The 142,738-nt window shown below is 42.8% G+C and overlaps 6 protein-coding genes and 1 long non-coding RNA gene across 18 annotated transcripts in view; 2 read left to right on the plus strand and 5 right to left on the minus strand.

Annotated features, from left to right (window-relative positions):
- Nucleotides 1-351: 351 nt before the first annotated feature.
- Nucleotides 352-9,843, minus strand: LOC132781808 (uncharacterized). Of its 3 annotated transcripts, none has more exons than XM_067461061.1 (6): nt 9,702-9,843; nt 8,593-8,748; nt 7,349-7,442; nt 6,638-6,815; nt 2,711-2,863; nt 352-1,927 (listed from the first exon to the last, which is right to left on the minus strand). In XM_067461061.1, the coding sequence occupies exons 2-6, from the start codon at nt 8,718-8,720 to the stop codon at nt 1,758-1,760; spliced, it is 723 nt and encodes a 240-aa protein (XP_067317162.1). In that variant the 5' UTR covers nt 8,721-8,748; nt 9,702-9,843; the 3' UTR covers nt 352-1,757. The 3 variants fall into 3 exon arrangements, with proteins under 3 accessions (XP_067317162.1, XP_067317161.1, XP_067317160.1); XM_067461060.1 differs by having other exon boundaries at nt 8,593-8,745; nt 9,702-9,838; XM_067461059.1 differs by lacking the exon at nt 9,702-9,843 and adding an exon at nt 9,585-9,673 and having other exon boundaries at nt 6,638-6,797.
- A 53-nt stretch (nt 9,844-9,896) lies between these two features.
- Nucleotides 9,897-30,796, plus strand: LOC132781805 (E3 ubiquitin-protein ligase CHIP). Its single transcript, XM_060786275.2, has 7 exons — nt 9,897-10,350; nt 23,861-24,059; nt 25,568-25,733; nt 26,920-27,010; nt 28,037-28,093; nt 28,755-28,871; nt 29,184-30,796. The coding sequence occupies exons 1-7, from the start codon at nt 10,075-10,077 to the stop codon at nt 29,307-29,309; spliced, it is 1,032 nt and encodes a 343-aa protein (XP_060642258.1). The 5' UTR covers nt 9,897-10,074; the 3' UTR covers nt 29,310-30,796.
- A 725-nt stretch (nt 30,797-31,521) lies between these two features.
- JMJD8 (jumonji domain containing 8) lies at nt 31,522-49,648 on the minus strand. 6 transcript variants are annotated; one of them, XM_067461063.1, is made up of 11 exons: nt 49,462-49,646; nt 47,543-47,635; nt 46,226-46,274; nt 44,494-44,553; nt 43,516-43,612; nt 41,028-41,096; nt 39,104-39,223; nt 38,723-38,790; nt 36,513-36,617; nt 35,679-35,813; nt 31,522-34,305 (listed from the first exon to the last, which is right to left on the minus strand). In XM_067461063.1, the coding sequence occupies exons 1-11, from the start codon at nt 49,536-49,538 to the stop codon at nt 34,225-34,227; spliced, it is 954 nt and encodes a 317-aa protein (XP_067317164.1). In that variant the 5' UTR covers nt 49,539-49,646; the 3' UTR covers nt 31,522-34,224. The 6 variants fall into 6 exon arrangements, with proteins under 6 accessions (XP_067317164.1, XP_067317166.1, XP_067317165.1 ...); XM_067461065.1 differs by lacking the exon at nt 39,104-39,223 and having other exon boundaries at nt 49,462-49,648; XM_067461064.1 differs by lacking the exon at nt 44,494-44,553 and having other exon boundaries at nt 49,462-49,644.
- Nucleotides 49,649-52,721: 3,073 nt separating this feature from the next.
- On the minus strand, nt 52,722-74,141 carry LOC132781800 (kelch-like protein 10). Of its 3 annotated transcripts, XM_060786269.2 has the most exons (6): nt 73,874-74,141; nt 69,056-69,567; nt 67,075-67,564; nt 60,910-61,527; nt 56,167-56,316; nt 52,722-53,575 (listed from the first exon to the last, which is right to left on the minus strand). In XM_060786269.2, the coding sequence occupies exons 2-6, from the start codon at nt 69,241-69,243 to the stop codon at nt 53,201-53,203; spliced, it is 1,821 nt and encodes a 606-aa protein (XP_060642252.2). In that variant the 5' UTR covers nt 69,244-69,567; nt 73,874-74,141; the 3' UTR covers nt 52,722-53,200. The 3 variants fall into 3 exon arrangements, with proteins under 3 accessions (XP_060642252.2, XP_060642253.1, XP_060642254.1); XM_060786270.2 differs by lacking the exon at nt 69,056-69,567; XM_060786271.2 differs by lacking the exons at nt 69,056-69,567; nt 73,874-74,141 and adding an exon at nt 72,406-72,857.
- A 97-nt stretch (nt 74,142-74,238) lies between these two features.
- Nucleotides 74,239-85,632, minus strand: WDR24 (WD repeat domain 24). Of its 3 annotated transcripts, none has more exons than XM_060786266.2 (10): nt 85,500-85,632; nt 82,521-83,380; nt 82,041-82,218; nt 79,867-80,548; nt 78,839-78,954; nt 77,799-77,920; nt 77,546-77,650; nt 77,108-77,445; nt 76,428-76,612; nt 74,239-74,794 (listed from the first exon to the last, which is right to left on the minus strand). In XM_060786266.2, the coding sequence occupies exons 2-10, from the start codon at nt 82,999-83,001 to the stop codon at nt 74,626-74,628; spliced, it is 2,376 nt and encodes a 791-aa protein (XP_060642249.2). In that variant the 5' UTR covers nt 83,002-83,380; nt 85,500-85,632; the 3' UTR covers nt 74,239-74,625. The 3 variants fall into 3 exon arrangements, with proteins under 3 accessions (XP_060642249.2, XP_060642251.2, XP_060642250.2); XM_060786268.2 differs by lacking the exon at nt 85,500-85,632 and adding an exon at nt 85,142-85,315; XM_060786267.2 differs by lacking the exon at nt 85,500-85,632 and adding an exon at nt 84,696-85,121.
- Nucleotides 85,633-88,650: 3,018 nt separating this feature from the next.
- Nucleotides 88,651-91,268, plus strand: LOC132781803 (uncharacterized). Its single transcript, XR_009632006.2, has 2 exons — nt 88,651-89,427; nt 90,239-91,268. It is a non-coding gene; the product is annotated as an uncharacterized lncRNA (long non-coding RNA).
- FBXL16 (F-box and leucine rich repeat protein 16) overlaps nt 89,625-142,738 on the minus strand; it is a 76,031-nt gene continuing 22,917 nt past the window's right edge. Inside the window, exons 2-6 of the mRNA XM_067461071.1 lie at nt 112,016-112,737; nt 110,662-111,170; nt 102,093-102,177; nt 100,343-100,406; nt 89,625-100,081 (exon numbers count right to left, since the gene is read on the minus strand). Coding sequence (XP_067317172.1) covers nt 99,933-100,081; nt 100,343-100,406; nt 102,093-102,177; nt 110,662-111,170; nt 112,016-112,723 — 1,515 coding nt within the window. The 5' untranslated portion in view covers nt 112,724-112,737 and the 3' untranslated portion in view covers nt 89,625-99,932. The remainder of the gene's footprint in view (nt 100,082-100,342; nt 100,407-102,092; nt 102,178-110,661; nt 111,171-112,015; nt 112,738-142,738) is intronic.

The raw sequence follows: 142,738 nt of genomic DNA on the forward strand, positions 1-142,738 counted from the left end.
TAAGTAGTTTTCTATGCTATTAATAAGCAAATGCGGGATTAGGTCCAATCTGTTCTGCTAGTAGCTAGTGTTTTAGAGTTGCAGGAGAAGCAATCCAAGGCCAGCTGGGCAAAAATTTCAGATTATTAATACAAAAAAAAAAAAACCCACACAGGATGACACCACCCCAATTATAGAGAATGCTGACAATGGGGAAAAATCCACATTGGTGGAAGAAAGAGCTTTTGCAATAGAAGCCTTCCCCCTAGCGGTACCCAGGGAGTAGCTCCAGAGAAAGTGAGCCAAAGCATAAAGCACACAAGAAAGTGAGGAAATAAGACATACTTTAAGCATACTTAAATACAATCCAAATTTGTTTTATATATAAGTAAAGTATATTTATTATTAATTACGAAGTCAGGACAACTAGACAAATCTCAGTGATTGATGTAACCACGAAGCAATTCATGTTCTTATGCAACCACATAGTAATCTCAGCCAGCAGGGAGGAAGTAATGTAATAATAGTAGATTGTCAATAGTTGTATGAAATGGGAGCAGCAGATGTAAGATTTCCCCCTGGAGGGTCAACCTTGCTGTAAGACTGGTGGATTGTTGCTGTTTTTTTTTGTTTTTTTGAGATATATCAAAGAATTTGTTGTGACTAGAAAAGAAGTGTTGTTGTACAGACTGTTTCTGTATTACTGAACTACAAGAAAGATACAGCCTTCCTGTTTTGAGAAAGATACTTTCTGCTCTCTAACAGGCAAACTCCATAGAATTGCCAAGAACCAGAGTTACTTGTGCCCAGACAAAACACCAAGGTAAAAATACTTAACAAAATTTTGTACCACATGGCAAGGAAATGCTGCAACCAGGTGGAAACGGTAGAAATTATACATCCAGTACCACTGGAGACTATCTTTTCAAATGCAACTTCCTCAAACCTATTTTTTCCAAGCTGGTAATGGGAACGCTGGGCTACGGCTGCTTTTATGGTGGGCAATGCTTAATGTCTCCTGCTAAATCTCTGCAATGCTCCTGCAGCCCAGTAAACTCTCCCGAATGGGATCGGGAGGAAAAATATAGTGATGGGACTTACAAGAGAAACCTGGTGGTTAGGCGAAAGGGTTAAGCCCATCTTACCCTGGACTTTCCCTGCAACTGTCCCTCCCCAAATCACAATCCCACCTACCTGAGCTTATTACCTGTTCAATCTAAACGTGGAAAAAAAAGGAACTGCTATAGGGAGGGATAGAAGTGGTAAACTGGAAAAATGTTTTTTTTTTAATCTCCCTGACTGAGCCCTGAAGATATCTTCCAAGGACAATTATAGGTTGTGCTGAGCTTGTGTTTGGTGTTGGAACCCGGCTAAAATGAAACAAAGACCTCTCTCTCTCTCTCTCTCTCTCTCTCTGTGAACGGGGTGGGGTGGGGGGTGGGGGTGAGAAATGAAGGAAGGGGAAATCACCCTGTAAGTTCAGAATTGATTATTACTATTATGGCTGAAAAGATATGTTATGGATTTTTTTTTTCTTGGGGAAGAGGAAGAAGGTGTGCCTTTGTCTTGTGCCTCTCCAGACTGAGACCAATTCTGCCAGGTTGCACCGTGGCAACTCTTGCTTTAAACAGTTACCTCATCTGCTCCGCAGGCACCATTAGTACAACTTCTCCTCACCATTCCTTAGATTTGGAAGAAATGTGCTGCTTTCGGGTGCAATTTGGCTTCAACATCCATATTGAGGACAGGGGTAAAAACATATGGCAGCCTGGAGGTTCTCATTCTGTTCTCTGCTTCTTCCTGGGCATTTCTGCACCACCATCATGACCCGCTTCCGTTTTTTCCAGGCTCAGAGCCTGCAGTGAGGGCAACTGCAGTCGGTCTGCCACAGCCCAAGCCCACAGGCACAGCTCCACACCATGAGGCGTCCATGTTTTCTCTGTGTCGGCTGAGGAAACAGGGAAAACCTTAGCCTAGCCTGTCCACTTTCAGAGCCAAAGTGCCCTGGATTCCTATGGCATGGGGTGTCTCATCTGACAATGGTGGGCAGAGCAAAAACCACCCTCCATTTCTTCTCTCACGCACACAAATGACACTTCCTCTCTCCTAGCCACTGAAAAAGCCATGAAAAATGGCACAATCAGGTTGCCCCTGATTACAAAAGATGTCTTGTATACAAAGGTTGGAAACACACCCCCTTAATGCTGACTGAGTAAACATTCTGTGTTTTGGCCCCCTCATAAAGACAGAAAGCTGTGCATCGTGTAACTGAGGAATATGGACAATATGTTGATTTTTCAAATAAATACACAGCTAAGTCAACCAAAAGGGATAATAGCTACTTTCTGGCTGTCAACCCTGCATGCCTTGTTCCTCCATGCAGTGTCTCTGCATGTTGCCATTGCATTTTTACTCACTACATTTAAAGACTGTGATTTAACAGGTGCATTGCACAATATCACTGACTATTCTACATGATTAATTACAAAATGTATTTATGCAATAGAACCTGGTCACTTCAACATTGTTGAGTAATACTATTCTGTATAATACTTGTGTAGCCTATCTCTGAGTGTGGATACTACAGTGTGTTGAGGGGGTCAAAGCCACTGTGTGGTGATTTCCCAGCTTGTGTATTTTTGTGCATATTCATACTTTTGGCTCCTGGAAGTCCCCTCTAAAGTGAACAGTGATGGCTTCTGTACATCCTGTCATATCATTCCCTTCTTACCTTTGTTTAGCTTTTCAGCACAACTCTGGATTTTGTCTAGGTAGAGCAAGTAGTGCTTGAGGGTGTATTGGACCGGGCTGAGGCCAGGGATGGACTCCAGGACTTCATCAGCCATAAATGCTGCTGTATCTGGGGCTCCAGCTGTCAGAATAGCTGCAAGGGAAGGAGAGACACCCGATGGCTTGGAGGATAGCATGTGAGGATCTCATACCCATGAAACCCTTTGTGTCTTAGTGGCCCTTTGGATTTGGCAAAATTCCTACGGAGAAAAATGGGAAACATGGACACTGGTTGCTGCTTTATTCAAGGTCAGACCAAATTATTACTATTATTGTTGTTGTTGTAATTTTAACCTGCATTTTATCTGTGTATATATGTACATTTGGTTTAAATCCGGGAGCAGGGTGAGCTCCCGCTATTAGCTCCAGTTTCTGCTAACCTAGCAGTTCAAAGACATACTATCCCTCGCCGGAATAGATCTCCGTGGTTCACGAATGCATTACATCAGATGAAACTTGAGCAGAAGAGATTAGAACATAAATGGTGCAAGAAACCTGATGAAACATCAAAGTCGGCTTTTGAAATACATCGAAAAATCTACAAAGCAGCCACCAGAGAGGCCAAAAAAGAATATAATTCCTCATTGATAGCATCCGCCAGATCTCGACCTGCTCAAATATTTAAAATTGTTGTAACATCACAAATCCAACCCATCCGCCCAAAGATGTGGCTAGTCAAGATATTACAGCAGAGACCTTCCAGAATCTGCTCCGCGAAGGGCTACCTTCCACAGAGGACACATCGAGGGAACTAGAGGCCTTCTGGCCATCTAGTGGTCAACTTCTAGAACATTTTGTGCCATTAGAAATGGAAGACCTGGAAAAGACTCCAGCTGCCACAAGACCAACCACCTGCTCCCTCGATCCTTGCCCCTCCCGGTTGGTTAAGGAGTGCTGGGAGGGACTACGAGATCCCTTAAGGAGCATCATCAACAGCTCCTTGGAGCAAGGAATTTTTTCAGATTGCCTTAAAGAAGCAGTGGTCCACCCTCTCTTGAAAAAACCAAGCCTAGATGCCGCCATACCTAGTAACTATCGCCCAGTTTCAAACCTTCGGTTCCTGGGCAAGGTGATTGAACGGACAGTGGCGGGGCAGCTACAGCAATTCTTAGATGAGACTGCGGGTTTGGACCCCTTTCAATCAGGCTTTCGTTCAGGTCATGGGACAGAGACTGTCTTGGTAGCTATTACTGACGAAATTCATCGTCAGTTAGACCGAGGGAGATCAGAGCTATTGGTACTCTTGGACCTCACAGCTTCATTCGATACCATGGACCATGACTTGCTGATTCATCGATTGGCTATGTCTGGTGTACGAGGTTTAGCCCTGAAATGGTTCAATTCGTTCCTCCGGGACCGGAGACAGAGGGTGGAGTGGTTAGGCCAAAGCTCTGAGAGCTCCGGCCTTTGCTGTGGAGTTCCCCAGGGTGCTATCCTCTCGCCCGTTATTTAACATCTACGTCCGGCCACTTGCTGGACTGGTGCGGAGCTTTGGCATAGAGTGTTACCAGTATGCAGATGATACCCAGCTACTCTTGCGTCTCGAACCTGGAACAACCGCAATTCCTGAGAACTTTAGGCTGTGTTTGGAAGCAGTGATGAGTTGGCTACGAGCAAGCAGACTAAAAGTCAATCCTGCAAAAACTGAGATACTCTGGCCCGGCCAGCCACCAGAATTAACCCAGTCTCTGCCTGATTTTGATGGGGAAGCTCTGGTTCCGTCTGCCACTGGTAAAAGCCTTGGGGTTGTGTTGGACTCATCGCTGACGATGGAGGCCCAGATCACTGCCATAAGTAAGCAGGCCTTTCTTCATCTTCGCCAGGCAAGGAAATTGGCATCCTACCTTTCGGTAGAAGCATTGGCAACAGTAATCCACGCAACAGTCACCACGAGGCTGGACTATTGCAACGCCTTATATGCCGGCCTTCCGAAGTCAACAACCCAGAAGATTCGGATGGTCCAAAATGCAGCAGGCAGGCTGCTAGTGAGATCATCTATAAGATCCCATATTACACCGATTCTGCAACAACTGCATTGGCTACCAATAGAACATCGGATCTCTTACAAGATACTGATCCTGACATTTAGAGCTCAAGATGGCCAAGGACCTTTATATCTTAAGGACTGCCTCATTCCTTTTCTCCATCAGTAGTCACCTCGATCCACCCAGGAAAATCTCCTATACATACCGGGCCCTAGGGAGGTACACCTGGAAGCTACAAGGCGTAGAGCTTTTTCGACCTATGCTCCAATTCTGTGGAACTCATTGCCTCCATACATTAGAGCAATGTCGGAGTTGCAACCTTTTGTAAAGGCACTCAAGAGCAGAAGATTGGCTGTTTGGTTGTGCATTTAAGTAATCAGATCTAATTTGTCAAATAGTCACTGTTGAATGTTTTTATGTTGAATGTTTTTTTGTTGAATGTTTTTATGTTGAATGTTTTTATATTGTGTAAATGCTATTTTAGAATGTAAGTCGCTTGGAGCACCTTGGTGGAGAGCGACTAATTAGGAAATAAAGTGAAGTGAAGTGAAATGTGAGTAGATCAATAGGTACTGCTTTGGAGGGAAAGTTATGGCACTCCATGCAGTCATGCTGGCCACATGATCTAGGAGGAGTTTACAGACAACGCCGGCTCTTTGGCTTAGAAATGGAAATGAGCACCACCCTGCAGAGTTGGACACAACTAGACTTAATGTCAAGGGGAAACCTTTACCTTTTTATATTTGTTACATATACTTTAATGGTGTTCTGTTTTATTTCACAATTTTTAATTATTATTATTATTATTTTAATATATTTTAATTATTATTATAATTTTGAAAAAGTTAGTGCTAGGCACTGCATCTCAAGCTGCCTGGGGGTTCTGGAAACAGAAAAGTTACATATTCAAGCTCTGCTGGGCCTTATTGAACACCAGCTGCATCTATGTATCTCTAACCTATGAAAATCAATGGGTGACTATGGGGCTGGTCACAGGCATATTCTTCCTCTATCTTGCCTTCCTTCCCTTTCCCAGGAAGGCCTATCTCCCAGGACTGTAATAAGAATAAAATGAAAAGGATGGAAATATCAAAGTATTCCATCATGTGTTGAGTGATTAATCTATTATTAATCTATCAATTGATCAATACAAGAAAGAGTATTTCACAGCTGCAACACACAGTTGCAATTTATTGATGTATAGCAGGCGGGGGCCAACTTCGGCCCTCCCTCCATGTGTTTTGGACTTCACAATTCCTAACAGCCTACTGGCTATTAGGAATGGTGGGAGTTGAAGTCCAACACGCCTGGAGGGAGTTAGTCCTTGCCTGATGTATGGACTGCCTGCCTCTCAGGATGGGCTCCAAGGTGGCTTTTTGTAAGCATTAAGTGTGAATACATAGGTGATCATTGGCCATATTCTTCCAGGGATAACGAAGAAGAATTTCTTTCCCCAGTGTCTTCAGGAAAACTGAATCAAGGGTGCGACTTCACTGTAAGGAACGTGAACCCCAAACCCGTTTTTCATACGCTCTTAATATACATATTTTGTGGAGTCTTTATGTATAGACAGTGTACTGATGTACTTTCTGATCGAGCTATGCATTTTGGGCTCATGTTCTGGTTCTCTATCAGCCCCAGTGTTTCTTCTGAGTGAGCAAACTATTCTACTAGGAAACCACTGCATTCCTCCACTCCAGGAAGAACAAGATACGCTGGGTATTAACCTTTACTTGCTAGCTCAGCAATTTTAGGTGGTACACTCTATTAGCCATGGCAAATACTATTATGGTGAAGCCATAAGCAAAAGGAAAAGCAAAACCTTGGGAGGAAAAAGTAATTATTAAATGTATACAGTTACAAGTATCCTCTTAATTTCCTACCTGAAGCTGTGGCTGGTCCCACAGCCTTCAGCTTGCAGAGTTCTTGCACTGCCCCTGATACGTCAGGAAGGAGTTGGAAGGCCTTTGTGGTACATTCCTCCACCATTTCATTGGAGTTCGTTGCCACCAGTTGCTGCAGCCGAGGTCGAAATTTCCCTCTCTGAAAGAGAAAACCCCACTGTTATTCCCAGTGAGGTTGTTTATTTATTTATCTTACTGATTTTTACATACCACATTTCTTCCAATGAGCTCAAGATAACGTCTAACAGAATTGAGCTTCAGTCCAGCATTCTAATAACTACATAGCAAAGCTTTCTTAACAGAGCTTTGAAAAAGTAGCCTTTTGGACCTCAACTCTGCTTTGTGTCTCCTTGTTGGAGAGAAAGCTGGGTATAAATAAACAAAAACATAATAATAATAAGTTACAAGAAAATGAACACATCATACTCTGGGATTTCTGAATTCAGACTGACGGTTTTGGAGCATGATACTCCTGACCTCACAATAATGGAATAAAACAAAGTATGGATCATTGATGTTGCAATCCCAGGTGACAGCAAAATTGACAAGAAGCAACTGGAAAATCTTACACGACATGAGATTTAAAGATAGACATGCAAAGACGCTGGCACAAGCCAGTCAAGGTGGTCCCAGTGGTGATCAGCACACCGGGTGCAGTGCCTAAAGACTTTTGGGTGGGATACTGCTTACACAAAGTTTCCACTCCATCAGCTTCACCACCTCCGCTTTTCTTAAGTATTTCTTCACCCGCTTTGCCACAGCAATCGGGAGCTCCTCCTGATACCTACATAGGTAAGGGAAGGGAGTTGAAAGGTGACATTTTAGAGAAAAAATCCTCCCTCTTTATTTTTTTAAAATCATTTTTGAAATGGAATCTTCATTATAAATTTTACATTCATTCTACAGCAGGCCTGTGCGAACTTTGGCCTTCCCTCCAGGTGTTTTGGACTTCAACTCCCATAATTCCTAACAGCTGGTCCTGTTAGAAATTGTGGGAATTGAAGTCTAAAACACCTGGAGGGAGGGCTGAAGTTGGCCCAGGCCTGCTGTAGAATGAATGTAGTGTTATCTCTTTATTTGCCGTGGCTCAAGGCGATGGGATCCCAGGGTTTATAGTTTGGCAGCTTCCTTTGTTTCCTTTGCCAAAGAGGGCTGGATCCCATTGCCTGGAGCCCACAGTAGTTAAAGTGGCATCAAACTGAAATTACCCAGATCCTGTTTCCCAGCAGTAATTATCTCTAGCATCTAAGTCCCAAAATAGTCACTAGCCACAGAAGATCTCCATTGTAGTGAGTTTATTTGATCAGATAAACACACTGTGAGCTTTACAACCAAATGGAAGCACCACCCACTCCTTATAGACAATTTCACTTTCGTTTCTTGTAGAAACGTTTCCCTTTCTGTGAACATGCACCATAAAGCCATAATGTCATCTTCTATTGCTGGAACGTGTGTATTGGGAACCACTATGTCAGTGCTAGCTAATTAGCCTCCACATTTGTTCCCATTGCTTATGAAAATATTTATGGCCTTGTTGTGTCAACCGGTTTTTCCTCCTTACTACATTACCCTGTGCTTAAGATTTGAAGCCTTAGCAAAACAACTAGTTAAATGTGTTCTTGGTGAAGTTCCATGCTGAGTCAAGCTGCCCCTTCTTGAAGGCTGTTAGAGCTAACTAAAACTAACTTTCAGGTGAGGCACAGCACAGTTATCACTATCAAGTTGCTGTATAGACTATTATCAATACAGTGTTGCTGCAAATCAAAGCAGTGATTAATATGTTATGCAATTATAGTTAAGTATGCTTGTTAAGCAGTTATCATTTGCAAATATCACAGAACGCTATTATTCCAACCTGTCTCTTCAAAACTGCATTCATTCCACAGTACAGATGCATCCCCTCCAGATGAACCAAACACGGCGGAGGAGTTTACCATTGATCCAAGGCGATGAGTTCCTTCCGCTTGCTGGCTTTGGCGCTCAATGCGTCCTGATAGAGGCCTTGAACCGCTCTCCAGAAGACAGGGTCGCTGCAGCTGAAAAGCCCTCCTTTGAGTGCCATCCCTTGACCGCTGAGAGCAATGGATCTGCTTGTGGAGAGAAATAAATGAACATAACAATACTAATAATAATCCATTCTAATAATAATAATTATAAATACATAGCTGCTTTGAGTGCCCCCGTGGAGCGAAAAAGTGGGGTATAAATAATAATAATAATAATAATAATAATAATAATAGATATATAGCCACTTTGAGTCTCCTTTTGGAGAGAAGAAGTGGGTTGTTTTTTTGGGGTTTTTTTGTCGTGTCAGGAGTGACTCCTGGTGTGAGAGAATTGGCCGTCTGCAAGGACGTTGCCCAGGGGACACCCGGATGATTTGATGTTTTTTTTTTTATCATCCTTGTGGGAGGCTTCTCTCATGTCCCCGCATGAGGAGCTGGAGCTGATAGAGGGAGCTCATCCGCCTCTCCTCGGATTCGAACCTGCGACCTGTCGGTCTTCAGTCCTGCCGGCACAGGGGTTTAACCCACTGCGCCACTGGGGGCTCTAAGAAGTGGGATATAGACATAATAATAATAATAATAATAATGCCTAGAGACAAGTCATATGGGATATTGCCGCTTTGAGTCTCCTTGTGGAGAGAAAAAGCGGATTATAAATAAACATAATAATAATAATAACAAAAATAAAGGATAGAGAAGTAATAATAATAATAATAGATGCATAGTCGCTTTGAGTCTCCTTGTGGAGAGAAAAAGGGGAGGTTTAAATACATAATAATAATGGATAGGGAGAAGTGATATAATAATAATGGATACACAGCCGCTTTGAGTCTCCTTGCGGAGAGAAAAGGCGGGTTATAAATAAACATAATAATAATAGTAATAATCATAAAGGCTAGAGAGGTCATAATAATAGTTACATAGCCGCTTTGAGTCTCCTTGTGGAGAGAAAAAGCGGGATATAAATAAACAACAACATCAACAACAACAATAATAATAAAAGAGCCGCATCCATTTAAACGGCGTGCAATGCATACATCAGGAAGGCTAGGCCTCAAAAAGCCAAACACAATCCTCATCCCATTCAGGCGTTAACGCGGGCAGCCCTTCTTCTGGCGCGAGTTGCATTGTGGGAAATGTAGTTTGGGGAGGCGAGGGCCTCTGCAGCGGAGAATTTCCACAAGGCTCCGCCCTGAACTACATTTCCCAGAGTGCTGCGCGCGCGGAAGCCCCAACGTGATGAGGCGACGGCGGCTCGAGGTGTTTTCTGAAGGAGGCCGGGCCTAGTGCGGGCGCGGAGGCCTGCCTCTTTTCCGGGCTGTGGCGGCGAGGCGAGGCCGGGGCGAGCGGTCCTCCGGGCGGGAGGGCGGCAGCAAGGCCGGCTGTTGCTGCTTCTGCCTGGGCGGCGCCATGAAGGGCAAGGAGGACAAGGACAAGGAGAAAGACAAGGACAAGGAGAAGGAAGGCGCGGGGCTGGCCGGGCCCGGGCTGGGACTGGGCGGCGGAGGAGGAGGCGGAGGCGGCCTGGTGGGCGGCTTGGGCCTAGGCCCCGGCGGAGGCGGCGGAGTGGGAGGGGGCCACAGCCCCGAGAAGAGCCGATCCGCCCAGGAGTACAAGGAGCAGGGGAACCGCCTCTTCGTGGGCCGCAAGTACCCCGAGGCTGCCGCCTGCTATGGGAGGGCCATCGTGAGTAGACCAGACTCCACACTGTTCCACACCCCCCCCCCCCGCACTACAGTATAGACACCCCACACTATGCTACACACACTATATTATAGACAGACCACACTAGAGTAGAGACACCCCACACTATGCTACACACACTCCACACTGCTATACACACTATACTATAGACACTCCGCACGAGATTATAGACATCCCACACTAGATAATACACACCCTACGCTATGCTATACACACTCTATACCAGGCATCAGAACTTGGGCTGCTGTTAGGAATTGTGGGAGTTGAAGTCCAAAACACCTGGAGGACCCAAGTTTGCCCATGCCTGCTGTACACACTATATAATATAGACACCCCAAGTGTGTACTATACACACACACTATGTTACACACACCCCGCACTAGATTTTATACATCCCACACTATACTATACACGCTGCGCCCCCCCCCCCCCAGGTGTTTTGGACTGCAGCCACCGCAATTCTTAAAAGCCAATAGGCTGATAGGAATTGTGGGAGTTGAAGTCCAAAACACCTGGAGGGCCCAAGTTGGCCCATGACTGCTATAGATACACCTCTCTCTCTCTATATATGGTCTCCTCTCCATAACTAATACTATAACCCAGTCTATACAATAAGTAGTACTTCCCACACTATACTATATATGTAAACTATATAAGTATACACACACATACAGGGCTATACTTTTTCTCTCTGCACACACACAGTCTCCTCCCCATAACTAATACTACACAAACACAACACACACACAGGCCTATAATATATATCAGCGCTCTCTCTCTCTCTATATATATATATATATACAGGGGTATAATATACACTCACACAGAGGCCTGTAATATATATATCAACACTCCTGACAGGAGAATTTAAGAAATAAAAACAAGAGGAATTTATTGATTTAGAAGTACAGAGGGTTAAATAAAATTATGTATAAACTCTGTGTAGATCAGTGTTGGGAACCAAGGTGGTGGGTCACACTGGGGGTGGGCTGAGAGGTAATTGTATTGTGAGTGGTGGGATGTCTATGTATGTATGTCTATATATTTGTAATGTTTATCGTGGATGTATTACAATTTTAAAATAAAATTTTATTTAATTTTTTAAAAACCTCTCTCTCTATATACAGGGCTATAATGCACACATACAGGCCTATAATGTATCAGCACTCTGGCTATACACACACATACATACATAGACAAGGCTATAATACACACACACATGCTATACTACAGCAAATTTGTTCCAGAGCTCAGGGAGGACTTTGAACCTCCAGCGCTCTCACCATGACACCACAGTGACAGGTCCGAGTGCACAGGTTGTGGCTTCTATACTGGCTGGAATTTTGAAACAGAGAAAGGTCCTACACAAATGAGGGGTGTTTGTAGCTTGGAGAAGTCATATTTTGGGATTACAGGCACCAGAATCCTAGTTAAGAATAGGAGACCCTAGGAAATGAGAGGGGAATTCATACCTGAAAGAGTTATCCCCGAGAAAAGGTCCCGCCACTGAAACTTGCCCCAACCTTTGTTGCCACAACAAGCCACATTTCTCAAAATCCAATGATCACAGGGACAGAAAGTGAGAGGGGATCTTCTGAACAAGGGCACAGATAGTAATCCTTATGCTGTCTATCTATCAAATCTACCAATCTTATGTATCCTATCTATCCATCCATCCAGTCTACCTATCCTATCTTTGTATCTATTTGGAGTCATCCCATCATATTTATCCTATCTTATGTATGCTATCCTGTCTTGTCTGTCTATCTATCTCTCTATCTGTCAGGAATTACACTTTTTAAATGTCTCTCTTCCAGCTTACATATACATTCCACTTAAGAGTAGACATACAGAACCTTTCTTGTCTGTAACTTGGAGACTGTCTGTATTACAAAAATGAGGGATGTACATAGCTTGGGTAAGTCATATTTTTGGGACTTATAATACTCAGAATCCCAAGATAGCAGATTCCGACCCAGGCAGGTTCTGCAGATAATCATCACAGCAAATAACTGCTGGAGCTTTTCTACAGGGTGTCCCAAAAGTGGCCATATGTTGGAGGAAATAAGCAACTCAGAATATATTTAAATATTATATATATTTATATTGAATTTTTGAGGGTATAATTATGTGTCTGTGTAGAAAGAGGCGACCAATACATAGATAATATTTTGTAAAAATTGTAATGAATATTTTGTAAATCAAGGTACAGTACCTTTAGCTACAATATCCCATTTTCCCTATGTGTGGAACTCCCCAGAGATGTCAGAATGGTCTCCTTCACATTGCCCTTCCATCAGAAGGCAGATACAGTTTTTTTTATACTGACAGTCAAGGCGGCTTACCAATGCAATATAATTTTAAACCTAAAAACATTCAAACCTTAAAATAGAATTGAATATCAATTGTATTAAAACAAACAGTAAAAAATCTTTGAAACTGATTTAAAATGTATTCAGAGCTAAAACCGCAATACCCACTGACTTGATCTTAAAATCATCCTCCTTTAAAAGCCTGTCTGAACAAAAAAAGTTTTATATTGTACATTACATTAAATGTTTGTGATATAAGTTCCATCCCCAGGAATTTGGGGTTGTTATCGTTATTTTCCCAACAACCGTGCAAGGTAGATCACCCCAAGGTGACTGCTCCAAGCCACTTTCTGTACAGTTGCAAGTTTAGATTTGAACCCAGGACCCCTCATTCTGCTCCATGATGCTAGTGGGACCTTGGTATAGATAACAAAATCCATGGATGATCAAGTTCTATATATATAGTAGAGTCTCTATTATCCAACATAAATGGGCCATCTGAACGTTGGATAAGTGAAAATGTTGGATAATGAGGGATTAAGGAAAAGCCTATTAAATGTCAAATTACGTTGTAATTTTACAAATTAAGCACCAAAACATCATGTTTTACAACAAATCAATACATGGTAGCGTTATGTAGTAATTACTGTATTTACGAAGTTAGCACCAAAGCATTGCAATGTATTGAAACAGTTGTGGATCCGGGCAGGAGGCAGACTGCGTTAGATAATACAAAAGGTTGGATGAGCTAAGGTTGGGTAAGTGAGATTCTACTGTGTGTGTACACTCTAATAGGTGCATTCATCATAAAAGCAAATACTGACTTTTTCTAATACAGTAGGTTACAAATTACCTAACCTGGGCATAGCGAGATACCTAAGCAAGTTTATATATAATGATGTGATAAAATGTTGTCCCTTATATAAAATAGCAAAACCAGGGTTTGCTTCTTAGAATCTTTTCAAGCCATGGTTGGTGCAGTCTGTCAAAAGGACTTGTGTGGTTTGAGAAGCTGTCCTCAATGAGCTCCATCCTCACCTGTCTGCCACCTTAACCCACTTCCCCCAGGATCTGAGGTGTTTGTGCTCAGGATCGGATGTGATTCAGCTCCTCCGTGGAGCCAGGAATGCTTCTCCATGCAATTAACCCCAAAACCACCCCAAGTTCTCCAGGGCGAATGTGCCAAGGTAGATATTTCCTCAATCCGAGGAGGAGGAGGCGGCCACAGCACAACCTTCAGCCAACAGATCAGGAATGGGCACAAACAATTCGAGTCTCAGCTTTGAGGTTAGAACATTTTCCAAACAGGGAGGAGGAGGCTAGTTGTTGCATGGGTTACAGCTAAGATTAAGATTTCCATGTTCAGGGGCAGTGTATCTCTGAATACTAATTTCTGGGTAGGAGCAGCCAAAGAGGGCTGTTTTGGGATGTAGAAGGTGAAGTTATATCATAGAGAAGAGTGTTCTTGTGTTTTCATCTGAGCATGGACTGCTTTTTGGGATGGGGTGTCTGTTATGGGGAGGTTTTCCTAAGCCTTTTTCAGCCTTTGCAGTCGTTAATCAGCAAGACTTCTAGGTGTGGTGTTTCTGACTTCAGCTCCCTTGGCTGATATTCAGGGGTTCTGGGAGCTGAAGTCCAAACGCCTGGAAGACCAGAGTTTGGGAAACATTGCATTAAGATCCACATTTATGTGCAGACTGCTATGTGCTAGGTTTTGGGTGTTGTCATTTTCTTCATCTTTTATCTGTCAGGTTTAAATGAGAAGCAAAAATAAGATAGAGAACAAGCTTGTGAATAGTGTGTGAAGTGAATGTGATGAGAATGCTGTTGTTGTTTACTACTCTCAAGTTAACTTTAAGTTAGGGTGCCGTTTCTTCTCTGATTGAGCCCATCCTTCTGGAATGCAGTCTTACTCTTTTCCTGCTGCCTCCAACCTCACATCATTGTTTTTCTAGTGAGTCATGTCTTCAAATAATATGACCAAAGTACATCAGTCTCAGTTTATTCATCTTGGTTTCTAGTCTTGATTGGCTTTAGGACTCATTGATTTGTCTTTTTAGTAATTCACAGTTTTTTCACCCATACAGTGAAATGAGAAATATGATGCAATGGACAATCATAACTTTAGTATTCAGTGATGTTTCTTGATACTTCACGATCTTGTTTGGTTACCTCATAGCTGCTCTTATACCTCTTAGTCTGCTTCTGATTTCTTGACTGTACTCTCTATTCTGAGTGATAGTCAAAGTACGCAAAATCTAGAAGTATTTACTTTAAAGTTATATGAATTTTACTTAATGTTCGACTGTAAACTTGCACTTTCTTGAAGTTCGTGAGTTATTCTATTTCTGCAGTAGTATGGTTTTATCTGCCTATCTTAGATTGATGTTCCTTCATTCAACAATCATGCTTTCTTCCTCTAAGCCTAAACACTTTGTAATTATCTGACTTCAAACATCTCATTCTTGTTTATTTTAGCCCACTCATTCATTCCCATGTATCACAGTGCTTATGTATTCTATTTCTTATGTCTGACTTTCCTTGATGCATGCTTCTCACATTCCATATTCCTGCTGTTGGTCTGGTGAATAGAAAGATTTGAAAATAGCCAATATTAGCTTGCCTGCTATCGTATTCTTTATTTCCCTGGGTTTATTCATTCAGCAGGGCTCCCAGTGGCAGCAGGGCTCTTATGCTTTAAAGCCAGATTGTCAAATTACACTTTTGAGAGCTGGGTCTTCACCTAGAAGCTCCAGAGCTGAAAAGAGGCGGTGTCTCCCAGAACAGGAATTCTTCAGGGTTGGAAGGACAGAAGCCGATGTTTGATTTTTCCCTGTTAGATCGAGAATACTCTCCTGCCTGCGTGCCTGCCTCTCATTTAACTGAATCCAGCTGGTTCTATGGGGTCATTAAACTGATTGTGTTGCAAAAAGGGAGCATTTCCCACCAACTAGTTTCTTAGTGGCCACTCTAGTAGTAAGTCAAAACTGCATGGTTTGTTTGGAAAACACTTCTCCCCAAAATGAGTATTGCAGGACATTTGGGGAGTCTGTGTGTGGCAGGGCTTTGGCCCTCTCTCCAGGTGTTTTAGACTTCAACTCCTGCAATTCCTAACAGCCGGTAGACTGTTAGGAATTGTGGGAGTTGAAGTCCAAAACACCTGGGTGGCCGAAATTTGCCCATACCTGTTCTAACCCCTGTATAGATTACACTGTTCAATGGAGAAAAAGTTGCGGGCCTGAAAATAGTTGTTCTTTTATGATTTTGGGGTGCTGAAAACGAAAATGACATTTAAAAATGTATATTGGCTCTAATTTTTATGATATAAGCAATCACGTATGGTTGAAAAAATGCATTTTGCGACTTACACTATGGAAAATTCTAGAAAGTTGCAGGCCTGAAAATAGCTGTTCTTTTATGATTTTGGGGTGCTGAAAACGAAAATGACATTTAAAAATGTATATTGGCTCTAGTTTTTATTTTATTATTTTTTATTTTTATTTTATGCAGTTTTCCTTTACAGTGAAAGAGGGGGAACAATCATTGTGATAGAAAGTTGTGAAATTTAGACAGACCGTGCAGGGCAAAATAGAAAGGCGAGGAAAGAAATGGGGAATAGGATAGAAGAGGTGAGGGGGAGTAGGGGAAGGATACAGGGTAGACAAATATGTGTGTCACTTCCGTTCAGTCCACAGAGGGGTAATTATCTCGCTTCGTTATACCTTTTCCTTCCTCCTTTCAACTTTTTATTCTTCTTACCCATAGACCTTTATATGTCCAGTTTAAATTTCTTTTTCAGATATTCTCCCAGGTAATTCCAATTTGTTTGTTTAGTCTTGCTTTGTTCCTCTATTAGATTCGATAGTCAGTCACAATCCCTGTAATCTGTTATCTTCTTTATCCAATCTTCATTAGTTGGAATTTCTTTACTTTTCCATTTTTGTGCTATTAATATTTTGGCCGCCGATGATAAGTAGAACAGAATTTTTTCTTCATTTTTCTTTAGACCTAAGTTTGTTATGTTCAATAAGTAGTATTCAGGTTTAAAGTCAAACTTTATTTTTATGATGTTTGTGAACCATCATCCAAAATTTTTTAATCTTCTTGCAATCCCAATACAGGTGAAAGTAGGTTCCAGCTTCTTTTCCGCATTTCCAGCATTGAGTATTATAGTTTTTGCTAAATTTAGCCAGTTGGACAGGTGTCAGATGCCATCTATAAAAAACTTTGTGCCAATTCTCTACTATACTGATGGCTCTGGTATATTTTAACTTGACCTTCCACACTTGTTCCCATTCACTTAGCAGTATAGAGTGGCCTATATCCCTGGCCCACTTGACCATGTTTTCTTTCACCACCTCCTTCTCATTATTCCACTCTAACAGCTTTTGATATAAAATTCTAATCAGCTTCTTTTCTTTTTTCATAATTATATCCCAACAGGTATCCTTTTCACTAAATCCCACTTTTTGATCTACATTTAAGCATTCTTTAATTTGTATATATTGTAGCCAACTTATTTCTTTATCCTCTCTCTTCAGTTCTTCCATAGACCTCAAGTGCCGTTCATTATTGATTTTAACCAATAATTGCCTATAACTGAGCCATCTATTTTTCGGTATATCTCTTTTGTGGTATGCCTCTACTGGCGATGTCCACATGGGTATTCTGGGATACATGATGTCTTTATATTTGTTCCAGGTCTTTAGAAGGGGGGCTCTGATATAGTGGTTAGTAAAAAAAAATTCTATCCTTGCCTTTCCATAGCAGAGATAGGCGTGCCACCCTCTTCTAATATCATGTCCTTCTAAAGATAGTATTTTTTTTTTTTTTGCTCCAGAGTAGCCCATATTTTTACCCATGATAGAGCACAAGCCTCAAAATATACCTGCATATCTGGCATGGCCAATCCTCCCCTACTTTTAGCATCTGTGAGGTTTTTTATCTTTATCCTGGCTTTTTTTCCATCCCATATGAAATTTAGTATATCCTTGTTCCATTTTTTGAAACATGTGTTTGTCTTAATGATTGGAATCATTTGGAAAATGAATATCATCTTGGACAATACATTCATTTTAATGGCTGAGATCTTCCCTAATATAGATAAATTTAAGTACTTCCAATTATTAAATTTCTTCTGTATATTACCCCATGTTTTTTTCATAGTTATCCTTAAACAAGTGTATGTTAGAAGACGAAATTATGATGCCTAGATATTTAATTTTTTTGACCACTTCTATTCCAGAGTTCGAGAAGATTTTTTCCTTTCTTTCTGCCTTAACATTTTTAGTAAGGTTTTTTGTTTTATTTCTGTTTATCTTGAGCCCCACTAGTTTCCCAAATTTTTCGATTTTAAATATCCATTTTTGGATAGATTCTACTGGGTTTTCCATAATACAGACCACATCATCTGCAAAAGCTAAGGTTTTATATTCTTCTGATCTTATTTTGAGGCCTTTTAGTTCTTTGTCATTTCTTAGATCTTCTAATAAAACTTCCAACACCAGTATAAACAATAGAGGGAATAGGGGGCATCCTTGTCTTACCCCTCTTTGTATCTCTACTTCTTCTGTGCGCAGACCATTTATTAGTACTTTGGCTGTTTGTCTCGAATACATTGTCTTTACAGCATTCAATACGGGATAGCCAATATCCATTTCTTTCAACATAAGTAACAGGAAGTCCCAGTTCGTATGGTTGAAAGCTTTTTCCGCGTCAAGAAAAAGCAGACCTACTTCCTTTTGATGGTTTTTTTTCATAGTACTCTATGATGTTAAGAATTATCCGAGTGTTATCTCTCATCTGCCTTCCCGGTAAAAATCCTCTTTGGTCTTCTTTGATTTTTTCTCTTAGTAATACTTTAAATCTTTCTGCTATTATGCTTGTAAATATCTTACAATCACAATTCAGAAGAGAAATAGGGCGATAATTTTTTAATTTTGTGGTCTCAGTGTTCTCTTTTTGTATTAACGATATGTATGCCTCGTGCCACGTCTCTGGCATTCCCTCACCTTTCAAGATATTATTATTTCTCTTAAACGGGTAGTTAGCTCTTCTCTAAAAGTTTTATAATAGTATGCCGTCAGCCCATCCGGACCTGGAGCTTTATTATTGGCCATCCTCTTTATAGCTCTTATAATCTCTTCTTCTTCGATTACCTTGTTTAGTGATTCTCTTTCTGCGTCAGATATTTTAGAAATTTTCTGGTCTGAGATATACTTCATTATATCCTCTTCTGTGACTACGTCTTTTTAATATAATTTTTGATAGTATTCTCTGAATTTGTTTGCAATCTCTTTTTCCTTCGTGTAGTTCTTACCTTCTTCTATTATTTGTGTTATGAAATTCTGTTGTCTTCTCTTCGCCAACATTCTTGCCAGGAATTTCCCCGGCTTATTAACTTTTAAAAAATATTGAGCCCTTAAATATTTTAACTTTCTAGCCATTTGATTTATTTGAGCCGCATTTACCTCCTTCCTTAGCATTTCTATTTCTAGTTGGATTTTTTTTTATTTCCCGGCCTTTTCTTTAATTCATCCTCTTTATTTTTTAATTTATCTACCATTTTCCCCTGTTCCTCTTTCCTTTTTTTTACTTTTGATGGCTCCGTGCTGTATGAAGTGTCCTCTGATAACCGCCTTACTGGCGTCCCATACTATTCCTAATTTGGTTCCTTTGCCTATATTATTCTCAAAGTATTCCTTTAATTTTTTTTAAATTATACTTTATGTCCTCTTCTGATTGTATTAGCGAGTCATTTAATTTCCATCTTCTCTCTTGTTGACTAATTACCATATCGATTTTCAATGGGCAATGGTCCGTAAGGGTCCTAGGTATTATTGTTACCTTCTTAGTTTTGATAACCAAAGATTTGGACATCCAACACATGTCAATATGAGACCATGTCTCGTGTCTCTTCGAGAAAAAAGTATAATCCCTTGTTTCTGGGTTCAGGGTCCACCAGATGTCTTGTAGGTGGAATTCTTTTTGTAACTGTGTGAAGATCACTGGTAAGTTCCCTCCTTTAGGGTCTGTCTCCCCCTCTTGTTTTTTTCCCAGCTTTGTCTATTTTGTTGTCTAAGACTCCATTAAAGTCTCCCAAAATTATGATATTGTCAGTCCTATGCTCTATTAGCTCCTTTTTTAGGGATTTGACAAAGCTGGACTTAGCTCCGTTGGGAGCATAAATGTTACAAATAAGTATACTTAGGCCATTTACTTCACACTTCACACCTATCATTCTCCCATCATTATCCTTGAAGGCTAGCTCAGGATTAAGATTTTCTTTAATGTATAGCGCTACCCCTCTCTTCTTCTTTGTTGCTGAGGAGTAAAATAATTTACCTAGATATCTATTTTCCAAGTGTACTTCCGGTGGAGGCAATATGGAGGCTGCAACAGCTTGTTGAAGCTCTCCGAGCTCCAAAGCTGGAAACCTTGCTCAAGGGTCGGGGGATCAATATTTCTCCCCAACGACGACAGGCAAGGTCGTGTTGGCACTTGTACCAAGGCATACAAGCGGGGAGGGTTTCCTGGAAACTCCTACTGGTGGCAAGGGGCCCTTGGAGATAAGACCTGGGATGAGGACGCCGACCCAAGGTTCGGTATGCGGCCTACCGCCTCCATTTAAAAGTCAATAAGTCTTATTTATAAAGGAAAGAAGAATATAAAGAGAGATAAGGGAAACGGAGGGAAAAAGGGAAAAGAAAGGAACTTGCTAGACAAGTTACCCATAGAAATTGGATAAAAGAACAAACCAGCAGGAATTGGAGTGCTCAGAAACCAATTCACTTACAAGCGCTGTAGCGAGTTCGAGTAGGGTTGAGCGCGGACGAAGCCGCCGACGAGTGGTGACTGTGGAGTAACGACGGCGAGTGGTGAGCGCACAGGCCTCGATTGTCGGCGAGGGGTGACTGCGGGTGTGGCTGCGGTTGTCGGCGAGGGGTGAAGCGCTGTGATGAGTCCAAGAAGGGTCGTGCACGGATGGAGCCGCTGCGGACGGAGCCGTTGCGGAAGGAGACCAGACCGGGGAGGTTGGAGATCCAAAGGACCCAAAGACGGAAAGCAGCCCAAGGCTGTAAAGCAAAGAAAGGTCGAAAAAGGCCAAAACAAAGCCGGAAAAGAAGATAAGGAGTCGAAAAACGAGGAAAGTCGAAGGATAAAGAAGGAAGAGAAGATGACAAATAACTCAAATAACACAGCAAAGCGCGAGAAAAAGAGCAGAGAGAAGAAGAGTGGAGTAGGTGTTGGCTCTAGTTTTTATGATATAAGCAATCACGTGATCACATATGGTTGAAAAAATGCATGTTGTGACTTACACTATGGAAGATTCTAGAATATTCTAGAAAGTTTGATGACGCAGTGTTAGTGCCGTGTGCAAAAGCCAGAAAGTCCTATATAAGGCCAGACTTTTGAACGGTGAGGGTCAGTCAGTTGAAGACTGAGACAGTATCGTTAAACATCGTTTTACATTGTTCTTTTTACTGTAGTTATGCCTTGCACGTGTGTAAATAAAGCACTATGGAAAAAAGATATCAAGGTAAATGGACTCCGTCAATGCTGTCAGACTACTGCTGGAGCATTGTAAGAGACAATCCTTTCCTTGAATACAGAAGAAAAGTCAAGAGAAGCAAACAGGATATAAACTAAAGTCACGATTAAAGCGACATTTAAACTTTCAGACTTTTCAACTGCATTAGGCCTACTAATATAGTTTCTTGCTGCACAAACATAAACAATAGACTAATTAAATAAATATTTCTCATGTATAAACTATTGGCAATATAATTTGACTAAAATTTAGTAAATATTCACGGGTTATATACATGCAGTAAGGTTAGGTGCATTATCATAATATTAACAAATTACCTATTGTGGAGAAAATTGAAATAGCTATTGCATAAAAACCAGAGCCAATTAACACATTTAATTATTATATTTGAATTCAGCATGTTAAATTTATTAAGAAACGGCACATTTCGTTTCCGCAACTGAGAAAAACTGAAAATTTGTAGAACAGTGAATTATTAGAAATAGGTGACAGCTACTGGAGCATACCATCTCCTGAAAGGGCCCTGTTTGCCTTGGTGTATGTCAAATCCACTGCATGATAGACCTGCAGAAGGACTCTCTCTTGGGACTTTGAGAAAACGAAGAACTCTATGCAACCCAGAGGCTTGCTTTGAATTGAAATAATCTACTGTTGTGATATGAGGGAAATAGCAAGGTTGATCCCGACTCCCTTGCTGCATGCAGGCATTTCAAGCTTTGCTTAATCATTTTGCTTGCCAGTAAACCAAATCCGTTAATCAAGCTTCAGGTTAGCTTTGCCAGTATTGCTCCATGCAGTCCTGCTTAATCTTAATCCCAGGAGCTGCTGGACCGCTGTAGAAGTTCATGCTCTGGGGTCCCATTCAGTTCTCTTGTGGGTCCCTTGATTACCATGCCCCCTTCCCCATAATAACAGTGTCTTTTGGTTTCCCAGCTTTATACGTTTCTCCTTCCCTCATTTTCAAATCTTTTCCTAAATCTCAAGTTACTAATATCAAGAGCTCTAAGCTAAAAAGTGTTGTTCTTTCTGATCTGACTGATTTATCCTTGATCCCACCTGTCACTGGGTTGCAGCCCTTGCTTTGCAAATTCCTGAGACTAAACTTTGTAGAGTGCCTTTTTCCAAGGGGAAAAAATAGATACCAAGAAAGGTAGCAGGTTTCATCGATCTTTGACTTGGTTCCTTGGCAGATATCCCCGTGGATATCTGAAACTGTGTATAATAGCAAAACCTATATTTTGACTATACTTTGACTGGAGGTATATCATGGAATCATCCTGGATCAAGGATCTGATTCACTTGCTTTCAATGCTAGGAACTTTTGATTGGTGTGTTCCCAATAATGGTACCGATTTTGACCTTCTCCAGGCAAGAGATGAAGAAATACTATATTTCGTTGCGGGGAATCTGGCAGATATGGATTATGTTGTACACAGTTGGACTAGATGTAGAAGTTAACCTCATCTCAGCCAACTGTGTGTGTGTGTGTTTGTGTGTGTCAGGAGAGACTTGAAAAACTGCACTTCGCTTCTGGTGTGATAATGGCCATCTGCAAGGGAGTTGCCCAGGGAAGCCCAGATGTTTTGATGTTTTATCACCCTTGTGGGAGACTTCTCTCATGCCCCTGCATGGGGAGCCAGAGTTGACAGAGGAAGCTCAACCTGCTCTCCCCGGATTCGAACCACTGACCTATTGGTCAGCAATCCTGCTGGCTCAAGGGTTTAACCCTCTATCTTGGCCAATAATTCAGTTGAAACCAAAGGTTTCAGGCTGTCCAGATGTACTTTAGGTTTTTTTTAATTAAACACCCAGAATCCATTAGTCAGAATGTTGTGCAGGCCAGAAATTTATGTTAAGCATCAGAATTGGACAGAGGTCACAGATTTTCCATATCAAAAGCAATTTCTCCCTCCCCGCCTTAGTTTTACCTGCAAGGAAGAAAATGTGTGTGCATTGAAACCGTGAAAAATAAGAAATCCTTGCTGATCTATTTTAGATCTCAACCCATTTGTCCTAGATACCTTGAGGCCGGCGAGAATGAGGTAGTTGCCTCAGCAAGGACCTCAGGCCATTCTCCCCTTTGGTGGATGCATGTTTTGTGTGGCCCTCTGGAAAGAAGGCTTCCTTCTCCTTACTGTGTAAATGAAACAGAGGTGAGATGTTGTTTTGGGCAACGGTTTTCCAAACCATGCCACTAACATAGCTGTAGAGGAGTTTTTGATGTTTTGGAGATGCAATATTTCCCTGTGTAGGGAACTATTTCAACATGTTCTTTCACCTCCTTCTACTTCGACGCCCTCAAAACTGATAACCTTCTACACACTTAGAGCAAACCTACATGTTATGACTTTAGATTCTTGGATGTCAGCCTGCCCTATATCCTTGAACCACTCAGCATCCTGTGCTTTCCAAATACTTTATCTCTCTTTCCTCTTGCTCTTTTTGTAGGCCAAAGGACAAACCTCTCTCTTAGGCTTGTATTTCAGCATTTTCAACATCTCTTTACCTAATAAGCTCTATTCACCCCTTCACCTGCCACTCTACAGGAAAGGCCAGCCATCATTTTTTCCACCTCAGTGGTGGTGTGCATGAAATGTCTTACTGCTTTTTGCGCTCCTTCCCTTTTCAGAATCGGAATCCTTTGGTGGCCGTCTACTACACCAACCGGGCCTTATGTTACCTGAAGATGCAGCAACACGACAAGGCCTTGGCCGACTGCAAGCATGCCCTGGAGCTGGACAGCCAGTCGGTGAAAGCCCACTTCTTCCTGGGCCAATGCCAGATGGAGATGGAGAACTATGACGAGGCCATCGCTAATCTTCAAAGAGGTGAGCTGGAATGGCTGAGAGAGCATCCTCTCTCTCTCGAGAATCCAAATAGAAAGACCCATTGAAACTGGAACAGTGTTCAGTTGCATTGTTTTGTTCGTTATGTTGATAATTCTGGATTGTTTATATGTTCCAGGAGCACAGATTGTCAGACACAGTGGGCCCTTGGTGTCCACTGAGGTTTAGTTCCAGATCTATCAAAATCCATGGATGCTCAAATCCAGTTATGTACAATGGCATAGTAAAATGGCAAGATCAAACATTGATTTTTGGAATTTTATGTGTGGATATTTTCAACCTGTAGATAGTTGAATCCATGAATGCAGAATCTATGGATATGGAGAGTTGACTGTATGGGCTTTCCCCTCATTTTTATACCTGGTGACATTTGACATTGCTGAAGTCTACCACTGGTATTCCTCTTAAACTGAACTCCTTGTATTTGCAGTTCGGATGATGTTCTTAGAATTCTGTCTTGTGCCGCATCAAATTACAAAGACTGGGATTCTATACAGTGTGCAGCCGTGGCCCTTTAGGTGGAATTATGGTGCCATAACTGTGTAGTAGTGTGAAAAGGCGCTTAGAAAACAGCCTTGCTTTTGCTTTCCTCCTTGTAGCCTTGCAAGAAAAGGAGAATGTGGAGTCCTCATTCCCAGTCTGGGAACCTGTGGCTTCCTGTTATGGCTGATCCAGCTCTGAATGCTTGTAGTGAACATGTTGCCTCTCCTGGCTTTGGGAAGTTTTCTGGTTCTGCCACATTCCTTTCTTATGTAAGAACTTGGATGAGGCAGTTGCCCAGGAAGTCCAACTCAGCTTCTCCTTTTGAAAAAGCTTCTGGTCCTAGATAATTTGGTACAAAGCATTTAAAAATTGTTTGGCGAAGTAAATTTTGATTGTGGCTGATTGAGGGTTCAGCGTTTTGCTGCGTTATTTTGTTTGCATGCCATTCTGCCACAAGACCTTTAGCTCTCTAGGTGTTGAGAGTTACAGTTCCCTTCAGCTCCATTAACATCACCAAGAGTAAGAGATTCTGGGAGTTGTTGGTCAAAATAGTTGAGAGAGCCAGCTGTTTTGTGTGCTACTTTGTATGCTAACCCAGTGTTTAGAATCTTGCTGAATAATAAAGACATCCATGTATTTATACATTCAGGGAAGACCCATAATCTAAGTCAGATTCCTGAGGTTTAATTGTCTTGTGACCCCAGCCAAGTTTCAACTTATTTTCCAAATATGGGGCACATTTATGCTACACAATTAGAATACAGTGATTTCACTTTAAATTTCATGATTCCATCCTTTGGAGTGCTGGAATTGCCAGAGAACTCTAGTGTCCCACCCAACCATAAGCCCCAGGATTCTCTAGGATATAGCTATAGCAGTAAAAGTAATATATAGCACAATTGTGTAGTATGTAAAGTCCTTGGATGCAACGCTTGTATTTCTGATCTCAGTTTTTTGACGCTGCCTCTTTCTCTGTCCCTCTCTCCCCCCCCCCCCCCTTCTCCCAGCCTACAACTTAGCCAAAGAGCAACGTTTGAACTTTGGGGACGACATTCCAAGCGCTCTGCGGATCGCCAAGAAGAAGCGTTGGAACAACATTGAGGAGAAACGGATCAACCAGGAAAATGAGTTGCATTCCTATCTTACCAAACTTATTCTGGCGGAGAAAGAAAGGTATAGGGTCCTGTCTACAGTAGAGGAGGGTGTGGAGAGTCTTTGTATTACAATCACATAATGCAGTCTTTGTAATATAATAACTTGGGGCATATGCAAATATGCAGGGTGCTTCATGCTCCTTAGCACCCATTACCACAGTCCCATAAGGGAGGTTGGGATTGTTGTCTCCAGATTGTTGTGTATTTATTGGCAAAGGGGGGGGGGGAGGAGTTTAAGTCTGAGTAAGAGTAACTTACCTCAGATTTTCAAAGGTGGCTTTCCAGGTGTTCCTGGAATCCAGCACCCATCATCTCACTACAGAAGGGTTGAGTAACCCTCTTTTTTCCTGTTAAGGGCAATGTTTCTTCTGTTTGGGTGGCAGGGAAAGGGAGTCCTCCTCAAATCATTTTTCTCTGCCTCCTCCTTATCCAGTTCGGAAAAGTTGGGAGTGGTGACGGACTTAGACAACAGCCTTTCATGAGTAAATATAAATAATACATTGAATGACAATGAACAAACATGATATGAAGAACTTCTTAATGAATATAGATGGCTCTACCTTGAAAATTAACACGACTAGTCATAAATTTTGTTCTTGATATTAACTGTCTAATGGTGGGAGCTATTCTTCTGCTGCTGTTTTGAATAAAAAGAACTTTCTGCCGCACCATCAAACGTGATACAGTCTAGGAAATGTTTACATCTTACAGGGAGCAATTTGATGACCTTTTTAGTTTAGACTCAGGGCTTGATTTCCTCCAGAGCTGTATATTCAGGTAAACTTTAAAGATGGCTGTCCAATGTGACTCCACTGTGTGCAGGCAGAGTGGCATCCATGTTATATCCATATTATATGCTGTTGTTAACTCTGAACTTGGGAAAGTTACTTTTCAACAGGTTCTGGACCCCCAAGACAGTGTGGTTCAGGGATTTTGGGAATTGTCGTCCAAAAAAATAGCTGTTCTCTAGTTCTCTCTGCCACATGGGAGGCATCCATGCGCCATAGCAGCCTACTTGACTGGCTGGTTCAGTATTGCTTGCCTTGCATGGCCACGTTCTCAGGTGGAAGTATTTCCCATTGCTTCCTGCTTGGATCCTTACCTGGAAGAGATTGAACTCAGGATCTTTGCAGTGCAAACAGGTGCTGTCCTTCACCTTGGGTTTCCTCCTGATTGACTTGCTGTTGTCTCTGCTTCCCTCGTAGGGAGTTAGATGAATGCCGGCAGGCACAGGAAGAGGAGAATGTGGACGAAAACCGAAGCCGGGCACAGCTGGCCAACATTGAAGCCAAACATGTGAGGACTGGGTATCATTTTTGGTCCGGGGCCAACCTTTTATTGGAGACGGGTGGGCATCCTGTGGCCTTCCAGAGATTACTGGACATTGGTGCCCATTGGCACCAGCAGGCCAAGAGGTGTCGCAGCCTCTAAAGGCTCATAGGTTGCCTTCCTTGGTGTTCCGTTCGCTGGAATGGTGTCACTTTGTATTTCTCTACAGTGACTGGAATGCTCTTTTGCGAATGGAATTGAGGATTGCACTCATGGACTTTTTCTTTGTAATATTGCATGAGGAGGTCTCCAGTATTGCCTTGCAGAACAGTTTTGCTTGGCAGCACCATCCGTGTTGAGCAGTACTGCCACTGGGCTGCCTGCCATTGTACCTCCTTCTCCATCACCCAGGCCCTGGCAGAGCTCTCTGCTCTCATCACCTCTTAAAAGGGATCTTGGCCCATTTCAGCAGCACTGAAGTAGAGAAAAAGGATGAGTAGTTTTCTTCCTATGCTACAAACAAGATAAATGTGGCATTTTTAGTATGCTGGTTGGCAATTTTGGGCATTCTATTCCCTCTGAGCACAACTTGACTAAGATACCGATGAAGCAGATTCTGAAAGGGAGACTCCCAAATTGGAAATATAGTCTGTGCTTTCCTTTTAGCAAGGAACATATTTCATTTATATGGTGTGTGTGTGCTTATATGTCCTTTATTTTTTTTGTATTTTAACTTTGCTTGTTGTTCTTGTTATTATTATTATTATTGAAATGGACCAACATCAAGGTTTCTTTACTTAATGAAAGAAAAACACAATATAAATGCAATTAATTAATCAAAGAAATATCAAAGAGTTATAGGAACACTTTTTGTTTATGTTAATCATACAAGGAATCCCCCCCAGGTTTACCTTACTGGGAAAGTTGCCTATGTTCTTGCTATTTTCAGTCTTTGCTGGGCTTTACTGCTCTGCTGGATGGAGATGGTGGGAGCTGTAGTCCCCCACATCTGGATGTGTTACACTTCGCTAAAAGCGTTTGCTTCTGTTCCAGGAGAAATACCTTGCAGACATGGATGAATTATTCTCCCAGGTGGATGAGAAGCGGAAGGTGAGCTATAGATAAGTTCCTAGGGCCAATATGGGTCCTGCATTTGGCCTTTTAAAGCCCTTATTTATGGTGTAGCTAACAGTGTGTATCTGATTTCCACTTTTCATGGATCCGGACATCCTCCTTTCAGTTAAGATGACTAGTGACTTAGGATATTACTTTTTCCAGTGGCAGTGCCGCATTTGCAGAGCTTTGCCTTGGAGGTCCAATTGGGGCTTACGCTGGTCTGATGAAGTTAATTTATTATTTATTTATTTATTTATTTCACAGTTTTGTATACCAAGCTTCTCAACCTCGTCGAGGGACTCAGCCCGGTTTACAGCCATAAAAACATATACATTCATTAAAATATCATATATCACAAATTACAAAACAACTTTAAAAACACTAAATATAAAACTACAGTGGTCAGTGGTACAGGTTGTTTTTTTTTAATCATAAGCCTTTGGCTTCTTACAGTTTTGTCCAAATTTATACAGACAGGTGCCTTATTGTTATTTTAATGTGTTGGTAAGATGAACAAATAAAATAACTCCCAGCTGTCCTAGCCAGCATTACCAGTCATAGAAATCTCAGTATCACCCTCACCTGCCCTTGCAGTGGGGAAAAGGTGCCTGGTTGGACTGAGTCTCTGATCTCTCCTGTCTCCCCTTCTTCCTAGAAACGGGACATCCCTGACTATTTGTGTGGGAAGATCAGCTTTGAACTGATGCGAGAGCCCTGCATCACACCCAGTGGCATTACCTATGACCGGAAGGACATAGAAGAACATCTTCAGGTAACAGAAGGGCTGTAGCCATTTGGATGGGCTGCAGCTGTAGGAGACATTACTCCTTCGCTCCCACATTCCCTGGGAAATCATAATGGGCAATTCAAACTGGGACTCCAGAAAACTTTGGAGCTGCTAGACCAGGCAGACGTTTTGGACTTCAACTCCCATAATTCCTAACAGCCTAAGCCAAGGCCGGATGGCAATCTGTCAGGGGTGAGGGGTGGGGGAATGGTTTGTGTCTCCATTCATCTGACCGTTTGATTCTGTGATCCGTCATCCTTATTCCCGCCTTCATGACTCTTTCTGCGTCCTTTGCAGCGTGTCGGCCACTTTGACCCGGTGACCCGAAGCCCCTTGACCCAGGACCAGCTGATCCCCAACCTGGCCATGAAGGAGGTGATAGACGCGTTCATATCCGAAAACGGCTGGGTAGAAGATTACTAATGACTCTCGGAGGGGAGGGAAAGAGGCCAGGTGTGCCCGGCTGCCGACTGCTTTGGATGGCTCTGAACTCACTGGGCCAGCAGCAGCCCCATGCCTTACTCTCGTATTTATCTGTCTGCCTGCCTGTGCCCATTTTTTTGGCAGCGCCTGGGCTCTGTTGGCTCTGGGAAGCGAGGGCCAGAGAGCTCCGAGGCCTCCCAGTTTCCTTGGCTTCTTTTTGTGGCTTGGTAAGATGGGCAGAAGGTAGGCTTTGGCCTCAGCCTTGATGCAGCAGAGACACCTGGGCAGGCCTTAAAGAAGCAAGGCAAAGAGGGAGGCCCAAGGGCACCCTTTGGAACCCGTCATGGCCCACGAAGGACAATCCCACGGTGCCCAAGCCGTGCCTGCGTCCCTTCACTTGGCACACATCTCCCTTCCATAACAATGCTGCTGATGTCGTCGGGTCCGGCTCCTGTGGTAAGCGAAATGCCAGAGAGGCCGGATCCATCTCCTTCCTCCAGTCCCCAGCTTGGCTTTGAGCTGTCATTTCTCGCCTGCTTTCTCTCTCTCTTTCTCTCTGTACAAAGGTTTTATTTTTTGTTTCCTCTTTCCATTTATTCCTGCCTGTTCAGGATAAGCTGGGTGGATTCTTTTTCCATCTGTTTTTTCTTTCTTTCTTTGTAAATAAATATCAGGGAGGGAGGGGAAGTGGGCACACCAAGAGATACTATTCTGCAGGTGTCTACTGGAATTTGGGTTTTGTTGGGATCAGCAGTTTTCCTGCTTGCGTGCCCATTAAGTTCCTTCCAGGTAGTTGTTTTATCCATTAAACCACTCAAAAAGAACATTTTGGGGGTTGCTTTCAATTAAATGTTTCCCCTTTAATAACAGTCATTTTGCAGTATTTCCAAGGTTGTGCTAACTCATGCGCCCGGATTTCTTTTGCCTCATGAAAGGTGTGTTGCGACTGCATTATATAGACTCCTAAAGCATTGTTGGTGAGGATAAGGATTTAACATTTCCTCCTAAGAACTCCTCGGTGGAGGAAATCCGTTGTCAACCTACTTAACAACTAAAAAATGTCACGTCTGCTTCGGTGCATTTTCGTATGCATCTGCACTGTAAAATGATTACAGATTTGCACCACCTTAATGGCTATGGCTCATTGCGAGGCAATCCTGGGAGTTGCAGTTTGTCTGTATCTTTAGCCTTCTCTACCAAAGTGATGTGCCTCAGCAAACTACAACTCTCAGGATTCCATAACATTGAGCCACAGTTTACACGATGTCAAACTGAACTAATTCTACAGTGTAGGCACACCCTTAGTTGGTCACAAAATGGCATGGGATGTTTTTTGCCCCATTAAATGTGAAAAATGGCCCATTTTGGTGCAATCAGTTAAGAGGACAGGGCGGAACGGGATGCGTATCGAGCGGACTTTTGTGAGCTCGTTTGAAGCTTTGTCCGGCTAAATAAAGCAAATGATCTGAGCCAGAACTTCAAACCAATGTCTCTGTTTCATAGTTGAATTTTTCCACTTCCAAGAGTCAGGATTCTGTTCCCATGTAATGACTTGCTTTCTACTCTTCATTGGAAAGAAAGAGCAATCTCTATAGCTACGGGCACTTCTTTCTTGTTTATGAGTGGTGACATTGTGGCTTTATATGGATTCAGAGCAGGCATGGGCCCTCCCAAGTGTTTTGGACTTCAGCTCCCATAATTCCTAACAGCCTACTAGCCTGCTCCAGAGTCAGCTTACTATTGTCTTACTCATTTTTCCTTCTCCTTTGACATCCCTGTTTCAGTGAGTTTATATGGGCATGTTTAGCCTGAAGAAGAGAAGGCTGAGAGGAGATATGATAGCCATGTATAAATATGTGAGAGGAAGCCACAGGGAGGAGGGAGCAAGCTTGTTTTCTGCTTCCTTGGAGACTAGGACGCGGAACAATGGCTTCAAACTACAAGAGAGGAGATTCCATCTGAACATTAGGAAGAACTTCCTGACTGTGAGAGCCGTTCAGCAGTGGAACTCTCTGCCCCGGAGTGTGGTGGAGGCTCCTTCTTTGGAAGCTTTTAAGCAGAGGCTGGATGGCCATCTGTCGGGGGTGATTTGAATGCAATATTCCTGCTTCTTGGCAGGGGGTTGGACTGGATGGCCCATGAGGTCTCTTCCAACTCTTTGATTCTATGATTCTATGATATGGTTTTTGTAACATCAGCAAATCCACAACAGTTCAGCTTTATGACAAATATTTTAATTCAAAATGCAGAGTGGACAATGCCCATTGTGTTACGGCAATAAGATGCAAATCCCTAATGCTCGCTCTCCCTGCCGCCCGTTTTCACCTTTTCCCAGGACAACAATAAAAGCAAGTAAGTACAATTTAGCCATAGATCAGAAAGGCGAGTCACGTTAGTGCTGTTCTTTGAAGAACGGGGACAGTTTTCACCTGCTGATAAATGTTCCACTTAGCACGGTATGCGGGCTGCCATGGCTCCCTCTTCTTTGGTTTAAGCTTTGCAGATTTCTTCTTACTGTTCACAATTCCACTTCAATTCAAGAGACACATAAGAATAATAGCCTCATACCTCTGGAAACTATATTCATTGCAGAGCAGGTGCTTGGACTTGCTGGATAGGTTATTACAACTCCCATCAATCTTCACCTATGTTGATGGGCATTAAGAGTCCAGAAACATCTGAAGGACTAATTACTGCTCTCCCAAACAAGAAGGAAACTAACCCAGCCTTAAGGCAGCAAAACCCAAAATGGAATTTGAGGTCCAGGGTAGGACCATAAGAAAAGAGGAATGTATATAGAAAATGTAAAACAAGATATGCAATACTTCTTGCCTCTTTTTGCCTGTTGTTAGCCTATCTAGAAATGCTCAGGCCCCCTGGAAGGGAGAAGACCGTCATGGGTTCTTTTCCTGATAAAAGGCACAGGAGCAGGGCTCCTGCAAAAGGTTGGCCACCCCAAAGAAAAACAGACCAGGCTATGTAAACTTAATCCCATCCCAAGAAGATTCCCCAATTTTTAACTAGATCGTCCGCATGCTTGGCATAGACGTAATGGTTGCTTCCTTCCTGGCGAGGAAGCCTATGATTATGAGACTTTAAAGGGCGAGTTCACCTGGCTTCGTGAGGCCAGCAGGGATGTCTAGTTCTTCACCCACTTTGCTGTGGTGAGACCTCTTTGGTGGGTGAGAGGGGTGTGAGGGTGGATTAGAAACAGGTGACCTGTAAGTGTGCCTTGCAGGTGTTTTCCAAGAGGCACACTGGTTTAAGCCCAATTCTTGGTTAAATAAGAGGTGAAGAGTCTTCGCTGCTTCCTTCCTGCAGCTCTTAGAGCAAACAACAGCAAGCAAGCTTCGGAAGTGGGAATGGAGGCAAAATGTATTTGGACAGCAAGTGCCAGGCTCTGCCACCTCCCCTGCAAACTGTGACATTTTTAGAAGATTGGCGGTCATGCTGTGTCCCTCATTGGTGCCTGCTGTCAGGTGCATCCTGGTTGATTCTCAACACTGAGCAAAGTGCAGAGGAATCAAGAGATTTCGCCTGCTAAAGCTGGGCATTTTCACTGAAGAGGCAATTTTGCCTGGAAGTGATTTCTTGACCCAGTTCTTAAACCTCTTCATGAAGTGGATGGATACTGTCATTTAAGATCAAGGGTCTTGCAAAGAGAAGAACGGCAGCGACACCCAATGAACTGGAAGCAGAGCCGATAGGAAAGGAATAAGGGACCTACTTTTGGGGATTAGTTAAGGCAGAAACAAATTTGACCGAAAGTGTAGGCGGAATTCAGGAAAACAATTAGGATGCAGTTGACCAAACAACGCTCGACACACAGCTTTCGATACCAAAGACTTCCGTAGTGGGAAATAGGCCGAGGAAGGTAACGGGGAACCCTCTACTCAAGTTGATTCAGTTTCCTCTAAGCTTGATGAACTCTATGGGAGGTAGCCAAAATATTCTGTTGCTATAATGGTCCAGTAATGGTAATGGTCTACCACCAGCATGTGTAGCTGGATTAAAACTCCCAGTTTCCCTTGCTATTAGTTCTGATAGCAAGAGCTGATGGAAGAGCTGATGGAAGCCCAACACCATTTGCAGGAAATTGTAGCAGTCCAGGTTGTCCAGCCTTGGTCTGGTGGCCTGAGGATTTTTGCTTACTTGATGCTGCAACTAGTAGGGGGCAGCAATTGTGTTTTAAGTCCCAAAGAAGTGTGGGAAATTTTAGTTAAAGGATCTTTCAGCCATCATTCAACCTGATGCTAACAAGGCATTGTATGAAGATTAAAATATATCATCATGTTTTGGATACCAGAAACTGGTCAGTGCTCAATAAATGCCTGACTCGTGCCAGATGCAGATCACTCTTATCAGCCACAGCCAACTTTGCCAGTAGTAAGGGAAACTGGGAGTTAAGTGAGTGCATTTCAGCTGAGGGTACTGTTGAAATATTTTTAGTTAAGCAGAAGCTGCTTGGAGTTCAATGATTCTGATTGAAGAATGCAAGGGTGTGGTGGTTTTTGGCCTGTGCTGCAGTTCCCAGATCTCCATAGCCAATAGTTATTGGGAGTCTGGAAACTATAGTGCAGAACCAAAACTGCCAAGCTCTTGCTTCCTTCACATGCAGAACCACTTAAGAGCTTGGTAACTTTTGTTCTGCACATATAGCTTCCAATCACTATGCTGGGCTGGGGAGTTCTGGAGCTATACTCCAAAAAACACAAAGCTGCCAAGTTCTGACAAGAGGTACTTCATAGCTGGAATGGGTCCCGGCTGTCTGAATCCCACGAAGTGCCCTAGCATCTGCCTGTCATGTCATAGACGAAAGTCCTGTGGTTGTTTGGTCACCAGCACCAAATTTGCAACTTCATATAAAACAGCATGGGAGATGGCAGGAATCCCAGGATATGGCCATCCAGATCAGCTAACCCAGGAAGGTTGAGATGAAAACACTGGTGTCCAGATTGAGAGTGGCGTGCCACCAGCGGTCTGGGAAGTACAGGACCTGTGGGAAATGAAAGGTGGTGGGAGAAAGAACAATGAGAGCTGGAACTGAGAGAATAGGGTCTGACAAGACGCTTTGCACTTGGATGGCCAGGTGCCCCAGCTGGCATGGCCAAGATTACAAACGTTGAGGCTTTCTTCTAGTTCCTACGTGGCCACCAAAGGTGAGGGTGTCCACTTATTTCTAATATTCTTCGTAATATTTCTAATATTTATGCTACTGTGTAGATCAGGCATAGGCAAAACTTCAGCCCTCCCTCCAGTTGTTTTGGACTTCAATTCCCACAATTCCTAACAGCCAGTAGACTGTTAGGAATTGTGGGAGTTGAAGTCCAATACACCTGGAGGGCCAAAGGCTGTATATGTTCCTTTGTAAATCTAGTAAAAAACAGATTCCAAACCTGGGTTGACTTTTCCATGGGCTACTGTATCTTAAAATCAATAAAAAAAGACATGAAGGATGAAAGCTTAGTGCCAGAAGAACTGAAAATAAGCTTTGGCTCCTACTCTCTTTAGTATGTGTTGAATGCCTTGGAAGCAGATGCCTGAAGTTGCTCTGGCAGGTTTTCCTTCCCCTGTGGAAGGACCCTCAACTTACCTCTAGGTTGTATCAAAATCCATAATTTTGGGCCCCCAAATCTGCTTTAGACTCATACATGAAGTAAGCTTATAAATTAGTGTATATATTGCTTTACACTGCAAAAAAGAAAAAAACTTTTCAAGAAAAAGAAAACAAGAGGATTTGGAGATGGAAGAATTCTGCAAAATATCTTATCTGCACAGCCGGAGTTCTGTGCTCAGAGCGGGGATGCGCCTCCTGCTGAGCAGCTCCAAAGTCTCTTTTCTCCTGACTCAGGGCTTACCGAGTCTTACTTTAAGTAGGGCAGGCTGCATTGAGTGGCAGCAGCCGAAACGGTTGCAGAAAGGTTGAAAAGAAGGGGAAAAACGCCCTCAAACAAACAGAAAAGGGTGACTGCTTGCTAAGCAGCCTGCTGAGAATTTCGCTGGGAAATATTTGCTGTCTACCACAGAGTGCATAATCTCCACTTCCAGCCAGAATAAATTTTTAAGGAGATTTAGCTGGGGTGGGTTTTGGAGCGGTAAAAGGGTGAGCAAAACACAGAAAATGTGGTTAATGCCACTATTTCTAGAGGGCAGAAGGCAAGAATCATCAAAGGCACCTCAGCCTGGAGCCCTCCGTATAACTTGGGCTTCAATGCCCAACAATCTGTTGTTAGCTGCTTTGAGTGCCTATATCAGGAGGTAGCTGGGATAAGAATAAAGTATGCAGGCAAATACTGGCTTTGGACACCACGAAGGTTAAGGAAAGCTGCCAGCTATATTTCCTATCCAACATGATAGCAACATACCAACCTCCCCAGGGTGAATGGTGCATTCCATGGGTCTCTCCCACGACGGCAGAAAAGGGTATGTATCCAGCAACCAAGACAGGGTTGTTCTGTTCGGGTGGAACTCGGGCATCTTCTCCGGTGGATACAGAAACCAGCGCTGAGGAGACAGAAAGATGCTCAGCTGAAAGGAACCAGAAATTTCCCCTTCTACACTACTATAAGGATCCACTGGAAGTGCCTATCCTGAGAATGCAAGGAAGACTAAAGGAGAGCATGAGACAGATGAATGCATAATAATAATAATAACACTATTTATATTCTGCCCATCTCCCCGTGGGGACTCGGAGCGGATTACAGTATAAACAGATACTGGCAAACATTCAGTGCCTTGTTACAATACAATAAGGCACACACAAAGTCAAAGGATTTCATCTCTGGCTCTGGGGGAGGTGTTGTTTTCCATTTCCAAGCCGAGGAGCCTGCATTGTCACTCCTGGTCGTATGACTGGCATGACTGCTTGGAGCGCCAAAGCAGTACCTATTGATCTATTCACATTTGCATGTTTTCGAACTAATAGGATGGCAGGAGCTAGGCCTAACAGAGGGAGCTCACACCCCACGGATTCGAACTGCAAACCTTCAGGTCAGCAATTCAGCAGTACAAGGGTTTAACCCATTGTGCTACCGTGTCCCCCAGCTAATTCAGTTCAGTGTCGTCCTGCCATCCACACTGTGTTCTGAGCTTAGAAACAGTTACTTTTTAAGTTTCCAACACCCAGAATACTCAGGCCAACACCAATACTGGCTAGGTATGGTCTTTGCATGCTGAGGAAAAATTCACATTAAATTGTCTTACATGTAAAGGGCTTTGGGATTCACCCCAGATGAGTCCCAACTGCAGAAGCACACCTGGTTGCAGGGTGCTGGCCTGAAGATCATCACCTCCATGCTGTCGGGTCTGCTGCTGAGTCACCAACAAATTGACACCATCACATATATTGTTCTGGATGACTGTTGGCCCCAAATAAAAATGCACTGATTGCCCTATGTAACACAATTTTTGTTCCTGGATTATAAATGCCATTATTTCCTAATTGCTTCTATCATAAGAACAAGGAAAAAGTTTATTAGACTGCAAAAACATCTTTGTGGGACATTTATTTAGGATATTTCTATCCCACCTTTCTCTGCAATGCGGACCCAAAGCAGCTTACAAACAGAATACAAACATTAAAATCCTTCAATCAGGAGAAGAAAATAGATGAAACCACGATAAAACAACAATCAATAAAACCCCACATTTCAGTTAAAATCCAACCTCCTCCCCCATGTATCCCTCCTCCATCCTGATTATAAAATCCCCAACCCCCACCATGGCTCAATTAACAGTCTTATTAAATAATAAAAGTCTTGACCCCCTTCCTAAAACTGAGCACAGGTGGAACGGCCCTTTGTGTTGGGTTTCATCCCCGGACTGCACAAGTCTCTTGTGTCAACAAGCTTTCACACCTCAATGAGTTGATAGAATAGAGATAGGATTAGGCTGAGGGATTCCTTCCCCACATTCTTATAAATGTTTACCAAAAAAAGGCTTTCACTTTCCTCATCCTCGCCACTGTCTCCTCTGCCTATGAGGGAGCTTCCTTTTTTAAAAAGTATTGTTATTGCCCTGGGTTGGCCATATGGCCATCCTCCATTGTCTCTTCTGCCTTTTCTTCCTTCCAGTGAGGATGCATTTTGCCTCTCGGGCAAAATAAAGTTGCATGGATTTTTTGACTTTTTGCCCTATTTACATCTTTAGAAAATGTGATTTAGTAAGCTAGTTAGCTCCAAGACCTTTTCTATCTAGAATGTATTGGTTTTACTTCAATAAATATTTTTGAACCTAAGGTTCTGACTCTGCAATCTTGTGCCATCCTAAGAATAGAAGCTTATCAGTGCTCCAGATAGGCTGGACCGAAGCTGTATAGGGCTTTATAGGTGATGACCAACACCTTGAATTGAGCCCGGAACCAGACAGGCAACCAATGGAGCTGCTTCAGGATAGGTGTAGTACGTTCCCTGAAGTTTGCACCCGTCAGAAGTCTGGCCACTGCTCTCTGGATGAACTGCAATTCCCGAATGCTCTTCAAGGGCAGACCTACGTAGAGCACATTGTGATAGTCCAATCTGGATGTAACCAATGCCTGCACCACTGAGACCAGGCCAGGAGTCTCCAAGAATGTTTTTTTTTTTTGTCATGTCAGGAGCGACTTGAGAAACTGCAAGTCGCTTCTGGTGTGAGAGATTGGCTGTCTGCAAGGACGTTGCCCAGGGGACGCCTGGATGATTTTGAAGTTTTTATCATCCTTGTGGGAGGCTTCTCTCATGTCCCCGTGTGAGGAGCTGGAGCTGATAGAGGGAGCTCATCTGCCTCTCCCCGGATTCTAACCTGCGACCTGTCGGTCTTCAGTCCTGCCGGCACAGGGGTTTAACCCACTGCGCCACCAGGGGCTCCCCAGGAATGGGTGCAGTTGGCACACAATCTTTAGTTGTGCGAAGGCCGACCTAGTCACTGCCTTCACTTGGGCTTTCAGGTTTAAAGCAGAGTCTAGGATGACCCCCAAACTGCGCACCTGAGTTTTCAGGGGAAGTGTAACCCCATCCAGGTCATGTCGAAATCCCTCCAGTTCCCAAATCCCTCCTCTGAAACACCAATAGAAACCCTGTCTTGTCTGGGTTGAGCTTCAACTAGTTCACCTTCATCCAGTCCATCACTGCCTTCAGACAATGGTTCAAGTGCAAGACCGCTTCCTTGGCATCAGGAGTAATAAAGTTGGACATCATCCCCATACAGATGCTGCTATAGCATATTTGGCTCTAGTTTTTCAATGAATATCTCTTTTTGTCTCAACAAATTCAACCTAATTTGTGGCAGCCACAAAAAACAACCAAGTTTCTGGAGTAGAACAACTACTTTCAAAACAAATACTACACAATGAAACGGGAAATCACACTTTCCAACCAGGAACAGAAAATTGTAGAAATTTTGTTACATAGTGTTATTTAACCACAGGTGCCTCTCACCTTCCTGCCAAAGATAACCTCTGAGAAGCCAGGGCCGTGCCAATGGAACGGCACACCCGAGCCGGATCCTAGGAAGAAAAAAGACAGATGTTGTGTCGTACCATCATCACAAAACTTCCATTCCTACAGTCTAGGTCAGGCATGGGCAAACTTCGGCCTTCCAGTGTTTTGGACTTCAACTCCCACAATTTCTAACAGCCTGCAGGCTGTTAGGAATTGTGGGAGTTGAAGTCCAAAACACCGGGAGGGCCAAAGTTGTGCTGGGCCTGACATCTCCCAAGGAATCATCTGAAATAGGTTTTGCTGCAAGTTCAGCAAAAACACCTAACCCTGTGTCCTGAACAAACCCCCACCACCCACTTATCCACCCTCCTTACTGACCAGCGATCCCAAAGCTGTAGGCGCCCGTGGTGCCTGGGATCCGAAAAGGTGGAGGCGTGTAGCTTCGGAAGAGAGAGCCCCACTCGGTGAAGTTATTGTCCCCAAAGAAGTAGAGTGTTTCTGTAGGGGAGGGGAAAGGAAACAAAAGACTAAGAATGCCTTCTAAAGCATTGTTTCTATGTTTCCATAACACAAATAAAGTTCTTTATGCTTCCTTCTTTGCTTCCATGCTGGGCTTCTTTCTCATGCAAATAAACAGCTTCGCTCTCACAGAGCCTTCTCTCACAATGAATTTGCACAGAGCTTCACACAGCAGCCTTCACACATGAGGCCTTTAATGTGGGGCTTCACTCCCCAAGCCTTCTCACACTGAGACCTACTAACACACTGAGGCCTCTCTCACACTGAGGCCTCTTAATACTGAGGGCAACTAACACTGAGGCGTACTAATTTACAGGTACATCTGCTTATACTGCAGTTTTTCCTGAGTCACTACATCCATTTAATCCTTTCAGTGCTTGACTCATTTTTGTAATTAAAAATACTTAGTTAATTTTAATATTTCTGACACCAACTACATCTGGATTTGACAGGGACAATCTCAGTTAATCCTCTTGGTGATAAATGGAGACCAAGTGGAGCGGGTGGCCAGTTTCAAGTTCCTAGGTGTCACTGTGAAGGAGGCTCTGACCTGGGGAGCCTTCATAAGGCGGCATTGTTGGGGAAGAAGGTCCAGTAGAGACTGAACTGCCTGAGACTCCTAAGGAACCAACAACTGAATGGGAAACTACTGGTTACTTTCTCCTGCTGTGCTCTAGAGAGTCCCCTAACCGACTGCATCTACGCCGGGTTTGGTAATTGAACAGTGGCACACAGGAAGATGCCCCAAAGGGTTACCACTTCAGCACAGAGAAACATTGGCTGCCCTCTTTCTCCTCTCTTTGGAAGAACTTTATAGGTCCCACAGGCTTAAGAAAACTCAAGAGTATTGTTAAGGATCCATCTCACCCAGCATATTCTTTCTTTGAATTATTGCCATCTGGCAGATGATACAGACTGACAAAGGGAAGGACAAACAGACAGACCTAGAGACTGTTTTGATCCGAGAGCTGTAACTATATTGAACTCCATGGCTTTGCATTGATGTGGCATTGGGGGCTGTGCAGTGGTGGTGGAAGTGTGTGATGCGAGTGTGGAGAGAAGTGTGTGTGTGTGTGTGGAGGGGGGTTGTTTTGTGGTGTGTGTTGGTGAAAGCATTTAATTTCGTTGTGCAATACCACAATGACAATAAAGTTATTCTATTCTGTCAATCCACCTTTTTCAGTTTTGAGGTCCTGAAGTCTCTCTAGCCATCTCTATCTGATGCTCTGTGTATTTATATAAAAAAGATAAATCGAAATATTCAAATTGCCCTGAATATCACAAGTAAAAACATGCTTTGATTATACCCGAGAATGCCCCTGTCTAAGAATCTTGTGGTCCTCCAGCATTCCTCTATGGCCAGCTTCTGCCAGAAGTTGACTATGGAGGCTAGGGCAGGAATGGGCAAACTTTGGCCCTCCTCCAGGTGGTTTGGACTGTTGGGAATTGTGGGAGTTGAAGTCCAAAACACCTGGAGAGAGGGCCAAAGTTGGCTTAGACCTGTCCTAGAGGCTTCCAGGATGAGCCCATCTGCTTTTTCTGGGGGAGAAAAAAGAAAGATACTCTGAACAGGTGGAATACAAGGCTTGAGACAACAAGGGTCACATGTTGCCACCCTTCCAGAGCAAAAGGAAATGTGTATTCTCAAAGGCTTTCACGGATGGAATCACTGGAATGTTCTGTGGTTTCCAGGCTATACGGCTGATGTGTTCTAGCAGCAATTTTTTCATGACGTTTCACCTGTATCTGTGACTACTAACATCTTCAGGGGAAGTCTACTTACCGCTCCCAAGAGAGTCCAGATCCTGGGGTTCCAGCAGCTGATCCACATATTCCAGGAAGAGGAGGTCAACTGCAACAAGGAAAAGGTATGTGTGTGAACAATGAGAATAGGAGCTGCTGTGAGGGATCTCTCTTTACAAGTATGGCCACTTACAATGGAGCAGAAGCTTTCCCGGAACTAATGCTTGTCCTTCTTGCCTCCCCCTCTTCCTGCTCTCCCCAACATTAAGTAGCAAACTTCCAAGGCCCTCCTTGTCCAGTCAGTTTCCCTGGAAAATGGGAAATTTTAGGAAAAGGGTGACCTTTGAAATCATAACCTTCTGGAAAATCAGAATCTCCAAAGCCTTTTGGAAGCGTGACCTCTTGGAGATTAACACATTCACTACCATTTGGAATTATCATAACCTTTTTGGGGAGTATGATCTCCCTGAGAAAAGCTAAAAACTCATTTGTATCAATCTTCTCTTTAGTGGTAAACAAGATTCACTAGTATTCCTGCAAGGCAAATTAGGTTTCTCAGATGTTAGACTGATATACCTGGTTATCTCTTTGAACTGTTAGGAACAAAGATTATGCCAATGCACAAAATAAATAGCAGACCTTCAGAAGTGTTATTTCAGTTGCCCAAAACCATTTACTCTCCCATAAAATATATTTGGTTTCTTTCTCATGCTCTCAAGAGACAAAAATAAGTAGTCTTCGTTAAAAATAACATAGTTGGCTTACTTACAAACTTCATGTATTCAGCATACAGCTACAGCAGCTAACCGCCATTGGTTGATGAGCACAGTTTTGTTGAGTCTTAGTTGTTGTTTTATATGCCTATGTGCTTTATTCTATTGTATTTTATACTGTGTTTTATTTTCTGTTCTGTTTTTAGGCACCTTGTGCCATATGTAAACTGCCCCGAGTCCCTTTGAGGAGATGGTGGCAGGATACAAAAATAAAGTTATTGCTATTATTATTATTTGAAACACAATAAGATGAGTCCACAGCAAACAAGATCACTCAGCTGGCTGTTGTATTGGATCACACGTCGGACACTTCCCAAGTGTCCAGGACTGCATGATGTATCAGCGAATAATGCATGCAGATCCCAGTAAGGTGGCCTTTTGCAGCTGGCAGATGGTAATTCTGTCAGCGCTAGTTGTGTTTAAATGCATGCCAAGGTCTTTAGGTACTGCACCCAGTGTGCTGATCACCACTGGGACCATCTTTACTGGCTTGTGCCAGAGTCTTTGCAGTTCGATCTTTAAATCCTCATATCGGGTCAGCTTTTCCAGTGGTTTCTCTTAAATCCTGCTATTGCCTGGGATTGCAATATCAACGATCCATACTGTGTTTTTTCACACAATCATGAGGTCAGCAGTATTGTGCTCCAAAACTCTGTCTGTCTGAATTCAGAAGTAATGGAGTAGTTTGGCGTGTTCATTCTCTGTAACTTTTCTGGCTTGTGATCCCACCAGTTCTTTGTCGTAGACAGATGGTATTTGTGGCACAAGTTCCAATGAATCATTTGAGCAACGGTGTTATGCCTCTGCTTGTAATCTGTCTGCGCGATCTTCTTGCAGCAGCTGAGGTTGTGATCTATTGTTTCATCTGCTTCCTTGCAGAGTCTACACTTGGAATCTGTTGTCGACTTTTCGATTCTGGCTTTGATGGCATTTGTTCTAATGGCTTGTTCTTGGGCTGCCAGAATCAGGCCCTACGTCTCCTTTTTCAAAGTTCCAGTTGTGAGCCACATCCATGGTTTTTTTGTTTTGTTTTTTTTTTTTGTTGTCAATTTGGCTCTCAATTTTTCCCAGGAACTGTCCATGGAGAGCCTTCTTTTGCCAGTTTTCTCTTCTGCTCTGCGTTGTGTTTTTAAAGTTATTATTATTATTATTATTATTATTATTATTATTATTATATCCAGTTAGAGATAGGTTTAAAGTAATTTCTTTCTGCAGATAACACAGAGCATCTTTCTTAGAACCAACAGCAACATCTTTACATTCTGAGAATCTAATGGAGTCTGTCCTTTAAAATAGAGTCTCAGCTCCGAGCAGTCTCATATCTGATCAAGTGGTCTGCAGCCCTCCCACAACCGCTCAGGAAACATAGAGTAAAGGGAAAGCTGCATACTAAAACATGCAAGTTCAAGTTTCAATTTCAAGCCAAAACATGCATATACAATACAGTAAGTAAAACAGAACCATATGCAAACAAATTATAAGTGGAGGCTTGAAGAAGGTTGCTATTTCCAACAAAATTGGCCAAGTGCAGATCCAAAACCTTGGCCTCCAGAATCGTCGTTCAGTGCTTAACCTTCTATACCAGACATGGGGAAGTTTGGCCTTCCCTCCTGGTTTTATGGACTTCAACTCCCACAATTCCTAACAGCTGCTGTTTGTAGCTTGCCTAAGACATATGTTTGCATTAAACACACTTCCTTCCATCACATTGCAACTGCTGCTTAGATAAGTATCCTGCAGTCACGCTGTCCTCACCTTTTTGGTAAGAGTAGGTATTGGCGGTGCTCAGTCGGATGTGATGGTCCCCAAATTTAGCCAGAAGTTCCTCCTTGGTACAGTGAGCCTGGAACTCCTGGAGGCAAAGAGAGGCAGTTCAAGAGAGGAAAACGCGTGCCTCAAACCTCATTGTCAAATTCCATCCATCCTAACCAGCATGAAAAGAGCCAAAGGGATATAGAAGCCCAAACGGTCTCCATCCATGATGCAAGACAACAATCTAAAACCACAGTGTTTCCCAAACTCATCCTGATTATGAACAACATGCTGTCTCCCGATCTGATAAATAAACAAAACATGGACAGAAATACTACTTGGCTTCTACCATGCTCCTTATACATCCACTCCCATACAGCTGCCCATTGCTGCAGGGTTTCCAAAAGTAGCTGAACTACAATGTCCTTTATTTCCAATCCCTATCAAGGCTGCTCTGATGGGAGTTGTAGTCCAACAGCGTGGAGGGAGGGAAAGAAAGAGTGTGTGTTTAGGTAACGGGTTGCTGAATCAGATAGCCCCTTTTATCTCCAGTGTGGCAATTCAAAGTGGTGAGGAATTGCTCACTTGCTCCCCAATATATTTATTTAACTCATAATGTTTATAAAACTGATATTAGGATGTCAGAGCCATGCACGGCAATTAAGCACAAACTGGGTTTTAACACTCCTTTCACATAGCGCACATATGTGGCCCCAGCATGACACAGCCCCTGTGCAAACAGCACAGTTGCACAATTCATGTCCATGACAGGGTGCCGCAATGGACTGCATCAATACAATATGCAACATTACATACAGTGCTGTATGTGAAGCTTTACTTCCACCACTGCCAGGAAAATGGATCTGTTGCACTGTGGTCAATAACAATTGGCCCTGTATGCGCAGCACATTTGACGCTTGCATATCTCACTAAAGGAAGGAAAGCCAGCCAATATACACACACAGTGCACAAAAATACAACATTTAGGTTGTCCATGAAAGCAGGGCAGGATGGACTATACAGGAAGGCTTCGATCTTCATCTAAAAAGAAAGAAAATGGTTGTAGATATAAATTCTCAGAGGGAGGCCTATTCCACAAAACAAAATTGTTCACTTCTATGTTTGAGTGCATTTGCACAGTTTGATATCATTATTGCTGTCTATAATTTCTAGCTTCAATCCAGAAAATCCAGCAGTTTGTAATCCTTCAGGGTACTTTGCATTCTCTTCTAATGAACTATAATGCTGTATGTAGTTCAGGAGAGTGATTCCTAAATTTTCACATATGAGCTATAAGTCCTAAGACAGGTACATGCCTTCTAGGTCTTCTGCCAAGTTATAGCAGTCCAATAAATTTCATAGGATTTTCATAGGCAAGGAATACTTTGAAGTGGCTTGTTAGTGGCTTCCTTGGAAAAATAGCAGCAGCAATATTTGTTAGTAAGTAACTTCAAAGATAAGATAGCATCTGTTGCCTTTAGAGCACAGTATTTAGTAGGCATGTGCAATCCATTAAAAAATGGTTCAAAAGTACTTACAAAACTAGGGGACGCTGGCGCTTCATTTCTAAAGTGTTTCTAAAGTTTAGGTGGTGAAAATTTCAGAACTCAAACGAGACTAATGAAATTTCGTTACTATTAATGGCAGTTGTGCATGTGCATTAAGGAAACCATCAGTCAGTGGGGAAACTCTTATCACCCTCGTTTTTAAAGCTATTGAGGTGAAACTTGCTACAATGGTAGAACACATTTACCACTGTTAGTCCACCAAATTTCAAAATGTTTAACTTATCCCTGGATTTTTGGGGAATTTTCAAAGTTTTTATAAACATTTTAAAAAAGCTATCTACTTGAATTTTATATACAATGCACAAGATAACCAGGGCATCAATCCTAGGAAGTTTCAGAAAGATTCACACATTAAGATTTTGGGGGATTTTAAAAAGTTGAGACAAAAACAATTTATCCCCCCAAAAAGCAATAACAGCATTCCTTTGAGTGTCTGACTGTCTTTATGACACACAACCACATAACTTCAGCTGAGCACAGATTTATACTATTAGTACTGACTTTGGACCTCTTTGCAGATTCCATGATTTTATTTATTAGACTGACTCTAAAAGGCGGCGGCTGTAGCCAGCTATCACTTGGGTCCTTCAGCCCTCATTTGTATCCTGAGCAGCATTACATTGTGGGAAAGGTAGTTTAAGGCAGGGCCTTTTGCATTCATGGCAGTTGGGGGTCTCACTTTCCCAAACTACATTTAAGATAGCTGTGTTCTCAATCTCCCTGTAGTCCCACCTCCAGCCTTGCATATGGAGATGGCACCAAATTGGTTTTTAAAATACTTTATGTTCTCTTGGCTTACCAGATTTGCTTAATGGTGGTTACTGAACATTAAACTGACCTTGGGAAACATCCGAACGTTACAGAACATTTACAAAAAAGACTGAATGTTTCAATTTCTAACCACCCCCTTTCCTGCACATTTTGGAAATCGCATTGTATGCACAAATTTAACAAATCTGATACGACTTCTGAGGAGGAATTTTTTTTTGCACACCTCTACTATTTAGGCTTCACATCCCAAGAAAGCCTTGTCCTCTTTTTTCAATATGGTTTGGAAACTGTAGTCAAGAAATTGCACTCGAAATGACAATCAATGCCAAGGCTTCTTAAGATATGACCAAGACAATGAAACAGCATTGACTCACCGAGTTGTCTGTGATGCCCTGAAGTATAACCGGCCGAGAAAAGGCATATCTGGAAAATGAAGGAAGGTGCAGTGTCACAAATAACAACAACCATCAATATCAGTTTGTCACACAGCTCTTGAGTCCCGCAAGTTATCTAGAGTACTTTCACTGACACTGTACTTATTATGGGCATAGAAGTATAGAATTGACATTCATTTTCCTTTTCCCCCCTCCTCCTGTACCCCAGTAAGGGAGCATCTACACTGTAGAATTAATGCAGTTTGACTTCATTTTAGTCAAACTGAATGTTTTACAAGGTCTTCGGCTTTCCCCTTTGGCTAGCTTGTTGCTGAAATTTTCAGTCCTCATCCTCTTCAAATTAATCTGAAACTGTGCAACCGAACTTTTCTTCTTTCACCTTGGTCAGAAGGCTCCTCAGCTCCTCCTCGCTTTCAGCCATCAAAGTGGTATCATCTGCATACCTAAGGTTGTTAATATTTCTTCCAGCTGCCTCATATAGAAGCAAACCATCCAAGAAGCCGGAAAAAGAAGATGACAGGTGCGGTGGCAGCCAGGTGTTCTGCATCAAGCTTATCCACTCTTCTCAGTCCATTTTAACTTGTGGAGTTTAACTTGCATTTTATAGGTGAATTTTAGTCTGCATTTCAACTGTGTGTGTCTTGCTTATATATCCTGTGTTTTATCTCTCTAGTTTGGCCAGGTTGCACCTTGCCTCGAAATGCAAGGAGAGGTAGGTAGTAGTAAGAATAATGATGATGATGAAGCGACAGAAATATACAATGCCAGAAAACGGGACAGTTATGATCGGCACACTGGGTATCATGCCAAAAGATCTCAGCCGGCATTTGGAAATAATAAATATTGACAAAATCACGATCTGTCAACTGCAAAAGGCCACCTTACTTGGATCTGCACGAATCATTCAAAAATACATCACACAGTTCTAGATGCTTGGGAAGTGTTCGACTTGTGATTTTGTGATATGAAATCCAGCATATAGATCTTGTTTGCTGTGACATACTGTGGTTTTGTGTCAGTAAAATAATAATAACAATAATGATAATAATACAAAAGCCAGCATAGTGATCTAATTTCAAAATAATAATAATAATAATAATAATAATAATAATAATAATACAAAAGTCAGCATAACAATCTAGTTTGCTGTGTACTAATCTTGTTGTGTATCAAATCATCATCATCATCATCACCACAATCTCTTCCCTCCTGGAACAACCTTTTCATTTAAATGTGGAAGCACTGCCCTCTGACGACAACTTAGACCAGCAAAGAAACATTTCCTCATCAACTTACTGCTGAATGAACTCGGCGTAGGTTAAACTGGCGTCTCGCCTTTCGATGGTGCAGCTCTCTTCTTCCGTTAAGGCAGTGCGCCTGTTTGTCGGCCTGAAGTGCAGAGGGAAAGATTTACTATCTTATTTTACAAAAGTTCTGCAGATACTGCAAATGAATGGCTAAAAGGTTCAGGAGGGAATCAAGCTTGTTCTCTCCCTAGAAGCCCGAATGGCATAGCTGAGGCCGTCGTACTTTGGCCGCAAATAATCTTATGAGAAGAGATGACTCACTAGGAAATGCAACGCTGCTTGGGAAGGCAGAAAGCAGCAGGAGGAAAAGGGGAAGGCTGCAATCGGGAGGGAGGAGCTTCTCCATAGCCTCCAAGGTTGCAGTTCCCATTACTCCTTGTCACTGATTATTATTACTGGGAGGAAGGGGCTTCCCCTCTGCTGCCCCAAATGCTGTAATCCCTATCATTCCATCACTGGCTACCTGACTAAAGGGGGATCTCTATTACCTCAGGAAGTCTCCAATGTGATTCAAGTCCCCTTTATCTACTCGTATCTATCTATGTATATAATCAAAGTGAACATATGTATGCTGTATATATGTTTGGGGCAGATTTCCTATTGGCTCCCACTTCCACAGAGCACTGTGATCCCCATGAATGACATCTCTGAACCAAACTTGGAACAAAGACACCCCCTCCCCCCAATTACCCACTTTAGGTCCTAGTGTGGTTTGGAGAAGGATGGACCAGGGATGATGGGATTTGTAGTCCCTTCACCAGCCATCAGATATGCTGCACCAATTTCTAATGGGTCCACTCATAACATCCAAAAACCAACAGTACCTTTTCCAGATAACCAGGGCATCACCGGGTACCCAAGCTAGTGTATATAATAAAAGTGAGTGGGTTTGCGGCTGATTTCCTATTGACTCCCACTTCTACAGAGCACTGCAATATCCAAGAATGAGGCTGGACCAAACATGGCACACAGACCCTTGATGACCAACAGAACATATTGGAGGACTTTGGGGATACTGATTAACCTGGTTGGGCATTGTAGTTCACCCACTGAACCCAGCCAATGACGGATCTGGACCAAACTTGGCACACAAGTCCAACATAATCAACAGGCAGGGTTGGGAGGATGGACCTTGGATGATAGGACTCACAGTACCTTCACTCACTTCCTGAGACCACTGTGACCCTCACCAATGACTGATTTAGACAAAACTTGGCACACAGAGCCACCATGACCCACTCTACATCCTGATGCAGTTTGGGGAACGATGGACAATGGATGATGGGATTTGCAGTACCTTCAGTCACTTCCAGAGACAACTGCGACCTACACCAATGACTGATCAAGGCCACACTTGGCACACAGATGGCCCCATGCCCCATTCTACATCCTGGTGCGGTTTGGCGGGGGATGGACCATGGACGATGAGATTTGCAATACCTTCACTCACTTCCTGAGACCACTGCGATGGATCATGATGAAATGTGGCACACAGAACCACCATGACATACTCTATATCCTGGTGTGGTTTGAGGGATGACGGACCATGGATGATCGGACTTGCATGGCACACAGAACCCACTATGCATCCTAGTGCGGTTTGGAGGAGGATGGACCATGGGACTTGCATATGGGAGTTGCAGTTCACCCGCACCCACTGAACCCACCTGACATTGGATTTCAGTTAAACTTGGCTAAACAAACAATGCCTTTGTCATATAACCCGGGCACCGCCAGGTCCCCAAGCTTATATATATAAAAGCTTGGGTGCCCGGGTTATATGAGAAAGGCATTGTTTGTTTAGCCAAGTTTAACCGAAATCCAATGTCACCTACATTCGAAGACAACCCTGCCCCACTCAGGCCTGCCCATCTGCCTTCCTTTTTCTTCCTCCCTTCCTTCTCTCACCAGCCTCCATCCTTTCTCAGCGACTCTCCGGGGAGGAGGAAGAGGAGGAAGAAGACAAGACCCAGGGGGAGGCCCATCCGCTCCGTCCGGCAGAGAAGGGCCCACGCAGCGTGCCTCCAGGAGGAGCGAGGTCACTACAGGAAGCCTTCGGAGGCAGAACCTTTCGCCCGGGTTCTGTTTCGCGGCGGACCCACCGCTGGGCGGCACACGGCATTCTTTCCGGTCGGCCGCTCTAGGAAAGCGCTGGCCGGACTCTAACTCCTCTCAGCTGTTTGAAGCTTCCGCTTGATGGTTTTGAAGGCATCTCCAGCCAGAAAGCCAATGTAAGATTCGTTGTATACGAATGCTTTTATGTCAAGCCTCTTTGAGTCCACTTTGGGGAGACAAAACAGGGTATATATATAGGAAGAGAGAGAATAATAATAATAATAATAATAATATGCTGATGCTTTTATGTAAAGCCACTTTGAGTCCCCTTTGGGGAGATAAAGCAGGGTATAAAGCAATAGAATTATATATATATTCTATATTTATTATTATTATTATTATGATTATTAATAGTATGTTATTACTATTACCGTGGACCGTGCTCTGACCTACAAGAAGCACTGCCTGAACATCAAACAAAAAGTGGGCGCTAGAAACAACATCATACGAAAGCTGACTGGCACAACCTGGGGATCACAACCAGACACAGTGAAGACATCTGCCCTTGCGCTAAGCTACTCTGCTGCTGAGTATGCATACCCAGTGTGGAACACATCTCACCACACTAAAACAGTAGATGTGGCTCTTAATGAGACATGCCACATTATCACGGGGTGTCTGCGCCCCACACCACTGGAGAAATTACACTGCTTAGCTGGTATTGCACCACCTGACATCTGCCGGGAAGTAGCAGCCAATAGTGAAAGGACCAAGGCAGAGACATCGCCAGCTCATCCCCTGTTTGGGTATCAGCCAGCACGTCAACGACTTAAATCAAGACATAGTTTTCTTAGATCTACAGAGACACTCGCTGGAACACCCCAGCAAGCGAGAGTCCAAAAGTGGCAGGCCCAAACCCAGCACCTCAATTCATGGGTGATACCAGATGAGAGACTCCCCCCTGGGCACTCAAAAGACTGGGAGACATGGAAGGTGCTGAACAGACTGCGCTCTGGCACCACGAGATGCAGAGCCAATCTTAAGAAATGGGGCTACAGGGTGGAATCCTCGGCATGCGAGTGTGGAGAAGAGCAAACCACAGACTACCTGCTGCAATGCAACCTGAGCCCTGCCACATGCATGATGGAGGACCTTCTTGCGGCAACACCAGAGGCACTCCAAGTGGCTAGATACTGGTCAAAGGACATTTAACCAAATACCAAATTTGCAAAATCTGTGTGTTTTTTTCCTTTTTCTTTTTAATCTGTGTGTTTGTTTTGCTCTGTTAGAATTGTAATACAATGGTTGCTGATGACACGATAAATAAATAAATAAATAGATAAATAAATAAAATAAATAGTATGTTGATGCTTTTATGTAAAGCTGCTTTGAGTCCCCTTTGGGGAGATAAAGTGAGTTATAAATATAATAATAGTAGTAATAATAATAATTGTATATTGTAAATTGTGTACTAATGTTTTATGTCAAGCTGCTTTTAGTCCCCTTTGGGAGACTAACACACACACACATACAATATTCTAATTCTAATATTGTAAATTGTGTACTAATGCTTTTACATCAAGCTGCTTTTAGTCCCCTTTGGGAGAGATAAAGCAAGGAATAAATAAATATAATAATAATAATATTTTAAATCGTATACTAATGCTTTTATGTCAAGACATTTTGTGTCCCCTTTGGGAGAGATAAAGTGGGGTATGCGTAAATATAATGATAATAATATATAGTAATAATAATATATTCTAATAATAATATTTAAATTGTGTGCTAATGCTTTTTTTAATCAAGCTGCTTTGAGCCCCATTTGGGAGAGATAAAGCAAGGTATAAATAAATATTATAATAATAGTAATAGATAGATAGCCACTTTGAATCTCCTTTGGGAGAGATAAAGCGGGATATATATATATATATATATATATATGTAATATTTTAAAGTGTATGCTAATGCTTTAATGTCAAGCCACTGAGTTCCCTTTGGGGAGATCAAGTGGGGTATAAATAAATATAATAATAATAATATTAATAATAATGAGGTTGTGCATTAGATTCCCATCATATGATCATCTTAGTGCTGAGCCAAAGCCAAGCGGAAGCTGCTTTAGGAGATCTTCTTGGAGGGACATGATCTCTCATTTAATTGCATTGACTCAATACTATGCAATGCTGGGCACCACATTTTAAAAGAGATACTAACTAAGCTGGAAGGTGTCCAGAGGAAGAGGACAACTGAAAGGATCAAAGGTCTGGAGACCATGAATAATCCCTATGAGGAGCATCTTCAAGAGCTGGGTCTGTTTAGCCTGCAGAAGAGAAGGTTGAGGGGACATATGAGTGGAGCCACGTATAAATATGTGAAGGGATCTCCTAAGGAAGAGGGAGCAGGCTTGTTTTCTGCTGCCCTGGAAACTAGGATTCAATGGAGCCATGGGGTCAAATGACATGAAAGGAGATTCCACCTGGACATTAGGAAGAACGTAAGAACTGTTCAGCAGTGGAACTCTCTGCCTCAGAGTGTGGAGGAGGCTCCTTCTTTGGAGGCTTTTAAAGAGAGGCTGAATGGCTATCTGTCAGGGCTGCTTTGATTGTGATTTTTCTGCATGGCAGGCAGTTGGACTAGGTGGTCCATGTGGTCTCTGCCACTCTATAATTCTATGATGCTTCAGATTTGGGCAGCAGCTGCAAGCCTCTTAAAATGATTAATAATAGCTTAGCTACTGGAAACAGCTAGTGCTGTTTACATCACATTCCCTATTTACAAAGCAGCATATTGAATAGAAGACTGAAAGTAGTGTTAACTGAGAGCAACCAATCCAACTGAGAGGAACCAATCTCTGCAAAGAAAACCACAGATTATAATGTAACAACCATTTCTATGAGTGTAAGTTTTTGGGAATTTGTTGGAGTTTTCCACCCAAAGTCCCAGCTGAATAAACCTGCATTTTTCCACTTCAGAGGAAGGCCTGGCGTGTTTCCTAAGAAGCTACCAAAACAATAACATGCTTGATTGGTGGAACAACTATAGAAGCCTTTTACAGTTTAGTACGATTTGACACTGCTAATCTATTTCAGACAATAAGCAATGGAAAATGGATAGTCTGTGCGAATGCGTTTTATTGGATCAACTTCTGTCGGTGCAGGAATATGCGAGCTTTCTGCTTGCAAAGGGCTCTTCAACAGGCAGACTGGAAAGGTAAGCATAATTCTTAGGAGGAACAAAACAAGGATAATTTATAAACATTTCCCCTCTTGCACAGTAAGTAGCCATGGCATTCTGAAGTTCTTTATATCGGAATCCCTCAAGAATCATCCCTGACTCCTTCAATTCCAAGCAACAGGTGCAGACATGGCAAAACCCTATTATTTGCCCACAGTACCTCTTCTCTCAATCCTGCCAGTATCCTCTGCATCTTTCCAGCTCCTCGGCTGTCTACAGAATAAACAAATTGGGTGGTTAAGACACTCTTAGTTCATCTATGATACTTTTTAGGATACTGTTTGGGGGGAAAGACAAGATGAACCCAGCTGTGCATAGAGTTCTTGCTTAGAGGGCTTTATTAGTCAAGGAGAGTCTTTCACACAGGGAGTGTGCTGGTGGATGAGGAGTACTTGACCTCATCTCTTGGGGTCGACCCCACAAAATTGTCCCGCCTGGCCGCGTACTCCCCGACATTGGGGAGCCCCGGCACCACGCAACAGCTCAGGGCGCTGCGGTAGATGCTCATGTCGTGGGCGTCGTACCACTCGTCTGTCTTCTCATCGTAGCACTCAACGTTGAACGTGGTCGTGAAGCCGTTGAAGCCGCCCACCACGAAGAGGAGGTCGTCCACCACTTCGATGCCAAAGTTGCTCCGAGGGTTGAACATGGTGGGGATCGTCCGCCAGGTGTTAGCTACCGGGTTGTAGGCTTCTGCACTCCGGAGGCGGTTGGCCCCATCGAATCCACCCACCTGCAGGGAGCAAAACACCACCATGTGGGTTGCTTTAGAATAGGCATGGGCCAGCTTTGCCATTGCTCAACTCTTTTTGTTTCAATCCCAAGGTCTTAGTCCAACAGTCAAAGCATTCCATTGTCCTATTGTGTAGACCAGGGAGTTGAAGTCCAAAACACTTGGAGGGAAGGTCGAAGTTGGCCCATGCCTACTTTATACAGAGTTAGATCTGGAGAGCTGCACTATCTCTACTCCATGGATCTTAATACAGATCAACAACTAAGCAATGGAGGCTTGTCTGAATGTATCTCCCTCTATGTCCCATCTTGGAGTCTAAGATCATCCGGGGAGGCCCTGCTCTCGATCCCGCCTTCTTTCCAAATGCGCTTGGTGGGGACAAGAGACAGGGCCTTCTCGATGGTGGCCCTCTGCTTGTGGAACACGATCCCAGTGGAATTATGTCAACTACATCCTTCCTTTTCTTTAGGAAAAAGCTTAAAACATGGTTTTGGGATCAGGCTTTCAGGTAGCAGGCTGACAGCAATCACAATGCCCTGGAAAACTGACTATGGACAGGCCTTGGACTGGGTTGTTGGTCGCTGAGTTGGATTTGGATATGGCTATTTAGTTAATAAATCATTACTTATAAATAAAGTTTTGTTGTTGTTATTTTAAATGGATTTTTCTTTTTTAACCTAATGTTTTTACCTATTATGTAATGTTGTGTTTTTACACTGTTTGTATGTGTGGGAATCAAATTGTGCCGGTTGTAAGCCACCCTGAGTCCCCCTTTGGGGGTTGAGAAGGACAGGGTACAAATGTTTGAAATAAATAAATGAAATAATTCCTCAGTTTCCTCACTGTTTGGCACAGGAAGGGAGCTACTTCTGGTACCAATTGCCCAATAAAGGAAGAACTGGTGCTATGAAGACATGAGAGTACATCAAAATGGTTCCGGTCCAGTTTACCTGTCCAAACTTATCTCCCCCTATGAACCACCGTGGAGATTAAGATCTTCTGGGGAGGCCCTGCTCTCGGTCCCACCTTCTTCACAAGCACGACTGATGGGGACGAGAGACAGGGCCTTCTTAGTGGTGGCCCCTCAACTGTGGAACTCCCTCCCCCTTAACATTAGATCAGCCCCCTCCCTCCTAGCCTTCAAAAGGAGAGTACAAACCTGACTCTAGGATCAAGCCTTCAGAGAAGCAGTGCTATAATATAATGTAACTGGAATATGTGCAATGACTACGGAACAGCCTCAGACTATCAATCAAATCATTTATTTCGGTCATTGACCAGCACAGGAAATAGAGTCATAGACTATGATTCTTGGATGGTGTGATTTTAATATTGAATGTAATTTAAAATTTTTAAAATATGTATACATTTTAATTCAATGAATTTTAAGCTTTATGTTGTATGTGTTTAAGGATTTGATTAATTGCCATATGTAAGCCACCTTGAGTCCCTCTTGGGGTAGAGAAAGGCAAGGTATAAATAGGGTAAATAAATAAATAAGAGTACATCAGTGGTCCACGGTCGTTACATCCCGAATAGATTACTGCAACGCACTCTACGTGGGGTTGCCTTTGAAGACTGTTCGGAAACGTCAATTAGTCCAGCGGGCGGCAGCTAGATTACTCACCGGAGCGTCATACAGGAGCATACCACCCCTCTGTTATGTCAGCTCCACTGGCTGCCGATCCAATTCCGAGCACAATTCAGAGTGCTGGTTTTGACCTACAAAACCCTATATGGTTCCGGCCCAGCGTATCTATCTGAATGCATCTCCTTCTACGTCCCGCCTCGGAGTTTAAGATCTTCTGGGGAGGCACTGCTCTCGGCCCCGCCTTTATCACAAGTGAGATTGGTGGGGACGAGGAGCAGGGCCTTCTCGGTGGTGGTCCCTCACCTGTGGAACTCACTCCCCGGGGAAATTAGGTCATCGACATCCCTCCTCTCCTTTAGAAGGAAATTAAAAACATGGATTTGGGACCAGGCCTTCGGGTAATCTGGCGGATAGATAAGGGACAAGCGACGACTAGAATTGATGGATCGGACAATGTGGAATTTGAATTTACGGACTCTGAGCTGGTAAACGTTGAGCACTAGATTGTTTTTAGGGATTGTGATGTATAATGGCTTGTTTTAATTGCTGTTTATATGTTTTATTTTTTTTACCTTGTTGTTGTGCCGGCATCGAATTGTGCCTTTTTGTAAGCCGCCCTGAGTCCCCCCTCGGGGGTTGAGAAGGGTGGGGTAGAAGCGTGAGAAATAAATAAATAAATAAATAATCAACACATTTATTTCCACCAAACTCAAGCTGGGGAGATATAGGATACCTGACTTGACTTGGGGAGTGAAGTTCCCAATTTTGGCTTCATCTTAGCATGGAATTAGCTTCTTAACCATCCTATGAGATGATAATATTAACTTTCTGTGCAAGGTTTCTGTAAGACCATGGTCTCATAATTGGGGTAGGAAGGAACCTCAAGCTTTCAGTCAATGAGCAACCTGCCCCTGCAGCCTGCCAGTTTTGGGGAGTGAAGAAGAGAGAAAAAGGCACGAGAAAAAGAAGTCTTGCAGGAGCAAAAGGAGCCTGGCCTTACTGCATAGACGTGTTCTCCATATGCGATCACGCCAATGCCGCTCCGCCTGCTCCTCATGGGTGCGATCAAGCTCCACTGATCAACCTTAGCATCGTACACTTCCGCCGTAAACAGGCACTCGTTCCCATTGAATCCACCACAGATATAGACCTTTTAAAAAGGAAATAAAAGGAGGTAAAATATTGTAGGTGTAACTGAAACTTTTCAACAGTTTGAGCTTCTAAGCAATCTTGTAGAAAGCTTTAAAAACCATACAGGAGAGGAATGTGATCACTCTCAGTCAGGGCTTATCACACAAAGTTGGGTGTGCCCTAGAGTTTCACTGCATTTGAATCGTGATTGCATGATGCCTTTCAACTGACAGGAAAATCCCAGTAGTGCATCCAATAGAGCTGTTCTACTCCTATTTCTCCTTCGACTGCAGTTCTCATATTGCAAAGCAGAGGGAGGTGGTGCGACAATGCCGTAGCTGTGCATTTGTGGAAAAATAAAATAAAAACGCAGGCAGCGAGAACAAGGCAGGAAGCATCATCAAAGCAACAGCAATTGTAGCAAGGCTTTAATTGTTCCAATAATGGTATGTCTCCATTTGCTTAAACAATGTGATTGTCACAAACTTTTCCCAGCAAGAGTTATTACAAGTTCCCCAATTAGTCTCAGAACTGATCTAATAATCTGAGTATGTTTATGATATAGAAAATGATGTTGTTTTGCTCAAGGCACTGTCCTCAGCCTCTTCCCTGCTATCCTTCAGTGCATTAGCAACTTTTATGGTCATATGTACAAAGCAGGAAGCTCCTCCAGCCAAAACAATGAAGAGTGTTATATTATGCCATCAGGCAAACTGGACTCTCTAGTCCATGGAAACTCAGGCCATCATACATCTCTGAGTTTTTAAAACCCCACAAAACTTCAGTTTTTTCGACAGGCTTTCACAAAGCCAATACAAGCAATAGAAAGAATAATAATAATAACAACAACAACAACAAAACAGCACACACACTTGCCATACATAAAATACATAATAAACTAAAATACATCAACATGAAAACAATAATACATTACCTAAACCAGGTATATAAACTGGAGAAAACAATCTCTATTAAATAGAATCAGTTAAAAGATCCATGAAATCAATGTAGCAGCCCAGCAGAATGCGCATAGAATATAAAGTGCTAAGTGATTGGCAATCAGTTCCTTTTGCTGCCTAAACATTATTGAAGGCCTGTTGAAAAAAACTCTATACAACAACAATTCTTTATTGATTAGTCAATTTTGACCATATCAAAACATACAAAACATACACATACAGTAAAACCATATATGAATACGAGGCATCATGGCCTACTGGCCTGTCAACCCACTCCTAAATAATTGAGCAACTACGAGATAAAAAGGTTAAAAGATTAAAATTGTTTAATTCCTTAAAATAGGGTTAGAGTGGGGGGCATGGGTAGGTAAAACTAGTGGCGTTTCCATATTAAGTTTTTAAGTTTGAGTTTTGTTGATGGCAGCAAGGTCGCCTCTCTCTGCTTCCATCTTCTCACGGATGGTCAGCGCTTTTTGGATAAAAAGGGTCAATTTTAAAATAGAGTTTTTATCTGAGCCCTGAAGGAGGATGTGCAATTTCTCCTTATTCTCTGAATAAGTATGATTCTCCAGCAGAGGCTCTAGGTAGTAAGACCGGATCCTGTTGTAGTAGGGACTCTATAAGTTTTGTAGTGTAGGGGCTTATCTAAGTTCCCAGGGAAGGCTGTTTCAGAGCCAGAAGGGCCATCACCGAGAAGGCCCTCTCCCTCGTCCACACCAATCATGCTTGAAGCAGGACTAAGAGGAGGGCCTCCCCAGCAGATATCAGAGCCCGAACTAGTTCATAGGGGGAGATGCAGTCATGAAGATAGGCTGGACCCAAAGAGTGTAGGGCTTTATAGATTATAACCTGCACTTTGAATTGGGACTGGAAACTTATTGGCAGCCAGTGGAGCTGCTTCAATAGAGGCATGGTATGCTCCCTATAGCTAGCTCATTAGTAACCTGGCTGCCGAACTTTGTCCCAATTGCAATTTGCAAGCCATCTTCAAAGGCAGTCTCACACAGAGTGCATTACAGTAATCCATTCTAGATGTAACTAAGGCACGGGCCACAGTAGCCGAGTCAGGCTTTTAGAGGTAAGGTCACAGCTGGCATTCAAGTTTTAACTGTGCAAATGCTCTTCTGGCCACTGCCGATACCTGAGCTTCAAATATCAGTGCTGAGTCCAGGAGGACCCCCAGTCTGTGGACCTGTGTCTTCAGGGGGAGTGTAACCCCTTCAAGCACAGGTTGCTACCCTATACCCTGATCGGGCTCATAACAGACCAGGAGGACCTCTGTCTTGTCTGGATAAAGCCTCATTTTGTTGACCCTCATCCAGTCCATCACAGCTGCCAGGCACCGGTCCAGGATCCAGGGAGCTTCCTTGGATTTAGGTGGAAAAGAGTAGTAGAGTTGTGCATCTTCTGCATAGAGATGGCACCCACCTCCAAAACTCTGGATGACTTATCCCAGCGGTTTCATGTAGGTGTTGAAAAGCATAGGGGAGAGAAAAGAACCTTGCAGGACCCCACAGGACAATGTCCAGAGGTTCAAGCAGGTGTCCCCCAGCACCACCATCTGGGAACGGTCCTCCAGGAAGGAGCGGAGTTACTGCAACCCAGTGCCCCCAAGACCCAACTGGCAGTCAATAAAGTACTGTAGTTAAAACAAGCCAGTTATCTTAGTAATAATCTACAAGTGGACCAGAAAAGTCTTTTAAATAGAATAGAATAGCTTTATTTTGATTGTACTATTGCACAACGAACTTAAATGCCTCTCCCAGCACATAAACAACACACCCATCCTTCTACACTCCCACCATTATCGCACATCCCTCAGTGCCACATCAATGCAAAACCATGGAGTTAAAGATAGTCACAGTTCTAGGAGGAAAGCTCCCTCTCAGTCTGTTTGTCCTTGCCTTTGTCACCCTGTACTGTCTCCCAGATGGCAATAATTTTTAAAAAGAACATTCCGGGTTTGATGGATCCCCAAGAATATTCTGAGCTTCCTTAAGGCTGTGGGACCTTCCAGTATAAATATGTAGCAGGAGAATGCCTGGGAAATAAAGGCACTTTAACTGACAGTGATAATATAATAAGTATGGCATCAGAGAACGGCCTGGATGAGGCCCTTTCGAGACGCAGATCCTGAGTTACTCAAAGCAGAGATTCTTTCCTACAGGAAGACACGGTGTCTTGAGGATGGAGATACTTCCAAATTGCTTTCATTTTGAAAAAATATGCAGGAAAACCCTATTTTCAATACATTTCCATTGTTTGCACTGACTGAGCTTTTCGTAGTCATTACAGGCTGAGTCACAACAAGCAGTCGCTGATATGATGCTATCAGTATATAGATTATTCTGCCCAGGATATGCTCATCTAATAAGGAGCCACAGCTGATGCCACAACCTCGGCTTCTGCATGATATTTTAAGACATTGAGGTGACCTCTTAAAGTAAGACTATTTTAAGTGTATTTATATTTTAATCCATTTTTACCATACTGTACTATTTAATTGTTTTTTTAAACTATTGTATTGTGCTTTTAAAACTTGACTAAAGTATTGTATTGTTAACTGCCTTGAGTCCCCATGTGGAGAAAGGCGAGATATAAATAAAGTTGTTAATAATAATAATAATAATAATAATAATAATAATGAAACCCATTTTGTGCTGCACATTTCATTTTTCTACAGCACAAAATGTACCCGGTTGCACATTAGAATAATTCAAGGGGATAGGCTCTGCAGAAAACAAAACAAAGATAAAGACATCAGAAGAGATACAAAGATACAGAAGCTAAATAATAGACTGGAGGATACAAGCCATAGTATGTATCCTCCAGATATGTTGGACTACAACTCACATCCCTAACCAACACAACTGATTGAGAATGGCTGCATTGGCAGACCAGCAAAGGGTCTCAGAGGCCCCTTCTACACTACCCTATATCCCAGGATCTGATCCCAGGTTATCTGCTTTGAACTGGATGATATGAGTCTTCACTGCTGGATAATCTTGGATAAGCAGATTATCTGGGATCGGATTTTAAGATACAAAGCAATTTGTTTATTTATTTCTTTTCAAAAGTATTGCATAAATTAGTATAAAACTGATAAAAATAGAAGGAGCATATGCGACTAAATATCTTTTGACCAAAAATGTGCAACAGCAGCGGCATTGTCTGTAGCCTCCAACAATTCTTCCTCTGTACATGAGGCAGGGCACAGTGGATAAGCATACAGATGTGGAGTTGTCTGTTCTGCTCCACAGTCACACAAGCTGGAAGATTCTTTTAGGTGGTGCCATTTTGCCAGACTGTGTTTTTATCTGCCCACGCCACTTCTGAGTCTGTTAAGAGACTTCCATGTTGCCCATTCTTGGTTTGCCCTGGAGGAAGATCCTCACGGGGGGGCCATCCAATTGGCCATCCAATTTTTTTACAAAGCAATGCAGAAGGGCCATCAGGCTGGAGAGTGCTGCCTTCAGGCTTCATTTATTCCACTAGAGACCCAGAGAGAGAAAGAACGAAAGGAATGAAGGGAGGAAGGATGGAAGGAAGGGTGGGAGGGACAATCCTCTCAAATTTGGGGTTGGGTTATCCAGCTTGGCCAACATGGCACTTGACACTTTTGTCTATACTGGGGATGGGCCATTGTCACTTACCTTACCGTACAGCGTGGTGGCGCTTGCGTCACTCCTCTGCTCATGCATAGGGGCTATCAGGGTCCACTGGTTGGTCTCGGGTTCGTACCTCTCCGCCGTGTTGAGGCGCACATAGCCATCAAAGCCACCCATGGCATAGATGAAGTTTTCCAGGACGGTGACGCTCACGTAGCAACGCCTCGAGTGCATTGGCGCAACCTGGTGCCACGTCTTCTTGACGGGCTCAAATCGCTTGACACTGTTGAAGTAGTCCACACTGTCAAAGCCCCCGATGATGTAGACGTAGCCCTTCAGGTAGGCGGCACCATGGTAAGCCCGGGGGCTCTCCTGCTGGCAGGTGACATTCACCCAGCGGTCGGCACGGGCGTCGTATGTCTCAATGGCGTTGGTTGGGCTCCCGCCACTCCAGCCACCGATAGCAAACAAGATGGCGTAGGGCAGGCGGGGCCGGGTCAATGGGTTGGTGAAGTCGGAGCTGGACGGGCCATTCATGTTCAGGTCATACATGGCCTTTAGGGCATCGATAACAATGGGTTTGCACTCCTCACTGTCTTTCACGTAGTCGTGCATTTTGACATTGTTCATAAAATATTCGGCATGCATCAAGGCCAGGCGGACCTGAAAAAGGAGAGGAAGATATATGGGACCTTCTCACCTGTCACCAAGGAGGCTGTCCAGACCTTGAACCAGTGTCTAGCTGCTGTGTCGGACTGGATGAGAGCTAACAAATTGAAATTGAATCCAGACAAGACAGAGGTCCTACTGGTCAGTCGTAAGGCCGAACAGGGCATAGGGTTACAGCCTGCACTGGATGGGGTTACATTCCCCCTGAAGTCGCAGGTTCGCAGCTTGGGAGTGATCCTGGACTCATCGCTAAGCCTCGAACCCCAGGTCTCGGCGGTGGCCGGGAGAGCTTTTGCGCAATTAAAACTTGTGCACCAGTTGCGCCCGTACCTTGGGAAGTCTGATCTGGCCACGGTGGTCCACGCTCTTGTTACATCCCGAATAGACTACTGCAACGCTCTCTACGTGGGGTTGCCCTTGAAGACTGTTTGGAAACTTCAACTAGTCCAGCGAGCGGCAGCCAGATTGCTCACTGGGGCGACATACAGGGAGTACACCACCCCCCTGCTATGCCAGCTCCACTGGCTGCCGGTTCAGTTCCGAGCACAATTCAAGGTGCTGGTCTTGACCTATAAAACCCTGTACGGTTCCGGTCCAGTGTATCTGTCCGAACGTATCTCCCGCTACGTCCCACCTCGGAGTTTGAGATCATCTGGGGAGGCCCTGCTCTCGACCCCACCACTCTCACAAGTGAGGCTGGTGGGGACGAGGAGCAGGGCTTTCTCAGTGGTGGCCCCTCACCTGTGGAACTCACTCCCCGGGGAAATCAGAGCATCTCCATCCCTCCTCTCCTTCAGGAGGAGGGTGAAGATATGGTTATGGGACCAGGCCTTTGGGCAACCAGGCAATTAAATAAGACAATCTGACGAGTAAGACCAGCAGGATTGACGAAATGGTATCAAAAGCAGATCTATGAGACAGCAAACACTGACAATGTAAGGGAGGAATTGGGTTTGTATTGATTTAAAGATTTTATTGATTTTATTGGAATAATGCATGAACTGTTGGTAATTGTGACTTTATTGTAATTTGTGATGATTGTTTGTGATGCAGGCATCTAATCGTGCCTTTACTGTGTAAGCCGCCCTGGGTCCCCTTTGGGGTGAGAAGGGCGGGGTAAAAGAACCCCAAATAAATAAATAAATAAGGAACTTCACAGCCTTCATTTTGTGAGATAGGCTTATTACCCATCAATAATTGCAATCAGCCCCAGTGGTCAAGGCACAATGGGACCTATGCATTGAAGCAGCCCCCATCAGTCTCAGAAAAATAGAGCTAAAGCTAGGCACATCCGCCTTGGACAAATATGATAACAGAAAAGTCTGCATGCCATGAGACAATGACTCTAGCGACAAAGAGGGGTCACAGTTCTTAGAATGGTGCCATGCAGAGGATGGGACTCTTAGAAAACCAAATTATGTCGGATAACATATTAACTGGAACGTACCCAAGTTGAGAGACCAGTTCTGAGAGTCAAGGAACCTTTAATTGCTCTTTCTAGGGCGAGTTGGGGAGCTACTAGTAATCCAGCTTCTTCTCAGGTCATAAGTACAGCTGCTCTATTCAGGTTTATTCCTCTGATGTTTTGGAAACCATGATGGCCTCCAGGCCTCCAGGTGCCATGGCTCAGCAGGAGAGAAAGAACCACTGGGAGATCCTGACAGCTGCACAAATGAGGACGCATTTGCCACTGTCTGCTCTGACAAATAGTCAAAGTGACAAGAATCTTGCAACACTAGACAATTTAGCCAATTTAGTATGGCATGAACCTTCATAGTCCACCAGATGCATGATGTTTCCCACTCAGCAGGCAGCAAAGCAAATAAACATTAAAAAAAGACTAGGTTTTTTCTCCCTGTAACTTGCTAACCTGACCTTTGGAGCAAAGGATTGATGTGGAACTGGCTACATGCGAGTTGGGAATTCTACGACTACGTTGCAACCTTTCCCCCATTTAGGATGCCTATATCTTTATGAATACCTCTCACTAGAGTGCCTTCATTAGTCTAGCAGTAATCAAATGTGAATCCAGGGAGCCTATATTGACATTTAGAGCCCTAAACCGCTTCCTCTAGAGCAGGCATGGGCAAACTTGGGCCCGCCAGGTGTTTTGGACTCCCAACATTCCTAACAGCCTCAGGCCCTTCCTTTTCCCTCTCAGTTGCTGAAGCAGAAAGGGAAAAGGAAAAGGAAAGAGCCAGAGGCTATTAGGAATTGTGGGAGTTGAAATCCAAAAACTGGGAGGGCTGTAGTTTGCCCATGCTTGCTCTAGTGTATACAGCCTACCGGTGTAAGTAGTACAAAGTCAGGGGAGATAGGAGAGGACTGCCTCTGGCTAAGGAATGCCCTTCCCTTGAAGGCTACCTGCTGCTATTTTAGTGCCAAGTAAGAAAGGCCTAGGCCAGGCATGTCCAAAGTCCGGCCCGGGGGCCAATTGCAGCCCATGTTCAAATTTCCACTGGACCACAGCCTCTGCCATAAAAATCAAGACTATGCAGCCTGCCAGCACTGTTGACCACAGGATAAAATACACGCGTACAAAAACAATATTTTATATTGATCAAAACGACTGTTCTGAATATGCCCCGAGTCTTTCCAATCCATGTATCATTAGTTCTTTTGTTTTTCAATTAACAATCAAACAAGGCCTCATATATCTGACAAATGTAACATTAAAATCAGACTCGATCTGGTAACCCTTTTTCCCTTGCATATTTTTTTATCCAAGTCTAAACTGAAATAATGAAAAACACTGCCTTTTTCATTTTTGATATCCGATTCAAATTCAAATAACATATTTTTGTTTTTTTAATTTTTTTAATGGCTAATTGAAAAACAAAAGAATGAGGGATACACGGATTCACATGGCCCTCAATGTTATGTACTTCTGAATAACACCTGTTAGTGTTATTTTCTGTTCACATGTTTTGAATGTAGAAGTTATGGTAAGCATTTACTAGTGAATAATATGTAATAATATGTAATGTTTCAAGTGAACCTAGGTAAGTTTGATCTTCCAGACAGACTTTTTATTCATTTTATGTAGTCTTCTAATAGGAAAGGCAGAGTGATTTGGGTCAAATGAAAATTATGCCATTTGCAAAATTTCATAAAATACATTTGCATTTAATGTTGATGGTTCAAAGAATGTCAGGCTACCCTTCTTCTCTTTTCTTCCTGCTCTTTGTATTGGTGGCTGTGGAGAGTATTGGAAGCCTATGGCTTCCTGCCGTGGAGGCGAGTCTGCCCTCAATATGCTACGTTGCCGGCCGTCTGCACAGCAGGGTCTTACCTCTGAGGCCTCGGACCACCTACCAGAGGAGGGGAGATATTTCCCCTAACTCACCAAACCTGGCGATCTCCTTGTGGAGCGCAAAGGAGACGAGTCCTCCACCATGTAGCCGCCAACCGAAAATTTGGAAATTTGGCGGGCTTCTAACTTAATAAACAAAAAACCAAAATGCTAGTCAAAAATATGGACAAAAAAACCAAAATAATTATTACAAGAAAAATCAGGTTTAAGAATTGAAAATAAAATAAGATACCTGGTAGTCATCATAACGCCAAATAACACAAATCTACTAAAGAACAACTATGAATCACTCTGGAAAAATATCAAAAAAGACCTAGATGGAAGTACCAAAATATTTTCCTTCTCAGAAGAATTGCAACAATTAAAATGAATATTCTTCCCAAACTCCTCTTTCTCTTCCAATCCTTACCAATCATAAGGAATGATTATCTATTTAAAAAATGGAACTCAGACATAATTAAATTCATATGGCGGAATAAAAAAGCCAGAATCAATTTCAAAATTTTAACAGATGATAAAAAAGAGGAGGTCTGGGGCTCCCAAACTTTAAAGCGTATTATGAATAAAAGAATGGACCACACTAAAAAACCAAAAGCTACTAACCCTAGAAGGACATGACCTTTGAGCAGGTTGGCACGGTAACATTTGGTACAACAAAAGAAAAGTAGAGAAAAACTTTAATGATCACTACATAAGAGCCTCATTAATTAAAACTTGGGAAAAGTACAAACCAAGATTATATAGCAAAACATCAATGTGGATATCTCTGTCAGAAGCAAAACACAAGAGAGAATTGGGCAAAGAAAATTGGCTAACTTATAAACAAATTTTGAAAATAATGGATGATAAAAAACTAACAATAAAACCAATAGAGGAGATAAAACAATTAAATGTTAAATTAACATGGGTTCAATATCACCAATTATATCAAAGTTTTAAAGAAGATGAAAAAAGAGGTTTTGTCAGGAGCAGGGTATTTGGGAAATAATTATGCAAAAGGAGAAGAAACTTATTAGGATACTATACAAACAACTCTTAAGCTGGGCGACTGAGGAAGAACAAATAAAAGATTGCCAAGTTAAATGGGCGAAAGACATTGGCGACAATATCCTTTTAAAGCAATGGGAAGAAATTTGGAACATTAAGATAAAATACACAGTGGCCAATGATCTAAGGGAAAACTGGTACAAGATGTTCTTTAGATGGTACTATACCCGAGATAAATTGGCCAAATTCAATAAAAATGTTTCAAACAAATGCTGGAAATGCCAAAAAGAGATAGGGACTTTTTTTTCCACCAATGGTGGAGCTGTAAAAGAATTAAAAAATATTGGAAAGAAGTACACCTGTTTAAAAATTAACTCCCCTCAGTCCCCAGAAATGTACCTATTGGGCATATCCCATCTAAAACTAAATGAGAACCAGGAAAAATGTTCTTTTTATTAAGTACAGTGGCCAGAATATTACTGGCCAAAGTATGGAAATAAACAGAAATCCCAACAACTGAAGAATGGATTATGAAGATATTTGATATAATCCAAATGGACTGCCTATCCCAAAGATTGAACAAATCACGAAAAAAGACGAATTGGGCAGTCTTCAAAGACTTCAATCAAAAAAGATGACATTAATAATAGACCTATCCAGAATTTGAAGAAGACAAGCAAATAGAAGCAATGTCGGAAATGTATGTGAAGAAGACTCCGATCAACACCAAAATCAATTACTCTTTGAAGACCTTGGGAAGTTCAGACACGGGGGACTGCGGGTTTTGGTGATTTATGATTTTGTGTACGTGGTCCTTTTTTTTCTTTTCCTTCCCCTCTTTTCCTTTGTTATTTCTTCTCTTTTCCCTCACCTTTACTGCCCCTTCGTTATTACTTTTACTGTTGTAATCACTAGAAAATATTGCACAATAAAAATCATTGCAAAAAAAAGAAAAAGAAAAAAAAAGAATGTCAGGCTAAATGGTCGGTCCCCACACATTTCCACCTTACTAAATCTGGGCCTCTTCAAAAAAAGTTCAGACACCCCTGGCCAAATTTTCCTTTAATTTCCAAAGGCTGTTGCAAAGCTACTGTCAATTAAAACAGACAGTAGAACAGGCAGAAGAGAAGACTGATGAATGGATTTGCTTTGACATTAAGATATTTCAGTCTCAGACTAGTTTTGACCTGTGTGGCTGATCTGGAAGCGCAATGGCAACAAGTATTTGCAAAAGGGCTCACCTTTGGGAGCAGGAGTGCCATGTGCTGCTTTCTGTTGGGAGGATCGTGGCCAATCCATTTGAGGATGGCCTCAAAGACAGCGTCTTCCTGCTTCACGTTGAGTTCGTCCTTCTCAATGATGTCTTTAAACTCATTGACCGAGAGCTCCAGGAATTCGGTCGACGCTTTCACCATCTCCTCGAAGTTGTGGAGGATGAACATGTAGGCTGCTTGCCGCAGCTCCGGGCAATAATAGTACTCTGTGAATTTGCAGATGCCAATGCAGTTCTCCAGGCACAGCTGGCATTTCATGAAGTCGGAGCAAGCCCTGACGATGCCCATCACGTTAAACTGGTCGGCCGCCACCAGAAGCCTCTCCACATTGTCCACAGTGATGGGGACTGTCCTTGTGTAGGCATATTCGATAATGAGCTTCATCATGTCTGGAGTAATGCCGGGGATATTATACACTCTCTTCTCTGAGTTGTTCCAGCTACTGGTGAACAGAGCTCTGGAAAAAAAAGAACATTGGTCTTTTATACCTTAGGGAATCCTGTCCTTCAAAAGGATATTGCTGGGTTTGCTAAGCTTCTCCAGCTGAGTCTAAAACCACAATAATACACTTTTTGGCGATCATCATTATATTAGAACTCATGCACTCACATTCCCATAGAAGTAGTTCTTATCATCCATATCCTGCAGGATTACTTCCATAGCAATGCTTTCCAGACAGTGCATATCATCTGGAAAGCCTGCCATGATTCAGGTGTGTGGTAACACAAATGGATGTGGTGGAAGGAGCCCATTTCTTTTGGTATGTTGACATGGCATGGATGCAAAAATGGAGTTTGCAGAAACTCAGTGGTATCTCAGAAGATGTCACTGAGTATCAAAGCACAACAGGCTAAACTGCTGTGCTGCAGAAAAATCCTGCCAATCTAAAGGTCAGCAGTTCAAACCTGGGTTGGGGTTGAGCACCCGCCATTATCCCCTGCTCACCTAGCAGGTCAAAAGCAGAAATGTGAGTAGATAAATAGGTGCCGCTTTTAGAGGGGAGGTAATAAAGGCACCCTTAAGGACATCGATTGATTGGAGGAAGCTCCTCAGCATGGAAAATGGAGCGATAGCACCCCCCCCCCCCATTTTATAAAACAAGTCCTGAAGTTGACATGTTTCATGGGCCAACTTCGGCCCTCCCTCAAGGTGTTTTGGACTTCAACTCTCACCATTCCTAACAGTGACCGGAGTCGAGGATTGCTTCCAAGATGCCAGAAATAAGATGGGAACAACTGCCTTTACCTCTGTTTGTGTTTGTTTGTCCTTGTTAAGTGTACAATTGGCATTGAATGTTTGCTGTATGTGTGTACCCTGTAAGCTGCTCTGAGTCCTCTCCGGGGTGAGAAGGGTGGGGTATAAATACTGTAAATAAATAGGGTTGTTGCAGATTTTTCAGGCTGTATGGCCATGTTCTAGAAGCATTATTTCCTGATGTTTCGCCTGCATCTATGGCAGGCATCCTCAGAGGTTGTGAGATCTGTCGGAAATTAGGAAAATTTGGTTTATATATCTGTGGAAACTCCAGGGTGTGAGAAAGAACTCTTGTCTGCTGGAGTTAGGTGTGAAATTTTCAGTTGGCCACCTTGATTAGCATTTGATGGCCTGACAGTTTTTTAGTGTGCCTTGTTACTGCCTGGGGGAATTCCTCACCTAGCTCCAGCAGACAAGAGTTCTTTCTCCCACCCTGGATTTTCCAGATATATAAAGCCAATTTTCCTAGTTTCCAACAGACCTCACAACTTCTGAGGATGCTGCCATAGATTCAGGCGAGGGTCGAAGTTGGCCCATGCCGGCTCGATACAATTTTCCTTGCCCTCGATGATTTACTAGATACGCGTCAAGATTTCATTTACTAACACTAATATGGGTGCCTGACCCCTTCCTCTCTCCTTACCATACATACCCTTTGGGAAAAATATTTGGAAATGACTCATAGAAAAAAGACCTGAAATAGGAGCTGCAGCTACAGAGGATGTTCTTGTGGGCGTTGAACTCGCACCCGTTGACTTTGATGATCACGTCGCAGAGCTTCCCTTCCAGGCGCAGCTCGTTGAAGACGGTACAAGCCATGGCGCTCATCTTCCTCTCCATGTGGCGGTGGGAGTACCCCGCCGAAGAAGAGGTGTCATCCATTTCGTTCCCAAGGGGCGTGTGCGCTTGTGGGGTGGGAGGCAGCGCAGTGCTGCCAGGCCGTCCACTTCACCCTCCTCTTGGAAAAAGGGTGTCATTGGTCGAGGGGGTTCCAGAACCCTCCCATAATGAGGACCCTGACATGACTGGGTTCTAGAACCTGGGCTCTCCTCCGATGGCCCGGCTTATGTCTGGCTGCAGTATGCAAGGTTGGGTGGCTTTTCCTCACGCGCATGTTGCTGATTCTTCATGACAGCTTGGATCCACACATCTCAAAATGATAGCATCGGAATATCTTTTTTTCTGTGACAGCTCTAATTTATGCTCCTATTGACCCAGTACAAAAATACAAGGGCAATGAATTCAATGAAGACAGAAGGCAGTTCCTTTGTTATGTTTCTTTTCTCTATGCCTATCGGGATAAGTTAGATCAGCTGCTTTTGTGGCGCAGGGGCAATAATCTGGTTCTTAACATTATTATTATAATACTAGCTGTACCCGCCACGCGTAGCTATGGCCAACCTTCTCTCCTTCCTTCCTTTTTTCCTTTCGTTCTCTCCATCCTTCCTTCTCTTCCCTTTCTTCCCCCCTTTTTCTATCCCTTCCTCTTTCTCCCCTTCCTTCCTTCCCTACCTATTCTTGGGACTGCAATTCCCAGCAATCCTCCTGATTGATTGATCGATCGACCTCCCTCCCTCCCTCTATCTAATCTATCTATCAGGTGGATTGCTGGGAGTTGCAGTCCAGGAATAGGAAATATGCAGGGATTGAGATGCTTTGAAAGAAATCCAAGGAGAAGAAAGCTTGCAGCTTGGAAGCAGTGCATTTGGATCATTCTACTCTCCTAAAAGGCCTGGTCTAGGGGATGCTGGGAGCTGCAGTCCGGAAGAAAGTGTGGATATGCTATTGTGTGTTTTGTTTGCCAGGGGGAGTCATTTTGCACATGTATTGTAGCTTCTTTTTCCTTTTTTGGCTTTTTAAGTCCCTTCCACTGTGTTTTTCAGTGTTTTTATGAGTGATGGTCACTTGTCGGCCTGATAGGTGTATTGTGTCAAAATTTTGTGTCAATTCATGCAGTGGTTTTTGAGTTATGTTAATCCCACAAACGAACATTACATTTTTATTTATATAGATTAATTGATATCCCACTTTATATCCCCTGAAGGGGACTCAAAGTGGCTTAACGTAAAAGTATCAGCAGAAGGCCAAGGAGCTCATAGTGGACTATAGGAAGAACAGACCAGAAATCATAAATAGAGGCCTAAGCGGAGCAGGTGGCAATTTCTACATTCCTGGATGTCACTGAGGAGATCTCATATATGGCAGAGTTCATACAGCAGCGTTAGTGAAGATGGCTCAACTGAGACTGCACTGTTTGAGACTCCTAAATAACCAACAAATGAATGAAAAGGGCTGGTGACTTTCTATTGCTGTGCTAGAGAGAGTGTCCTAACCTACTGCATCTGTGCATGGTTTGGTAACTGCACAGTGGCAGATAGGAAGGCACTCCAAAGGGTCACCACTTCTGCACAATCATTGGTTGCCATCTCCTCGCTTTGGAAGACCTTTATAGGTCCCACAGTCTTAACAAAGCTCAGATCATGCTTGGGGATCTATCTCACCTGGCATATTCTTTTTAAAAAAATTATTACCATCCGGCAGACGGTACAGGGTGACAACAGGAAGGACAAACAGACTGAAGGATAGCATTTATCCTAGAGATGTAGCTATGTTGAACTTCATGGCTTTGCATTGATGTGGCATTGTGGGCTGTGTGGTGGTGGTTCGGGTGTGGATGGAAGGCTGTGGTGTTTTGTGGTGTGTGCTGGGGAAAGCATTTAATTTCATTGTACAATATACAATGAAAATAAAAGTTACTCTATTCTATTCTGTTCTATATTTTCTCTGTCAACATTGACACAACTGATGGTGCCAGTTATGGAAACTGGGAAAAGAACCTAACAATCCTGTATGTTGCAGTTTATCAACCAAATCTATAATTAAAGTTAACATTTTTCACCTAACAAAACTAAAGACTCTGGAAAACAACTGTCATTGAAACACAATTTCATTAATCTAAAATGGATTAGGGCCGCAGTGGCGCAGAGGGTTAAACCGCTAAGCTGCAGGACTTGCTGACCAGAAGGTCAGCGGTTTGAATCTGTGGGACAGGGTGAGCTCCTGTTGTTAGCCCCAGTTTCTGCCAACCTAGCAGTTCAAAAACATGCAAATATGAGTAGCTCAATAGGCACCGCTTTGGCAAGAAGGTATCGGCACTCCATGCAATCATGCTGGGCACATGTCCTTGGAGGTGTCTATGGACGCCAGCTCTTTAGCTTAGAAATGGAGATGAGCACCAACCCCCAGAGTTGGACTTGACTAGATTTAATGTCAAGGGGAAACCTTTACCTTTATTTTAAAGTGAACTAGTGTAGTTGGTACCCAGATTACAGGATACTGTCTCTAGCAAGGTCCCACTAGTCTCTGCTTTGACCTTTCTTCAATGACAAGTAATATTTTTCTCAATTTTTATTATTTCTGTTTGAGGTTTATTTTAATTGTTAGTAACAGATCCATCTGAACGTAGAGTCTATGAAGATTTTGTTAGTTCTTGGTGGGAGGCAACCAACAAATACCAGGTACTGTAGGCTTGGTTTCAGAGGAAGGAAATGACAAACCCACCTCAGTGTATTCCTTCCCTAAGAAAACCCTATAAAATTCATGGGGTTACCATAAATCAACAACTTTAAGGTAAAAACAAACTAGGTTGCCTACTGTTGACTTTTTACTGTGTCTTCTTTAAGTTGGTAAGCAATTGCACAACTTTGACATTTCATATTTGATTTCCAATGTGCTGCCTAATTTTTAAAGCAATGGGTTAAATAAAGTAAATAACTGTATGTCCTGCTGCCTGCAAAGGGCCACCACAGATGCCAGGTTTAAAGCACCATTACTTAATAAAGCACACCAAGAAATCAGTGGCATAACAAGAAAGAAGAAAATGGCAGTAACTGGTTAAGAATTTTATGACATAATGGGAGATATTATACCAAACAGAGGAAACTTGGGCATCATTTTTGCACTTCACCACTTTTAGGCTTTGGTCGGCAGAAAAGATGCATTGATCATTGGTGACAACCATTTGATGGCTACAGAATAGCCTACCTTCAATGTTATTCATGTATTTTTAGGCGCTTGTCTCTATAATATATTGCCTTCTCTGTTGAAATGCAATTCCCCTCAGTCAACAAGCTATCACATTTGATTGAGTGCTGAAAAATATTGTACAATGGGGTGAGACACCAGTACAAGGCTGTACAAATGAAATATGATTAACTTACAAGACTGTAAGTGATTCCGAAGTTGGAAAAAAAGCTAAGAGGGTGTGCTGTCGAAGGCTTTCAGGACCGGAATCACTGAGTTGCTGAGAGTTTTCTGGGCTGTATGGCCATGTTCCAGAAGCATTCTCTCCTGACATTTAGCCCACATCTATGACAGGCATCCTCAGAGGTTGTGAGGTCTGTTGGAAACTAGTCAAGTGGGGTTTATATATCTGTGGAATAATGTCCAGGGTGGGAGAAGGAACTATTGTCTGTTTGAGGCAGGTGTTAATGTTGGAAATGGCCACCTTGATTAGCTTTGAATGGCCTTGCAGCTTCAAAGCCTGGCTGCTTCCTGCCTGGGGTATCCTTTGTTGGGCGGCGTTAGCTGGCCCTGATTGTTTCCTGTCTGGAATTCCCCATGGCGGACCACTAAATACAGCATTGCTCAAACACGAATCAAGGAACATGAAAGGCACTGCAGACTAATTCATCCAGATAAGTCAGCCACAGCAGAGCACCTGATGAACCAAGCTGGACACAGCATATTATTTGAGGATACAGAAATGCTGGACCACTCTTAACAACCACAATGTCAGACTACACAGAGATGCCACTGAAATCTACAAGCATGTGAGCAATTTCAACAGAAAAGAGAAAAAGTAATAAATTGAACAAAATCTGACTACTAGTATGAAAAACTCCAAAATCAGAACAGTAAATAAAGAGCAACACTCAGAAAACAGGGGAATTCCAGACAGGAAACAATCAGGGCCAGCTAACACCTCCCAACAAAGGATTCCCCCAGGCAGCAATCACCTAGGCTTTGAAGCTAGAAGGCTATTCAATGCTAATCAAGCTGACCAATTGCAACATTAACACTTGCCTCAAACAGGTAAGAGTTCTTTCTCCCACCCTGGATCTTATTCCAGATATATAAACATCACTTGCCTAGTTTCCAACAGACCTCATAACTTCTGAGGATGCCTGCCATAGATGTGGGTGAAAAATCAGGAGAGAATGCTTCTGGAACATGGCCATACAGACTGAAAACCCACTAAGGGGATGTGTATCCATCTTATTCAGAGAACAGGAGAAACAAGAATATAATCCCACAAGGTAATGCCTATGTTGGCCCGCTGAAAACTGTATTAGTCTGAAGATGGGCAGATTCTTTCAACTTCCATGTTACAATAGAAAGAAAAAGGCTAAGATCATAATTGGTTGATATTAGTAAACCAAAAGCATTGCTAACTGGGCTCTTTAATTATAGTTTGACTTAATACTAAGACTAAAATACTATGTACACTTACCTGGGAGTAAATTCCATTGAATATGATGAGATATATTTGAAAGGACAAGTAATAAGAATATTGCTACATAATTGTTTTCTCCTCGATCTGCAGAGGATCTTTTGATTGTCTTTAGGAACTCTTGCAATGTGTTTATTATATCAATCTCTTACTGAGCACAAAGTCATTAAAGAAAAAAAATCTTTCCTCACTGACCAATATTTTTGTTCTGTATCCATGAACTGGAAATTATGGTTCTGCTCAGAATTACATTGCCAAACACAAGTGCATGTCTTTTTCTTTTGGAAAGAATGCAAATGCAGCTGCACAGTTCACTACTCAGAATCCAGGAACATCTATATTAAAAAGTTTTGGAACTCCATACGAAATATCAAGCAGTAAAGTTTATTCTGTTCTTTTAATTCAGTATAAAAAATGGGTGAAAGCTCCCTGGGTGCCACCTTGACTTACTAAGAAGCCGGCTTATGTAGAAATGTGGTAACAAAAAAACTGTTTACACTGCAGTAAAAAAATAAATAAATAGAAGAAAGTGAGCAGGTGAAATTTTGCAAAAGAATCACCTGAGAATCAGAGGTTTCGCTATCCTTCAGGAAGTATTAATGCAAGCATCTTTCTCTTTTTAGCATCTGAACCAATAATTTCTCATGTGCCGCTATCTAGAACACCAAGAACAGTGAATTTGAATGCTTCCACAAATACAGGTTTTCAGTTCTCTTTTGCTTCCCAGCAGGCCGCATATGCTGCCAGGTGCTTCAGGTGTATTCGCAAAGGTGTCCGCATCCTGCTGGGCAGTGGGAGCTGGTCTCCAGCCATTTCATGATGTGCTGCAGGTGGCCCCCGTGGCTGCAGCCCTGGCACCACACAAACAAGCCTTTCACCACGTGGTGGCACACAGCGCACATGCTGGCACATTGCCGGCACCTGCGGGAGATGACCAGAGAGGACAGTCAACCAGGGAGAAAACAGGAAAGGCTGTCTTGCCTGCTGAAGGCAGCTCTGAAGAGCCCAAAGACTCACTTAGGTGAGAAAGAAGACCCAAGTTTACTCAGGAATGGCCAAACTTCAGCCTTTTCTCCAGGTGTTTTGAACTTCAACTCCTACAATTCCTAACAGCTGGAAGGCTGTTAGGAATTGTGGGAGTTGAAGTCCAAAACACCTGGACGAAGGGCCGAAGTTTGCCCATGCGAGAGGTCTGGAGAGACGAGCTGACCCAAAGAGATGAGAGGGGGAAACAAAAAATCGTTTGGGAACACAAGGAAATGTTTAGAAACAAATGAGAGAACACAATCATTGTTTGTAGAACAGGAAGAGACACAGAGCTGCTGAAACTGCAAGACTCTGAGAGGGAATATTACAGATGAGGGAAATAAAGTTTTGATTTCTTGGCTTGTTTGCAGTAACTGAGACTATAGAACCCATGATTCAGAGACAGTCAAACGTGGGACTTTTCTGGATGCTTATCTTCTCTTGATTGTAACCACCCCTTAGTATTAGTTGAAAATAGCAACCTTCCAAGCCTTCATTATTTGTTTGTTAATGTATATATTTGCTAACCTGTATTGTATGTATATATTGATTGGCCAGTTTGACTGACCTCTTTGGTGTGGGAAGGGCTACGGACATGTGATTGTACTGAGCACGTTCAGACTCAAGACTCCACTTTGTTATCAGTATGCTTTTGGATTTCAATGGAAGCAGATGTCTTTTGGACTTATGCAGGAAAGATTTACTGTATGTTTGCTTTGAAAAGTACAGTTATACACTTTGGACCTTCATAAGATGTATACTTAAAGACTTTGGACTATAGACTATTGATTAAGAATGATGCCCTGTGTTCTCAACACAGAAAAACTACATTCTATATATAAATGTGCCTGTATGCTGAATTAATACAAGATGTTTATGAGTAAACAAGATATGTTACTTTTTAAAGAAGACATTGTTTTTGGTCTCTGGGTGTGTATTTTAAACTAAGAGGGTTCTAGGGAGAGACTATGTTTTGGGCAACTGCAATTTCAACTTCAAAGAAACATTTCAAAACTCTGCTACCTGTGTGTGTGTGTGTGTGCGCGCGCACACACACACACACACACACAGTGGCATGCTTTGTCCCTGGCAGTTCAAAGACATGGTTTATCAGTTTAACAGCAGTTACCTGTGTGCCATTATACAAATGCTTGTGAACATCACTTTTTTCAAAGGGTTGACTTCTGACAAGGTCATGCTTTTACTTGACTAGTTGTTTTCAAAAGGTGGTCTCCAGATGTTCATGGAGATTCACATTTGACAAAAGGGTATGACATCATTTTTTCTTTTCAAAAAGATTATGAATACCATTATTCCAAAAGTATTAAACTATGGTATTTTAATCTCCTCGATCCCTAGCCTATAATTGGAAAGTAAAAAGGACTAGAGATATATAACAGAGCACCGTGCTTCAACATGTGGACATGACTAGAATACTAGAAACTGACTGCCTCAGAGCACATAAATTCACATGTTTATGATTCCGCAGTGCGCCATAAACTAAGACATCTCTTCACATTGACCTCACCTGTCACAAATCCATCCCTTGTTGCTCATGGGCCTCTTGCAATTGCTGCAGTTGATATGCAGGGTGGTGGAGGCCTGGTTGAGGCAGTTGATGGCTCTGCAGGTGCTCAGCTTGATGACTTCGTTGGAGATGTTCCACAGCTGGAAGCGCTGCAGCAGGTCGATGTAGGAAGTGTACCAATGTTCCTGTTCGGGTTTGAGACATGCACACAGTTGCACAACAGCCCCCAGAGATCGCTCTCAATCTTTCTTTAATAATTCCAGCTTTTCTCTAAAAACCAAAGTGTTAGAGCACCAAAGCAAGGAAAATCTATGCTGTAGAATGAACACAGTTTAACTATTTTGGTTCAATACTATGGAATCATGGGTTTGACAAGTGTGACAAGGCCTTGAACCTTCTCTGTTGAAGAATGCTGATACCTCACTGAACTACAAATCCCATGATTGCACAGCATTGCGCTGTGGCCATTAAATAAGGAGCTCCAAGTGCAGCTCTTGAAGCAGCTTCCCCTTTGGCTTTGGCTCAGCACTAAGCTTCCTGTATTACACAAATCTAGGTTTGGAGAGGTCATTTAGCCCGAAAAGGTGAGCATTAGATTTGAGTCAATACAGTAATAGCTGATCCCCACAGGATGTGTGTGTTGAGAGCTGTCCCTGCTGAGCCACAGCAGACAGAAGTACCTGTGCCTGGTCATCGATCTCCTTCCGGATGCGGTCCCCCAGCACAATAAGCACTGACACTGCCATCTGCACATCTCCCTGTTCGGCATAGAAGAGCAACATGTTGCGCACAACAGGGCTGAAGAAGTCGGCTGGCAGGCGGTTCTCATACAGGGAGTGAGAGATGGAAATGAGGGAGAACGACTCCACGGGCGTCAGGGACACTGTCTCAGCCTCATTGCCACTGACATGGGGGGAGTCCGCTTTGTCCTGCAGGTGGTCCAGCGTAGAAGGGTTGTCCACAATCTCATGGCGCAAAGGGAAGGCCTCCTGGGGAAGGATGTACTCTTGCTCCTCAGCTACAAAAGCACACGGATCCATAAGATCGAACGGAAAGACCTGACAAAACCCACCCAGTAAATAACGGGAAGGAAGGTGGTCTCTCAGTAAGACACTTACTGTGGGGATTCTCGTGGTCCAACAGGTACAGATCGTCTTCATCTCCTTCCACATCCCCAAGAAGATAATCTGCAGGGACGTCGCTCCCTTCAGTTTCTTCATTCTCTAGACAGAAAATAGAAAGGAAACAGAAATAGAAATGTGATAGAATCCTTCTGAATTGGTAAGAAGCATCCAGGCTTGATATGAGTGTCATCTGCACCTGCTGGATTCTAGGTATAGTTATGTGCTCCTTCTCCGTCCCTATCCTTACCATCATTATTGATCAAAGTAGAGGAAGAATCCATGAGGATATTTTCAGGACGTCCCTCTCCCTTGCTCCGTTCCAGCCTTGACTCGCTGCCTATTCCAGAGGAAATATCTTTCAGGTTAAAGCTGGAAGACAAACAAAAATATGTGTTAACTCTCTGGTAAAGTCAGGTGCACCTGTCCTTGTTCCCAGCTTCCTCTCTCTTCTCTCAGCCATATATCTACTTCTTACAACTTTGGATCATCAAGAAAACATAAATTCCATTTTCCCCACTGCTAATAAAACCACCTTATAATAATAACTTTATTTTTGTACACCGCCTCTACCTCCCAAAAGGGACTTGGGGTGGCTTACATATGACACAAGATGCTTAAAAACAATGCATTAAATAAACACACAGTACAATACAAAAAAGTAAACGAATAGCACATAAAAACAACAGTTTAAAACTCAGAACAACACCCAATAACATACAACGACAACTGCAGTAAGACATGGCCAAACTGTAAACTAGACAAGGGAATGGGATAGTGCAAATTGTAGCTAAGGAACAAGGGCATGGGATGAAAGTGCAGTGCCGAGTCATTAATTGTTACATATATGCATTAAAAGAAGGATAGTAACAGGCTTGTTTTGTGCTGCCCTGGAGACTAGGACATGGAACAATTGCTTCATACTACAGGAAAGAAGATTCCACCTGAACATTAGGAAGAACTTCCTGACTGTGAGAGCTGTTCAGCAGTGGAACTCTCTGCCTCAGAGTGTAGTGGAGGCTTTTAAACAGAGGTTGGATGGCCATCTGTCCGGGGTATTTTGAATGTGATTTTCCTGCTTCTTGGTAGAATGGGAGTGGATTGGATGGCCCACGAGGTCTCTTCCAAATCTAAGATTCTATGATGGGTTTGGCCACAATTCCCATCATCATGATCAGCCTGCACTTCTGGACAACAGCTTAGGGAGGGCTGGTATCAACTGCATTTCACATCTCATAAACACGTCACATTCAAAAATGAAGAACTCTTCCTTGCGCCCCCTCTCTTTACCTATTCATGAGTGGGAGATTGGAGCTACTCTTTCCTATGCTGTGGTTTAAGTTTGTGGCAGACACCGCACTAGGGCTGGAGTAAATAACTCGGAGCATTGTCCATGTCTGAGCCACCTGGCAAAGGAAGAGAAAACAGAAAGAGTAAAGATATACAACTCAAGGTGAAAAATCACGGGTTAGTAACCAACATAAAACTATCTGAAAAACCCCTGTAAAACAGCAGAGATGGGCTAGACCAGGCATGAGCCAACTTTGGCCCTCCCTCCAGGTGTTTTGGATTTCCAACTCCCACAATTAGGAATTAGGATACAAGTCTGCAGTCAACCAATACAAAACTCTCAGCCCCAACCAAGGTTACAAAGTTGGAAACTACCCATATTGACTCAAGTCTCATGTGCCATCAAATCTAATAAAAAAAGGTAAAGGTTTCCCCTTGACATTAAGTCTAGTCGTGTCCGTATCTGGGGGATGATACTCATCTCAATTTCTAAGCCAAAGAGCCAGCGTTATCCATAGGCACCTCCAGATTATCAAAGATGAAAAACCACATTATCTGCTTTGAACTGGATTATATGAGTCTACACTGCCATATAATCCAGTTCAAAGCAGACAATCTGGATTTTATATGGCTGTGTAGAAGAGGCCTTCGTCCCAAAGGCTTTTTTAGGCCAACAGAAGCATCAAACACCCACAGATGGGAGGTAGCATGACAATTATAGACTAAGCAGCTCTAATTCTTATCTGCCAAACAAAATTACACCTTTTCTTTCAGGGCCTAACTTAAGACTATGAACCTGGCCCCAACCCAAACATTCCATTTCAGCAAAAATTATTTCAGTTACTTTGGGTTGGAGCAGCTATGGAAGATAACCAGGTTCAGAATCAAATACAGCAACTCCAACTAATGGTGACACTCCTCCAGTGTGAACTGGATAAGCAGCCCATACCATGCTCTTCGCAATTTTATGCAGTTTATTGGTATATTGCTTTACAACATGCAGCCAAACAGATGGAGCCCATACATACCTGATTGCGTTTGAGCTCCTTGGCTACTTTGGCATTATGGTCACACAGTTCTGCTAGAGGTCTCCCTGTCAACACATACTGCTTGGCAGTCCGCACAAACCAATCCATGCTCCCAACATCGCACTCTGTTTCTGCCTCAAAGACACTCAAGGCACTGGAAGAGGAGATAAATTCAAACTGCTCTGTGGGGTCTAACTTGCGCTTGAAGAAAATAGGGTGCCGCCGGTCGCCGATGTAAGGCTTGCGATTAGAATCCGAGGAAATTAGACTCTCTTTGGCCGCAAAAGCCAAGTCCCCAAAGAGGCTATAGCAAAGCCCTTCAGGGTTCGCCCGGTCAATTGGCTGGCTAGCATCTTTGAAGATGTGCTGGTAAAGAGTACTATCCTTGGAACCAGAGAGGAGGAAATAAGGATCGTGGAGATGCCGCCACACAATCCCCGTGGTCACGTCTTTGTGCTCTTCGAACATGGCTGAAGGAATGAATGGACGGCGAACATCCCACACGTAGATGTTGTGGTCCACCATCATAGAGCAGGTGGCAATGTGGTGCTTGCATTCCGGCCGCCACTTGACCCTTGCCACAGATGCGATTGTCTGCACGCAGTAGATCTCTTTGGCCCGGTTGGTGTTCATGTCCCAGACCTTGACCATCTTGTCTCGGCCCCCAGTGGCCAGCCAACCCCTAGAGGAAGGGCAACAACACAGAGACACCTCAAGAGCAAGGAAACAACAGTTCGAGAATCAACACATCCTAAATGCTGCCTTATGCAGACATTTGAGCCATTCACAATTCCGTTAAACTGCTCAGAGATTCACAATGAACTTTGATGTCCTTGTGGAGAGAAAAAGTGGGGTATAAATGAACATAACAACAACACTATGTAACATGTTTTTTGTTCCTGAGTGATAAATGTCATTTTTAATTAGTTCTATGATAATAATAATAATAATAATATTATAATAAACTTTATTTGTACCCCACTACCATCTCCCCAAGGGACTCGGTGCGGCTTACATGAGGCCAAGCCCAAAGTATATTAAACACAACATCAATAAACAATCAATAAAATACAAAAAATATAGAAAAAAAGTTTATTAAACTGCATATATGAAGTTTCTGGAATATAACAACTACTTTCAAAGTAACTATCGCACAATTAAACAGGAAATAACACTTTCAAACCAGGAACAGAACATTTTCCAAATTTTATTACATAGTGTAATACAGTGAAGCCCCTTGCTCTTCCGCAAATGCTTCCCCCATTTATTGAATATATCCAGGTGACACTATCCTCATTCTTTAGTACAGTGTCCAGAATCTATTAAAATGTAGGAAAATATCCCACTTCTTCTTGAGTGAAGAACTCTGATTTTTATAGGAACGTGTATCTGTAATGCTTAAAAAAATTAAAATAGTACCAAAACCCCTTTAAAACCAAGTATTGCATATACTCAAGTATAAGCTGAGTTTTTCAGCCCTTTTTTAGGCTGAAAAAATCCTACTCGGCTTATACTCGAGGAAAGGTATACTCTGCTTTTATTATTATTATTACTATATTTATTATTTTACTCTATTATTATTATATTACATTTAGATTATTTTACTCTACTTATTATTATTACATTTACCTTTTATCTATTCTTACTGTTATTATTACATGTACATTATTTTACTCTATTATTATTATTATTACATTTATTATTTTACTCTATTATTATTGGAAGGATAAGCACATTTACACTGAAGAAGATTAAAATAATGGTCTAATCAGAGTTGGGCAGTCTTATCTTAAATTACAATTTTATGTAAATATTCAAAAACATTTAACCTACTGATGCCTCAATTAAGGTCATTTTATTGCTATCTATTTTATTCTGAAATTTACCAGTAGCTGCTGGATTTCCTACCCGCAGCTTATACTCAAATCAATAAGTCTTCCCAGTTTTTTTGTGGTAAACTTAGATGCCTTGGCTTATATTTGGGTTGGCTTATACTCGAGTATATACGGTAGTCCATTTTAAAAGTCAATTTTCAAGTGACTGTTTGTCTATTAAGTCTAAAATGCAAGAAGGACAAAACATGAATAATAGAGGAAAGGGACAAGAAAAAAGTAGGGTACTGGAAGATCAGAAACAGCACTTTTGGGGGAAAAACAAATGCTATCTGCCCATACCTGTCCTCTGGATGCCAGTCACAACAGAATACAGGCCCATTGTGGGCTGTGAACATCCTTTCGTAGCGATCCGGACGGCGGATGTCCCACAGCTGAACGTTGCCATTTTCAAAAGTTGCAGCAAAGGTAAAGTAATCTCGAATGCTAAACTGGACATCACGCACGCTTTCTGATTGTCCTGAAGAAGGCAAGGGATAGCATGTTTGGCATGTCTGGCATTTGGTAGACCTTGCCTTGCAATTCTGAGTTATCACAGGAGAAACAAGGAAATGCACAAAGTAAACTTGTCCTAGTTTCAAATATGTGAGCTGAAGTTGCTCATGCAGCACACCAGTGTGTCCCGACACACAGTTTGGAAAGCTCTGACCTAATTCTAATAACTGAATTATGTGGACAGAATGAAGGTATTTTCAAGAGGCAGGGAAAACGCTAGGAGGAAGTAGTCCCAAGGTAAAGAACCAATAACAAACCAGCCCTTACCCGAGAAGGTGCTCACTGAATCCTTCTTGCGCAAGTCGAAGCACTTCATGTAGCCGTCCTGAGAGCCGCTCAGCAGCATGTACACTTCAGTCGGGTGGAAGCACACCTTGTTGACAGTGCGCTTGTGTTCAGTGAAGAGCTGGTCCTGCTTGTTGCGGGAGGGCTTGCCGAGGTTCCAGGTCACCACCACGCCATTGGTGGCTGCCGTGGCTAGCAGATTCTCGTCCATCTGGTGCCAGACCACGTCGGCACAGCTAAAATTCAGAGAGGGCTTGCGGCCGACACGCAGGTTCAGCTTCTCTACGAACTGATCCTCCTCAATGGAGTAGATCTTGAAGATGTTGCGCCCCGCCACCACAACCTGGGCCGCATCCCGGCACACGCTGATGGCATTGGAAGGGGCGTCCAGGTGGCAGAACATGGTCCGCCCAGTGATCGTGTTGCCACCAAGGGCAGTGGTCACTCTCGCCATTTTCTCCATGGCGGCCTTCCCTAGACTTCCTAGATCACAAAGCAAGGGCTTCAACAATTATACCCCCAAACACGCCATCATAAAAATAAGATACCTTCTGTCGGCAGCTAGTCCTTTACAACCCAGCCTGTCAGAGGAGTTTCTACAACTTCTTAACATGAGCAAGAGTTGCTGAATCCATCAAAGCAGATGCGAGCTAATGGCAGTTAAGTCAAAAGTTTATTTAACAGACCTTGTTATCTCCCACTGAAATCTCTTGGTGATATGACGAAGACTTTCCCTTTTCCCACTTTACTCCGAAGAAAATGTTTGGAGAATGTTTTCTGTTTTCCTGAAAGAAGTTTTGACTGAAGAAATCCAACAAAATCTTCTCCAACAAAGGATAACACTATACGGGAGGGAAGCAAACCAACACACGTCATAAAAAAGCAACAATATTAAATAATGGAAATTAGCAATTCTTGACATTTAAGAAGAATTAAATTAAGTTGCATATATATTGGTGGCCTAATAATAATAAATAATAATCTCTCCTGCACATTAAACAGCCTCCTTGGCATAGCGGACCGCTGTTGTTGTTTTTTACTTGTACAGTGATGGTCCTATGTAAATAAAAATTGTAATAGTAAGAAATTCACTGGTTTTGTATTTGTACAGCATTATGTACATCAATGGTGCTATATAAATAGGGAATAATTATAAGAGAGGATGCTTTTGCTATATAAGTAGCTAACAACAATAATAATACAAATTATAACAATAAGGAATTTGTTTTTTATTTGTATTTGTACAGTGCCATGTACATTCCTTGGTTTTGGTTTTTACTTGCACAGCACCATGGACATTGGTAGTGCTATAAAAATAGCTAATAATAATAATTAAAGAATGTGTTGGCTTTTGCTATATTAGTAGCAAATAATAATAAAAATGTTAATAATAAGGAATATTTTATTGACAGAGGGCAAGCTATTTAACTTCAGCAGACTGAAAACCAAAACCAAGATCACAACAACATCTGTTATAGCACTCCAATATGCTGATGACAATGTTGTCTGTGCTCATTCAGAAGATGGCCTACAAGTCACTCCAAGCACCTTTGCAGAAGCATATGAGCTCGGCCTCTCATTGAACATTGAGAAAACCAAAGTGCTCTTCCAGCAGTCACCAGTCAATCCCTCTGCAATGCCAGAGATATAGCTTAATGGTGTAACATTAGAAAATATTAGCCATTTCCACTACCTTGGTACCCTCCTCTCCACAAAAATTAACATTGATACTGAAATACAACACTGCCTGAGCTCTCCAAGTGCAGCATTTTTCCGAATGAAGGAGAGAGTGTTTGAGGACTGGGAAGTCCGTAGGGAGACCAAAGTGCTTGTTTATAAAGCCATTGTCCTCCCAACCCTGTTATATGCCTGTGAAATGTGGACTGTCTACAGATGTCATATGCAACTCCTGGAACGATTCCATCAGCACTGCCTCTGAAAGTCTGCAAATCTCTTGGGAAGAGAGATGGACAAATGTCAGCATGCTGGAAGAAGCAAAGACCACCAGCATTGAAGCGATGCTCCTAAAACGCATCGCACGTTGTCCGAATGCCCGATCACCATCTCCCAAAGCAGTTACTCTGCTCTGAACTCAAGAACGGGAAACAGAATGTTGGTGGACAGAAAAAGAGATTTAAAGATGGGCTTAAAACTAACCTTTAAAACTGTGGCATAGACTCTGAGAACTGGGAAGCCCTGGTCCTTGAGTGCTCTAACTGGAGGTCAGCTGTGACCAGCAGTGCTGTGGAATTCGAAGAGGCACAAATGGAGGGCGAAAGGGAGAAACGTGCCAAAAGGCGCGTCAAGCCAACCCTGACCAGGACCACCTTCCATCTGGAAACTGATGTCTTCACTGCGGGAGAACATGTGGGTCAAGAACAGGGCTCCACAGCCACCTATGGAACCACCGCGAAGACCCCACATCTGGAAGACCATCATCCTCGAGCTACGAGGGCTCACCTAAGTCAGTAAAGCAAGGAAGGACTGGAGGGATTTGAGGGGACTAACCTCTAGTGTACTCTACAGCCAGAGATCACACTGACTCCCACCAACGATGCATCTGGAGCAAACCTGCCCAACATAACAAAGTTTCAGGGGCTAACCTGACATAATGTGAGCTGCAGTTTACCCATCACTTTCTGCGTTAGGTAAAATTTAAAAAATGACTTTTTCAAATACAAAGTAATAAAAATAATGATCCTTCCACATTTCCGGCAGCTTAGGCCTCACGCATGCGCAGACTTCGCCCCAAGCTCCAGCTGCGCATGCGTGCTTCTAATCTTTCTTTTACTGTCTTGCCAGAGTAGGCCAAAGCCGAAGGGTGGGGCGAAGCTGGCGCATGCGTGCTGATTTCTCTCCCTGTGTCTTGCCGAAGTAGGCCGCACTCTCAGAAGTTCTCCTCAGAAGCGCACGCCATGAGGGAAGCCAGGCTTGAGGTAAAACGACTAGGCCGCGTCTCACCTGGCGGCGACGGAAAAGCAGCAGCAGCAGCCGGGCTCGAGCGGGCTCTCGACTGGGAAAGACCCCGGCTCTTCGGGAGGCCACTTCTCCGCCCTCCTTGCTTCCTTCTTCCGCCTCTTCCTCCTCCCCCCCCTCCTCCGCGGGAAGGCAGGCCCGCCCCTTCCGCCCGCAGCCTAGGCCGCCCCGCCCTCGCAGCAGCAAAGGCCTACAGCCATAGAGGAGGATAATAAGTAGACTAATAGAATAGTCATAATATAGTAATTATTACTTTGAAAACAGAAATGGTAGTAATAATAAAAATAATAATAATATAAAATACATAATATATATAAATAAAATATAAAATATATAGCATATAATAAAGTAACATATATAATATATAAATAAAATAGATATAATAAAAGATACAAAATACAAATGCATATTATAATACAAAATATATAGTATCTAATATATAAATAACATAAAATATATGGTATGCAATAACAATATATATAGTATATATATATATATATATGTATAAAATAAAATAGATATAATAAAATATATGAAAATACAATACATATTATAATACAAACTATATTTTATGTAATATATAAATAAAATATATAGTATCTAATATATAACAAAATATATGGTATGCAATAACAAAATATACAGAATATATAAATAAAATAGATAATAAAATATATAAAAATACAAATACATATTATAATATAAAATATATATTATGTAATATATAAATAAAATATATAGTATATAATAAAATGTATAATATATGAGTAAATAATAGATGTAATAAAATATATAAAATAAAAATACATATAATAATATAAAATATAATATATAAATAATAAAACAGATATGATAAAATATATAAAATTCAAATAACAATATAATATATATAAATATATATAATACAAATACAATAATATAAAATATATTATTTATAATATATAAGTAAAATATATATAATAAAATATATAGAAATACAAATATGTTAGCTGTGTAATGCTTCAAAGATACTAAATCAGTCGTTTTGTATTTTTAAAGTTTTTTAATATATATTTTTATAAACAGGTCACGTGATAAAATAGCACAAGAAACACTTACCAAATATAAGGTTATATCTTCGGAATATACAGGAGAAGGAGGCTTATATATATACAGTAAGAAAATGATTTTTTAGAATTTTATTATTTTCTTCTTTCCCCTCCCTTTTATAGTCATTTGAAACATCACAGCTTCCATCGTTTTAAATAAGACTTTGGACCAGCGGATACTTTAAATAGAGGTGCAATGGGGACAATGGTGCAATGTCTCCCATGCAAGCCTCCATGAACAAAGGGAGCTGTTCCCATATATATGTCAATGCGGCTTTCACCGAAGACATTCCTCCTAAGGGGTTGTGCCCGAAAACTCTTGGACCAAGACATTAGTGCCACTCTTGCAGGAAATGGAGTCAACTCTCGGCCAGATCCAAAATAGGAGTCATTTAGAATATTGCTGTTTGCACTGGCTTCACCAAATGGCCAACTTTACACCTTTGCTTTCAGTATCTTTTCTAACACTTCTTTCTCATTCGACTTTTTCCCATTTTCCACTATCTCTTTGCAACCATTTCTCTTGATTCTGTTTACATTGAGAGTTTAATGCAGATATAATGTGATTTGCAGTCTGAGGCTGGATCTACACTACATCATCATCATCATCATTATTATTATTATTATTATTAGCTGCCTTGAGTCTCCATTGGGATAAAAGCAGGATATGAATAAAGGTAATAATAATAAGGTTGCTGCGAGATTTCCAGGCTGTATGGCCATGTTCCAGAAGCATTCTCTCCTGACATTTCGCCTACATCTATGGCAGGCATCCTTAGACGTTGTGAGGTCTGTTGGAAACTAGGCAAGTGGGGTATATATATCTGTGGAATGTCCAGGGTGGGAGAAAGAACTCTTGTCTGCTTGAGGCAAGTGTGAATATTGCAACTGACTAACTTGATTAGCATTGAATGGCCTTGCAGCTTCAAATCCTGTCTGCTTCCTGTCTGAGGGAATCCTTTGTTTGGAGATGTTAGCTGGCCCTGATTGTTTCCTGTCTGGAATTCCCATTTTCTGAAAGTTGTTCAACAGAAAGGAGGAAACCATGAAAATGAACAAAATCTGGCTACCAGTATTTAAAAACTCTAAAATCAGGACAGTAATTAAAGAATAGCATTCAGAAAAAGGGGGATTCCTGGCATGAAACAATTCCAGGCACGAAACAATCACTTGCTTAGTTTCCAACAGACCTCACAACCTCTGAGGATGCCTGCCATAGATGTGGGCAAAACGTCAGGTAAGAATGCTTCTGGAACATGGCCATGCAGCACAGAAAACTCACAGCAACCCAGTGATTCTGGCCATAAAAGCCTTCGCGACAACACAGAAGAAGAAGAAGAAGAGGAGGGGGCGGGGGAGAAGACGAAGGTGATAGACCCATGTAGCCTGGATCTACTCTGTCATATAACATCTAGATTATCTGTTTTGAATTGGATTCTATGGCAGTGTAGACTCATATAATCCAGTTCAAAGGAGATAATCTGAATAATCTGTTTTGATCATCTGGATTATGTGGCAGTGTAGATCCAACCTAAGTGCATTCATGGCAAAATTAAAATGTAATTCAGGGATTTCTTGGTCCCATGTCTCATGTTCCTGACTATACTCATTGTCCCTTTTCCTTGTCTTGCATCACTGCTCCAAATGACTGCAGGGATGCAAGGCAAGGAAGTCCCTGAAAAAAAATGCTGTCCCTGCTATGATGTTTTCCAAATGCAAAACTAATCCATACTTAACTTCCTTGCACAGCATTACTGTATTTGGAGTATGACCCTTTCTCCTTGTGGGTTCCTTTGCAATTTATATTCGCATTTGACTCCAGCAAGAGAAGGTGACTGCTGCAAATCATCTGGTCCAAGGATCAATTTCTGATAGCACCCACTCCTCTCTTTGATAAGAAAAGGACATGTCAGGACTTGGGATAATGGCTTTTTGGACTACCGCTCTCAGAATCTCACAGCCAGCATGACCATTGATGGTGGGATTCTGGGAGTTCTTGTTCAAAAAAAAACACCACCTCCAATCTACAGCCGGGGGGGGGGGGGGGGGGGATGGGACACACCCTTTCTGAAGGCACTCTCTGCTATTCAATGGCTTTGTCTTCTGTGCCCCACCTCAGACTTACTTGCCTTTCCCTTGTGATGGTCTCAAATGGAAAACTCTGGATGGAAAACTCTGGACACTGAAGCTTCTGTGTGTTAATGAAGGATTTCATGGCCAGAATCACTGTGGAATGTCTAGAGTGGGAGAAAGAACTCTTGTCAAGCCAGGCTTTGAAACCGCAAGGCTATTCAATACTAATCAAGGTGGCTCATTGCAACATTCACATTTGCCTCGAACAGACAAGTGTTCTTTTTCCCCATCCTGGACTTTATTCCACAGGTATATAAACCCCACTTGCGTAGATGCCCGACCACCGTCTCCCAAAGCAGTTGCTCTACTCCGAACTCAAGAATGGAAAACGGAATGTTGGTGGACAGGAAAAGAGATTTAAAGATGGGCTCAAAGCCAACCCTAAAAACTCTGGCATAGACACTGAGAACTGGGAAGCCCTGGCCCTTGAGCGCTCCAGCTGAAGGTCAGCTGTGACCAACAGTGCTGTAGAATTTGAAGAGGCACGAATGGAGGGTGAAAGAGAGAAACATGCCAAGAGGAAGGCGCGTCAAGCCAACCCCGACCGAGACCGCCTTCCACCTGGAAACCAATGCCCTCACTGCGGGAGAAGATGCAGATCAAGAATAGGGCTCTACAGTCACCCACGGACCCACCAGAATACTGCTCCTGGAAGACTATCTTACTTGTTCAACGAGGGATCGCCTAAGTAAGTAAGTAGTTTCCAACAGAACTCATAACCTCTGAGGATGCCTGCCATAGATGTTGGCGAAACATCAGGGGGGAATGCTTCTAGAACATGGCCATGCAGCCCGGAAAACTCACAGCAACCCACTGAAGCTTCTGCTCACAGATAATGTGAAAACTGGGGGGGGGGGGGGGGGAGTGTTTTTGGTCTTCTGCTTAGTATCCCCCCCCCCCCCCCCCACAAGATATCATTCAGGCATAGGATATAAGCCATCTCTTTTCTAATATACTCACCCAAGCAGAAAGGCTTATTGGGGACCAAAATTCTAATACAGATCTGTGTCACATTTACAGTCAACAGTAAATCGTGTGTATGACAATATATATTAGTACCACATGCTAATTTGGACTGTTCACCCCACCCCTTTTAATGATCCAAACGTAAATGGTTCCTATATCTCTCTGTTATGCATTTGACCGAATATGGATTTGCTGCTGCTCTTTTGTCTCTGAGTGGATTTAGACTATTATTAGTCTTTTCATATTGAAACTTGGCATTCAAATCCCGGAGCTGATTGGGTACTTTTCCAACTCCCAAAATGTTGAACACTCCTTCAATTTTTATTGTTTTGAAGGATAGGACAATCCCACTTTGTTTTCTCTTTGCACTTACCCATTCCCTTGTCCTATTGTTTACAGCCTAGCCATGTTTATTGTAGCTTATCGCCATTATTTATTGAGTGCTGTTTTATTGAGTCTTAAGTTGTTGTTTTATATGCCTATATGTATTATTCTGTTGTATTTTATACTGTGTCTTATTTTATGTTTTGGTTTTAGGCATCTTGTGCTGTTGTGTAAGCTGCCCCGAGTCCCTTCGGGAAGATGGTGACTGGATACAAGAATAATGTTGTTGTTGTTGTTATTATTATTGTTATTATTATTATTATCCAACATCCTTTTGTAAAATTAGCCTCAACTTATTTCCATTGTTTCTTTTAATGAAGAAATTTGCCAATTTTTGTAAATGCTTAACAGCAAACTAAGGAAATCAAATAGTTACACCTGCTTCCTCTGCAGGTATTAAAGAAAAGCAAATAATTGGCTGCACAGATTCAGTATTCCAAATGCAGAGGAGTAGTCATTTAAACTAATCAATTGATGACTTCTGCTTCATTAAGTCAATCTGACCATTTCTTTTTTTGATATGAATGTCTTCCTCCCATTCTTTTCATGAAATTTATGAAGTTCATTATGGGGACTTCTTCCAGATGCTCTGCTTTGAACTGAATGATATGAGTCTACACTGCCATATAATCCAGTTCAAAGCAGATTGTCTGGATTCAGGAACTGGATAATTAGGCAGTGTAGATGGGACCTTATTTCAAAAAAGCCAAATGAAAACCTCACCAATTTCCTACTCTCTTGTAATCATTTGGCTGCTATTGAATGCTCAGAGACCAGACTCTGGAGGTAACATTTCTTTCTTTTGTATATACAGCAACTGAAGAAATGAAAAGCAGAGTGGATTTATCAGCTGTGGTGAAAAAAAAATCTGGTCTTTGGCGTCTCTCACACATAATGGAAGCTGGAACGTAAATTTAAAACAATATTATGTGTCAGGGGACAACAGTTTGTTACTATTAGTTAATGTTATGGGTCAGGAAGCAAAGGTTTTGTTTGCATTGTGCTTGCCATTTTAAAATGTAACTGTTTGATTTCCTAGGGTTTTTAAGTAACTAAAAATATTTATGTTTTTAAAAGACGTCAGAAAAAACGCATACTATTGGCTCAAGGTCCCAAAAAACCCAAATAGCGAGGCTGTGCAAGTATAAAAGTGAATAAAAAGAGCCACAATTACATTACAAAAGCACTTGTGTCATCCCTTGTTAGTTGTTCTGACACTGCTGGTGTAACACATATATGCCTTAATCACTGGAGAAGGAAATATATCACCAGCAGCTCTACTATTAGTACTCCATAAAGTCCAAGTGCTCGCCTAATAGCAGCCATTCTATCCAACTGAAGCAGGAGATATGGAGTGGCAATTTGGCTGAGAGATCAGGGATACCTGAGGACAAGATTTTTCCGTGCAGTTGCCATGCTTCATTTAATCAACTGTGTAGTGATCCATATGTCTTCCAAATTTGCACCATGTTTTACCACCATTTCTTCCACCCTTGTTTTTCCTGCAGAAAATTCCCATTAAGGAAGAAAGCCTGCAACAGCCATTGAATATCATTTGATAATGGAAACCTGTTTGAAAGCACCCACATTCCATTTCCCTCCTTTTCGGAGATGTTTCAGTTCAACCCTATTTCTGTAAAAATTTTGGAATTTATAATTGCAATTCATGCCTGAGTTTGTGCGCCCCCCCCCATCCCCCTTTTCATATCATTCTTTGCTTTTCTGGAGATAAGGGTTAAAAATACTGTCAATCAAATAAGGAATCACCTGATGCTTGGCCATCCAGAGATGGATCCCTACATATTCAGTCATTTCCAAATCTGTGAAATTAAAGGTTTAAATATTACAGAGCCTATGAAGTTTCCTCAGCAGTGTACAGAGTTTTCCAGAGAGCCAACCTTTGAGACGGCTGAAGCTAGCAAATGGCATGTTCAAATAGATTCCCTCCCCCCTTTGGAATCGCGTAATCCGTTCTCCACTCTCCCGTCAAGCTTCAGGGGAGTTTGAGGCGGGATATTGAATCACGTGACCAGGAACCCCATCTATGACCCACAACAGGCAAGGCCTCCCCCTAAAAAAAAAACCCACCCCAACTCCCACATTCACTTACCCAACCCTCACAATCATGCAGTTCTGCAGGATACGCAAGGCAGGATGAAAGAGCAGGGAGTTGTAAAACGTCACCCTAAAAAAATAGGCTGGCTTAAAGCTTTACAAAGATGTTATGGCAACAAAATGTTTCGCACCGAAGAAATACCAATGTTTTTTTAAAAAAGTGGTTGTCAAAAGCAAGTTTGTTCATGAGTTCCGTACAGATGAAGAGCACGCTGATCTCCAGGCACATCCATTGGGTGTGATGTGGGAGCAGTTTACCATTGCACATGGTGTGTGCGCCACCATCTGGGGCAGGTTGCGTGGCCTTGTATGGAGAAGCATCGTAGGCCTCTGAGCCAGTCTGTTTGCCCAAGCACAAGTGATATATGTATACAGATAGATATATGTGGATGATAGGTCACAAACAGATTGATTCTTTCCCCCACAGCATCCCCACATCATGCACAATGATCCATCCTGCTTCTTCCCTTACCCCTCTCTGGTAATCAGTTGGGATTTAAAAAAAAATCAATGTAATGCAGGCATGGGCCAACTTTGGCCCTCCCTCCTTTGGACTTCCACTCTCACAATTCCTAACAGCCAGTAAGCTGTTATGAATTGTTGAAGTCTAAAATACCTGGAGGGAGGGCCGAAGTTGGCCCATGCCTGATGTAATGTATCTCCTTGTACACAATAACATGTGCATGGTTCCTTCCAGATATCCGATGAGCATTTACAGAAAGGTATTTTCAAACCCCTGCCACTATCCGCATGGTCTACAACCAGAGCTTTTCAAACTGCACCGCAACACATTAGTGTGTCAGCTGCAATGCGAGGTGTGTCGTGCGAACCTCACAAGAAATTACAAAAAAAATCCTGGAAATGTATGTAATTACATGACAAATCATATATTTCTGAAAAATATATAAATGAAAAGGCTTTTATGAGATATGTTACGCCTTCATATATTTAATCGTTACAATTTCTGTCTGTGTCCGCATCTCTTCTTTTAACCTCCATTGTGTGCGTTTGGAAAACTGTGTTGTGAATTGTTGCTCATCTAAAAAGGAATGTCTCCAACACAAAATGCTTGGAAAGCTCTGGTGTACACATCTCAACAGAAGCCTGGCAACTAATTTGGGGGAAGTGGGGTGGAGTGGCGAAAATGTGCTATAATGTACCTGTCCTTTTGTGGGATTAGCTCACCAGAGATCATAGAATGCTTCCTTAAACCAAGTTAGGTCATCGATTCTCACAGAGCATAGAAAAGGCCCGGGGTGGGGGCGGGGAGGGGAGTACAGCTCCTAAATCACTGGATAGGGATGTTATAGGTTTTTGAAGTGTGTGGTTTCTGGGCTGTATGGCTGTGTTCTGGCAGCATTTTCTCCTGACGTTTTGCCTGCATCTATGGCTGGCATCTTCAGATGATCTGATGGTGGTAACACGAGTGGAGTTCATAATACAGCAGTGGAATGATGTCCAGGGTGGAAAAAAGAACCAATGCCTATTAACCAAGTATGAAGGATCCAGTTAGCAAGCTTGATTTGTAAGTGTTTGAATGAGATCCATCTGTTATCATGTGAGTGAGAATATTACATAGTCAATAGTGAGGGCATCTACCTTAGAAGTATCCTGGCCTTCATCTCCTTTGAATTGTTTGCTGCCTGGAGACATCCTAAGTCTGGGTGGTGCTCATTGGCCTTTAATTGCTTGCTGCCTGGAGGCCTCCTCTATATCTGGGTGGCGTTCATTTGTCAGTCTTAATTCTGGTGTTTCTCAATACTGGTAGCCACATTTTGTTCATTTTCATGGTTTCTTCCTTTATGTTGAAATTGTCCACGTGCTTCTTGTGGATTTCAATGGCTTCTCTGTGTCATCTGACAAAGTGGTTGTCAGAGTGGTCCAGAATTTCCATGTTTTCAATATTCTGTGCCCTGTAAAGGGTGGAGTTAGCAAGCTTCATTTGTGTATGTTGAGTAGGATCCACCCATTAGTATGTGAATAACCATGAAGATCATATAATCAATTACTGAGGGCATCTGAACAGAGATCTGAACGTGATCAAAATTGGGCTACCAGTATTGAGAAACAAGGGGCTGTGGTGGTGCAATGGGTTACACCGCTAAGCTAAAGAACTTGCTTACCGGAAGGTTGGCAGTTCAAATCCAGGGGGCGGGGTGAGCTCCTGCTGTTAGCCCCAGCTTCTGCCAACCTAGCAGTTCGAAAGCATGCAAATGTGAGTAGATCAGTAGGTACCACTTCAGCGGGAAGGTAACGGCGCTCTATGCAGTCATGCCAGCCACATGACCTAGGAGGCATCTATGGACAATGCTGGCTCTTCGCTTTCGAAATAGAAATGAGCACCACCTCCCAGAGTTGGACTTGACTAGACTTAATGTCAAGGGGAAACCTTTACCTTTTTATTGAGAAACACTAGAATCAAGATAGTAACTAATGAATTCCACTCAGACACAGGAGAACTCCAGGCAGCGTAATCAAGGGCCAGTGAGCACTATCCAGGCTAAGGATGTCTCTAAGGTAGCAAACAATTCAAAGAGAACAATGGCCTGGCTGTTTCTAGGCAGATGTCCTCACTATGCCATCTTCATGGTTACTCACATGCTAATGGATGGATCCCACTCAACACTTGCAAACGAAGCTTGCTAATTGCACCCTTCACATTTGGTTAATAGACATTGGCTTTTTCTCTCACCTAGGACATTATTCCGCAGGTATATTATATATTCCACTTGCTTTGCTACCATCAGATCCTCTGAAGCTACCATACACAGATGCAGGCCAAACAAAAAAAGGAGGAGAAAATGCTACTAAAAAACATTGGCTATACAGCCCAGAAACCACGCCACAACACCCCAGATATTCCAGTTGTGAAAGCCTTTGACAATACATGTTATGAGTTTTTTTTAAAAAAAGGATTTTAAAAGTAACTTTTCTGAGCTCTTTTTCCCGTGTCATTTTTACTGACAGCCACTCTCCACAGTTTTGAGATAGATGGCTTTCCCAGACCATTGGGGCAGTTCAGGGACCATTGCATGGCCTTTGCTGCATTCTGCTTGGCCATGCCCATGTAGGAGCCCCTGGTGGCGCAGTGGGTTAAACCCTTGTGCCAGCTCCCTCTATCAGCTCCAGCTCCTCATGCGGGGACATGAGAGAAGACTCCCACGAGGATGATAAAAACATCAAATCATCCAGGTGTCCCCTGGGCAACGTCCTTGCAGACGGCCAATTCTCTCACACCAGAAGCGACTTGCTCCTGACATGACAAAAGAAAAATGTCCATGTATTGGTACATGCTCTTGGCTTGGAGTCCATATTTTTAATCTCTGGGATGATGCAATATAGGAGACATTATAGGGAATTATAAATGGCAGCTGTAAAGTGCAACTTGTCAACATGGGAGGGATGAAAGGGAACACAGTGGATGGCCTTGTCTCATAGGGTCCCTTGGACCCAGAGCTGGACCTTTCGGAGCACCGTTTGCATGCAATGCATGGGATCTCAAACTCTTCTGCAGCAAACATAGAAAGGACACTGCGGCTTAATATCAGCAAGAACCAGAGGAATTATGGTAGCTATTGTTACAATTCACAGTGGCTCCAGAGGAGTTAGTTACCATTCGGGTTTTCAAAGATTTACATGTTAATGTTATCCAAAAGTAACTAAATTATTACTTTTTTATTAGTTTAAAAACAAAAAAATATGGCCTTGGGTTGACATCATATCCAAGTAGTGAGAATATCACATGAAACTTTAAACATCTGAAGAATATTTATGTTTGAAAAGGGGTACTCAGAATAGTAATAGTATTATTATAATCTGTTTGAGTTATGCATTGGTTACCTCACCAAAGAACTAATTTGTAATTCATGCCTTCTGATTTCTGGTGAGGTTTATTCGGCTCATATGGCCTGCCTTAGCCAACAATAGCTTTCCTTAGGAATCTTTCTCAGTCACTTCTTCCCAGTATGCCTGACATTCTTAGAATGGCTATTTAAAAATGGTTTTAATAAACATAAAGTGTCCTTACTGCATGGCAACTGATAATTGAAAAGTGCATTATCTGAAGCTTCTGGTAAATTAATTCAATGCCAGCAAACATCGGTTAATTTACATGTTATCACTTGAACTGAATTAGATGGGTGGTGTCTTTGTTTTTCTCCGTTTCTTATGATATTGGAACCTAGTGAGGTCTTTTGCTCAAATTGAATGTTGGGAGATTCAGGACAGGTAAAAAGAATTATTTTTTACATCTTGGAGAAGTAACCATGGAACTTATGGAATTAGGGGTAGCTGTCAAACTGGGTGGCTTTACAAAAGAAAAGGTTTTGGAGGATGTGGGCTATCAGAGGCTACTAGCCATGATGGATATAGAGTCTATTTCCTTAAATATTACAAGAAGGCGGCTTCTGAACACTAGTTTACATGAATGGCTTTCATATTGATGCCCAGTGTTTGCCCTCTGTGTGGAAAGACTGCTGAACTAGATAGGGACTTCATATAGTTATACTATTTTTTTAATAAAGTGGCTTATTAACTATTTAAAATGGCTTCATGTATATGTAATTTTTCATAGATAAATAAATCTGCTTGGAGTACCTGGAAAGTGTTGAAGCAGGGAGCAGGAAGTGAGGCTATCCTTGGTGACTAAATGCATCACTGGTGTTGAAGTTTGGCATGAATCAAGCCCTGGATAGAGACTGGTGACACTGGCTGTACTGGGAAGACTCAAAAGAGATAAGGTGGACAGTGCCAGTGATCGCATTCTGCTGGCATTGGGGGCGATGGCTTGACTGCTGGAACAACCCCAGCTGGGTCTTCTCCAGATGTGCTGGGCAAGAGCTCCCACCGTACCCAGAGTATGGGACTTGTAGTCCAACACAGGTGGCTGGACTGTGGAATGGTGAGCTATGGGAACTTTGGAATTAGAGGCTGTTTCTCCATTGGTATACATTCCCTGCCCCTCCAACCAGACAGAGCCGATGGTTAAACATTACAGAACCCACTTCCCAAACCACAGCAAAAATTAGAAGGCCACCAAAACACCCGTGAAGTGGAAACCTGCACAGTGTGTTGTAGTAAAAGGCCTGGGACTGGATTAAAACAATAGGTGGTTGCTTTGGGCATTGTAATTCCATGGGCACTTGACCATCCCGCTAGAGCAGGTATGGGTCAACTTCAGCCCTCCCTCCAGGTGTTTTGGACTTCCAACTCCCACAATTCCTAACAGCCAGTACAAAACAGCTAGAGGACTGAAGTTTGCCCATGCCTGCACTAGAGGGAAAGACTGCCTTCTATTCGCAGAACTTGGAGACAATGTGACCTGAGTCCCTCTTTCCCATTCTTTGTAACAGTGAACATTATATGGCATTAATTTCTCTGTGTTCTAAATGCCTCTCCCTGCACTTGTTCCACTTGTACGAAACAAGGAAACAGGATTGCAACCACCTGGGACACTATTGAGGATGAGGACTCAAATCTCCCCTTTGGTCCTTGCCAACTTCAACAAAAGCAAAATACTTTTGGCCCTGAAGATTCTCTTCTGATATTCCCCCATGACAGAAGCCAGTGTGATCTAGCTCATGGACATACAATTCTAAGTATGTTTATTTGAAAGCTAAGGCCTTTCATGCAATAGGATGTGCTCCCAGGGAAGTATGCCTGCACTTGTAATGACTTAGGGTTGGTTGGTTGCCGGCACACTTGCCCTGCACAGTGGAGCAAACAGGCAGTGATATTTTCTACCACTCTCAGAGAGAAAGGCACCCAATGCTCAGGCATATTCTTTTGAAAGGAGAAAGGCGGGCACTTTGAGCACTGCCTGGGCAAATGCCCTCCTCACGCCTGGTGGAGAGGGCAACTTCCGTTATTGGTTAACACAGCCAATGGAGCCAAAATGCACAGGCACTAAAGCGAGTGGTGATGGTGGGCAACGACGCTCCGTAAAAGCATACAAGCAGCGGTTTGGAAAGACTCAGCACAGCAATACAGCTTGTTGCCTCAAAGAGCTGTGCTATCCATCCAGGTCTTGTAACAAGAAGTTGCTCCACCCAGGAACAGATAGATCTCCATGGCAGCTTGTGGATGGAGATGGAGAATGAGTGCCTGAGTCAACCAACCTGCAAACAACAATAGACAAGGGCCTCTAAAAGCAACTCAGTGGAAGCAACGTGGAAACAGCCCAAGGATGGCCAACAAACAGGTCAGCCACGTCCTTGGCTCAGAAGAAAGCGGATGAGAGGGCCATATACAGCGCAGGCTGCTGGTATAGTTGGAAACCGGTGGGAAAGAGCGGGCGTATTGTAACTGGCTTGTAAGCAGCTAGATAAGAGGAATCTAAGGAAGGAGATGCCTTTGCCTGTTCAGGGCAGGATCAGGGCACAATCTGCTAAAGATCCATGTCTCAGTCAATGGAAATATGGATGGGATAAAATGCCACATCAGCTTTACAGTGGGACAGACAAGCCAAGCTGGGGTTGAGGCTGCCGCCTGAAGTCCTACCCAGCGGACGTAGAAGCCAGAGCCTGCCTTACATCGAGACGGAAGCAAGCTAGCATGCAAAGGCTGAAGGTTTTGTTCTGAAGAGAGGAGAAGGGAGGGAAACTTATTCATTAGCAAAAGAAAAGGGGTTTTAAAAGGAAATTTTAAAAATTCAAAACAAAAAGAGGCAGACGTTATCTGCCAAAAATCACCGCATGACCTTAAGGGTCAGCCAGGATTGTTCAGGTGAGCTTGTAAAATCCGTTTTTCTGGGAAACTTCGCTCCTTGGCCTGTTCTCTGGATGAAGCCAAAGGCCAGTTGGCAACCCGCTTCACTTTCAGAAGCATCCTTTGGTCCTAAATCCCCAAGGGTCTCCAAGACAAGCTTCGAAACTTTCTTACGCAGCATGAGCCGAATTCCTTGCACATTTTCAGCTCCCCTGCTTCTCTTTATGAACACTTTTCTGCAGTGTCCATTTCCTGGAATCCAGTGGCAGAGCCCATGCACATCCAGAGCTGTTCCATCCGTCTGTCATCCCATGAACCTCCTTTCTCAGAAGGGCGCTCTTCGTTCCTCCATTCGCTTTCCACCTCAAACGCAGAGGACGGCGACCATTCCATCGGCAGGCTCGACCGTACAGGATCCATACCTGGGAAAACCTTCAAGAGGACTTGCCCCAGAATCTTGCCTCGCAACCCAACTTCTATCCACCATGACACGAAACGCCTGGGCGGAAACCGCTTTTATCCAGCACTGAGTGGCAACAACATGCCCACCAACTCACCAATCTGCCATTGCAGTTTCTTGCTCATTTTCTATGCCTCTTTCATTTGTTCTTATTATATTTTTTGAGTTTTTATCTTTTTTTTTCTTTCCAAAAATTATGTTTTCAGGACAGATCACTACAAGGAAGGCAGGAGATGATGGAGGCATAGAAATTTACAAACTTGAGGAGGGATTCATTCACTTGTCACTGCCACATCCTTACACCAAGTGTGTTGTCCATCCGATGATCCAGGTCTTTGTTCATGACAGCTTGCATTGTTTTTTCTCTCTCTGTGTGTAAGTGTGGCTTCAGTCACAGCATCCCTCCCGGGGAAAAAATCTAGATAGTATATATATTTATATTTATATATACATATATATATATATTAAATGAATAAATAAAACCATGACTCTGATTGGTTGTTCAGTGCTGGGTTGGGGTTGAAGGTCTTGGCTCCAGACGTTGGTCAGATTCTTTCCAGGAGCTGCTTATTCGATCACCATGCAACGCGGCAGGTGCTGCGAGAAATACTTGAAAAGCTCTGGAGTGGCCCCTGGGCAGTTAGTCAACTCCAGCTCTTCCAGGTCTTGAAGCTGGACAAGGCCTGAAAGTCCAGTGGTGGTCAGCAGAGGGCAGCCTGCAAAAGCAGAACCGGAGAGCATGCAGTGAGTGAGAAAGCTCCACTCATACAATTGCCAGCAACATCATCAGTGAATAATACCAACAATCATGACGTGATGTTTTTGAATTAATGGCTCTGAGAACAAATCAAGCTGGGGCCTCAAGGACAAAATCACCAAAACAAACAAACAACAAAAGAAATAGTTCATGTGTGCTATTTCACACATTAACCCTTTCTTCCTTTCATTCCACAGTGTGAATGAGGTTTTGCTCTCACCTGCAAGAGAGAGGAGGCGTAAACTCCTCATTCCCAGCAAATGCTTCAGGCCAAAGTCTTGCACCTGTAAAGAGCAAAGAAGTCAGAAATGTGAGCAAGCATTCTTCCAACACTAGGAATTAAGACTTTTCTCGTGGATGTTCTGGGATTCGGACAGTTGATACAGTTGGTCTCTGGGGCTCCCACAGTATTTTCTTTCAGGTATCCAAGCTAAAATAAAACCATGCATTTCTTTCTCATCCATTGCTTAAGACATGTCCCAGCTCAACTAAATAGCATCAATCAGACTTAGCTAGTGCCGCATCCTTTATTATCAATGGAGTCAGTAGGTTTTGTTCCTCCCCCATGAAATATCTAAACATGCTGGAGGTTTCCAGCCAGAGGGCCTTCACTCTGGCACGTTGCCATGCTCTCCCATGTGCCGTATTGAAAGGCCGTTACCAGAAGACCTCCATACGCCGAGAGATGGTGCCCCTGTAACTCAGGACACATAGAGAACAGAAAATGTGCTTCTTCAGTGCCTGTTCTATAGAGATATTCAATCCCGTCTCATTACGCTATACAAATACTCAGGATACTCCGGACAATTTTACATCTCCCTGCTGCTTTCAGACACTAACTCGGCTGTAACTTACAATGTCACCAAGTTCTGCACGGCAGCGTTTGAAATCCAGTTGTCTCATAGCACAAGCTAGTACAAGTTGGGACTTCATACTAGCAGAAAATTGGGATTGCAGTCTTAATTATAGTATGGATGTTGTTCCCTCCTCTGTTTGACTGGACTTCCTTTCCCTGTGCCTCATGAGCACCCTATTCCCTCCCTTTAGATTCCCTTCCCTTTAATTCCATAAATTGTGTTGGGTTTTAATATAATCCTGTATATGGCATTTAGTTTAGATTTTCAAGTTAATTATCTTAATGTCCTAACAATAATACACTTATTTTAAAGTTTTAAATCTCTTAACCCATAACTCTGATATGCTTGTATGGGACTACGTCTCTCTTCTCTCGAACTGGTCACTGACCATAATAAAATGAACTTGAACTTGAACTTAAATATCAGAAAAGCTTCCTTAACTGTGATTCCTTTCCACCCTGCCTATTTTGGCTTCGTACTTTCTAAAATGCAATCCATATAAATAAATAGAGACAAGACAACAGCCCCATAGTTCCCACCACAGAGAGATTGCTGTTTGTTCTTGCAAAACAAATGATCAGAATACTAACGATAAAAAGTAAGTCCGAATCAACAAATCTTTCCCAAATTTAGTTGAAAGATTTGCTGGCTTGAGTTCCATTCTGGTAAAGCTTCATAGCCCCCCCCCCCCCCAGTTCATTTTCTGTGGTTTGGCTGCCAAATTGCCAAATTTACCTGAAATCTGAATTGACCCACAGAATTTCACACACTCCTAATGATTATGGTGATGTGCTATGGGCAAGCAGATGGCACTGGTTCTATATCTCGAAAATTAGAGTAGATAGTGGAAAATGTGGTGCCATTTTTGGAATTAGCAGGTTAAATATACCCAGAAACAGGACTAATCTTTGGGGCACCAACATGTGTGTTGACCAGTGTTATAGCTACACACACCACAGTCTCCTGACACATTTGGGTGGAGTTTTTGTTATTAGCAATCAGGCAGAAATTAACTGCTTCCCGCATTGATTGGCATGCTAGACCCTGGCAATCTTCTCCATCTTTTCTGCGTCTTTGTTGCTGTCTCAAAGCACGCGCGGACGGTTCCTTTACCTGGCAGCACCAGCGGAGATATAAGTTCCTAAGTGACGACATGGTGGACAGATAGCTGAGCCCGGTGTCTGTGATCCGCACACACCTGCCAGAAAGGCGGAAGAAAACAGAGCCGTCAGCAGAAATTCCCAAACTTTAGATGGAAAGGGGAAAGTGGGACTCTATCAATCAGTAAGGTATCTGTGAACACTTCTCAATACAACTCTTGCAATTCAATCCCATTTTACCAAACTTATTATTTAATCAAGTTTTATTGTGTTCATTTATTAGGAGTTTTAGCATAGTAATTTGTGTCTGTCTATTTGTCTGTGTATTTTAGTTTTTGTCTTTTATTGTTGATATGGTCAGTGGACTAATCAAGAAACAGATCTATCAATCAGTAAGGAATCTGTGAGCCCTTCTTAAAATATCTCTGCAGCTCACCATTTTGAACCAGACACAGTGAAGACATCTGATCTTGCACTTGGCTATTCTGCTGCTGAATATGCATGCCCACTGTGGAATACATCTCACTATGTTAATGAGACATGGCGCATAATCACAGGATGTCTATGCTCCACACCACTGGAGAAATTACACTGTTTAGCCGATATCGCACCACCTTTCGTTGGAAAGTAGCTGCCCATAATGAAAGGACCAAGACATGGACATCTCTGGCCCATCCTCTGTTTGGATATCAGCCAGCAAGCTAAAACCTTAAATCAAGAAACAGCTTCCTAAGATCCACAGAGATACTCTCAGGAACACCTCAGCAAGCGAGAGTCCAAAAGTAGCAGGCTAAAACCTGGAACCTCAATCCATGGCTGATACAGGATGAGAAACTCCCCCCTGGGCATTCCACAAGTATATATACTCCACTTGACTACCATCCGATCCTCTGAGGATGCCATTACCCCCAGATGCAGGTGAAACATCAGGAGAGAATGCTGTTGAAACATGGCCAGACAGCCCAAAAAGCTCCCAGCAATCCAGTGATTCCAGCCATGAAAGCATTTGACAACACAGTGTACACAGATCTATGCAATTATATACTAGCCGTCCCCTGCCATGCATTGCTGTGGCTCAGTCTTGTGATCTGGAAAATAACGTAATGAGAAAGTGTTGGTTTCTAATAAATGTAATTTCTTTATGCTTGTGGGTAAACAGTATTTCTTGTTGTTTCTTTGTCAGTGTTGATGTAGAGATTGTCTGGTTTGCCTCCTCTGGAACATGCAACATATAATTGCCCTTCTTTAGAGGTCCCTTTCAAATCTATGATATTTTATCTGTCATACACATATATATGTGTGTGTATATATATAAATATAGGAAATAAATAAATATATAAATGTGTGTGTGTGAATCATATATATCTATCTATATCTATGGCTGGATGGCTCTTTGTCAGGAAGGTTTTGATTATGTTTTCTTACCCTGGTGAAGGGATTTGGACTGGATGGCCTTAAGGCAGCATTTCTCAACCTGGGGGTTGTCAGGGGGTGCCAGAAGGGTTGCCAAAGACCATCAGAAAACACAGTATTTTCTGTTGGTCATGGGTGTTCTGTGTGGGAATTTTGGCCCAGTTCTATCACTGGTGGGGTTCAGAATGCTCTTTGATTGTAGGTGAACTATAAATCCCAGTAACTTCAACTCCCAAATGTGAAGGTCTATTTCCCCCAAACTCCACCTGTCTTCATATTTGGGCATTTGGAGTATTCGTGCAAGTTTGGTCTAGATCCTTTATTGTTTGAGTCTATAGTGCTCTCTGGATGTAGGTGAACTACAACTCCAAAACTCAAGGTCAATGCTGACCAAACCCTTCTAGTGTTTTCTGTTGGTCATGGGAGTCCTGTGTGCCAAGTTTGGATCAATTCTATCGTTAGTGGAGTTCAGAATGCTCTTTAATTGTAGGTGAACTATAAATCCCAGTAATTACAACTCTCAAATGACAAAATTAATTTTTTTGAGTGATGGTCACTCCTTGGGTTAGTAGATGTCTTGTGGCCAAATTTTGCAGCAATTCATCCAGTGGATTTTGAGTTATGATGTCACTCAAAATCAACAGAGCATTTATTAGGGCTGGGCGGTTTCGTTTCGTTAATTCGTAATTCGTTAAAAATTCGTTATTTTTTTGTTAACGAAGCGATAACGAACCATTCTGGAGCAGCTTAAAAACGAAACGAATTTTTCAATTCGTTTCGTAAATGCTTCGTATTTCGTTATGTATTCGTTTCGTTATTGGTTTGAGGTCGTTTCGTTATTATTTCCGCATGTCTGGGGCAAGTTTTATAGTTGTTTTTTGTTTAATTAGTGAAAAAAAATTATAATATCACACCAACAGTCAACAACAGAGGGAGAGGGAAGCTTCAGAAGTTCCCCCTGTCCCATTTGGAGGTTTTTTAGCGTATTGCGCGGTCGCGTCCGCCATTAACGAATCGATTAGTTATTGTTTCGTTATTGTTTCATTATTGTTTTGTAATTTTTTTACCATTTACGAAATTTCGTAAATATCGAACTTTTTTTTAAAAAAAATTCGGAATTCTTTTAAATATCAAAACGCAAAAAACCCCAAAAAACGAATCGATTTTAGAAACAAATTTTTCTGTTGTTACCCAGGCCTAGCATTTATATATAGAGAGGGATGGATTATTATATTTATACAATTATAGCACCTTAACCCTTCTTTAATGGAACCCTGAAATTTGTAATTTGGTGACCTCTTCAGAAACGTTGTCTGAAAAGCTCCAGTGCTGTACTTCAGGGGAGTGTAAATAGAGCCTTCTAAGACCTTCACCAAACTGCACATCCCAAGATTCTGTGGTAGTTAAAGTGGCATTGTTTCAGATGGATGCATCTGGAAAAGGGCTATGAAAGAAATAGGGAGGATGGGAGTGATAGAGGGAAGATGGTAGCATAAAAAGAGAGAGGAGTGAGAGAATAAGAGAGTATGTTGTTCCAGAACTGTGTATCTGCAAGAACTCAGATCTGAGAAGGGACGGGGTGACCTGACTCCCTTACACATAGAATAATAATAATAAATTTAATATCCGCCTTTCCCTGTACATGTAACATGTGAACCCTGTTATGCTTACCTGGATTCTTTGCAGATGCCTGGACAATCTGCAAGGGAGCAGCATTGGATAATGATTATGGGCTCCTTGGTAGCATTGGGTGGGTTATCTTGGGCTTATGGGAAGGAAGAGAAGACATTTCTGGTGGTAAAAACCATTCGGATCAGAGTTGTGGCACTTGCAGGAGGAGGAAAGAGGCACCAGGGGCTTGTCTACATGAGCTCCAAAATCCAAAGTGGGTCAGAAGTTATTCCTGGAACAAGTTCACGTGGCCTCCAGGGCAAATGGGTTTAATTCCCATGTTAAGGATAGCTGGAGAATACAAAGTGCAGGGAGCTTCAGCAGCCCTGCACTTTGGGCAGAGGTTGCCAACAGACCCACTCCAACGTGAACTGGCTTACTGTCCACATGGTGCTGCTCAGATTCATTGGGAGGATTACTGCAAAATCAGAACAGCTATGTTGTGGCATGATCAGATTCTTAGTGTTCAGAAGGTGAGGCTAGTAATGCTGGGAGAGATTCAGAGGACCCAGAGAGAAATGTTTTGGAATCTCCTGGCAGAAATGTTTTGGAATCTCCTGATGGTTCCCAGGAGAATGGTGAAGTCAGTTCCTATAAAAACCTGCCAGAAGTGCAGTCAGAGGAAATTGGGGAAGACTAATGTTTGTCGAGGTCAGAGAGATTAGCGCTAAGACAACAGGGCCAGCAATTAAGGACTTGCTTCTCTTGCCAGCTCAGAGAGAAGGAGAGGAGGTGCAAAAGAAATGATCTCATGAGAGGGATTTTGGTTTTTAAAAGTGGTTCATGTTGATGCAATCATCATGAGAGCAATGTTGCATTCAGGTATAGACCTCTCAGTGTCAAGGGCCATGAAATTAATGTAACCAAGTGTTAAGCTGTTCCCATGTTCTGATCTTGAGAGGCATAGTTTTGCCTGCCTGGGGTTTATGTACCTTGTCTTTGATTGGCATAGGTTTGCCTGCCTTGGATTTAGTGCCCTGTTCTTGCATATATCGCTGAAATTATTTTAGAGACTTTCTCTGAAGGAATTTTTGGGACTTTTGGCTTTAATAGACATAATCTGGTGAACTTGGATTCGTTTTTAAATATTTGCTTGCTTTTCATACATCCAGCTTATACTCTGCTTTTAAGAAACTCTTACATTGGGTTATCTATACAGTGTGCGGTTTGTGGTGAAAAGAGCTGGATGGTATGGACCAGGCCTGGGCCAACTTTGGCCCTCCTAGTGCTTTGGACTTCAACTCTCACATTTCCTAACATCCAGTAGACTGTTAGGAATTGTGGGAGCTGAAGTCCAAAATACCTGGAGGGCCGAAGTTGGCCCAGGCCTGGTATGGACTCATCTGGCCAAAGTAAAACACTGCAGCCTCTTCTGACTTTGGAGTAGCACAACTTGTGTTGTGTGACTCCACATTGTCTCTTGAGATAAGCAGAAGGAATGAAACACATTTTGTAAAAAGCCCAGCCACTTAAGTAGGGCTTTTCTTGAGGAAATCCCATTGGAATTACAGCATTTCCCAGCACTGTATACCAGGTGCTCTGGCAATCCTGTTGTGTTTTTTTCCAGATACCAGATTGCTTCCACCTGTAGTTTTCCGAAAATAGGCTCTAATTTGCAAAGAAGCATTCCTGATTTGATTCGTACCACACCCTTTCAGTTATGATCCCCCCTCCCAAGATTTGCACATGCATCACATTTGTAAGGCTATGATTTTCTTTTATTCATTATATGCGTCAGGAATGCACGAACAGTGCTACTGGAAAGAAACGGTAGTGTTTGAATACTTCAGAAGCAAATTTACTGGGCATGTCCTTTCAGGGCGTTCTGCAGTGCAATGTTTCATTTACAATGCAAATTAAATCGTATATACAGATCTACCTCTAAACAAATTTCATTGAATCCGATACAGGATTGTAGCTTGAGATATTCTAAAAGGCAATTGCAATGCATGAATGTGTGTATTTCAGGGTTTTTTTCTAAATAGATTTCACCTGTTTCTGTATATTTCCCAGAGTGAGAAATATTGTCTGTTATTTGTCTCTGCTGCCTCTTTCTATTCTAAGAACAATCCCACAAAGTATGTTATTATTATTATTATTATTCTGTGAAGTTATAATTGGCTCAAGATGACATGTGAGTTATGTTCTATGGAAATTCTGGTCTCACTTGAGCTATAATGTGAATTGGGCAGAGCAGGTGAGGTATGGATCTAGTGGATCCGAGTGAAAAGTTAATGGTTTATATTATAGCACAGCGGGTTAAACCACTAGAATCATAGAATCATAGAATCAAAGAGTTGGAAGAGACCTCATGGGCCATCCAGTCCAACCCCCTGCCAAGAAGCAGGAATATTGCATTCAAATCACCCCTGACAGGTGGCCATCCAGCCTCTGTTTAAAAGCTTCCAAAGAAGGAGCCTCCACCATACTCCAGGGCAGAGAGTTCCACTGCTGAATGGCTCTCACAGTCATGAAGTTCTTCCTCTTGTTCAGATGGAATCTCCTTTCTTGTAGTTTGAAGCCATTGTTTCGCGTCCTAGTCTCCAAGGAAGCAGAAAACAAGCTTGCTCCCTCCTCCCTGTGGCTTCCTCTCACATATTTATACATGGCTATCATATCTCCTCTCAGCCTTCTCTTCTTCAGGCTAAACATGCCCAGCTTCTTCAGCTGCTCTTCATAGAGCTTGTTCTCCAGACCCTGGATCATTTTAGTTGCCCTCCTCTGGACACATTCCAGCTTGTCAATATCTCTCTTGAATTGTGGTGCCCAGAATTGGACACAATATTCCAGGTGTGGTCTAACCAAAGCAGAATAGAGTGGTAGCATGACTTCCCTAGTCCTAGACACTATGCTCCTCTTGATGCAGACCAAAATCCCATTGGCTTTTGTTGCCGCCACATCACATTGTTGGCTCATGTTTAACTTCTTGTCCACGAGGACTCCAAGATCCTTTTCACACGTACTGCTCTCGAGCGAGGCGTCCCCCATTTTGTATCTTTGCATTTCGTTTTTCCTGCCAAAGTGGAGTATCTTGCATTTGTCACTGTTGAACTTCATTTTGTTAGTTTTGGCAGCCCTCCGTTTAGCCTTCTGGCGGTTCCCTGACATTGTGGGTAAAGTAGTGTTCGCAAGGCTGTTGTCCCCCTCCCCTGGTGGACCTAGTTTAAAGTGCGCCTAATGAGATTTGCGAGTCTGTGAGCAAAAAGGTGTGTTTCCTACTTGTGTGAGATGCACCCCATCCTTGCCATCCTCCTGGAAAAGCAGGGCATGGTCGAGGAAGCCAAAGCGTTCCTCCTGACACCATTTTCTAAGCCAGTCATTGACTTGTACTATTTTTCTGGCCCTTGTAGGACCGTATCTTACAACTGGGAGGAGGGATAAAAAGACCACCTGTACATCACACTGTTTTAGCTTTGTTCCGAGAGCTTGAAAATAATTTATGATCTTTTGAAAAGTATGCCTAGCAGTATCATTGGTTCCTACATGAATCAAAATGAGGGGAGGACGGTGATAGGGCTTGAGGAGCCTGGTGAGCCTCTGAGTGATATGGTGCATTTTTGCCCCCGGTAGGCAGCATATTTCTCGAGCCATCCCATCTGGTCTGGAAATGACGGCTTCCGTTCCTCTAAGGAGGGAGTCGCCTACTACCAAGACCTGTTTACTTTCAGGATTGACAGGGTCCCTTTTGCGCAATGTAGTGTGTAGGTCCCCAGAAAAGTGATCCTGTTGGTGTGAATTGTGTAGGTGTAAAGTGTTGTTCTCCTCCTCTACATCCCTGGTGCATTCGTCAAGGACAATCCATTGAGATTCGTCCAAGAGCCTATCGTTCTCCTGTATGTGTTCCTGTTGCACCTGGTCTATGGCTGGGGATGGTACACCTGCATGATTGTGTAAGTGTGAATATTGTGAAGTGTTGTCCCAGTCAGGGCTATCCCCTGCACACTGATCAAGGACGAGCCACTGATCAGTATATAAGCCATTCCCCAATATGTTGTGTTTCTTGGTCAAGTGTTAGTTGTGTGAGAATTTGGAATCTATTGTGTAACTGCAGCTGGGCAGAGGTATTCTGAGGAGTCTTTCGGGTCTTATGTTTCTTTCTAAGGGTGACATGCCTCCAAGCTTGAGGGTTGTCTACATCTGAGGTGATCTCCTCTTGAGCCTCCCCATAATGTTGGTGTGCTATGGGCTGCGTGTCTAGGACAGTGTGGTGTGTGGTGTCTAAGAACAGCTCAAGTTCCTGAATGTCCTTAAGGGTCTTAATACGGTCCTCAAGTTGTTGGATCCTGTTCCATGTGAGTGATCTGTTTACACTTGGGGCAGATGTAATTGAGTAATTGTTGCGTGAAAAAGCTGAACATGCCACAGCTTGTGCATGGGACAGGAAGATTTTGTGTTTGTTCCATCTGCAGGCTGCTAATGACCTCCTCTTGGTGTGTGTTTTATGTTGTTGTCTGTATGCGGGGTGAAAAGTGTAGGTTAGTGAGTGTGTGAGTTTGCGCGCGCCACTAGGCGCACGTGACACCGACTTTTATAGAGTAAACAGGAAGCAGCAACAACTCACTCTGAGTCACTCTGAGTCACTAGCTGCAGGAAATCTGCTGACCAGAGGGTTAGCAGTTCAAAGCCACGAGTCTAGGTAAGCTCCTGACTGTCAGCCCTAGCTTCTGCCAACCTAGCCGTTCAAAAGCATGCAATGCGAGTAGAACAATAGGTACCACCTCGTTGGGGAGGTAAAAGGGCACCCCATGCAGACATGCAGACATGCTGGCAACACAATCAGAGAAGTCTATGGATAACAGGCTCTTCGACATGGAAAAATGTAACAAGGCCAGAGTGAACATTGCCTCCAGATGCCAGAGATGGAAGGAGAAGGACTTAGAATTAAAATGGTTTGAATCTTCAATATTGTACGAAATGTATGTTAAAGAAATAGAGATGGATACTCAGTTGTAACAATTATAAATTTGTAAATACTCCAACAATTCTCGCCCTTTTCTTCTTGCGTCATATTAAATTTTTGATAAAGATGCAACAAACTAATACCAAATCTACTATCCCATTTTTTTCTTTTTCCTTCACTTTCCCCCTGCCCCCCAAATAAAAGTTCAATAAAATTATCTGGAAAAAATAAGAAGTACCATACTTACTTGATTCTAATACTCACTTCTTTTGACTAAATGATCTTCCCAAAATTAAGGTGCGCATTAGATTCATGTAACATGGCAAATACTTTTTTGGGTTTTAGGGTTTTGAAAACTGAGGTGTGCATTAGATTCAATGGTACATTAGACTCGAGAAAATATGGGTATTTTAACCAATACAAAAAAAAACAACCCACTGGATTGAACGGTCTGCCTCTGTGGTTTCTACCTAAGCGAAGCAGCCTCTGAGTTTGGCATCAAAAGCATGCTGGAGCCTTTCTCTCCTTCCACATGCTGCCTTGGGCTGCCAACCCTGTTCCTGCCATGAATGGCTGGGTGTCTCCGGCTCCGACCTACCTGTCCAGCACCAGCTCCTCCAGCTTGTGGAGGTCACACGCGATGTACTCAAGGGCCATGTCAGTGATGCGCGGGCACCAGGAGAGGTCCAGGCTGCGGAGCTTGCGGAGGTTCTCGGCCACCAGCTCCACCCCATCGTCAGTGACTTTGGAGCAGCCTGAGAGGCTGAGGGTGCTCAGGTTGGGCAGGCTGTGGACCATGTTGACCACCCCGTGGTTGGTGATCTCCCAGCAGGAGTTGAGGCGGAGGGTGTGGGTAGTGTAGCCCTGCTTGGCCGTGAAGTACGCTAGGGCCGTGTCCGTCACGTGGTAGGCCTGCAGGTTTAGCTCGGTCAGGTTGGGGAGCAGCTGGGAAATGGCGGCGATGGCGTCGTCAGCCACATTGATGCAGTCGCTGACGCTCAGGGAGGTGATGCGGGCATTCAGGCTCGACCAGAGGCCTGCCTCGGTGAAGTCGTTGCAGCCGGACAGCTCCAGCCGCATGACTCCTTGCATCTGCTCCAGCATCACCTGCAACGGGAACACACGCACATCTTAAGGCCCTCCAGCTTTGTACTAAAGCGCCCCAAAAGCATGGTCAAAGTGACAAAAAACATTCATGAGGGAGGATGAAATGCCTGGAAGAGATGGCAGCGGTCTGTCCTTGCCTGTGTTTCCTAGGAAGGAGACGATTTCGCCTCTCTTCCTCTCCCCCCAAGAGGACACTTGGACATCATTAAAGGAAGTTTGGGACAAGAGTGGGGGGGAGTAGGAGGAAGAAAGAGAAACTGGGATGTTTTCAAGACTGCTGAAAAGTGGGAAGAAAGAGCTTTCTGTACCGCCAAATCAGGACCATGGGATGTCCTGGAATTATAAAAAAAAGCACATACATGATGTCTAGTATGTCAACCAAATCACGGAGTGCTATGATTTTTTTTAGCTTTGAATATGTTTTTATGTATTTTAACTGATTTTTTTAAAATACCATTGATATTTAATTCTGTTTTAATGTTTCTATATTTGTAGATTTTAAACTGTACTGAAAAACCTGCTTTTCATGTCAGCTACTTTGAGTCTTCTTGTTGGGAGAGAAAAAGCAGTGAATAAATAAACATAATAAACATAATAATAAACATAATAAACATAATAAACATAATAAACATAATAAACATAATAATAATAATAATAATAATAATAATAATAATAATAGATACATAGCTGCTTTGAGTCTCTCTGTGGAGAGAAAAATAGGATAATAATAGACATATATCTGCTTTGAGTTGCCTTGGAGAGAAAAGCAGGGTGTAAATATAACAACAACAACAACAACAACAACAACAACAACAAAGCCATCCACCTTGGTGGAAGAGACCTACCTCGAGGCCCGCATCTGTGATGGTTGATCTTTTAAGGCTCATGGACTTCACCCCTTTTTTGGACAGGGGATAGTTATCGATGAACTCGCAAATGTCCAAGTCTGAGACCCCCACCAGGCAGAAGCCATCAAAGCCCCGGATGGCGAAACCCTGGAGATTGACAAACTCCTTGTCACCACTGGGCAGAAGGTTGTAGAGCTCTTTGGTGTGCAGGACTGGCGTCAGGCCCACCCAGAACTTGGGCTGGTACAAGACCCTCCGCCATGCCTTGCACACCTGGGCCAGTACACACTTCTCACAGGCTGAAAAGTACACAAAGAGGCGGTTGAGGATCTTCTCATCCACTGCCAGAGGCCTCTCAGCCTCAAAAGAGGAGAGGGGCATGTCTCCATTGGCTGGGGGCACCTCGACGGTGGAGCCCAGCCCCACCAAGGTAGCACTGGATGGGGACGGCACCCCAGCCAGGGTGGACAAGGACAAGGGCAAGGGTGAGGCCAGGCCAGGGAGGGGCAGCTCGGCATGGTTGGCTAAGGCTGGGCCCATGATGGCAGCAGGCACAGAGGAGGGCTGGCACAGGCGGTTCTTCATGGCGGGGGTCCCTTTGGTGATGCTGGCGGAGCCAAGCCCATTGGCCTGGGCAGGGAGCTTCACCAGCCCGTTCCGGGGTAAACATGGGGGTTTGGTGTCACCGTTGCTCTGGCTCGACATCTTCCAAGGTCACTCTGGAAGGCAGAAGAGACAAAATCTTAGTAAATGGGGCTGGAACTCAGTCAGCCATCAATCATTGCAGTCCCGCACAACACAGCTAGTTAGCATTGTAAGAGCAATATTAAAGTATCAAAGGATTATTTATTTGTTTTATTAATTTACTTCACTTGTATACTGCTTTTCTCACCCCAGTGGGGGACTCAAAGCAGTTTCCAACGTAATAAAAATAAAAGTTTTCCCCTGACATTAAGTCCAGTCATGTCCAACTCTGGGGGTTGGTGCTCATCTCCATTTCTAAGCCGAAGAGCTGGCGTTGTCCGTAGACACCTCCAAGGTCATGTGGCCGACATGACTGCATGGAGCGCCATTGCTTTCCCGCCGGAGCGGTACCTATTGATCTACTCACATTTGCATGTTTTCGAACTGCTAGGTTGGCAGAAGTTGGGGCTGACAGTGGGAGCTCACGCCGCTCCCTGGATTCAAACCGCCAACCTTTTGGTCAACAAGTTCAGCTGCTCAGTGCTTTAATCCACCGCGCCACCGGGGGCTCCAGTTTCCAACATAATTATGGCCAAATTTAATGACTAACATACAGAAACCTAACATAACAATAATAACATACAATTATCAAATAATAATAAAACACAACATCATTTAACATTAAAATATGGAATTAAAAGCATAACTATAACCATTAAAATCACACAATATAACAATCGTAGTCCAGGCTGTTCCAAATATCATATCTATATCACATAATCCCTGATCATTCCTTGTACTGCTTATTGCCCAAAGGCTTGATCCCATAGCCAAGTTTTCACCTTCCTTCTGAAAGCCAGGAGGGAGGGGGCTGATCTAATTTCCTTGGGGAGGGAGTTCCGTAGCTGAGGAGTCACCACTGAGAAGGCCCTGTCTCTCATCCCCACCAATCGCACTAACAATAACAAAGTGTCAAAGAATGATATCAAAGTATCAAAGAACAATATCAAAATATCAAAGAAACATATCAAAGTATCAAAGAACGATATCAAAGTATCAAAGAATGATATCAAAGTATCAAAGGACGATATCAAAGTACTGAAGAACAATATCAAAGCACCAAAGAACGATATCCAAGTATCAACGCACAATATCAAAGTATCGAAGCATGATATCAAAGCGCCGAAGAATGATATCAAAATACTGAAGAATGATATCAAAGCACCAAAGAATGATATCAAAGTACCAAAGAACGATACCAAAGTATTGAAGACAATATCAAAGTATCGAATCACAATATCAAAGTATCGAAGAACGATATCAAACTATTGAAGGACGACATCAAAGTCCAGAAGAATGATATCAAAGTATCAAAGAACAATTTCAAAGTATCATGTTCAAGTTTATTACAGTCAATGACCATCTTGAGAGAAGAGGGACATAGTCCCGCACAAAGACATCAGATCTTAGAGTCGAGAGATTTAAAACTTTCAAACTTTGAAATAAGTGCATCATTGCTAGGACATCAAGACAATTAACACAAGAATCTAAGACAAAACCCAACACAATTTATGGAATTAAAAGGAAGGCAGTCTGAAGGGAGGGAATTGGGGTGCTCATGTGGCACAGGGAAGGGAAGTCCAGTCAAACAGAGGAGGGAGCAAAATCCACACTATAATTAAAATACTATAATCACAATTTTCTGCTAGTATGAAATCTTGACTTGTACTAGCTTGTGCTATTAGTCATCAGTTGCCGGATTTTAATCACTGCTATGCAGAACTTGGTGACATTATAAGTTATAGCCGTGTTAATATCTGAAAGCAGCAGGGAGATGTAAAATTGTCCAGAGTATCCTGGGTGTTTGTATAGCCATGGCGTAATAAAGATGAGATCGAATATCTCTATAGAACAGGCAGTAAAAAAGCACATGTTCTGTTGTCTCTATGAGTTCTTAGTCACAGGGGTGCAGTCTCTCGGTGTATGGGGGTCTTCCGGTAACGGCCTTTCAATATGGCAGATGGGAGAGCATGGCAATGTGCCAGAGAGAAGGCCCTCCCTGAGGGCTGGAAACTTCCAGCATGGTTATATATTTCATAGAGGAGGTAAAAAACTACTGACCATCGATAATAAAGGTTGGGGCATTATCTCAAAGTATCAAAGTAGAAGATCAAAGTATTGAAAAACAATATCAAAATATTGATGAATAATACCAAATTATTGAAGAACAGTATGAAAGTATGAAAGAACAATATCAAAGATCCTCTGAAGATGCTAGCCACAGGCAAAACATCAGGGAAGAAATGTTGCTAGAACACATTGGCCATGCAACCTGGAAAACCACACAACAACACTCCAATATCAAAGTCATTTGAGATTCATTCTATTTATTTGATATAGATGTCAATCCTTTCTAGCCACACATTCTGTAACCACATATTCAACCATGCACAGCTTAAAAAATCCAAAAGTAAAGCTTGATTTTGCCATATGGGACACTTTTACCAAGCCATTGTGTGTTATGGAACTTCAGCATCTACCGATTTTGATACCCATGTAGATCCTGGGAAGAAATTCCAGTGGATACCAAGGGCCCATCATAAACCCAAACCTCAATTTAGTTTTCAATACTTCAGAATTCTACAAGTCTTTGGCCTGTGAGCAGAACACGGGATACTCCCATACCTAGAAAAGTCACTCACAAACTTACTATGAAAAGCAACTGAAGCTATGCCTTGTTATATTACACTCACAATGTCACTTAGTTATGTAACTTTGAAATTTGGGGAAAGGGATTCATTACAAACAACTTGTTATTTGAAGGCACTTGCTTCTGAGCTTTGGATGGAACAAGAGTGACATTGGAAGGCAAAGTCAACATTTCTCAGACCCGTCTTCTCCTTTTCTCAAGTTCTCAAGGCAAATGCATGGCTAGATTCTGCTTGTTGGTAAGTATTGGTGTTTTGATCTCAATAGGAATTATGGCTAATGATGGATCACGTTGAATGGTATCATCAGGACCTGCCCTTTGAAACATCTTCCTTGAGATGCAGTGATGACTTCATGTGACTTCTTCTGAGGTCATTACTACATCTCAGATATTGTCCTTAAATCTTAGTGTCTGGCACAGTCCTCACTTGCCAACCCTATTCAGAAGATAATTTTTGATGGAGGGAAGTGAATCTGCATCCCTCCCGTAGAAGAAGACTATTCTCCAAATAATCTCCAATTTATTTCCTTCCTTCCTTCCTTCTTTCTTTTGAAAGAAATTTCAAGGAGGACTCACAGAAACTGACTGACTATTGTTAATGTTGACTCCTCACTCAATCTCTTGGAGAGTTTCATCTAGAGAACTTTAAGAGGCCATGTTGACATTTGCACCTCCATAAAGTGGCACAGCCTCTTGGCAGAAAGATAGATTTCTATTTGTCCAGTGGATTAAATCTGTGAAATGTCGCAAGCAGCTGTGCATTTTTATTTGCAGCCTCATTTTATCGTAAACATTTTACGAACAAATCGTATATTTTAATCCCTACCGTAGAGATGCCTTCAATTATTGGGGGTGGAGGTGTGACATCAAAACAAGTTCCTATAAAATTTTGCTGAAAAGTATTGTTTAAAATATCCCTGTAGTTAACTCAAACCACAGAAACGTTTTTTGCAAACCCAGAGTATGTACTGTGTTAATATACCTGTAAGGCTAGTATTCTATTATGATTTATTTATTTATTAAAAGCACGATTGACTGCCATAGACATTCTTAGGGAGCTATTCTCCCAGGTTAAAATATAGCCTTCTTTTCCCTTGAGTTTTCCCCACTGTTGTGGGAATCCTGTGCCCTTTATTCCAGTGATTGTATGCAGATAAGTAGGGATATAAACCAAATCAATTGATCAATCAATCAATTCGTTGCTGTGAATTTTCCGGGCTGTATGGCCATGTTCCAGAAGCATTCTCTCCTGACATTTTGCCCACACCAATGGCAAACTGATCAGCTTTGATGTGGTGTCTCTATTTACCAAGGTCCCGGTACCAGACAAAATCACACTAATCAACCATAATTTCTCAGAAGACATCATAGACCTGTTTTACCATTGCCTCACCACAAGGTACTTCCAGTGGGACAATGAATTATATGAACAGAAAGATGAGTAGCCACAGGAAGCCCTCTCAGCCCAGTCACAACAAATTTCTACATGGAGCACAAAAGCCCACTGTATACTTCATATATTTATTTATTTATTGCATTTCTACCCTGCCCTTCTCACCCTGAAGGGGACTCAGGGCAGCCTTACAATGGGCAACAATTTGATGCCTTATCAAACAACAAATAATAAAATGTGTGGATGACACCTTCACCATTTGGAGTCATGGGGAAGAAGAACTAAACAAGTTCCTGGACCACCTCAACAGCATCCATCTCAATATCCAATTCACCATGGAAAAAGAAACTGAAGGAAAAATGCAGTTTCTAGATGTCCTAGTCATCTGCAAACCCAATCAACAGTTGGGCCACACAGTTTAAAGAAAACCTAAACACATGTATAGATACCTACATAAAAACTCCAATCATCACCCGATTTAAAAAAAGAAGCACAATTAAAACCCTGGCAGACCGTGAAAAAGAATCTGCGAACCCCACCTCCTCCAAGGTGAGCTGAAGCACCTAAACTGGGCTCTACAGGCCAATGGAGACTCCGTCACAGACATCAGAAGAACTTCAAGTCCGAGAACAAGCCACAAGAGTCAAGACAAAGACCCACCAAGACGTAAAATGTTCTTACCATACATCAAGGGAACCACTGACCACATAGGGAAGCTGATGAAGAAATAAAAACCTACAAACTATCTACAGACCCACTAAGAAAATACAACAAATGCTATGATCGGCAAAGTACAAGATGGATCCTCTCACCTTTGCAGGAGTCTACTGCATGCTATGCAGCTGTGGACAAGTCTACATAGGGACCACCAAATGCAGCAGCATTGACCAGGCACGAATGAAGCAACATGAAAGGCACTACAGACTAAATCAACCAGAGAAGTCAGTCATAGTAGAGCACCAACCTGGGCACAGCACATTATTGGACAAACCAACCTGGAACCAACCAACCTGGACGCAGCATATTATTGGGGAACACAGAAACACAGAAATGCTGGATCTCACTAACAACCACCATGTCAGACTACATAGAGAAGCCATTGACATTCACAAGCATGTGAAAATTTTCAACAGAAAGGAGGAAACTATGAAAATGAACAAAATCTGGCTACAAGTATTAAAAAAAACTCTAAAATCAGGACAGTAAACACAATGTTTTCTTTTTAACTTGTATTTTTAGCTGTTGCTGTTACTACCTAAAAGAATCCCATGCCTTGTGTGACTGTGGAGCAGAGCAGACAAATCTGTATGCTTGTCCATTGTGCCCTGCCTCATGTACAGAGGAGGAATTGTTGGAGGCTACAGACAATGCCGTTGCTGTTGCCCGTTTTTGGTCAAAAGATATTTAGCCACCTGCACTCCTTCTATTTTTATCAGTTTTATACTCATTTATGCAATGCTTTTTATACAGAATAAATAAGCTGTTACTGTATGTTTTAAGGCATCATGGAGGTGCGATTGTAAGCTGCCTTGAGTACCCCTCGGGGTAGAGAAAGGCAGGATATAAATAAGGTAAATAAATAAATAAATAACGGGAGTTACAGACAGGAAACATTCAGGGCCAGTTAACACCTCCCAACAAAGGATTCCCCCAGGCAGGAAGCATCCAGGTTTTGAAGCTGCAAGGCCATTCAGTGCCAATCAAGGTGGCCAATGGCAACATTCCCACTTGCCTCCAACAGAGAAGAGTTTTTTCTCCCACCCTGGACATTATTCCACAGGTATATGAACCCCACCTGCCTAGTTTTCACAGATCTCACAACATCTGAGGATGCCTACCATAGATGTGGGCAAAACAAGAGAGAATGCTTCTGGAACATGGCCATACAGCCTGGAAAACTCACAGCAACCCAGTGATTCCAGCCATGAAAGCCTTCAGCAACACAAATCAATCAATCATTCCGCTCTCTGACCTACTCCATGTGTGGATTTGCAATTCAGTCCTTTCCAAGAAACACCAACAGTGTTGAGGATGATGGGCATTGTAGTCCAACATTCCTTGAGTGTGCCGGAAGGTGGGAATAGCCATCAATCAATCAATCAATCAATCAATCAATCAATCAGAATAGGCTCCTTTACACCAGATCAGTCCACCACTTTCCCATAAAGCCTGCAGAAGGTTGAAAAGGAAGCCAGTTTCCTCCAGTGATCTCTCTCTTTGCTGAATTTCCCTTTATCCTGCTATTGTCATGCTAACTAACACAACTTTCCTCAGTAACCACAGCAACCTAAAGTGGCAGCTTAATCCCAGAGCTTGCAAAAAGAAAAGGTGCAAGCCTATGGACCGAGCGGGCAAGCCACCCTCCAGCAGGCCTTTTAGGAGAGAACGGAGCCTGGGCAACAAAGGGGCAGAACGAAAGAAGTGAGAGCGGGCCCTTCCCAGGAGCTCCCCATGGTGAGTTCGAATCCAGGAAAATATCTCTGCTGCAAACTAAAAATAAAAAGGTTGCCATAAATATTCATGTGTGTGAATTCGCAAAGTATTCCCAGCACTGCTTTTCTGCCAGGCCTGCCATTTATGATGGAACAGGAGCAAAACCACTGCCTCTGCTTCAGGCTTCCTGAAATCATGGTCGGCAGCGGCCGCAACAGGAGAACGGTCCAGCTGTGGAACATGGGCTTTTCTTCTTCTTCTTCTTCATAGAATAATCAAGCTGGAAGAGATGATAAAGGCCATCCTGTTTCCACCCTTTGGCGTGAAAGGAACACAATCAAAACCCTACCGACCGATGGCCATCCAACCTCCAGAGAAGGAAAGGGACTCTGCTTCATACCAAGGCAACATTCTACATTTCCATATCATGAGCATTGCAGGCCACAAAGGGAATTGGCACAAGAAGGCAACATGGGAACTTTGCTCTCCAGAAAACAGTTCTGTGCACTCCCTGTGACATTTTTCCTTGACCATTGCACTAATTCCCGTTATATGCTTTGAAATATATAATTCTATATTGAAGGGAGTGAGGACAGTCTAGTGGTTTGAGTGTTGGATTGCAACTCTGGAAGACCAGGGTTCAAATTCCCACTCAGCTGTAGAAACTCATTGGGCCACCTTTGGGGAGTCACGCTCGCTCAGCCTTAGAGGAAACAATGAAAAGGTTTGCCTTAGGATCACCATGGGTCAGGATTCTGGAATGACTTGAAGGTAACCAACAACAACAACAACAACAGCAGCATCAGCAAGGAAATGTAAAGACATTAAATAAATGTTTTCTCTTTGAAGAACTTTTCAGTGTCTCACTCTCTAAAACAGGAATGGGCAAACTTTGACCCTCCAGGTGTTTTGGACCTCAACTCCCACAATTTCTAACAGCCTCGGTCCCTTTCCTTTTTCACCTCAGCTGTTTAAGGCTGTTAGGAATTGTGGGAGTTGAAGTCCAAAACACCTGAAGGGCCAAAGCTTGCCCATGCCTGCTCTAAAATCTAGAAATTGGGAGATTTAAAGTAAATCTCACTTTGTGTTCTGAGTTCTTAATTGGAGAAGCAAGGTCCCTTTATGTGCTCTTCCTCCCAGGAAAGAAAAGTCTTGTTTTGATTCTGCTATCCCCTTCTCTATATGACTCTGATATATTCTGCAGAAAGCAATATTTAGGAATTCAAGATTCTGAAAATAGTTTGCATTAGATAGCAAGAACTTTATTGATCAATGAGTCCTCAAGATGCAAATGCGCACTTTCTGGTTCATTGATGGATGGCCTTTGGATTCTCTGGACATGGTCCTTCTGGGATTTTCTTCAGTATCAAACCATTTCCTCTCAGCAAGGCATGCATTCCCTCCACGATAAGCTGATAGCAGTTCCAGGAGAGGTCTGAAAAAAGGTGGATGCTAGAACAGTTTTACTTATATGGATCAACACAACTGCCTTTATTTTGGGGACAAAGTCATGGCAATACTGACCATGAATGTTTGCAAAACACCAGACCAAACTACACCATGAATAACCACATAGATGTTGAGTGATTTCAGCTCCACTAAAACCACAGTTTCAGAAGCCCAGTGTGTCTAGCTTTCTGGAAGGCCAGATCAGACACAGACGTGTAGAAGGCAAAACCAGAGGTTTATTCTCAATGGTCAAAAGAGGATGTCAGTGGAGAAAACACTCCAACCACAATTGTGAACACAGAGCACTTTCATTTCATTTGACAGCTATTCAAGAAACCTGAGCTAGCTCCTGATTGGTTGGAAAACAGCCCAGCTAGGATCCACATCCTGAGCGGCTCAGGACTCAGTCGGATGTCATCACTGGTTGGCTCTTGAAAGTAGACAGAAATTCAATAAACTCTCATTGGAGAATTTGAATTGTCAGTCTTTTTAATGACCCGACTCAGAGAGGGACGTGATCCGAAAGGAATGTGATGTGATACAAGGTAATGAGTCCATTATAAGTTTAATGGTCTGGCTATGGTGAGCACAACTGAGACAGTCCAATGTACACAATGGATACTTGGGGATGGGGATCATCTCAATAGGTGATCTTTCCCACAGATAGTGGGAGTGCCAGATCTTTCCCCTTATCCAAGGGAACAGGAAATGGACCCAGGGAATGCTGATGCACATTCATTGCATAATTCCCCTCATTTCTCAGTTCATTGTGAGAGAATTATGGAAATTAGAGGAAGGGGTTTGGGGAATGACCAGACAATATTCCAGAGATCATTCATAACAAAACTTTAGGTGAGGCATGGGTGTGTGCTTACTTGGTCTGGTGGAGCAGTGGTTCCGACTTCATACATTTAGACAGGCAGTACCTGACTTACAACCAACATAGTTAAGAACAGGGTTGAGACAACAAGAAGTGAGAGGAATTTATCTCTAAGAAGAGACATCCACTCCTGGAAGAGTTATTATCATGGGGAAAGGGGTCTCCAATGAAGCTTTATCCCCAATCCTTATTTCCATAACAAGCATTTTTTTCCAAATCCAATGATCACAGAGACAGAAAGCGAGATGTAATGCTCTGAAGAGGGGCACAGACAGCAAATAAAATAAAATAAAAATAAAAATACACAGGGGTGTTAACCTTTTCATATGCTATTCCAAGTGTGTGTGTGTGAGTGTGTGAGAGTGAGTGAGAGTGTATGGCTGGAGTAACACTTAAAATGTACTTGTTCCAACTTACATACACATTCAACATAAGAAGGAACCTGCAGAACTTCTTGTTTGTAATGTGGGGATGACCTGTACATTTTATTATACATTTTATAACTTAGGGTTCTGATTTCTTGATATCATAGTCATACCCATGCAGTAACGATTTAGAAACGTATGGCAAAAGGGCAAGAAGGTCATCTGGTTGACAGCTTTTCAACCAGACCCTGCATTGTTTATTAAGGTGCACTTTCAATGCTTAGCTGGAAAGCTGGCAAGGGCGTTGTTGGCCCCTTGCGATCCATTTTTAGGAGAGGGCTTTTTGCTTGTCTATAAATCTGCCCACTAATTATCAATGGCCTCTTTGAGGCCTTTCCTCAGCCGGGCCACGAACCCCACCGTTCCACCAAAGGAAGGCATCAGCTGCCTTCCTGTCACTTTGGATGCATTCATCCTGGGCACTCTGACCCGATCTTATGGAAGCGGGCAAACAGAGGGAGAGCCTGCCTCTCAGGAGACTCCTTGGCTCAGACACATCATCGAAGGGGCTCCGCTGGATGCTGCTGCATCGGATCACGTGCCAATGCAGATGACTAGCTGTGCGGAGCCAGCTGGCGCCGAGAGGCACATTTTGAGCAGCAGTAGCAGGCACAGCTTCCGCCTTGCCCAAAAGCAATGGGCTGGCCTTTCCGTCAAGGTGCAAGGAAGCAGCCGATTGGGATCAGAAAAGAAATACAGATGCCGGAGCATTTCTTTCTTGGCAGCAGCGTGCAATGTTCTCTGCTGAAACGTACCCAAACACAAACACCAAAAAACAACAGGTGTGCCCGTGAGCCTGTTGAAAAGACAGGGGATGAATGAAGCTGCAAAAGCTCCCTTTGGTAGGATGGCTAAATCCCAGGCCTTGAGATTTCGGCGGGGGGAGGGGGGGAGCATACCCGTCTATTTCTCACAGATACAAACTGGGATGTAAAGAACCTCACCTGGAATAACACTGTGTCCAGTTCTTGGCCTCACAGTTTTAAGGAGATATTAATAGATTTTAAGCTGGAAGGTGTCCAGAGGAAGATGGTGACTAAAAGGATCAAAGGTCTGGAGACCATGAATCCCTCTGAGGAGCGTCTTAAAGAGCTGGGTCTGCTTAGCCTCAGAAGAGAAGATTGAGAGGAGACATGAGAGCCGTGTATAAATATATGAAAGGATGCTATAAGGAAGAGTGAGCAGACTTGTTTTCTGCTTCCCTAGAAACAAGGACTAGGAGCCATGGGTTTAAATGACAGGAAAGGAGATTCTACCTGAACATTAGGAAGAACTTCCTGACTGTAAGAAGAGCTGCTCAGCAGTGGAACTCTCTGTCTTGGATTTCAGTGGAAGCTCCTTCTTTGGAGACTTTTAAGCAGAGGCTGGATGGCCATCTGTCAGGGTGCTTTGATTGTGCTTTTCCTACATGGCAGAATGGTGTTGGCCTAGATGGCCCATGGGGTCTCTTCCAACTCTATGATTCTATTATTCTAGTGCTACACTACTTGGGAAAAGACAGATATACAGGTAGTCCCCAAGTTACAAACAAGATAGGTTCTGGAGGTTTGTTCTTAAGTTGAATTTGTATGCAAGTCGGAACAGGGACATTTATGAAGTGTAACTCCAGCCAAATATATGTATAATATTAGCTTTGAATAGCACAGGGAAGAGCGAACACCCCTGTGGTGTTTCTTTTGCTGGAGGCAGGTGTGGACATTCCCACCTTTTTACCAGCTCTGCTCCTCTGCCTTTTAACACAGCCCTTGTCTTGTTCATAAGAACCCTCATAAGACAGGACGTGTTATTGCCCCTGCTGTTTCAGAAAAGGATGGTGAAGTGGAGAGATTGGGAATTAGGGGCGCCAGATCTCAGATCATGGCCCAAACATCAATGTGTATGTTTCTTTTCCAGTCAGGATACAAAGGTGCAAATTCTCCAGTTTGGGAGGACTCCACTCCTGGCAAAAATGGTGGCGTGTGAATCAATCTCATATGCAGTCCATTCTTGTGACTTGGTTTCTGTCAAAACACCAGACAATTCTTTGTTTGGATCCCCCGAATATGACATAATACGGATGAAATACAGTAATTCCATTTGTTTGTTTGTTTATTTGCAGTTATCTCAATTGCAAGAGGGTTATAGCATATGGTCCATGTGGTCTCTTCCAACTCTAGGACTCTGATCCCATCCCTCTTGAACAACTCTGATGCATTCTTTTGCAAGCTTTATTCTTGAAATTTGTAATGATTTATTTCCTTTTTAACCTGTGGCTTCCTTTCCTTATACATGTCTGTGCTGTGATCCGGTTTGTGCCTGATGCCAATAAAGGTTGCCGCTGTTGTTACACACAGTCAGTTCTCTCAAACAGCTCCCCCCCCCCCCGGTCTATCTTTTTCATAGGCGTGTGGCCTGAAGATATATTCCCACCCATTTTGATCTCAGAGGACGTGGGCTCTGCATAAACATTGCCAGCCAAGTGCCTCTGTCACCACCAGACTACAGAGCTTTGGGTCCTTGCTTCAATAGAAGGTGCCAATTGCGGGCTCACATCCGCCCACACTGCTCCCTTGTGCAGGCAGCAGGCGGTCCCAGCATAAGAGCTGGGAAGACTGGGGAGAGATGGCAGCTGTTTTGGGGAAACTCTGCACGGTCTCTGCAACTGCTCTCTCTGTATTGTATGGGAGGGTATTGTTTGGAAGCTGCTAGGCTTCTCTATGGTTGCGTCTGGATGCTTTTCCTTTTGGGGCCACAAAGAGCTTTTATCCCAGAGCTTTGACTATTAGGGCTGTGCATGGATCCGCTTTTCAAAACTGGCTCTGACTTTTGGACAGCCTTAACGACATGGGTGCCATCACCATTTTTTCTCGTGTCTCCTCTCAACCTTCTTTCCATTAATAAGATGAATGATACTACATTCCGATGAAAGATCGGAGGGTGTACAAACATGCCCCTGTGCTCCACATTTACCTTCTCAGGTGGAGTTTGGCAAGGTGGCTTTGTTGAACTGACAGCTTACCTAAAGCCATGCTGGTTGGAGGATTCTGGGACTTATAGTCCAAAAAGAAGAAGAAGAAAGCAACGCTAAGGACCAAAGTCCTGTTTCTTGGCCTAGCCATGCCCAGCCAAGCAACTTCTCACCTCCCTCCTTGACAGGCACTTGCAGCCACCACAGATTCCCACCTCTCCATGCTACACGCCACCCACCCTTTGTGCTGACTGTGGCATAATTTCCTGTTTTGATTTGTACACATCCCTCTCATTCAGCCATCCGTCCCCCTATGTCTTGGCACTGGCTTCCTTCTAATTACTGCCAGGCAGGTGCTACTTGACAGACCGGATTTCCCCCCTTGTTCCTTACCCTCCCTCCCTGTCCCATCACTTCTTTATCCAGTCACTTGTATGTAGGCTTAGCAAGCCTGAAATGCATGATATCGTCCAACCCATCCTTCCAGACCTCTGATTAAGGGGACATATCACATGTTGCCCCCTACCCCCAACACCAAGCAAAACCACTGAGCTTTGCCTGCGTTGCACAGGTAAAACCAGGACCCATGTCACAAAGGAAGGGCAGAATGTGAGGGGCAAATGGCTCAAGTTCAAAGTGAAGGTGAACACACAAACAGTGCAGTGGTTTGCTTAGGCTGGGAAGGGCAAGGTTCTGTTCTCTCTCCTTGATGCTGAATGATTGAAGGAAAACTTCTTTTTTTTACTCAGTTTGCAGCAACCGGAGTAAGTTGAGGACAAAGGGAGAAAGAGGGGAGACGATCTGAGTCATTTGAAAAGCAGTTGGGAAAGTGGGAAGGCAGAGATGAATCAAGGCTCTCTTTGAGCAGGCATGGGCCAACTTTGGCCCTCTGGTGTTTTTGCCCATGCCTGCTCTAAAGCAATTGAAGCCAGTCTGACACATTTCATACACTTCATTGATGAGATGCCAAGTGCTGGAAATCTTTATGACTAGCTAGGAAGCAATGCTACTGGGATTGCATGATGGTAATAACATTTCCAGAAGAAGAAGAGGGGGAAAACATTCAATTACTGTGTTTCCTAGAAGTCCAAGCTGAAAAGGCTCCTCCTCTGCTATGTGCGGAGACACCCATCTGCTGGACAGTATTGTCTGCACTTGCAGAATGTATGGTGGTGAATCTCACCTTCAACAAAGCCCAGTTAGAAATGGGGGTCATCAGGTCTAGAGCCAATGAGAGCAGATTTATTTTTTTAAAAAAGAAAGAAATGAAACCTATTGGAAAATGCAACAAAAAGTGCCAAAAATTTTTTGGAGCTCTAAAAGCCTTCCTAAAGTGATGACATTGTCAGCAGCAAAATAAGCTCTTAAGAAGAATTTCACATACTTTGTACAATACTGTTCATATTCCTCCAAATATATTTGCTCCCTGACTGTGCTTTCAAGGAGCGGCTTTGTGGAGACAAAAAATGGGGTGTAAATAAACATAAACATAAATGTCCTCAGGATCGTGGAGAAAAAACAAGTCTGAATCGTTGATGTTGCAATCCCAGGTGATAGCAGAATTGACGAGAAGCAATTGGAAAAGCTTACACAATATGAGGATTTAATGATAGAACTGCAAAGATGCTGGCACAAACCAGTCAAGGTGGTCCCAGTGATGAATGGCACACTGGGTGCAGTGACTAAAGAACTTGGCCTGCACTTAAAAACAATCAGCACTGAAAAAATTACCATCTGTCAGCTGCAAAAGGTCACCCTACTCGGATCTGCCCACATTATTTGCAGATACATCACACAGTCCTAGAAAATCGGGATATGTCTGATGTGTGATCAAATAAAAAGCCAGCATAGTGATCTTGTTTGCTGTGTACTAATCTTGTTATGTATCAAATTATTATTATTATTATTATTAGTTGCCTGTCAACTTATGGCCGCACCATTCATCCGCTTTGAGTCTCCTTTGTGGAGATAAAAAGCAGGGGATAAATAAACATAATAAACATAATAATAATAAACATAATGATAATAATAATTTTGCCTGTCAACTTATGGCTGCCTCATGCATTTCATATGGTTTGCTTTGGCAAGGAATCCTCAGAGATAGTTTTGCCATTTCTTTAATAAAGCCTCAAGGACCTGGGATTCACTGACCGTTTCCCATCCAAGTACTAACCTGAGCTGGCCCTGTCTAGCTTCTAAAATCAAGACAGGAGCTGCTGCCTTTCTAAGATGTTCAATGTTGGGCAGTGAACTTTCAGCACCACGGACAGCGAGGAAACCCTCCAAACATCCAAGTAGCACTTTAGAGAGCAGCCAAAGTTCAGCTGACTCAGAAGGAGAACACACACACACACACACACACACATGCAGGCGTTGCTTTTGCTTCTTTCCTGAATGGTCGCAGGCTACAGATATCAACGAAAGACAATCCGTGTGAATGCATGCAGCCTCTCTCCAAAGCACACCAAAGCTCTTTGGCTTTCAAAGGCCCTGGGGGTATTCAGAGTAATATATTCTCCACTCTTGTTTTACGCTCTAACCTCCCGCTTTGCTTTTATACCATCTGGGGACAAAGGGCGTCGATATTTCCTGCTGCCAGTGCAATCCAAAATCATATTAAAAAGAGAGGATGTGGCTATATAGTTATTCATGCAAAACAGACTTGTTTCTCCTTGCAATATTTCAAAGCCAGGCATGTGTTTCCTGCAGCTCTCTGCAGTTTCTCTTTTCTTTTCCATTTACCAAACAGCATATTTTAAGTGAGGAATCTCCATCCCTGATTTGCATTCTAGTGAGATTTTTTGACAAAAACTGCCCGCATCTCCAAAGTCACTGCCTCCATTGAGATGCACAGAAGCAAGGAGTGAATCCTTTCTCATTGCCATACATCATACGTATTGAAAGCTATGTGAAAAATGCAGACTCTCCACAAATACTGACCTGCTTCTACTGTATAGGGTTTTGAACAATTGCAGATATAGCTTGAGAGACTCAACTGTGTAAAAACCAAACCCAGAAGCTTCTCTGTGTTATCTGAAATGATGGTTGTCAAGAGTGGTCCAGCATTTCTGTGTTCTCAAATAATATTCTGTGTCCAGGTTAGTTCATCTGCAGGAGTGTACAGTATACCAAGTGTATACTATCCAGTTCTTTCTCTCTTGTTCTCTTTTGCCACAAACTGCGGTGCTTCTAAAGGCTTTGCAAAATTTAACCAGTTGGCTCCATCCTCACATTGTGCACTAAGTGTTGGTTCTCAGCTGTCCGCTTTCCCCAACTGTGTGGCTCTCTTCTGACTAGAACCTGAGGACAAGGATGACTACGCACTGTGAAAACAAAATTATTTGGCCATTTGCACGAGGAATCTTTCTATGCAACTGTGGACAAGTCTCCATAGGGACCCCAAATGCAGTAGCATCAAAGAACACGAAAGGCATTGCAGACTTTTTTTCATGTCAGGAGCAACTTGAGAAACTACAAGTCACTTCTGGTGTGAGAGAACTGGCCGTCTACAAGGAGGTTGCCCAGGGGGCGCCCGGATGTTTTGATGTTTTATCATCCTTGTGGGAGACTTCTCTCATGTCCCCACATGGGGAGCTGGAGCTGACAGAGGGAGCTTATCCATGTTCTCCCCAGATTCAAACCTCCGACCTGTCGGTCTTCAGTTACAAAGTTTAATAGGTAACAATTAATAAACGTTACCCATATTTTAACCAACCTTTCTTGCAACTCCCCCCATGGTTCCCAATCACCAGGTTGAGAAACACTGGCATAGATAAAACCATCTGTCCCTTTCTGGCAGTGGCTGATCATTTTGTAAATGTTTCTGCGATGATTTATTAGGTATGTGCGAAAACTTATTAAACTACTAACAATAACTTGAATAAATTTTGCCCCTCCCCCCACTCCCTAATGGACATTGTGGAAAATATCAATACAATTATTTAAAATAATAATAATCATAATCATAATAATAATAATAATTCTCAAAGCACAACAGACAAAGAACCAGTACAAGAAAACTGCACTACAAACCAGAGCTGACAGCTGGCACAACAAAGCATTTCATGGGCAGTTCCTTGACAAAATTGAAGGAAAAGTTGACAGGGAGAAGACCTGGCTATGGCTCATGAATGGAACCCTGAAGAGGGAGACAGAAGGCCCGATTCTTGCAGCCCAGAAGCAAACCATCAGAACAAATGCAATTAAGGCCAGGATCGAAAAATCAGTGAATGACCCAAAATGCAGACTGTGCAAGGAAGCTGGTGAAACCATGGATCATATCCTCAGCTGTTGCAAGAAAATCGCACAGACGGACTACAAAGACACAATTCTGTGGCCCAAATGATTCACTGGAACTTATGTCACAAGTACCACTTGCCAGCAGTAAAGAATTGGTGGGATCATAAATCCGCAAAGGTTGTGGAAAATGAACATGCAAAAATACTGTGGGGCTTTCAAATCCAGACTGACAAAGTTTTGGAACACAATACACCAGACATCACGATTGTGGAAAAGAAAAAAGTCTGGATTATTGATGTCGCCATACAATGCAGGTGACAGCTGCATTGAGGAAAAACAACAGGAAAAACTCAGCCGCTATCAAGACCTCAAAATTGAACTGCAAAGGCTCTGGCATAAACCAGTACAGGTGGTCCCAGTGGTTATTGGCGCACTGAGTGCTGTGCCAAAAGATAGACTAAATCACGATCTGTCAACTGCAAAAGGCCACCTTACTTGGATCTGTGCGCATCATTTGAAAACACATTACACAGTCTTAGACAGTTGAAAAGTGTTCGACTTGTGATTTTTTGATATGAAATCCAGCATATAGATCTTGTTTGCTGTGACATACTGTGCTTTTGTGTCAGTAAAATAATAATAATAATAATAATAATAATAATAATAATAATAATAAAGATTGGGGTGATCACTTTCCTCGCTGATGCACACGGCTCACATGGATGCATAGCAAGGGTTAACGCCAGCTGAGTGGCACAGCCAAAGTTGAAGGGTTTGTGTGTGTGTTTGCCTGTGCTAATGCAAGCACTTCAAATTGCTCTCAAGAAAAAAAGGTGGGGGTGGGTGAGCATTGAAAACCCACAAGGCCAAACAGCAGCCTTAGAATATATAAGACTGTTCAGCGGAGGAGAAAAATAAAAAGAGAGAAAACCCAGAAAGTTAAAGCGAGGCTTCCTTGGCTCCTTTGGTTGTTGGCCTGGGGATTTAATTAGCGGTGCCGTACCAGGCATATGGTAATCATAATCATGATCAAGCTGCCCTCAGATAAATAATGCACCTCTCCTGTCTCCTTTTCTGCAGATGCCTCCAAACTGATGTCATCCCATTGACCTCGGCCTCGGCTGTTTGTTTGGGGAGATCAATATGTATTATTATCTGTTTCAATGGTTAAAAAAACCTTTTCAGGTGATTGGAACCAATGGGGGGGGGGGGGGACAGGGGGGATGTTGCAAATTCCTGGAAAGGCAGCACGTGAGAATGCTTTTTGTGTGCCCGCCGCTGTGGCCTCATTTCTACCGCCACCTTTCCATTCCCTTCCATTAGGCACTTATGGCCTGCTGTGCTGTATTATTTAGACATTTCTTTATTTTGCAAAGGATTCTGGGACATATGGCAGGGGACACAATCTATTGTTTTTTTGGTTATGCCTCACTTCATATGTATTTGCGGCTGTTATGTGCATTGTGCACTTATGGGGACTCTATCTTGCGAAATGAATTTTAAATGTGTATATCTTGTTACATGTACTTTAATAATTTTAACCATTATCTCATTGTTTTCACTATGTTGTACCCTCCCTCAAGCCACAAGGAAAGGTGGATTATAACATTGTTGTTGTTTCTGGGGCTAAGAGTGTGTTACTTGCCTGAGATTTCCATGTCTGAGTGAAAAGTTCAATCCTAACCTCCAGAATCATAGTTCAATGCCCAAACCTCTCTCTCTCTCTCTATATATATAGCATACAAACCACCTAGACTATTTTATTGGGGTGTGTGCAAATCTTCGTTTTTAAATCGTAAGTTGTATCTAATTTGTAAGTTTTGTATAACAAGTAGATAGTAAGAAACAGTGGAGCGGGGGTGGGGCACCCAGGTAAAAACTTAAGAATCAAAATTCACCCAATACTTTTTGTTTGAATTCTGTAATACTCAGAAATCAGTTTCATTTTCAGCACAAGCAAGGCGAAGCCAAAAAGGCTGCCATTCCTCTTTAAATTAAGAAGAGATAGGCTGCCTGTCGCCATGAGGAGAGGAAAGCTACAAAGCAGGATGAGCTAAGTGAACTGGGACAGAGACTGAGAGAACACAGCATTCTAGGAAATGGAGTTTGGGAAGGTGAGGCGCCCCGTGGCAGAAGATTCAAAAAGCCCTGCCCTGACCTACATTTCCCAGAATTCTGCTCACCATTAGGAGGCCCCAATCAGAAGAAAGGGAAGATGTGTCCCTCTTTCCTAACAGCAGCCAGAGTTCCAATAAATTATTGAATCTGCAAAGAGGAGGACCAGCTGATACTTAAATACCAGTATGTAAATCTGGGCTGAGCTGGAAAGAAATCCCTAAATTGAAGCTATATTGGCTGAGTCAACATTCAATGAGATAGCTGTTGTGGCTTTTTGTAGACAAGGTCCTTCTTCCTTATGACATCCTTTCACATATTGATACATGGCTCTCATGTTTCCTCTCAGCCTTCTCTTCTGCAGCTAAACAGACCCAGCTCTTTAAGACACTCCTCATAGGGATCCTTGGTCTCCAGACCTTTGATCGCTTTAGTCGCCCTCCTCTCAACCCCTTCCAGCTTAGAGTCAATATCTCTTTTGAACTATGGTGCCCAGAACTGGACACAGAATCATTCCAGGCAAAGAGGTCTCACCAAAGCAGAAGAGAGAGACACCATAACTTCCCTCGATCTGTACACTATAATCTATTGATGCAGCTTAGAATCGCATTTGCTTTTTGAGTTGCTGCATCACACTCTTAGCTCATGTCCAGCTTGTTCTCCATGAAGACTCCAATATCTTTTCCAAATGTACCTCTGTTGTTGAACCAGGCTTCTCCCATCCTGTGACTTTTTTTCTGCCTTGTTGAAATGCATTTTATTAGTTTTGACCATTCAGCTCTCTCATCTATTAAGGTCCTTTTGCATTCTGAGCCTGCAGCTCTCCCTCCCAATTTGGAGTCATCTGCAAATTTGATCAGCATGCCATCTAAACTTTCATCCAAGACATTAATAAAGACATTGTACAGAACTGGGCCCAGGACCGAACCCTCTTCATGGCACCCAAATAGTCTATTCTTCCCAGGGTGAAGAAGAGGAACCATTGGGGAGAAGCACCCTTTGAGTTCAGTTGCTTAACCAATTACGGATCCACCTAAAAGTAGCCTTGCCTATCCCATATTTGTCTAGTTTGATAGCAAGAAGGTCATGCATGGGGAACCTTGTTGAAGACCTTGCTTGAATCAAGATATGCTACATCCACAGCATTCCCTGCATATATCATGCTTGTATCGCTATCAAAAAAGACATAAGTAAGTAGTGTCAGATCTGGTTAGCCCTTAGATAGAAGCCCCCCCCCCCCCGCCCCCAAGAATATCAGGTATTGTGGGTTATATTTCAGAGGAATGAACTGGCAAAGTCACCTGTGATTGAATATTACTTGCCCAAGACAATCCTATGAAATTCATGGTTGCCTCAAGTCAACAGGCCACTTGAAGAGAGATACAGCAGTGGAGAGAATACATTCTAATGCATGCATGGGCAAACTTCGGGCCTCCAGGTGTTTTGGACTTCAACTCCCACAATTCCTAATAACCTTAGGCCCTTTCATTATCCTTTCCCCCTTCCTTTTCTGCTTAAGCAGCTGAGGGGGAAAAGGAAGGGGCCTGAGGCTGTTATAAGTGGGAGCTGAAGTCCAAAACACCCGGAGGCTCGAAGTTTGCCCTTGCCTGTTCTAACTTGTCCTTTTGAAGGAATGCTCAGTTCAGCACAATGAATGGCATCTTTCCCGATCAGACTCCTCCCACAGTTCTGACAAGCTTTGTTGTTAATTGTCATCAGCTTTTCTAATATTTAAGGTGACTCTATGAGCGAGGCACATCCAAGTGTGATTTCGGCTAGGAGCCATTGGTTCCTAGCCATTGGTCCATATTATATTTAGCATCACATTTCCAACGAACTGGTTTACTTCTTAGCAACTTCCTTCACTGTCCTGCCTTCACAGGTAGCAACAAAGCATGGGCTGATATTGTAAAATATATGATAGAAGCTGCCCAGGTCACCCTGGGCTGGAAAGAGCAAAGAAAATGGGAAATTAAAAATGGTTTGAATACTTATTTGCTTCAGGACTATAGGAAAGGGTTAAGGGAGAAGAAGTGGGCAGGGTCATGCAAATTCCACTCCAAGAAACACTGGGATGTCTGTGGTGGAGGAAACACATAAAATTTAGGATGAAATTGTCCCCATATGAAAGCCTTCACTTGGGTAGTGGGCAGCATGGTGTTTGTCATTGGAGGGTGGGGGCGGGGGCTTTGGTGTCTCCTGAGTAGTGGGAGCTCTAGCTGTTTGTGGAAATGGGAGCTTGTCTGTGTAAGTGGATACCCCAGCCATACACACATACAAATGTTCACTTTTATTATGTATAGATAGATTAGATCAAATACATGAACAGTAATCCCAATGAAAACTGGGAATCGAAATGGAAAACTGATAGGCAGATTTATAAGGAACTACAACAGACTATCTTCATGATTGATGAATTAAAAGAATATTGGAAATAGAGGTACAACTGTTGCAGGAGAGCGCGGGGTAAATCTGATTGATATAAGTAGTAGATATATGTATGGAAACAGAAAGGTCAAGAGAATAGGATATACCAAAATGTACGAGAATTAAAAATAAAATTGTCTGTTTATTCCTTCTGACTTTTCAGTGATGTAATTATGAACTGCGATATTCTACATACATATCCAATACAAAAAAAACAAAACAAAACCACCTGTCCTGCCTTCTGAACTGTACACACAAATCCCAAATGGTCCCGCTTTGGACATCCCGCCGACTCCATTGAACGAAGAGACGGTGGTTAGTTGGTGTCGGGGGGGGGGGGGGGGAAGAAAGATAAAGCGAGAAAGGGAGTTGTTTCCATGCACCGTCCATTATCTCCTCCCAGCCCCGTATTCCTGGAATAGCTTTTGTCCCCCTCGAGGACAGAAAGAGAGAGAGAGAGAGAACGTTAGAAATAAGATAATCGATCTTAGCATGGATCATGAATCTAGTCCTCCAGGGAAAGCTGTCTAGAAGTAAGCGGAGCATATTAGCCAGGCATACCTAAAAGGAGGAGAGGGCGAACCAGTGTTGTATGTTATAGTGTAAGGGGACATAGACACATTCCCCATCCGAGTCAGTCCAGAACACAAGGGAAGGGCAATGTTGTGGAGGTCTGAGACCCTGCTCCAAGCCTCACTAATTGTGTTCCAAGAAAAACTCCCTTGGCTTGCCCCAACGAACAGTTGTCAGAAAGCAGGCAACACCTTCCCCAAACGGATGAAGTTTCTTTTCGGGATGCCAGGCAGCTTCCGGAATTTCCCAACCCAAAGGCTATGGCAGAGGCCACAAATGAACCCACATCCCATTTGGTTATCCTCGCTGATGAATCTTTTCCAGGGAGGGATCCCAGCCCAAGGAGCACTCCTACACGATGCAGAGGAGATCTGGCAGAGTGGCCATAAAACTCCAGTGGGGATTCCCAACACTTCATAGAATAACAGAGTTGGAAGAGGCCACATGGGCCATCTAGTACAACCCCATTCTGCCATACCCCAACAGATAGTCATCCAGCCTCTGTTTAAAAGTTTGCAAGGAAGGAGCATCCACTGGATTCCAAGGCAGAAAGCTGTTCATCAGCTCTTACAGTCAGGAAGTTATTCCTACTGTTCAGATGGAATATTTTTCTCTGTAATTTGAACCCATGGCTCCATTGACTCATATTCTCCAGGGCAGCAGAAAACAAGTCTGCTCCTTCTTCCTTAGGATGTCACCCTTTCAGATACATGGCTCCTCTCATGTCTTCTCCTAACCTTCTCTTCTGCAGGCTAAACATCCCCAGCTCTTTAAGATGCTCCTCATAGGGATTATTTATGATCTCCAGACCTTGAATCTTTTTATTCCCTGGAAACTGTAATTGGTACAAAGGTCTGCAGCCAGGCTTCCAAATGGAGCTAACGTATGACGCCCCTATTGAGGCAGCCCACTGGCTGCTGATAAATTTCTTGTCCCAATTCAAGGTGCAGGTAATGACCTACAAGACCCTGAACGGTTTGGCCCTGCCTATCTTCGAGATTGCATTTCCCTCTATGAACCGGTGCAGGCTCTAAGATGTACCAGGGAGGCTCTCCTCTCGCTTCCAACACTGTCACAAGCACGGTTGGTGGTGATGAGGGAGAGGGCCTTCTTGGTGGTGGCTCCCAGGTCTTTGGAACACCTTCCCTTGGGAGATTAGGCAAGCCCCCGCACTGTCCTCCTTTCATAGGGATCTGAAAGCTTGGATGTTCCAGCAAATTTTTGAGAATGATTAGTCCCTAGGCCCAGTCTCTAAATAGCTAGATAGCACTCTATCCTGCACTTCATCCACTTCCCTGGCCCTATCATATGCTGCTTGTACTATCCTTTGCCCAGCCCTTTTAAGTTGGCCACCTTCATTTTGTAATCCTGGCCATTAGTTTGTTGAACTTCTACTGATGAAGCTACAAAGAAATGGTGTGTATGTATGTATGTGTGTGTGTGTGTGTGTGTATGTATGTATGTATGTGTGTGTGTGTGTGTGTATATATATATATTTATAAATATATATATAGTATTTAACATAATTTTGGTATTTTACGATGCTTTTAGCTGTTATTTTGTTCGTTAAGTTAAATTAGGTCATGTTATATTGTTGAATGTGTTTATTTTCATTTAATTGTCTGTATGGTTTTCTTTCCGGCAACTGAATGTTTGCTTTATATGTTGGAAACCGCCCTGAGTCCCTTCAGGGGTATAAAGGTAAAGGTAAAGGTAGTTCCCTGACATTAAGTCCAGTCATGTCTGACTCTGGGGTGTGGTGCTCATCTCCATTATAGTTTTTATTATTCTTATTGTTATTAAAGGTCAGGTTGGCTTGTATTGCACAATACATAGACTGCAACCTCTGGATGTGATAGCTAAATGAGCCTCCATTTCCCGAGATAATCTACCTTTGACTACTAGATACTGGCAGAAGCTGAAGCTGGCTTTTCCCTTTCTTTTCCCTTATGTAAAATGACTAGTGTTTCCATTCCATGACGAGCTAATTGGCATGTGCTGGTATAAAAATGGATGCATTGTGGATTGGCACGCAGGAGGAGGCAGCCTTTGTGCGGAGCTCCCGTCTGCCTGATAAAAGTGCAATTTGGTTGTTTTATAACTTTGTGGCATATGGGTGCAGCGATGTTTATGGAACGTGACATCGGAACTACTATTTTTAGGCTTCGTATTATTAAAGGTTCAACTTTGGGTTTTGTGCATGTTCAGCATGGTGCTGCTTTGCGTTTCCATATGGAAAGAAAAAGCAGGATATAAATAAACATAGTCATAATAACAATAATAATATATTTTTTTCGTGTCAGGAGCGACTTGAGAAACTGCAAGTCACTTTGGATGTGAGAAAATTGGCCATCTGCAAGGTCGTTGCCCAGGGGACACCTGGATGTTTTACCATCCTGTGGTAGGCTTTTTTCATGTCCCCACATGAGAAGCTGGAGCTTACAGATGGGAGCTCAGCCTGCTCCCTGGATTTGAACCACCGACCTTTTGGTCAGCAGTTCTGCTGGCACAAGGGTTTAACCCATTGTGGCACCGGGAGATCCAATAATAATAATAATAGGTACATAGCCGCTTTGAGTCTCTTTATGGAGAGAAGAAGCAGGGTATAAATAAACGTAATAATAATAATAATAATAATAATAATAATAATAATAGGTATAAGCTTGACACTGAGTCATGTCAGAAGTCATAAGTGGTGGGTTCAAGGGTGTGGGGAAAGAGGGAGGGGTTTTTGATATAAGATGTTGTAATTGTACAGTTTCTGTTAGTTACTGTACTACTTGTATTTGATTTTTGCTTATTGATTGTTATTTACACCCAATATTTGTTTAATAATAATAATAATAATAATAATAATAATAATTATTATTATTATTATTTTCCTCTGGAAAAAGGAATTTAAATTCTCAATTGCAGGGTCCATAGGAGAGAACGTATACAAAATGTTGCACTTTGAATTGGGCCTAGTGCAGCTGTTCGAAGAGCAGAGTAGGGTGTTTTCTCATATCCGCTCCCGTTTACAGCCTAGCTGCCGATCTTTGGACAAATTGAAGTTTTCCATCCATTTTCAAAGGCAGCCCCATCTAGAGCGTGTTACTGTAGTCCAAGCAGGATGTAATCAAAGCATGTACAGCCATGGTAGTTAGCGCACCAGTTTAAGTTGTACAATGGTGATCCTGGTAACCTCCACCATCTGGGCTTCCAGGTTTAGAGAGGAATCCAGAATCAACCCCAAACTCCCAGTGGTTTCATGTAGATGTTAAATAACATTGGGGAAAGTGGTGAGCCCTGCAGGACCCAACAGTGTAATGGCCATGGGGCTGAGCATGACTCCAACCTTCTGGCTGCAATCTGAAAGAAAGGACTGGAAGCACTGCAGAACAGTGCCTCTTGGCCCTATCCCCTCAAGTCGCTCCAGAAGGATGCCATGGTTGATTGTATTGAAAGCTGCTGAGAGGTCAAGGAGAACCAGATAGGTCACACTCCCCTTATCTAGCTCTCCATGTAGATCATCCACCAAGGTGACCAAAGCCGTCTCTGTTTTATGTCCCAGCCTGAAGACAGATTGAAATGGGTCTAGAAAATCAGCTTCATCCAGGAACCCCTGGAATAGTTTGGCCATCACCCATTCCAAATTTTTGCTGGTGTATAGCAAATTAGGAACCAGTCTATAGATTAAGGGATTATTTTTTCAACATAGGTCTCAACACTGGTGGAGCGAAGTGTTGATGAGCTCCCTTATCCAAGGCATGCACTCCCTAGCTTATTTAACCCCACCCCAGAAAAAAAATGTGAAAGCTAAATAGCCTTGTCTCTTTGGTAAGGAAATGAGCTTCAGGTCCCAGCAATCATTCCTTTTTTCAGATATGAATGGGGATGTAAATGGGGGCGTCGCATATGAAGCCTATGGTGCCGAGTGTCTAATCAGCCCCACACAATGGGCGGCTTGATTGGCCCATCGGCGGCACTGTCTGGGTGGCACGGTCGGACGTCTTCTGTTTGGAGGACAAAGGCAGAATGGGATATTGCCATGGTGTGGCTTGCCCACATAGGCGCTTGGATTGTGTGGGCACGCAGCAAGTAATTGGGTCCTCGGGTTGATTAAAGCGGGCCGCTCCTAGATGACCCCAAAGTGGGGCAAAAAGAAAGGCAACGTTGGCACAGAGTGGCAAACTATTATCTGATGTCACGCAGAGTCGTGCATTATGCTGAGCAGAAGCATAGTGCACTAAACATAGAGGTCCCCATCTGCACTGCCATACAATGCAGTTTCATGATGCAGTTTAACTGCATTGAACTGTATGGCGGCAAAGACATATAATGTAGTTAAACCAGGCATGGGCCAACTTGGGCCCTCCCTCAAGGTGTTTTGGACTTCAACTCCCACAATTCCTAACAGCCTCAGACCCCTTCCTTTTCCCCCTCAGCCGCTTAAGTGGCTGAGTAGAGAAAGAAAACGGCCTGAGGCTTTCCTTTTTGTCTGTGCCTGAGTTGAGCTATATACTACCTTATATGGCCTTGGAGCAGGCACAGGCCAACTTCGGCCTTCCCTCCAGGTGTTTTGGACTTCAGCCGGTAAAAAAGTTCCTGGACCACATCAACAACATTCACCTTAACATCCAATTCACCATGGAAAAAGAAAATGAAGGAAAACTACCATTTCTAGATGTCCTAGTCATCTGCAAACCAAATCACCAATTGGGCCACACAGTCTACAGAAAACCTACGCACACTGATAGATTTTGTTGTTTATTCATTCAGTGGGTTCCAACTCTTCATGACCTCATGGACCAGCCCATGCCAGAGTATCCCCAGCTCCTTCGAAGTCAAGCCAGTCACTTCAAAGATACCATCCACCCATCTTGCCCTTGGTCGGGCCCTCTTCCTCTTTCCTTCCATTTCCCCCAGCATCATTGTCTACTCCAAGCTTTCCTGTCTTCTCATTATATGGCCAAAGTACTTCATCTTTGCCTCTAATATCCTTCCCTCCTGTGAGAAGTTGGGCTTTATTTCCTGGAGTATGGACTGATTTGATCTTCTTGTGGTCCAAGGCACAATCAGAATGCAAAAGTTTAAAAGCGTCTATCTTCCTTTGCTCAGCCTTCCTTATGGTACAGCTATCATATCCATAGGTTGCTACGGAGACACCAATAGATACTGACATAAAAACTCCAACCGTCACTCGGGTTGAAAAAGAAGCACAATTAAAATATTGGAAGATTGTGCAAACGGAATCTGCGGACCCCACCTCTTCCAATGTGAACTGGACCACCTAAACCAGGCTCTGCAGGGTAATGGATACTCCACCACAGACACAGAAGAACTCAAGACCAAGAACAAGCCATGGGAGTAAATGCAAAGATCCAGCCTGGGGGAAAGTGTTCTTACCATACATCAAGGGAACCATGGACCACATAGAGAAGCTGATGAAGAAACGCAACCTACAAACTATCTACAAACTCACCAAGAAAACACAATAAATGCTATGATCAGCAAAGGACAAGAGAGATCCTCTAACCTCTGCAGGAGTCTGCCGTATACCATGGAGCTGTGGACAAGAAGTCTCCATAGGGACCCACAAAAGGAGCAGCATTGCCCAAACACAAATCAAAGAGCATGAAAGGCACTGCAGACTGATTCAAGCAGAGAAGTCAGCCATAGCAGAGCACTTGAGGAACCAATATTCTGGACAATGAATATTATTTGAGAACACAGAAATGCTGGACCACTCTGACAACCACAATGCCAGACTACACAGCGAAGCCATTGAAATCCACAAGAAGCACATGGACAATTTCAACAGAAATTTCAACAAAAAATGAACAAAATTGGGCTACCAATAGAGTCTCACTTACCAATAGAGTCTCACAAAATTGGGCTACCAGTAGAGTCTCACTTATCCAACATAAACAGGATGGCAGAATGTTGAATAACTGAAAATGTTGGATAATAAGGGGGGATTAAGGAAAAGCCTATTAAATGTTAAATTAGGTTATGATTTTACAAATTAAGCACCAAATATCATGTTTTACAACAAATCAACAGGAAAGCAGTCCAATACATGGTAACATTATGTAGTAATTACTGTATTTCCGAATTTAGCACCAAAAACATTGCAATGCATTAAAACAGTTGTGGATCCGGGCAGGAGGCAGACTGTGTTGGATAATACAGAACGTTGGATGAATGAAAGTTGGATAAGCGAGTCTCTACTGTATTAAAAACACCAGAATCAAGTAAATAAAGTACACCACGCAGAAACAGGGGAACTCCAGATAGCAAACAACCAAGGGCCAGAGGGTGCCTCCAGGCAACAGAGGCATCGTTACCTCTACGAAGATACTCTCATTGATTGACTTTGCAGCTTCATGGCTACACTGTGCTATTTAAGCTTGCCAATTGCAATATTCGAACTTGCTTCAAATGCTTCAAACTTGCTTCTTTCTCCCACCCAGGCCCGTAGCCAGGATTTTGTTTCGGGGGGGGGGGGGGGGCTGAGTTTGGTTCGGGGGGGGGGGGCTGAGTCTGAGTAAAGAGGGTCCACCCTAGCAAACCTTTTGTATTGTTACCCCAATAACCCCATGCATATGGGATATATTGAGCATGGTGATCAGATCATGACATGAATAAACATAACAGTTTAAATAATGTACCAGTAAGGCCTTCTCGCGGACCACCATGAGAATTTCGGGGGGGGGCTAAAGCCCCCCAAGTCCCCCCCCCCCGCTACATGCCTACTCCCACCCTTGACATAATTCCATAGGTATATATACACTCCACTTGCCTCACCTCCAACAGACCTCTGAGGATGCCAAGCCCAGATGCAGGCAAAACATCAGGAGAGAATGCTACTGGAACATAGCCATACAGCCCGAAAAACTCACACACACACCCAATTTTTTTCACAGCGACCCAGTTGCCCATGCTATATTTATACTGCCACATTATGCTGTTTCAGACTGCCAGTGTAGACACACATAATGCAGTTTAACAGCATAGAGCTACCTTATATGAGGTTCTGTTTGGACATATAAGGCAGTTTGGAATTGCACTGTATGGTCATTGTAGACTCATATAACACAGTTGAAGTGCACTGAACTGTATCATATCAGTCTACACTGACCATATAAGGTAGTGTAGATGGGGCCTCAAGTTGGCAGGTATATAAGGAATTCTTGAAACATAACAGAGACCTCATCTACATTGCAATGTAACACAGTTTAGGAACTGCACTATATATACAGGGTTAGTCAAAATGCATAGGCCAATAAGCCATTCAATTGAATGGCTTATTGGCCTATGCATTTTGACTAACCCTGTATATGGTCAGCTTAGATCCATATAATGCAATCAAACTGCATCATATGACTGCATCATTGTGTGGATCGAGTACCGTTAATATCCCGATAATGCTTTAACAAGTCATGTTCTCTTTGTCTCACAACAGTGTTTCTTATTTTGCAGCTCATCAGGCTGGCAACCCTCCTCCTTCAGAAGCCACCCACCATTTCTAAATTTATATATCATCTCATTAAAACAGGCACTCATTTATCTTTAATTTAACTTCTCAGCATTTATTTCTAAATGCTTGGCACTGCTTTTAGGTATGGTGAAAGATATAGTATTCCAAAACGGTGTTTTGGAGATTGGAACTAAATATGTATTGCATATTTAGAATGGTTTGATACCATATATGTGAGATTGGAACTAAGTATGTATTGCATATTTAGAACGGTTTGATACCACTATAACTGCTGTGGAACAGGGATGTGCTATTGCCCCAACCTTATTCTCTATCTTCATCGCTATGATATTGCACCTATTGATGGGAAACTTCCCTCCAGCGTGGAAATCACCTATTGGACAGATGGCAAGCTATTTAACCTCAGCAGATTGAAAGACAAAACCAAGGTCACAACATCTGTGATAGAACTCCACTATGCTGATGATAATGTAGTCTGTGCTCATTCAGAAGAAGACCTACAAGCTACTCTAAACTCCTTTGCAGAAGCATAAAAGAAGCTCGGTCTCTCATTGAACATCGAGAAAACCAAAGTGCTCTTTCAGCAAAAGGCACCAGCCAATCCCTCTGCAATGCCAGAAATACAGCTGAATATTGTAACGTTAGAAAATGTTGACCATTTCGGCTCCCTCGGCAGCCACCTCTCCACCAAAGTCAACACTGACACTGAAATACAACACCACCTGAGCTGTGTCAGGGCAGCAATTTCCGGAATGAAGCAGAGAGTGTTTGAGGATCAGGACATCTGTAGGGAGACCAAGGTACTTGTTTATAAAACCATTGGCCTCCCAACCCTGTTATATGCCTGCAAAACTTGGACCATCTACAGGTGTCACTCTCTACTTCTGGATGATTCCATCAGGTTGCTTCTGAAAAATCCTGCAAATCTCTTGGAAAGAAGATAGGCGGACAAATATCAGTGT

Source organism: Anolis sagrei, chromosome X (genome assembly GCF_037176765.1).
Source record: "Anolis sagrei isolate rAnoSag1 chromosome X, rAnoSag1.mat, whole genome shotgun sequence".
NCBI lineage: Eukaryota > Metazoa > Chordata > Lepidosauria > Squamata > Dactyloidae > Anolis > Anolis sagrei.

What these genes read in the sequence shown, in the direction of transcription:
- LOC132781808 (XM_067461059.1), bottom strand. Translation starts at nt 9,643, where the DNA reads ATGTTGTTGTTTATTTATATCCCGCTTTTTCTCTCCACAAGGAGACTC. An exon ending in TGATGGAGTGGAAACTTTGT is followed by an intron (nt 6,798 to 7,348) that starts GTAAGCAGTATC and finishes TTTCTCTTTCAG; the next exon opens with AGAGGGAAATTTCGACCTCG. An exon ending in GGGACCAGCCACAGCTTCAG is followed by an intron (nt 2,864 to 6,637) that starts GTAGGAAATTAA and finishes CTTCCCTTGCAG; the next exon opens with CTATTCTGACAGCTGGAGCC.
- LOC132781805 (XM_060786275.2), top strand. Translation starts at nt 10,075, where the DNA reads ATGAAGGGCAAGGAGGACAAGGACAAGGAGAAAGACAAGGACAAGGAG. An exon ending in CATCGCTAATCTTCAAAGAG is followed by an intron (nt 24,060 to 25,567) that starts GTGAGCTGGAAT and finishes CCCTTCTCCCAG; the next exon opens with CCTACAACTTAGCCAAAGAG. An exon ending in AGGTGGATGAGAAGCGGAAG is followed by an intron (nt 28,094 to 28,754) that starts GTGAGCTATAGA and finishes CCTTCTTCCTAG; the next exon opens with AAACGGGACATCCCTGACTA.
- JMJD8 (XM_067461063.1), bottom strand. Translation starts at nt 49,538, where the DNA reads ATGGGCCTCCCCCTGGGTCTTGTCTTCTTCCTCCTCTTCCTCCTCCCC. An exon ending in CTTTCATGGACAACCTAAAT is followed by an intron (nt 43,613 to 44,493) that starts GTTGTATTTTTG and finishes CTTTGCCTCCAG; the next exon opens with GAGTTCCAGGCTCACTGTAC. An exon ending in TCTGGACTCTCTTGGGAGCG is followed by an intron (nt 39,224 to 41,027) that starts GTAAGTAGACTT and finishes CCTCCCCTACAG; the next exon opens with AAACACTCTACTTCTTTGGG.
- LOC132781800 (XM_060786269.2), bottom strand. Translation starts at nt 69,243, where the DNA reads ATGGATGACACCTCTTCTTCGGCGGGGTACTCCCACCGCCACATGGAG. An exon ending in TGGCACTCCTGCTCCCAAAG is followed by an intron (nt 61,528 to 67,074) that starts GTGAGCCCTTTT and finishes CTCCTTTTTCAG; the next exon opens with GTCCGCCTGGCCTTGATGCA. An exon ending in CCACCACGCTGTACGGTAAG is followed by an intron (nt 56,317 to 60,909) that starts GTAAGTGACAAT and finishes CCTTTTTAAAAG; the next exon opens with GTCTATATCTGTGGTGGATT.
- WDR24 (XM_060786266.2), bottom strand. Translation starts at nt 83,001, where the DNA reads ATGGAGAAAATGGCGAGAGTGACCACTGCCCTTGGTGGCAACACGATC. An exon ending in AGGAGCTCAAACGCAATCAG is followed by an intron (nt 78,955 to 79,866) that starts GTATGTATGGGC and finishes TTCCTTTGCCAG; the next exon opens with GTGGCTCAGACATGGACAAT. An exon ending in AAGGGATGGATTTGTGACAG is followed by an intron (nt 74,795 to 76,427) that starts GTGAGGTCAATG and finishes CATCTCCCGCAG; the next exon opens with GTGCCGGCAATGTGCCAGCA.